This window comes from Uloborus diversus, chromosome 10, assembly GCF_026930045.1.
Source record: "Uloborus diversus isolate 005 chromosome 10, Udiv.v.3.1, whole genome shotgun sequence".
Classification (NCBI taxonomy): Eukaryota; Metazoa; Arthropoda; class Arachnida; order Araneae; family Uloboridae; genus Uloborus; species Uloborus diversus.
Genome location: NC_072740.1, coordinates 16,217,554 through 16,361,732, shown reverse-complemented (window position 1 = coordinate 16,361,732; position 144,179 = coordinate 16,217,554). Strand labels below are relative to the sequence as shown.

Sequence of the window (144,179 nt, the reverse complement as noted above, 5' to 3'; positions counted from 1 at the left end):
TCAAATTACTGGTTTTACTCAATAGGACGATGATATTAAACAGCACCTACCTTGTTTCTTATCTTTTAGGTTTCTTTTTTTGCCGTAGTCGGGTTTCAGTTTTTTCATCTTTTATTTTTTAGAGCTACAATTTCCGAGGGAGTGCTCCAAACCTCTTCTCCCCTACCATTATCAAAGACAAGTAGAATGCATCTTTAAGAATGCAAATTAGAAAAATTTCTTGTGGCGGGCCCTTGAATCACTCCTCCATGTCATATCACAAAAAGAGCGTATCGAACTCCGTTTTTAGCACTACAATTGCAGAAAAAAATCCGCCTGACAACCCCCGAACCACCCTCTTCTGAACATTATTAGACATAATGTTTGCGTTCTGAACGTTTCAATTTCAAAAAACGGGCGTGGGGAGGGAGTCGCACCGGAGCGCATAATATTACGAAAGACAGTTAGAATGCATTTTTAAGATTACAAATAAAGAAAATTTTCCTTTGATATGGGCCCTCAAAGCTCCCCCCACTCTAACATCATCAAAAAGATCGTCTAAAACTGCATTCTTAGAGCTTGAATTTCGAAAAATAGACAGGTGAGCTACACCGAACCTCTTCGATCCTAACATTACCAAAGATCGTCTAAAATGCGTTTTCAAGACTAAAAATTTCGAAAAATTTCCGGGGGAGAAAACCCCGGACCCCCTTTACTTCGGAGTTAATATTATGCTTAAGGTTTGGTTCATATCGGCTTCCTTTTAAATCAGAAGACCTATACTGCCGCCACAGAACAAACAGTACTTACAGAAATACCACTTTGAGGCGACGATTACGCATACATTTGTTGAGAAAAAGGCTGTAACCTTCTCAATAATTTTTACTCTTATGATAAACTTGTGTCGCCTAGTAAAAATTCCTTAAAAAATGCTCTGGGAGTCAGAGTCTGTTATTTTTTTTACAACTCCTCAGCTCTGATTTGTAGCCCCGACATCATAGTTAGCGCCGTCGCATGAAAAATGTTTAAAGCCAAAAGAGCGATTGCGTGCCAAAACGCGACAACTTCCCAGCCAAACTAGTCACCTGACCTGGGAAACATCGGGTGCCAAGCTTATCTCATTGACACATTTGCTGTCGCTCCCTCCATTAGTATTCGTTCTCAATGATAGATATGCATGATTTACCTAAATAAATTTTCTCATTAAAATCTGTGACATGTCTGCCATAACTGATTTGTTCATTTCGCATGGAATGACCCACCTGTTTTTATGCGGTAGATAGGGACCGCATAAAAAATTCGCTCAAAATTATCCTATTAACATAGGCGGATTTAGGATCGAGTTCCTGGGGGGGGGGGGCAGGATTTTTTTTTTTTTTTTTTAGCAACATTTTTATAGGCCCCACCTCCATAATTTTGTAAAATGGATATAAAATTCTGCATTTTGAAGCCTTATAAAGGTTAATGGGACAGACATAGAAATTGATAACTAGATTATACAGTTGTACAGTATTGTTCAAACTTTATAAGAAACAGCCATTTTTAGTTTGAAAGAAACTATAGATTTCTCGTTACAACAACTTTTTTTTAATTATAAGTAGTGCAGAAAAAGAAAAGGAATAGAGGTAGTGTATCTTTTTTTTTTCGGGCTAAACAGATTAACAATATGCAGTAGAAGTGAGATAAAAACAATCAATACAAAAGAATTTCCAAAATACTGCATTCGGAATTGAATATATAACAAGATATGAAACATGTGAGTCACAAAAATTTATTTCGAATAATATGTTACAAACGTGAGAACCATTATTTTTACATTTTTAATGCAGGATGTGGCAAGGAGCTGAATTTGACAAATTTTGGCATGCCTCTCCCTCTACCATTTGTTAGAAAATTTAAAATTTAAGGTTTGTAGCCACACGTTTCCAAATATTCAAAGTTTTCTAGCACTTGAAAATGAAATTAGTTTTTTCAACCAATTTCCATTTTTAAGGAACGAATCATGCAATTTTTGGGGGAGTTAGGGACCCACTTCAAAGCATAGGCCCTAAGCAATAGCTTAGCTTGTTTATCTTATAAGCAAATTCAGCCCTGTTCGTAATTCACTCTTACCTGCAGATTTTTGCTTGTTTTTTTTTTTTTTTTTTTTTTTTTTTTGTAATTTTTACAAAAATTCGCCAGGTTTTACGATTAAAGGATTTTTACGATTTTACCAATCTTTGTTAGGTTTTTATAGATTTTTATAAAATTTTAGCAAATTTTTCCAAAACTTTTGATGACTCAATTATTTAGATTTCAATAATGACAAGGAGTGACTCACTTAGATGATTATGACTTACCTTTCTTTTTAAACAGTATTTATAAAGTAAGTAAAATTGTACTTTCCCTCTAAGTAAAAAGATTCAATTAATCAGAATACTCAGATAACTGAAATTTATTCAGTTTGCGATAGAATTTAATTTCTCTCTCTCTCTCTCTCTCTGTCTCAAAAGAAAAAAGGGAAAAAAAAATATTTTTGAGAATCTCTCAAAAAGTCAATTAATCTACTAAGAATCTTATGACTCTTACTACTCTACTTTATGAATCTTATGCACAAATATACTTTAAATGTGGACACATCATAACGAGTAGATCGTTCTGTTAGCGCGAATGGGGGTGGGGAGTTTTCCTCCCTTTGTTTTAGGTTCTAATTTGTTAAAATAATCGTCAGTTATTATTTATAAGTGTTGCAGCTTAATGTATAGCTTGTTTAGCCTATATTTTCATACACTTGCCCAAATGGTTTTTAGTCCAAAATAGTGAATTTAGACACATTTTCAGCACCCCAGTGACAGCTGCAACTATTTGTATTTAATGTTCGTTTTTTTCCTTTTGTTTTCTCCCATCAGAAAACGACATTCGCTATTCTCTTTATTTTCACTGAACTATTCAAAAAAGAAAAAAGTCATGATTTTTTTGTTATACAATTTAAGAAGATGTGTTGTTACTATATAAAGTCCTCTCAAAACTGGGTGGTATTGCCCCCTATGCCCCTCCCCCTATAAATACACCCATGCTCTTCTAAACTATTCAAAAAAAAATAATAATAATGATTTTTTTTAAAAATTTTTTGGAAGATGTGTTGTTACTACATAAAGTTCTCCCAAAACTGGGGGGAGGGCATATCCCCCCTCTGCCCCCCATAAATCTGCCCATGCCAATTACGCACTCGTTTTAAAGATAAGTTAGTCAATAAAGTACCCAATTTGATTGAAATTTTCATATTCCGCAAAATATAAAAAAATATTAAAAAAAAAAAAGACGCACAAAAACAGGTTTGAGTGCATTTCTCTTGAGATACCTGCACAAGTGAAGTTCTTTTCTTTTGTAAAATAAAAAACAAACTACTGAAAAAATTATATTCAATTCAAATATCAATTACTCAAAATCAGGCCTGTAATTCGAATTTACGGGGGAAGGGGGCAAAAGGTGTACACTCATATTCAATGCAATTTTTGTGGAAAACATTAAAAACCACGCTCACTTACGTGTAAAAACATTAACATTTCAAATCCTGGGGGGATGGAGATGTTGACCCCCCTAATTCGGGGGTCCTAAACTGGTTAACTCACTTAGTGATAGGTACAGTGAGCCCCCGGAGAGTGAAGTGACCCCCCCTAATTGACGAGCCTGCTCAAAATGAAAAATGTAGTTCTAATTTTAAGTTACAATTTTTAGTTCCACATAACTAACTGAATAAAACTTTGTTCAATAGTTTTTTCTTTATCATTTTAACAAAAGCGTGCAACTTGTGCAGTTAACTCAAAAGAAATATGTTTCTCTCCATAAAAAGAACTAATCAGCTTTATGAGCCAAAATCATAAACATTCGTATTAGTTAACACAATGGTAACTGTTAACTTGAATTCTAATGAATAGTTTAACTGTTTACCAGAGGCGTAACTTGGCCGCGTGAAGTGGGGGGGGGGCAAACTTTTTTTTCAAGGGAAATTTACTTGATTCATATTCTACGATCCAACTAAAATATGAAAAAAAATTACTTTTTCAAAAAATAAATGAATAAATTTAAGAATATATAATAATTTTTAATGCAATGTATGTTATTCAGTTTAAACTGAACCGAGCTACAAAGAGTAATGCACACATACATCCGGAGAAGTTTTTAAAAAAAATGAAACTTCTCTCCCAAAAAATATGTTGACCCTCTTTTCCTGTAGTGATTATAGTTTACACGATCAATGGCACCAAACCATAGACATGGAAACCGGTTCGCTCGCGCTCTCTTAAGTGAGCGAGAGCGAACCGGTTCCCATGTCTATGCACCAAACAGTTGCGCTTACGTTTTGTAATCCTAAAATACAGATTTCTTTTTCTAAGTTGCGTTAGTTTTAATTTGCGAATAATTCCATGGACTATAGAAAGCTCAAGAAATTCTAAGTATTTTTGAATTGATTTCTCTTTCTTCCGGAGTTGTTTTCCAGGCTCCCAGGAATGAAGAATCTGTACAGTGATGCCCTGAACCAAAGTGATATTCTATTTCAGTGACACAACCAGAAAAAAGTAGAGGGGGAGAGCACATCGAGAAAGAAGATTAAAATTGAGATCTCATAAAAAAGGAGGGTCCGGGGGCTCACCCCCGGAAAAATTTTGAAACTTGTAGCTTTAAAAACGTAATTTTAGACTTTCTTCGTTGATATAATCAGTAAGTTACACCCTATAGCCAGGGCTAAGGCAGAAATACATGAAATACACCGCCAGCTCAGTCAATTCCAGACGAGGACTGCAGTTTCGTGCTTATTAGCACTCATCAGCCAGGCATAGGAGTGACTGAGCTGGAGGTGGAAAACCTCTTAAGGAAGCCTAGAGTGTCAAACAAACTGGTAGCTAATTCAGAATCAGCACTGACCAGACGAGTGACCGAAACAATGGTTCGGTTCAACTCGAATTTTGAATGCAAGGCAGGTATATTCAGTAAGTTACAACCCTATAGCCAGGGCTAAGACAGAAATACATGAAATACACCGCCAGCTCAATCAATTCCAGACGAGGACTGCAGTTTCGCGCTTATTAGCACTCATCAGCCCGGCATAGGAGTGACTGAGCTTGAGGTGGAAAACCTCTTAAGGGAGCCTAGAGTCCCAAACAAACTGGTAGCTAATTTATAAAAAAGGTACAAGGCTCTCAGCGGAATTTCTGGAAATTGAAGCTTTAAAAAAACGTGATTATAGGCCATATTTATCGGCTTTAGGGTAACGGATGGAGCTTAATGGCTGTCCCCGATCGAATTTTGTTTAATAAGTTGAATTCAATTCCTCCTCCCCCCCTGCTTTCGACATTAAAGTTTCAAAAACGCAATTTTAGACAAACGTTGAACATTTTACGGGAACTAGGTTCTGAAGCTCTTCCCTGGTAAAGTTTTCAAAATTATGGTGCTAAAAAAAACTAAAGCAATGTTTTATATTTAGGGGCTATTCCACTTAAAACTTTTGTAAGTGTAGTTTAAGCAACCTAATTGCTTATGATGTTGGAGCAAGGCGGTATAGGGACCCTTGCCCGAATATTTTCTGAAATTCAAGTCTTAAAAACGCGATTGTATTGTAAGGCCATATTTTGTAATATTAGGGGCAGAAATTTTTCAAAATTAAAACTCCAAAAACACAATTTTAAGCGATTTTCGATGTTGTTCGGTAACTGTGGTATTTCCTCGCAAAATTCGCGAAATTGAAGACCGGAAAATGAAATTTAAGATGCTCCATAATGCTTCCGGTGCATGAGGGGGGGGGGGAGGCTTCGGAGAAGCAGTATTTTCATTCAACACTTTCTTATTTTCAGACGAACTAGAATAAAAGAGAAGAAATAGGACCGTATGGGGGGGGGGGGGATAGCTGATCAATAAGCTGTTACTTTTGAATATTTTTAATTCAAAGATTTTTTAAAAAGAAATTTAGATCTTTCCCTAACATTACTATTAATTTCTAAAAATCACTTTGTTTTCCAAAGACGTGTTTCTTTTTTAATAAAATCTCTCTAAAAATTCTCTAATTCTTTTCTTTTCATAATAAAGGTTTTGAAAAACATTCAACTCAGCATTCTTGGGGAGGCTGTGGGCCCCCTTTCTGGTTGCGCCACTGTTCTATTTTGACCCGTCTATTACATGGTTGACTGTTCATTCATGTCAGCGCCAGTTAAAGGATTAAAAGTAAATTTCGCATTAAGAAATGCTTTGAAAATGCAATATGTCCGCTCTTTTTCGAAAACACTCATTTTTTGGGCATGTAATCCTCGTTTCAGGGCCGGATTAACATCTATTTACGCCCTAGGCCAAACTTAGAGATTACACTCCACCTCACATATCCGAACTCTATCGAAATCGTATCCCTATCGCCCCTCCCCCGACACAGTCATTCCCAGAGGCGTAGTAGCGTCCAGCGATGCAATTTTAGGCCATCTAAGGCAGAGGCGTAGCTAGACCCGACTTTCGGGGGGGGGGGGGGGGTTCTTCTTATATATATATATATATATATATATATATATAATGTGTGTGTGTGTGTAAATTTTTTTAGTATTAAAAAAATAAGAGGGAGGTGAATCTTACATACTTTGGAATGGGGTGCCACAATTACGATACTTGTGTCAAACAAAACAAAAGCAAAGAATTTTTTATTTTTTTAATGTTATGGAAAATTCAACTTTTTTTTTCTTTTCCCTCCATTTAATTTAAAGTGAAATTTTCTTGCAACGTCTTGTCAGAACCAGTCTATCCAAATCAGGGGGAAATCAAATATCTGATGAGCGTGTTCCGTTCATTTCAGTGTGACTGCTTAATTTAGAGGCTAACACACATCTACAAAAGCTGGCATCCCTGAAAGCTAATAGATAATTCCATTTCCGCCTGTAAACTGGATGTTTGACTTTCAATCTCATCGGTGGTCAGACTATAAAGATATTATATTTATAAAGATATATCTATAAAGATATTTATTTTTAATTTTATTAGCTGCTTTAGAATTTACATAAATATCTATTTGTGAGAGCAACAGCAATTTTCGGGTATTATAAATAGAAGTCTTTTTTATTTTCTACTTTTTAATCCGAACCAAGCTAATAGAAATAATCTAGATTCATCTCGTTTTTAAACATTTTATTCATGTAATGCCATGCAGTTTTTCTTTTGAATTAAAATAAAATTACCTTCAGAAGGGCCCGATGGGACTAACGCTGCTTTGCAGACTGTACTTCGTTTTCTTCAGACGACGTTAACTTTCTCTTTTTAGAGCAATCCTTTTCGTCATTTTAATTTTTTTCTTTGAGTTGAAAAAAGCTTGTTATCGGTCTTGTTCGTTTCATTATGCAACAGTTTTCACTTAGAATGTACTACTTTAAACAGACTGTACGTTTCCAAAAGAATACGCAGTAAATACTGGTTGAAGAATCAATGTGATTGCAATGGATACTCTGGTTAGCAAAGGTAGTTTTGACTATGACCTATGACACACACGAGACCAGACCAACAAAAACCTCTATCGTCTCGAATTCCGGTTATGCTGTCATTTTCGGATTCGAAGCCCAATGATCTTCAAAGCAGCAAACAAAAACATTTTCTTTAACTCAGAAACAGAGGAATTGTCTTCAGAGGCTGAGGAGGCAGTAAAAATGCGTTCCACGAATAGGCTTTCCAGGAAGATTAACCAAAGGACAGTCGTTTCGCGCACTTTCTTGGAAGAAGAGTTAAGGGTTGAAATTCACAGGTTTGGCATGTTAAGATGAACATTAAAGTTCATGGTTAAAGGTCATTCAAGTTAAAAGCCATTTCGCTCTGTTATCTGGATTAGTACTGTTCTTTGGTTGCTCTCTTTCTTAAAATTGTGATTCCTTAGAAAACCGAAATGATAGGAGTGAAAAGAAAGTATAAGTTTTTTTTTCCAAGTGATGAAAAAAGGAAAATCGTAGACTACTGGCCAAGTTAGATTTGCTGCAATTGCTAACATTAAGAGGATAAATAATGAATCCAAAAAAAAAAGAAAAAAATCAGGGACCAAAAAGCAATAAAAGACTTTTCTTGAAAAAGATATGCTTAAAGTTTCTTTTACTGTCAAAATGATTCCTTAAACTCGCAATAAAGCACTTAATAATGTAATAATAGAATAAATATCTAACAAAACTAATAAAGAGGAATTTTAATCAAGAGCCCATATTGTCTTTAGTATCGATTTCAAATTTTCACCATCATGTTTCAAATTTATGTAAAAAATTTCTTAAAGCCTCCGTAATTCAAAACCTCTTTATCTCGATTTTTTTAATGTGAAATTCGAAATATACAGATTTGACTGTATGCAATATTCCCACTGCGAGGCTCATAAAACTAAACATATTTAACAATTTGCAGAATCTATGACAAAGAAAGGCTGCCTATACGTGGATTTAACAAACAATCTCATTTCTAAAGCGAAGCGTGAAATTTCACTCAATTATCAAAAAATTGTTGCAGTAGAGGGAGGCGTCTTTATACTTGAGGGTCACTCATGGAGCAGATTTTCAATGGCATTGGGGGGGGGGGGGGGAGCGAAGTGAATTTTTGACCTTTGTTACACAGAAAAAAGTTGTAGTGATTTTTTTCTTTTTCTTCTTTTTTTCTTTTTCTTCCCTCTTCTTTTTCTCTTTTTTTTTTGAGACTAACGTTTCGGGGGGGGGGGGGGTTGTCCCCAAAACCCCCCCCCCTTAGCTACGCCCCTGATCTAAGGCTATTTAACGGGAAGTAATACGACAGTTGAAACTTGCCCCGGAAAGTTTTCACAACAGAAGTCCTAAATCCTACATACGTAGTTGTATGTTATCTTTAATGATGTTAGAGAAAGGGATGAGTTCGGGGACTCCCCCTTCCCCCGAATAAAAATGAGTTTTTAAAACGAAATTTTCGACGATCTTTAGTAATGATGTTGGGGAACGGTGAGAGTCTGGAGAGTTCTGAAATTTTTTTGAAATTTAGGTCCTAAAGCGCTATTTTTAACGATTTTATTTTTTTTTTTTTTTTGATGCGGGGCGATTGGTGACTCTAGCGAAATGTTGGTACGTGTGCATGTTCGTATTTTGTCACTCGGTAAATTTGAAGTTTTATTCGGTAAATTGATAATTTTCCCTCTCGACAAAAATTGTAACTTGGGGTGTCGCTGATGATTGGCAGTTATAAAGAGGTATGAATTAACAGGGCCGTCGACAGCATTTATGGGATCCTATGCAACTTTCTTCAGGGCCCCTAATGTTTTACTTGAATCTCCTCTTCGCTCTGCTTTTACATATATATCCTAAATATTGTCAATGGGTCTAGGTCTAATAAAAAGGTTTTTTTTTAACTGAAAGTTTTTTTTCTCAATTAAAATTGCTTTTCTGTGCTTCTTCTGAATCCAAACTTTGTAATGTTATTGAAAAGAGATTCTTGTGTACAGGGCCGGATTTCGACTTAATGGGGCCCTAGGCTATTTTAAGTATGGGTGACCTTTTTGTAGCTCGGACAACATTATATTAGCAGCAAAACAGGCTATTTTTTAAGTTTTTTTTCCCAACTATGTCTTTTCCTCTGGCACATATAGCGATATAGTCATGAATGTGTTTTTAAAAAATGTTTTGTTATATTGTCTTTTTCTTTTTTTTTACCTTGGACGAGGAGGGTTTTCAGGAGAGTTCTACATGGACCTCCTTTGAGTTGAGGGTAGAATACCTCAAATTTGAGGGGGTTCGGGGGTTTCTCCCCCGTAAATGTTTTTGAAAAATGCATTAAAAAAAATCTGCATTTTGAGGTCTTATAAGAGGTAATTCGAACTACAAAAACATCAGCAAAGATAGGAGAACAAAATACAGAAATTTTTTAAACTTATGCACTCTTTTGCAAATTAAGGCAATACAAAAGAAAAATTTCCCTTGGTTCAACAAATCGTTGATATTTATCGACAGAGAGGAAGAGCGAGAGAGAAGAAACGATATGACACACAGTCTATCACTTGCTCACATCGACTTTTGGTTACATATCTTATTTTTCGACCCGTTAGTTTTGATTATCCCTTCTACCCAGCGACAAACACTACGCTAAATCAATTGAAAAATTATCTACATTAAACAATGCATAAATTTTTTTTAAAGAATTTGTGGAAATATTTAAAAAATAGGTACTGAGAAAAAAACACCCTAACCATTCAGAAAGTTCACTTAAAGCTATAGCTTGTTTAGCATATTGGTAAATTCAACACTGATTCTAATTAATACAGTGACACAGAGGAGCCCTCCCCCCCCAGGTGGGCACCCTTGAGTGACATAACAGTGCCACTTTTAGACATTTGATGAGAAGTGCTTCGTCCAAAATGTTTTCCCAAATTATGCAACCGTTTTTACTCTTGAAACACCGCTAGAATTAGTTTCATTTTGTATCACTGAACTTAAAACTCAAATCAATACATATTTTAAAATATTTCATCAAACTGAGCCGTTTGCCAATGCTTTAAGTTTCAAACGCTAAAAATGCACGCGCTTTTTTTTTTAATGTATATAATTTTTTACCCCTTGTTCATTTTACTAAAGTTCTGGTAATCTTTCAGAAATAAGCGGTTTTTTTTTTCAGCCTTGCAATCTACGCAAAAAAAAAAAAAAAATCATATTTATTTTTGGTTGATAGAGTCGATAGAGAGCTCTGAAGATAAGGACAAAAAAAAAAAAAAAAAAAAATTCTCAATTCGAACTTGCAAGATTGAAAACTTGTAATCTCTAGGAGAAAGAGTTTCTTCAAACTAAAAAGCTTTAAAAAAAATAATAAAAGGAAAAAAAGTGGTGGGATGGATTTTTTCTTTTTCTGAGGCCCGCTTCACGGACCCCAAATCTCTCACGGGCCCCGATGCAATGCATAGGCTTGCCCCCCCCCCTTCTCGACGGCCCTGTGAATTAATAAATTATTAATTGCGAAACACATACTGACGTTATTTAAAGACATCAAGAGAGAAACATAGTTTCAGTAACAAGTTTTATAACTGAACATTTTCAAAATCATGATTTTTACTAATTTTCCTGCGTGTGACTTACTTCTAATAAGTTTTTTCACTTTTGAAAAGCCAGGGGTGCCCCCCCCCCCAGCCCCAGCTACTAGCCCACCCGTCCTTGAACCTATAAGCCTTTCGGGAGCTAAGGTTGACGCTATCTTGGAGGACCCAGTATGCCCCTGGGCATGGTTATATTTTTAAGAAATTATTTTTCAAATCAAAGATATTGAAAATTATCTGCTTTGACCGGAAAAAGGAACTTAGCTCAATCATTACGCCCCTCCTCTATCTTCCAATTGCTTTTTTCTTTGCCTAACGGGCTGCTTGCAATCTATTCTAATTGAATTTTGCTTCTCCATGTATATACTGATAGCGTCACATTTTTTTTTTCAACAAGCTGTTTATTATTATTTTTTCCTCCGTAACGTGCGCCCTTTTCAGCTTGCGCCCCTAGGCCAGGGCCTAGGTTGGCCTATTGGGTAATCCGGGCTTGCCTCGTTTACTACCTAAATTTAGTAAACTAGGGTCACGTCTATATATATTGGGAAGGGGGGGGGGGGAGTTCATCATCACTTTGGGATCAGGTACACGGGCCTCTTCTGTGCTTCAGATTGGGAAGCTATGGTGCAGTTTAAAAATAGATAAACTATAGGTTGAAATTACTAATTAGTGGTTGAAGCGAGGCCTTCGAGATAGGAAGGCCATCCAACTAGCAAATGACGTCATCGTTTGTCGATCCACAATGATATTGGGAAGTGAGCACTTCGATTAATATTTTGGTTAAATAAAACTATTTGGTTTATTTATTATTGACTTCTGTTATTTTAGTAGCATTACAAGTTCTACGTTTTCATTTGAAAACATAAAAAGGAACCGATAATCATACATTAAAAAATACACTGAGCTTAATTCATAGTATTTAACATAAAAACATTTATAAGTATTACAAAGTATTCAAATAACTAAACACGATTTTATTTTACAATCATGTTAAAACAAAGTGATAAATAAACACAGTTTTATTTTTCATTGGAAATTGTTTTTTAACTAATCGCATTTTAAGTACTCGTATATTGTATTGAAACATTAAGTCTTAAGAAGTATTCAAATAAATAAATGAACTTTCATTTTACAATTACATCAAAACAAAAAATAATATTACTATTGTATTTGAATAAGAATTAAATGAAATTTTAAAAAATAAATAAACATTTTTACTTAAGAAAACGGGAAACATGACTGCAATATGTTTCAAAGACATAACATCAAATTAAAGTACATAATACCATATTATTAATGTTAACTTAGCTGAGCAAATTTATGCTTTTCAAAAGACGTGAATGCTTGGGTGCCATCCCCCAAAGTAGACGGTACCCTACCCCCTTCAATTATGAAAACTTCAAAAAAAAAAAAAAAACCCCAAAACATCTCCATCTCCCTTAAAATTTCAAGGGCACAGTTATTTATAACTATAGCCGTTGAAAAGCTATCATTACTATGAGACTATGATTCCGAACCCCCCCCCCCCCTTCGGTGGGCACTCTCGAAAAATTACACAGGAATTCAACTTGAAAAACGTTAATTAAAGAATGTATAATACAACATCATGAATACTGTATGTTGTACATCCAAAAAATGTATTCAATATCTAAACAGCCTTTTTTTTTTGGAATTCGGCTACTTTTCCATTTTTAGCTTTTTCTGCTGCTAATGATTCTTGTGTGGGGGGGGGGGGGCTTTAATAGTTCATCATTTTAGGCTTTTGAAAAATTATTTTAAAAAGCATTAATTGATGACAAAGTAACCTTTTTCAAAAAACTTTTCATAGAATGACCATTTTAGCAACTTTCTTTAATACTTAAAACCTCATATATGTTAAATTTAGATCAACATTTTGCTGAGTATGCTCTTTTAGGAAATCAGTGTGACAGTTTTGTGACAGGGGGAAGGGAGGGGATAACAAGAAGTGTGACATCACGCGTTGTTTATAACAATATGCTCATGCTGAACAGCGTTACATGTAACAAGGAGGAGGGAGGGGGGAATTTGTTCAAAAGTTTGCATAATACTTTATAGACAGCCCCTTAATTCAATTTATGTTACAGTTTCAGAGTTCCTGAAAGCTTATTTACAGAAAACCCAAGGAGTTCAAAAAATATGTAGTTCAAGATATTTTGCCCTTTTTAAGCATAAACAAACAAGCACAGAGCATTTGGCAAAAACACGTTGTGTATCCACTGCTCAAAACTAATCTTTCGCAAGCCCAGAAATTATGAATACCGTTAACTTAACCACAATGTGTGCATAAATATCATAAAACTTAAAGACAACAGTGAAAAAAAAACGTATATATTTTTTTAATTTACGCACAGAACCAGCTTGTTTGAATAACATTGCAGGGGCGTAGTTGGGGGGAAATGTTTGAGTATCGGACCCACGACCTCCGGTGTTCAAATCTAATCTTCTATCTCAGAACTACGGAAGCCCATCAAGGAATGTTTTTTGATCAAAATAACACATGCTAGCGTATGAAACAATTTAATCGAAACGGAAAATATAAGATTAGTTCAGTTAAAAGCCTGTTTCAATAAACTTGTTTACATATTAACTGAATATCAACACCAAATTACGTTGCTTCTGATAGCAACAAGTATATTTGCAGAAAATTTTGACATATGTATATTGTCAGCTTGGAAAATCCATTTCGAATAAATGCGTGTACAAAGTTGAAAAAATAAAGAAATAAAAAGTTGCAAGTTAACCGTTTCAAATATTAAAGCAGTATACTAAAACTACAAACTACAGACAAAGATATCAGAAAGGAAACTGACAATTGTTTGTGTAATGGAGGAAAAATTAAGTAACCTTAACTGCATGAACTTAAAAGCATAAAATGTAAATTTGTTTATCTGAGAAAAGTACTTACCTCCGAACTTTAAAATTTATTCCATGAGACGCCCAGCTTTTTTCTTCACATGCAGGTTGTTCGGAAGCGGAAATCGCTGACTCAAATTCACTCAGCAGACACTTATATTATATATATATTTTTTAATTGCCTCTACATTCCGATACGTGGAAAGGATGAGATAAATCCAACAGTATTGTATTCAAAAATGTGCAGCCGAAGTTAATATTTCCTATTTCATCTATTTCAACCAGACCAAGAAGCACTATTGTTTAACTGGTAGACTGCACTGCTTTCAAAGTTTCGCGCCAAGTTCAAAGATCGACTACTGGTGGCGTAACGAAGCGGGGGGGAGGGGAGTTGTCTGGCCTGTTATCACGTGGGTCTCGGTTGAAGGCAAGAGTACAACTTTCGCATATAATTCATAACAATTGCATTGGTAATATGCGAATTACATTTTTTATCGTTTGAAAATAAGGTATAGATCATTTGACAAAGAATTAAAAAAAATCCTTTGCTCAAAAACTATGGGGGCAAAATAATAACTCTGCCCATGGCTCAAAAAAAGTAGGGAGGCACTTGCCCCCCTAGTTTACGCCAATGATTGGGGCCGCCCACATATATTCACGTATGTGATTTTTTCAATTAAAATTATAGCTGAAGAGATTTCCCAACCCCCCTCCCTCTCTCACATAATTGGAGATCACCCTACGAATGCGGTAATGGAATTTCAATTTGAAAAAATTGCCACTGGAGAACTCCGAGCATCTTCTCTTCCTCCTCCGTTTAACATTTCCAAAAGACTTCTAAAACTGCGCTATCCACAAAATGTAAAATTTTTCGGGAAAGTGCCCCCTCTCTCGCCAACATCATCAAAAAATGTCTTAAATCCAGTTTTTTAGTGCTTCCATTATGAAAACTTTCTATGCGCGAGCCCCTTGAAAACTCCTTCTCCTGTCATCGAAGGTTGATTTAAATTAAGTTTTCGGAGCTTTAATTTCAAGAAAATGATGCTGCACTAATTTATATTTTTTTGAAACCAGATAAAAGGTAAAAATAGAAAATATCTTTCAGAAGCTGCATAAATACTTTATGTTATAAATTAAGATACAGGGTGTTCTGTTTTAACCTGAAAGATCTTTATTTTCGCAACTGCTAGTCCTAGATGTATACTTCCAATTTCAAAAATGTTCCAAATCAGATGCAGAGTTAAGATATTGAAAGTTTGAAGCAAAAATAAAAATGAGTCAAAGAATACAAAATTTAACTTTTTTATACGGGCCCCAGGTCCCCTAACTAATATTTAGAGAAATAATCTCCATTGGAAACTATTACTGACCCAAAAAAAAAAATGACATTTGTGCGACCTAAACTAAAGGAGATAAGTCACTTCAAAGTTTTCAGGGACCATACAGAAGATGAGATTGGAACTTATCGAGCTTTCAGAAGAATGACAGGTCGTCAAAGTAAGAAAAACAAGGTACAGTCGACTCCCGCTATAACGCGATCCAACTTACGCGAAATGGCTATTACGCCAGTTTTTCAGGAGCAACGAATTTTAGAGCTAAAGCAAATTTCTCGCTCTCAACACGAAAATATTTGGAAAGGAATCGTGATACTAAGTTTCTGTTTTCTTATTGACTACTAAGCATTTTGTGAATGTACTTTCATCCTTTCAGCATCACTACTGCACAAGTTCACACATACCGCACTATAAACATAGCATTGTTAGTGTGTATGTATCACCATTCCTCATATTTTTCTTTATTTATTCTAAATATGAAAGGTGATGAAATATTGTGGCACCCAGGCATGCTGTTTCTTCTAAAGTTTGAAGATGGAAACAAAAAGCGAAAGTTTGCGACAATTTAAGAAAAGGTAAAGATTCTTAATAAGCTTGAACAACTAGAAAGTGGGTCGAAGGTAGGACGACAATTAGGTATAGGTGAATCTTTCATACGTATAATTAAAAGTCAAGAGAAAGCAATCCATATTAGTCCAGGGGGTCCCAGAGGGGTATTACCATTGATGTAAATGTTGCGCAGTTGTAAGATTGCGCAGGATACATCATCTTCAATTTTTAAGTTATAAATATAACTTATTGTATCCACTGTATAGTACTATTACAGTGCAGTGCTTTATTATTACTACATGCTGTACGAAACGTACCGTTTTATTTTTATATATCTATTTCCCATTGATAATTGATTTTGTGCATCGTAACAGTATTTTATATTGAATACTACAACTTTTTTAAAAATACGGTAAAAATTCGTAAGAAACGGTAATATATAGTTAACAAATGGTCAAAAACAGTTTAATAGGTCTTGAATGTCCAGAGGCGTAGGAACTTTGTAGAAGTAGGGGGAGCTGGGGCACAGTATAAGAAGAGTCTGGAATCTAAGGGGCAGAAGCAGAGGCGCAACCAGAAAATAATTTTTTTTGGGGAGGGGGCGGGGGGAGAGGCTTTGGTCATTTATTCCATGTCAAGTGATCCAAAATTTGGGAAATTTTTTCCTTCACCTTTTTGTATTTCTTTGAAATTTGGCTCATCGATTGTACTCTTCGAGGTAATCAAAAAACAAAAAAAAAAAAATTAGATCTTTATCTCTTTTATTTTTTTATCTATGAGACTTTGATTTTTCGAAAAACCCTCTTTTTTTCATGGATGCTTGAACATAAAATGGACGATAACTCAGCGCCAAATATAGGTAGAAAGATTTCGTAAAAAACATTTTAAAGTACATTAGTTGCTGTGTAATAGGATATGCAACATGATGAATTTCAGAAAAAATTTCATTAAAAAAATAAACTTAAATTTTAAATTTAAATTTCTCAGAAAACGTATGATGAATTTTTTTTGAAAAATTCTTAAAAATGTGTGTGTATTTTATCTTTGTTTGTGCAAAGTTTCAGGTTAGGATCTCAATGAGATCATATTTTTATGAATTTTTAAATAAAATTTGACGAATGAAATAATGACATTTTTCAGATTCTAACTAGTTAAATATGGGGTTCTTTTACTGGGTATGGTTTAGTAAGTAGTAATTGATTATGACTATTCTTGAAATGAGCTGACATGAATTTATAGATTGGTAAGCGGTAATTGTATCGTAAGATGTCTAGAGAATTAAGTGTTACTCCCATTAAAAAGATGTTTCAGTAGCACGTGTACAATCTGGGTGACCTTTTTTGGAGGTATCAAGCTGAAAACTACTGAGCTGTGAGATCAAAGAAAGCAGTTTGAGATTTTCCTATAGCAACTTGAAAGCTCAAAATTTATCCTTTCTGAATATAGCTGACATGGAGTCAGAGTCGCATCCTGTGGCTGCGGGGAGCAAAAGAAGAGGATCCTTCAAGGGACCCAAGGCTTCTTGTACTTTCAATGTATTGTAAAAATTTTCTTTGTATTAAATTGCTTTGGGAGTAAAAAAAAAAAAAGCACAGTGATGTTCCAGACATACCTCTTGCACTTAGAATCGAGAGCAGATTTGTATCAGTAAGTAACTATTACTGCGACTGGTCTGGAGTTGTTCTGGCCTGTTTTTATTGCAATTGAGCAAATTAATGCATTGACCTCCCTATCCACTTGTACTACAGTCATTCTTCCTAATCGGAAGTATTTCATCATAATTTGAATTAATCTTGATTTGTTCTCAGAATTCCACAAAAAGTTAGTCTATATAGTCGTTTCCACTACATTTTATCCAAAAAGCAGTAGTCTCAGACATTTTCGACATCACTCTTCTTTGTTTCTTCCCAATGTTAGTTGGTAATGCATACGCGTATCCATTAAAAGCCACTGCTTCACATAAAAAGAAGCTTTTTCTGAAGACAACTGAAGTATTTGAGGCATAAGTCTTTTTATTATATGTCTGACTCGTCCCATGCCGATGCGTGCATAAGAAATCCTTCATCTTTAATGGACAAAGAGATTGGTGGTGGGTGGCTTAACAAAAGGCTCTACTGATTCAATGATAGCTGCCACGATTGTGTTTTTATCCTTTTATCAGAGAAACCCAACTAAAGAGCGAGGGTAGTTGAGGGGCTGATTCATATTTGAGATATCTCGTAAATTATCGTTTGATTTGAAAACAGCAGCATCCTGATCAAAAACTGTGGGAGACTGAACAGAACGCTCATTTCTTAATAATAACCCCTTTTTTCTTCTGAAGTTTAACTTCCCCAAAAGAACTTCATAAAGTTTAAGGCAGTGATCTTTCACCGAAATTTTTCCATTAGCACAAAATTATACGGAAACATAATTAAATAAAAAAAAAAGCATTCTTGAGTAACTATTTGCTACCTAAAATGCACAAAAAATACCATTTTGAGATAACAATGATCTTTTTTATTTTTTAAAAAAAGTTTTGAACGATTTTTGACGAATTTCTATCGTTACTGTGAGTGTGTGTTTTTTTTTTTTTTTTTTTTTTTTTTTTTTTTAAACTTAATATTCACTTAATGTTACAAAAGGAATTTGGAGCCGCTTTACGATTTACGGTAGTTCTAAAGAGCTAAACAGATCAGCATTGAGTTTTCACACCGAAAGTTTTGCATTTCAGATAAAAAAACACAATTTGCAGATCATATATGTTTATAGCTTTTTTTTATGAGGAAATGTTGATAAAACATAAGCACCAATTCAAACATACATAGCATTTTTTAAAATTGAAAAATAACAACGATTGACTCTTATATGAGGGAAAATATTTTTTAAAACATACCCCTAAAAAAATGTAAAAAATTATTTATTTTAGTAGCTTATGTGTTCTGCTGCATGTTACATAGAACACAGAAATTTCAGTTTTTGGTGTCAAAACAAATGTTAGAAATTTTTTATTGGTTATTTTAAGTTATGTATCGAAACAGTATTACTTCTAGAGCCTACAGTTTTTTTTTTCTTTTTCAGAACTGAAAAATTTTCATTTTTAACCGAGTTATAAGGAAAACAAAAGGTACTAAGAGGTCATCTTTGATCCCCCATTTTGGATAGAAGCTCACCCCGGGAACTTAGGGGACTTTTCAGGATTCGTTCTACACATGTCCAGGAACTAACCCTGAAAATTCAGCTAATTATAAATTTGTGGTGCATCGACCCTATTTTTGGCCTAAATTTACTGGGCTAATATGCAAAATGACAAGCTGTGCTGCTTATTATTTCATAGTGAATCATATATTCATAGTGAAATTAGCTGCTCTCGTTCCCGCTTAATTTCACTATGTAACCACATGATAGGCAGTAGACCTTAGGAACCAGGGGTGCCCCCCCACCCCCAGCACAATGACATAACTCTCCCTCCCCCCAAAAAAATAGTAATGAATCTCTCCGAAACCAGATGCCTAAACACACTCTCTCTCTCTCTTTCTATCTATGTTTATACTTGCATTTGAAAAAAAAAAAAATGATGGGCCGCTAAACTCCTACACCTGCACTCCTAGTTTCTTTCTTTTATTAATTTTTTTTATCTCGCTGCCGCCCCGAAAAATTTAATGTTATCGTTATTTAAGCTGGGATTTTGACATAAATTAAAAAATTCAACCGAGACAACGTGCAAATCTGGTAACCCAACTCTCAACTTTTATATTCCGAGCAAACGGCAAAACTAAGTAGATGCGACTGTACATAAGATCACAAACTTCTTGTTTGAGTTTTTTTTTTTTTTTGTTTGTTTGTTTGTTTGTTTCTGCTCCATTATTAAATGTGAACTGAGAGCTTTTCCTAGGTGTCAGTAGGAAATATGGGAAACCAAAAAAGATTTTTCTTCAGCTGAAATATGTATTATGTTTTAATCATTTGTTTCATACATTCAGTTTATTCGTTCGGTGTCTAATTCTATGATGGAAGTCATAATAGACTTCGAACATAAAACTTTCATTGCCGTAGCCCAGAACTGAAAGGGGATTTTTTTTTTCAGATTGTAAAATACCATTGCTGTTGAAAATGTAGGCTGTTTCATATTTGTTGTAACTTTATTTATCCCATCTCATACAGATTTTCTGGTTGATTTTTTTTTTTTTTTTTGATCGATTCATTCAATGCAAAATGCAGAGTATTCGAATTTAGCTGGAAATTTGACTCTGTAAAGTGTTATGTTTAAGCCCAATTTGAAAGTAGGATTGAGATTTTTTTGGGGGGAGGGAGAGTTATGTCATTGTGCTGGGGGTGGGGGGCACCCCTGGTTCCTAAGGTCTACTGCCTATCATGTGGTTACATAGTGAAATTAAGCGGGAGCGAGAGCAGCTAATTTCACTATGAATATATGATTCACTATGAAATAATAAGCAGCACAGCTCGTCATTTTCCCTTGCCGATGATAAGTGCCAACTTTTCATAGTTATTGCTCTTTAAGAGCAAAATTTTCATCTCTTGTTGGGGAAACAAAACGAGTAAAAGTGAAACTGTATGAAAATAAATAATGTGCAGTGTAAAAATAATTTAACAGCAGTAATAACTGTTTTCGATTTCATCTTAAAAGAATTTGGTTTTATTGACCACAAACATGGTGGCCCACCCCCTAAGAACAAGGGCGCACGCCGTGAATATCGCGAGGACCCATACCCCCAAAAAGAAAAAAAAAGAATTAATATAAAAAGGCTCCTCAAAACATCTCCCTGAAAATTTCAATGGCGCAGTCTCTGCCACGATTCCGACAAAGAATATAAACAAACCAGTTTTATTGAAATCAAAGCCAAAACACTGTAGTACATTGAGTTAAATCATACATATGAAAGCAAAATGAAAAGTAGTTACTAAATTAACAACATAAAATGATAAACCGTAGTATACTTTACTTCATACATGTATAAATAAAGAAACGTTAATACAACAAGAAAAAAAAAGTGAAAAAAAAACAGAGGGATTTTTTCCCTCTCTGCAATAGATATTGATTAAATACAAATCAAGGCATATTTTGCATTTTTAAATAAACAAATAATTGTTTAAGGAAAAAGAAAAGAATCTGTGTACCTAGTTTATTTGAGATTTGGAAATCTTTACTCATCAAGAAAAAATTAATTGAATATCAATATAAAAAATGGTTTTTATCGTTTCTTATTAGAAAGAAAGCGAGAAACTTTGATTTTACTATCTTAAGAATTTCAAGAAACATAACAGAATCTGAATTTAGAAAACGGGAATTTTCGTTAAATTTTTTTAAAGTTTTTCAAAACATGTGATTTTTCTTTCAGAATTTTCCAAAAATTTAGCACTTTTGAACCTACCAAACATTATTCTAATAACTTTTTTTTTTTTTTGTATTTTTATGGCGCATTGAATGTTTTTATGTAATCGTAAGAAACTATGCTACAGCATAATGAGCTCAAAAAGTCTTTCAGAAAAAAATATAACTTTATTGAATAATAATAATAAAAGATTAAATTTCAAAATAGCTAGTTTGGAGTGCATTAGATCGCTTTTAGGAATACTTGCATGCCAAATGCCAAATTTTACACCTGTAAGGGTGATAGATAGATATGTAAATTGCACACTCATTGAAACCCACTTTAAGTGTTTGATTTATGTAACATATTTAATTGAAGGACTCGGGTCCAGAACGTGATAAGCCACACTTCTGAAAAAAATGAGTGTGTTGTTCTAAATGCTGCTTTGATAATTGAAATTAACATGACAATGGGTTATGTCATTGTCAGAAAAACGTATCTGGTTGAAGAATCGCAGAATATAGAATGTATAATATCTATGAAAAATATTTGTAGAATTTTTCAAAAGCTGGAAATTGGCCTACCGGAAAAAAAAAAACTCATGTGGCATATCACATTTTTGCCCCGAGCTCTTCAATTTATATAGCTAAATTTTATACATTTAACACATATTTTATTTGATTTATTTACTATCAAGCTTTGTAAAAAAAAAGAAAAAGAAAAAAAAAACGAGCTGATGTGTGCATCACATGACTTCCTTTTACACCAATTTAATGCTATTTCCCTATTATTGCAATTTTAATGGGATTCTCTCTCTAACTCTTTAAATATCACTAGCAATGGCCACATTGAAAGCAGATTTAAAAAAAAAAAAAAATCGCCAAATTTTTCGCCAAGTTGGCGACAAAACTTGGCAACCAAAAGACTGGCGATATATCGCCAAGTGACCGCCAAATTATAACACCACTTGAGTTTGCATCGAAATTAACAATGATTTCCCCCCCAAAAGGTGCAAAAGACCCCTTTAGAAACACCCGAATGCAACCAAAATAGGAGGTGCACAACTAGACCCCACTACGAGTCTATGTACCAAATTTCAACTTTCTAGGACATACCATTTTTGAGTTATGCGAGATACATACGCACATACGCACATACGCACATACGCACATACACACATACGCACATACATACAGACGTCACGAGAAAAGTCGTTGTAATTACCTCGGTGATGGTCAAAATGGATATTTCGCGTGTCTATACATTCTTAGGCACTTTTCCGCATGTGGTCGAATCGAAAAAAAAACTCAACATTCATTTGGGGGTGAGCAAAATGGAAATTAAGGGCGATTTTTGAGTGAAAATTTTTTCGCGAATACAATACTTCCTTTTTTGTAAAAGGAAGTAAAAAAAGAAAAAAAAAAAAAAACGAGCTGATGTGTGCATCACATGACTTCCTTTTACTCCAATTTAATGTCATATCCCCATTACTGGCAATTTTAATGTTATTCAATAGTTTACTCTAAATATCACCAACAATGGCCAAACTGAAACAAATTTAAAAAAAAAAAATCGCCAAATTTGTCGCCAAGTTGGCGACAAAACTTGACGACCAAAAGACTGGAGATATATCGCCAAGTGTGCGTCAAATTATAACACCACTTGAGTTTACATCAAAAGTAACAATGATTTCCCCACAAAAAGGGGCAACAGACCCCTTTAGAAACACCCGAATGCAACCAAAAGAGGAGGTGCACAACTAGACCCCACTAGGAGTCTACGTTCCAAATTTCAACTTTCTAGGACTTACCGTTCTTGAGTTATGCGACATACATACGCACATACGCACATACATACATACGTACATACAGACGTCACGAGAAAATTCTTTGTAATTAACTCGGGAATCGTCATTATGGATATTTCACGTGTCTATACGTTCTTAGGCACTTATCCACGTGTGGTCGAGTCGAAAAGAAAACTCAATATTTATTCGGGAGTGAGTAAAATGGAAATTAAGGTCGATTTTTGAGTAAAAAATTTTTCGCGAATACAATACTTCCTTTTTTGTAAAAGGAAGTAAAAAACAGAATTTTTTCTAAAAACTAGTACCGAAGCTTTAACTTTCACTCAGGTAACTTAGAAACCTTTGAAGTGCCAAAAATTGAAGTTACAAATTTTAAGTGATTCACTGACGCGATAAAAAGCAGTTCATTAATATTTCGCTGCTTTGAATTGAAAAAAAAAAAAAAGAAATGAATATCAAATAAATCTGTCATTCTTTTTCGAATGATCTGACGTTTCAAGGTTAGGAGGGGAAAAAGTTAGGTGGTAATATATCATTTACCACTTCACGCACAGCCTGTGAGAAGCAAGTTCCTTTACGGAGGCCTCTTTAGTGAGAGACAGAAATTTCTGAACTTCGGTTCCAAGCTTTTAGACGTCTTTTTCACAGCCAGAAGTAATTTTAATCAGGGTGGTTTAGTGGTTGCTTTTTCCCAATCTCAATGCTTTCTAGTATCCTACTCCGGAATCAAAAGTTTCGTTTGTCAACTGTAAACTACTACTGTTTCCAGTAAGTTAATTCTAAGGCTTTTTAGAAACAGTAAGTTCTTTAAAGGAGTCTTTTGCATAAGGCTTTTAATCTGTAAAAAAACTCAAACGGCATGCTGTATTTAACTATTTCTGGATCTTTGTGCTTCCCTTCCCGGTGGAATTTTGTGATAACCATGGACAAGATAAACATCTCGTTGAGCTAGTGCATCCAATGCTTGCATCAAGTTGTGTTCACCTGTGTTCTGAAATGTGCTTCTGTGTGTCGAACCTAATTCTATTGGATAGACTTTTTGTCTCGTAATCAAATGACCTGTTTTTTTGTTTTTTGAAGTCATTTTTTATTTTCCTTGCATTTAAATCTTGTGGCAATTGCACGTAAGTTTACTCTTCGGTTGTTATACTTCTTCATTTTTACTTCCTTTTACAAAAAAGGAAGTATTGTATTCGCGAAAAAAATTTTCACTCAAAAATCGCCCTTAATTTCCATTTTGCTCACCCCCAAATGAATGTTGAGTTTTTTTTTTCGATTCGACCACATGCGGAAAAGTGCCTAAGAATGTATAGACACGCGAAATATCCATTTTGACCATCACCGAGGTAATTACAACGACTTTTCTCGTGACGTCTGTATGTATGTGCGTATGTGTGTATGTGCGTATGTGCGTATGTGCGTATGTGCGTATGTATCTCGCATAACTCAAAAATGGTATGTCCTAGAAAGTTGAAATTTGGTACATAGACTCGTAGTGGGGTCTAGTTGTGCACCTCCCCTTTTGGTTGCTTTCGGATGTTCCTAAGGGGGTCTTTTGCACCTTTTTGGGGGGAAATCATTGTTAATTTCGATGTAAACTCAAGTGGCGTTATAATTTGTCGGACACTTGGCGATATATCGCCAGTCTTTTGGTCGCCAAGTTTTGTCGCCAACTTGGCGACAAATTTGGCGGAGTTTTTTTTTTTTTTTTTGGTTTCAATTTGGCCATTGTTGGTGATATTTAGAGAATAAATATTGAATCACATTAAAATAGCGAATAATGGGGAAATGACATTAAATTGGAGTAAAAGGAAGTCATGTGATGCACACATCAGCTCGTTAAAATTGCTATCTCGTTGCTTATTTTTTAGACTCATAGATTTTTATTTTACTTGATTCTCTTTGTTCGGTTTGAATATTGAATGGGAACAAAGGTTTGTTATTAATGTACGCTTATAAGTACCTCCATATGATTAACTGTTTTATAGCTGATTTATTTTTAAATGAGCATTAAAGATTTTCCCTATTAATTATCTCTCCTGGATTCTAAATTTTAGTTTCCATTAATTATTTTCTCATTACATCAAAAAAAAAAAAAAAAAACTTTTTCAAGAATAAATAAGTTTTCTAGAGCTGTAAGGCTTATTTTTCAAAGAATCTTAATAATTAGTGTGGCAGGCAATCTTGGCGATACAGCTAAAGTTTTACTCACAGGGTTATATCCTTAGATAGAAGACAATCAAAGAAAAAATTTCTTTTTTATAAATTTAATAACTTGTAGAATTCGGTAAAGCCGCCAAAAAAAAAAAAAAAAAAAACACACAACCAGTTCCAAATTGCAACTGCAGCAGCTAATTTTCAAATCTTGGGACAAAAAGGTGTAAATGTTTAAAGTTCGGGACTATTGCGTCCCTAATACCAGTACTAGTTTTAGCACCACATTTGGGGACGGTTTCCGAAATTTGAGGACATACGACCACACTAGTTTAGTTGAATCTTTAATTATGACAAAAAGATACCGAGAATGTTCGAAACTATTTTTATTTTTAGATCATTGCAAATGCAGCAGCAAATTTTCAAATCTGGGGACAAAAAAAATGTAAATGTTTCAATTTAGGGACTTTCGAGTCCCTAAAAACCAGCATTAATTTTGGGGACATAGAGCTAAAAAATACACATTAGGGGACTGTATTCGAAATTTGAGGAAGTATGGCCACCCTAGTTCAGCTGGATCTATACTTATGTCTAAATGAAACCGAGATTCTCGTAGTTTAGTCTTCGAACATCTTGATAGTTCAAAAATTAGCATCTCAAAAGTTGGCGTACTTCTCAGAAAAATTACCAAAATAGAATAATTGATACTCTAAAATCATGGTTTTGGTTTAAATTTGATCAAAAAATCCAGCTGAGCCTTAAGCGGACATCATGATATAAATCGACATGGAAATAATTATACAGAAAGAAAGCTCTTTACGTATTTCAATTTGAATAAAAATTATTCTAAATTCAGTGAATCTAAAAGTTTCTACAATAATTTGCTGATAATTCAAAAGCATTTTTTTTTTGTTAAAAACATCTGTCGACATTCGTGGAGAAGAAGAGGCACGAAATTTTGCCACGCAGCTAGTATATAAAGGCGTAAGGCGTGGACCGGCGCCATTGCTGTTCTTTGTATTAAGTGTTTGCTAAGCTGCTTGTTTTCAAGATAATTTTGGAAGTTAAAAGCTTAGAAGATGGCTTTTCGATCATACGCAGCAATTTTACAATTATTGTCTGCAAATTACGTTCAATTCAGTAAGTTTCAATAGTTATTACGTATTTTAATTCCGGTGTTTGTATGTTTTAATTAATAGTGCGTAGCGATTATTACAGTTATACATTTTCAATCTTCGTTTAACCTATAACAAGTGATATCATTTGTCAATAACTAAATATAATATCAATTTCTTCATTGATTAAATCAAAAACAGTAATTAAACAAAATATTATATACAGTAAACGAACTTCAACAACGAACCTGTCTTACAACGAATTTCAAGGGACCGCAAATTTTGTTCGTTGTTATGGGAATTTCATTGCAATGGAATTCAAGCAATGTAGTAGCAATTAAAGTGAAATTTCAAATTTGTTTTGTTGGAACAGATATTTCGTTGTGTAGGTATTCGCTGTAATGAGATTTTACAGTGTATTTCAATTCTTGTGTAATTTATTTTCCCCTCATTATTTGACATACAAGACGTATTTCCAGTTGTTTTAAAGATTTTAAAACAATTATGTTAAAAAAGAATATTAAAAAACATTAACTTCCATTTTGAACAATATCCTACTTAGAAACTGTCTGATACTACTTTGCTGTTGCTTTTTTTTTTACTTGTGATTATTTCCTGAGATGATATTCTCTGAGAGCTCGTGTACATGATGTAATAAAACTCTCTGTTAAATTAAAGAGGGAAAAAGAGAGAAAAAAAAAAGCATTTGTGTAGCAGAAAAAGAAAAAAAATCAAGTGTAAGAATAAGACGATTTCACTGAAATAATCTGTTAAATTATCACAGCTAAAAATAAGATTTATGTATCAGAAGAATTAGATAATTTAACGAGACTCATAGAAACTAATATTATTTGTATCTTGTGAACTTAAAGGAATACCCTTGTGTTTGGCATTATTTGAAGGAAATGTATTGAAATTCTGGATTGAATAGCTGTTTTTGAGAGATATGTATAAAATTAAGTTTCAAACTCGTGATGAATAAGAGAGAGTTCTGATTTTTATTTCTCACTTGAAAAATGCTGCTTTTTTATGTATCAAAAACTTAAAAATTTTGTGATTTTCCTTAAATTTCTATTTACAGAGTAAGGTGCATTGTTTTTGATTATATGTCTCCAGAGATGTCTTCATACAAAGATTTTTTCTTATTTTTCAAAATTTAAAAACTTTCCAGAAATTAACTTGTGTCCTCTCTGCTACAAATTTTTAAATAGGTTTTCTTTATTCACAACATAAAAGAGCTTCAAAACTAAATAAAGGTTTTTACAATAAAATTAATTAGTAGAATCATTATTTTTAGTAATTTTGTGAAGTTTTATTTATTTATTTATTTATTTGAGGAAATATAGCAGTATTAGAGGAGACATCAATGTGTAGAAAAATTCAGTGTATCTAAAAGTTTTAGCAATAATTTGCTGATAATTCAACAGCATTTTTTGGTAAAAAAATGTGTCGACATTCGAGGAGAAGAAGATGCACCAGATTTTGCCACGTAACTACGTATCTATATAAAGGCTTGGGGCGTGGACCGGCGCCATTGCTGTTCTTCGCATTTAGTGTTTGCTGATTTTTCTATTTTCGAGATAATTTTGGAAGTTTAAAGCATAAAAGATGGCTTTTCGAGCATTTTTACTGTTATTGTCTGTAAATTACGTTCAATTCTGTAAGTTTCAATAGTTTTTACGTATTTTAATTCCGGTGTTTGTATGTTTTAATTAATAGTGCGTAGCGATTATTAAAAATAGATGTTTAATTTTCCGTCTTCTTTTGACCTATAACAAGTGATACCATTTGTCAATATTTAAATATAATATCAATTTCTTCATTGATTATAGAAATATTTTATGTTTAGAAATCAAAAGCAGTAATTAAACAAAATAGGATTACAGAATACGAACTTCAACAACGAAACTTCCTTACAATGAACTTCAAAGGGACCTCAAATTTTGTTCGTTGTTACGGGAATTTCATTGCAATGAAATTTAAGCAATGTAATAGCAATTAAAATGAAACTGAAAATTTGTTTCGTGGATATTTCGTTGTGTTGATATTCGCTGTAATGAGATTTCACTGTGAATTCCCATTCTTATGTACTTTCTTTTTTCCTCATTATTTGACACAGAAGAAGTATTTTCAACTGTTTTAAGGATTTTAAAACAATCATGTTACAAAAAAAAGAATAACATTAACTTACATTTTGAACAATAGCCTATTTAGAAGCTATTTGATACTACTTTGATGATGGTTTTTTTTTTTTTTTTCAATTGTAATTATTTCCTGAGATGAGATTCTCTGAGAGCTCGTGCACATTATATGTAGTGAAACTATCTGTTAAATTAAAGGGGAAAAAGAGAGAAAAAAAAGCATTTGTGTAGCGAGAAAAAAAAATCAAGTTTAAGAATAAGACGAATTCCACTGAAAGAATCTGTTAAATTATCACAGCAAAAAATAAGATTCATGTATCAGAAGCATTAAATAACTTAACGAGACTCATGGAAACTAATATTTTTTGTCTCATTCCCTGCCAACTGAAACCACCATGTCATTTTGTGAACTTAAAGCAATACCCCTGTGTTCGGCATAATTTGAAGGAAATATATTTACATTCTGGATTAAATAGCTGTTTTTGAGAGGTATGTATAATTAAGTTTCAAATTTATGATGAATAAGAGAGATTTCTGAATTTGATTTCTCGCTTTAAAAATGCTGCTTTTTTAAGTTTCACAAACTTTAAAATATAGTGATTATCCATAAATTTCTATTTACACAGTAAGGTACATTGTTTTCGATTATATGTCTCCAGAGATTGTCTTCAAACAAATAATTCCTTTTGTTTTTCAAAATTTAATACCTTTACAGAAATTGATTTGTCCTCTTTGTTACAAATTTTTAAATAAGTTTTCTTTTTTTTATTCACCATATAAAAGTGCCTCAAACTTAAATAGAGGTATAGAAAATAAAATTAATTAGTAGAATTATATTTTGTAATAAATTTGTAAAGTTTTTACTAATTAGAAGAAATATGGCAGTATTAGAGGGGACATCAATGTGTAACAGAAGGGAAAAGGCTGGAATGTGCTCTCTGTCACAGCTTTTCACATTAGATTTTTAAAAAAATTCTTCCCTGCTGCTCTGTTCAGAATGGAATCTAGGAATGCATAAATCGGTAGTAACATTTTGTTGAAAGCAGTTTCTTCAGTGTTTCATTACATTTATGCAAAGCTGTGCCACTTTTACTTTTTTAACTGTTTACTTTTGCATGTTATCAACATGGGGAATACAGCATCAGATAAAATGAAAGAATATAGATCTAGGGTTGTAATGAAAGAAATAACAACGTCAAAATGTATAAAGTACAGATTATTGCAGACACGTGTTTCGGCGTTACAAGAACGCCCTTTTCATTGCAAAATAAATGAGCTTATCCATAAGCTCATGACCTTTGCATAAACTATAGTAGGGGAAAGTGGGGCAAAGTGAAATAATTAAGAGGACTGTGGTTTTTAAATGAACTAATTGGAAATTTGTTTTGAAAAAATATAGTACATAAAGAAAGACCGTATCATTTTATAATAAAATTTGCATTGAAACAGTATTTTAATTTGTGGTATTAAATTTGCGCCTTCAAAAAAAAAAAAAAAAAAGGCAATTTTTCACTTATTTTTGTTACGGGGCAATGAATAAGTAAGTGAATTGCTAACTGAAGGAATTTAAATGAATTAATTAATAAATGAACACGTAAGTGATTTAGTATATCATTGGATGAGTAGACAAGATAAACTATTTCAATTTGCCTCATCCACTTTGCCCCGCACGTACTTGACTAATTGTACAAAATGTTTAAAATACAAATAAGATTAGTATTAACTAAATATATATTTCACCTACTATTAGAAGGTCTCCATTCATATTTAAAATATTAATAACAAGAGCTTTATGATTCTATAGTAACAAAAATAATAATTTTACTTACAATAAAATATTACAATATGGCATCAATTTTTGAAAATTGCCTGTATTATCATATGCTTTAATCTTTGGCGGTATTTTTTTCCTGACTGCAATAGACGACATGTTTTGCTACATGGCTAAAATATCGCCAGATAGGTGACGCTAAAAGTAGAGTAAATGTTTCACCATTTTACTTTTTCCCGCTATTTCACTTTGCCCCACATTTCCCTACTTGTCAATCAGTGGTAAACATATTTTATCCCCTTTGTTACATATGCATTTACTTAAATTATGGAGGTTAAATGAGAATGTTATTTCAATATTAGGTCAATTTATCTAGCACTGTTCCTTAAAATGACAGATTTGTCAAATTTTAATTATTTTCGAAAGTTGTATGTACTTTCTTAAAGCAAAATCTGTCAGATGTCCTTTCTGTTATGCTCGGAGCTCACCATTTTCGATTTAAAAAAAACCTTTCGCTGTGCCTATGACAAAAATAAGCAAAATTATTATTACTAAAATTTATTAATAAGAACATTAAGTTTTTAATGAATGAGAGCAATAATTTTTTTTAATTTTGAAATTAGTTAAAATACTTGACTTAAGCCTTTTCTTTTGCAGATGATAATGGCTGAATAAAAAAAAGTTACAAAAAAATCTGCTCATTTGTTAAAAAATGATTTTTAGAGATGATTAATGGATTCATAATCTTTACTAGGATCTTTATTTTTTTATGTAACACTGAAAACAACGGGAAATTTGTCCTACGCATATATGCATATGTAAATACGACAGGAACAAAAAAAATGGCGAAATCTTTGGAACCACGAAATATTTTTTGGTGCTACACAAATTATCTCTCGGAATTTATAGAAAAATTCAGAGTAACATGGCTTCTAAAAGGCTGTTGTTCTTAATAAACTTTCCCCAAGGTATATTTTTTAGTCACCCGGGAGACTGCTGGTACCTAGAATTTTTTGGACCCATTGTGTTACACACTATATTTCATACTATATTTCATATTTTGTATAGGCATTTCAAGTAATGAAACAGAAGGCATGGTAATAGATATTTCAGAGGATGAAGTAGCTGAAGTCCCCAGCCCTGTTTTAAGTTTCATTGAAAACCTTGCCCGAAGAATTCTATCAAATGGAATTGCCACACTCGAAGTACCATCGGCCAATCCGTTAAAACTTCATGATTTGAGTTTTTCCTTCAATGAATCGAGCTTTGGATTCGGAAATATCACTATCGAAGGAGTAAGAAATTTCTATTGCTATTTACTACCAACATGAATGTATTTTTTGCTGTACTTAAATAACTTAAATAAATGCTGTACAACCTCTCAATAAGGGACACTAAAGGGACTTTAGTTTTTGTCCCTTAAATAGAGGTGTCCCTTGTTCGGATGCATATGAATTGATGCATGCCGTGTACTTAACTCAGTACAATATCATAATAAACATAAACTATTATCATTTGAGAATAAATATTGAACATGTTTCAACACACTGAATGAAATTCAGAATTATTCAAATTTAAAAAACATTTAAAAAATTAAAATTGAATTAAAAAAATTAGTAGAATGACAGTTTTGTAACTTAGAGAAATTACTTTTAAGGAATTTGCTATATGATTTATTTGAGGTCATGTAACTTACAATGCTATTTAATGTAACAGCGTTCAATGTAACAATGGTTTGTCATGGGCAATGCACTATACATCAGAGCAGAACCCATATGAATTAATTGCTGAGAGGAAAAAGCTTGATTGCTAATCTCACCTATAATATTAAAATACATATTTTTTTTCCTCTTATGTTAATGTCAAGACAAACTTATCAGTTGATATTTGTACAAAAAAGAACCTATATTTCGATAAATTAAATATTTCTTATGCATTTTGGACTAATTTACGCAATTTTTCTCTGTGGATGTCCCTTAAATAGAGGGTCCCTTAATCAGAGGTAAATCCATGGAGGTCCCTATTTAAAGGGACTGGAAACAGAAAAAAATGTCTCCTAAATAGAGGTGTCCCTTAAAGAAAGTACTACTGTACAATGTTTTCCTCAAGTTGGTTACTCAATTAAACAGTTTATATATGTCTTTAAAAATTATGAGTAAATAGCTTAATGTGAGAAATATCTTTATTCATTTGACCTTACTAATTTATATTTTGTTTCTAATTGTTTGCAGTGATATGCTGTAATAGATAGTACTGCAAATTGAAACTATCAACCATTAGGTTGACACAAAACCAGAGAGGGCTGTTAAGATCAGAGCCCTTCTAACAACTGCCTAATATTTGTTAAAAACTCAAAATTTGTCTTCCAAAAAATACATGAGCAAAATAAAAAAGGTTCCTTTTTAGCCAGCGAGGACAAAGGAAATAGGGAATTCTTTCTCTTCATTTAGACATAACTGCCATACTTACTTTATGTTACTTTACTTCGTTCAGAATCCAAATGGTTCTAGAGTGTGATCAATGGAAGAATAGTTTCGGATAAGGTACAGTTACAAAAAAAAAATCCTGTACTATTTTAGGTAAGAAATTCTTTAATGCCAAAAATTTCCATTCACTAAAAGCATTCCGCAAAAAGTCGCAGCGAGCTAACTGTGGTAGAGAAGTAGAATTTCTTTTCTCTTATTCCCCCGAAAGACCAAAAAATGTATTTTAAATTTTAGAGATACTCAAGAAATTACTGTAAAATAGCCGGAGTACTCTAAATGAATGATTAGGTTGCTTATTGATGTAAAATATTCATAAAATACATACTACAATTAGTTAAGTGGTTTAACATAAGGTAACTAGAAAAAAATTGCAAACAAAAGGGAAAACATAGCAATTTTGGGGTTAAAGAATTATTTGGATATTAATTGATCAAGAATCTTTCAAGTCAATAACTCAAGCGAGGGAATAAAGTACAGAAAAAAAAATCTACTTTTATTTTACCAATTTCTGATTTTATTTGTGCATGTTTATCATGTTATTATTTAGTTTACTAATTTCTTTTTCCTATTCCATGAGCTCAACTTCTCGTGAGAACATAAAATTCAATGTAACTATCTTTCGTTGCCTTTACTGAATATGTGGTCATTTTTATTGTTTGCTATCGGCGCTTATTATTGTTTTGCGAATTTTACTTTAGCAAAAAAATGGTTGACTTCAGTCTCAAAAACGTCATTTATTCTATTTGAGATTGACTGTATAACGTGTAGAAAAAGAGCAATTCCTTTTAAGTATTGAATATTCCTTTCAATATATTTTAATATAAAATACTCATGTCACACTTGAAAGTAGCAATCTTAATGGCAAATTTTGTTTTTATTTTAGATTATTGTCTACGGCTTGACCAACTTTAAATTTCTGGATTTATCTGTGCAAAAAAGTTACAAAAATGAAAGCTGCTCTGGCGAGAAATTGTCTTTATACGCCAAAATGAATCTAAGTGACGTTGCACTTGATGTCAACATCAGTGGCTCAGTTATACTAGCCATGATGCCCACCATACCTATTCCAATGGAGGGAGAAGCAGCTGCTAATTTGTCACATGCTACGGGATTCCTTAATGTATCAGCAAGTTTTAATGAATCCATCATGAAGTTGGATGACTTTGAATTTGACGTCGACTTGGATGGATTAGATGTTGATTTCTCCGGCTTGAATGTGTCTGGAATCAGTACTACTTTCTTGGAGGACGTTGTTAGAAAAAACTACAAGAGCATGCTTATATCCCAGAAAGCCCAGTTTATAGACATGGCTAGCAACTATGTCAAAGAGCTCGTGAACGAGCGAGAAGACGATAAAATCTTCAAAATTATTGCGGAATTAATTAAGCTCATCTATGATGCTGTTTTCAACTAATATTTTTGAGTTTGGAAAAGGTTTAAAAAAATAATTTTTAAATGTAAGCCGAAGTGTTTAAAAAATAATTACGAAATTAAGATGTTATTGATAAAAATGTAGAAGTTTAGTTGAATAAATGTTATTGAGCATGATTTTGTCTTTATTGGAAATATTTTTACGTTTTCAATTATGTTAAAAATAATTATTTTAAACAGTTTTTTTTTCCTTTTATTTAAAGAATTCATGAGTAATTTGTAAAATACATTTTCTACTGCGTTTTTGAGTTAAAAAAAATGAGGAGAGAATCTTTTCGGAAAATTTTAAGTAATGTAAAAAGTTCATTCACCTGAAAGATATATGCTAAGAATGAAGAGTTTTAAAAATATTTGTTGTAACTAAGCTGTAAAATGGAATATTTAAAGAAAATTCATATCTTTCATACTTTAGTTATAAAATATTATTATGTTTTGAGACTAAATATAATATAAAACTCCTTCACAATTTTCAATACAGCTCAGAGGACTGAATGGAACAAACAATCTTCTAATAACAACATTACTTATTCCCCACCCCCTTCCTCCATAATAAACAATAAAGCGGCTTAGGTTATTGTTGCTCATTAATCATTGAGTTAGAAGCTAAGTTATTTTTCCAAGAGTTTAAAGAAAGAAAACATACACTCAAACCTATGTAATTCCATATGAAATGAGCAAAAATGACAAAAAAGTGGTGGCCACATGTTAACAGATTTTAATGAAATTTGATATAGAGGTTCCTTTTATGCCTGTATAAAAGCATCTAAAATATTTTGGCTTAATTTTTTTTTCGCAGTTACATGCGGTTGAAAATTGGTCAAATTGAACAGCATTCTCATTAAATGCTTAATATTGCAATTTTCAAGGCTTCTATTTTATTTACTACTAGCCGCCTGCGGCGACCAGCTGGTTCGCCTTTTTACGTGATTCGCCTTTTTACGCCAGGGTTGCCGCCTTCGGCGGCTGCTTAAACAGTTCAGCGACAGTATTAATCAATGTTTTTCTCTATATATCAATATTATCATTCGCCTTTTTACACCAATGTTGCCGCCTTCGGCAGCTGCTTAAATAAATTTCGTAGCGGTATCAATCAATCTATATCATTATTAATTTTAATAAAATATTTTCTAGATCTATCTCCAGTTCCGTCGTATGGAATATTTTTAAAGGAGGGGGAGGGAAGACACAAACGGCTTGCTCTTCATGCAAATTTTGTCGAAAAGTAACAAAAAACACTTTCACTTTTACGTGAAAGCATTGTTTTCTCAAAGTCATGGTGTGTGTGCGGGCGGGGGGGGGGGCATTGACACCCCGTTGAAGTTCCTTAAATGACGGGCATGTATCTTTCTTGATGTCCATCTACTATATCGACCTCTACATTTGTCTATCTATCTATACGGTCTATGCGTATCTATCTTTTCAAAGTCATGGTGTGTTTGGGGGGGGGGGCATTGACACCCCGTTGAAGTTCCTTAAATGACGGACATGTCTCTTTCTTGCTGTCCATCTACTATATCGACCTCTGTATTTGTCTATCTATCTATCTATACGATCTATGCATATCTACCTCTGACAGTAATTAACAATCTTTTTTAATTTATATAAGTTTTAATTCGAAAAAAAACATTTTTTGTCCACTTAATCTCCATCTATCTCTGTATCTACCTAACCTATCCGCCAATCCGTAACAGAAACAAAGATCATGCAAAAATTCGCGGGCTTTATTTATTAATTAAAATAGCCCGCAAGAAAAAAAGAAAAAGCTTTATGTTCCCCGCAGTGTGCAAAAAGTAGCGCTTGCAAAAAAGATAAAAAACTAAAAACAAAAAAAGTGAAGAGAAGGCTAACGATTTCAGATGGATCACGTGATGAGGTAAGTTCGGAACTCAGCCGGCAAGCGAACAGCTTGCGTTGTGTTCTGCATTAAAGAAATTGTAAAATAAAAAAAAAATATTGCGTATTTTTAAAAACTTTTTTCTTCTGAAGAGGGCGGAATGTTTTTACTATTACCAACTAAAATTTTAGAATTGAGGGTTCAATACTTTTCGCAGGATGGGTGTCGAAAAAAAAACTAAACCCAGAAAAAACTGTAAAATAAAGGTTTTTTCAAAAATCTATAAAAAATACAAAAATTGCTTTATCTTCAAAAATTTTTCATTCATCATATTTAAAATTAAATTTCCTACACTATAGTACAAAAAATATTCGTCTGGCGCGATTGGTTCCGGGTCCGTGAGGTTAAGAGTACTAAAAAGTGCTATAAATAATATAAAACATTAAATAACTTTTTTTCTAATTAAAATATCAAAAATCGAAGCCCGAGGTGCACATCTTCAGCAAAAGCTGCACCAGTATACCAGATTTCATCTTTCTAGGCCTAACCGTTTTCCTGGGATGCGCGCCACAAACACACACACACAAACATCTTTTTTTATTATATGTATAGATTTAATGTAAACATAAAAGTTACATAATATTGTTGCTATCTATGGAGAAGGAAAATTCACCTGCTTTCAGTAACTTTTTCAAAGTAATTATAATTAACTTTTTACCGAGTTTTAAAACCTAAAAATATTCCTGTTGTCTCATAACTAAGCATTTTATTTTTTAATCTCAAGTTTTAGGGAATGTTTTAGCTTTGCTGAAATTAACACTCAGTAACGTGCTAAAGTAGTATCATAAAAGAAATACATTACTTTTGAAGTTGTATTTTAACTCCTTTGTCTTCAAAATCTTTTTTAAACTTAGTGACATTTTATAAAATGGTGATTTTTCCCCTTCACATAGGCAAAAAATTTAAATGAGGGAAAATTTAGACAACTTTCAAATTTTGCAAGAATATAGAACAGTATTTCTGCTATTTGCTTGGAGAAACTCGAAGTTGCATTTCGGTTTTCAAGCTTAAAATAAAATTTAGAGCAATAGCATTTTTTTAGCGTTTTATGTGAAATTACAATAATTCAAAGAACTAGAAAAACGACTAAATGATGAAAAAAAATGTACTAGCATATTGTGAAATTTATTAAAAAGAATTAGCGGATATCTCAAGCAGTAATAATATAACTTCAACAAATGCATCAAAAGATTTTTTTTCTTTTTTCTTTTTGCTCTCCACAAAAGTTCTTTCGATTTGGCTAAAAACGTTTGGCTCAATATTTATAAGAAAATCCAGTTGAAGACGTTAATAGTACAGTCATTAAAAAACTCAAGTAGTTCCAGAAAAGCATCATATTTAATAGGTCATGTGTACTATAGTGACGGTCCATGTAGATTCACTAACTACATAAGAAAATCATTTATTTGGAAAAATATAGATGAATAAAACCAATGTGTAGAAAAAAATTACCTAGCCACAAATAGTTGCTATATGTATAACAAACAAATGAGATTATTGATGTTGGATTTAGGACTGATTTCTAAATTCTTTTTCTTCAGACATATGCTCTTTTCACTGATGACTGAGATAAATGAGAGACAAGGAATTTTTTTAGGTGTTCAATTGTTAATTGAGATGAAACGATGATAATTTCACAGCTCCAAAATAGCTATTGGTACTTCATTAAATTTTATTGAACTTAACTTTCAAGATTAATAAGTTTTACTGATGAGACAAAAAAATACCTAATATTTGTGATTGTAGCAAGTTAGAAAGAGAAAATATCTTGCAAGTATAAGTGGATTATTGTATGTCGTATGTAAACTTGATCTGAATGATAATAGTTTGATAGTTTCATCAACGCCTATTATGCTTTTTTGCCATTGACAGTAGAAAGAAAAGCCACCTGCTTTCCATTGAAAATTAGATTCATTGGGGCAAATGTTGTTTAGTGGGAAATTTTTGTTCTGGAAAGAAAAGCTATAACTAAAATAGATGAGTTTCACTATAAAAGGAATTCTTTTATTTTAAAGAACGTCACAGCAGGACGGTTGAAATGAATGGATGAATGGGTGTATTTCGTCAAATATACTCATTCATGGATAAAACAAAGTTCCTCAAACTCATAGCCTAATCTCAAATGCTATTGAGAATTAGACGAGATGGTCCTCTGTGCTCATCTTTAAACTCGGTATGTTCTTTTAGTCTTGCTGACATGATAGGTTTTATGGAAACGTTCTTGTTATTTTTTCATACATCACGTGTTGAGAGGAAAATTCAACTTTCATTAGCAAAATTAAATATAATTATGTATCCTGGAATATTATATTGCTTCCCAATGATGTAAGGAAACATTTCAGCAAGTACTTCATAAACTCACTTTTGTGAAAATGAAACATGAAACAAATGTTTTAGTCTTGCTGAACTTGCAATAAATAGCCATAACTAATTAAATTTTGCCTTCGGCGCGAAACCCATTTCCGCGCGACTGTTTCGGCGCGACTCTTTTCAAAACGACCTGCTCAAAAATCGAAATTGTCTGTATACAACTATGCCAAATGCATACAAAAATGCTTCAAAATTCTAGATATCTTTTGTTTTTTAAGTTTTGTAAAAAGTTTTATGAAGTAATATTTTTAAAGATGCGTTTTATTTTCTTTTTTATTGTTAGTTGATAAAATAAAAGTTTAAAAACATCTTCATAATTTTTCGCAGCAGATAAGTTAGGAGATAGTATTGACATTTTTCTATGCAATTTAAATTTAAAACTCATTAAATTTAAATTGAATTTTTTTTCGTTGCTGATCATTAATTTGTGCACTCACTTAAATATCTTTTCTTTTTATAAAAATTAAAAACTGTCAACTAACAATAAGGAGAATTTTTTATATTTGTCATTGGCAAGAGTTAACGTGTTGAGAAAATCACCCGTAACCCTACTCTCTATAAAGTTTTAAGTTGTGTAGGGTGCTTTGAACACAGGATAGACAAGAAAAAACTTATAAGACCCACAAGGCACAAATAATATTTATTATGTAATGTAAAGATTATTATTAAAAAAGTTTCATAAAGACTAATATAATGAATAAAAAATATTTTAAACTTATTTTTTTATTAAAATAAAATATTTTGTGTCATTTTATTTTCTGTAACTGCTCTATTCCACTAAACTGTAGACTAACTGTTTAGTAAAAAAAAGCAACAACAATAATAATAACAGCAGTAATAAAACTTTTTCAGAAAAAAAAGTAATTTGCGAAAAAGTAAAAGAAAAAGTAATACATTTATAAATTGATTACAGAAAAATAATAGCGTTTATAGAACTAACTTTCAGAAATAAATAATTTTTTATTTAATAAAAAAATCAAACATTGCCCTAAATTTACCTTGAAGATCTTACATGGGTTTGCAATAGTTAAATCGAGCTTTTTGGTTAGTTTGAAAAGTGTTTTCACGTGAAGAAGACTGATGAAATTATTTCCAATAGCTGCTACAACTAAGAAGAAATCTCCACAAAAACACAAAACGGTTCAGCATTGATAAAAAAGAAATGACTAAGAGGTAGAACTGGTTTACCAATTTTTCAAGATATTTTTTTATGTTATCGCAGTAAAACATACGTGGATCACATATGCCCCCTCTTTCCCCCCAGTCTTTTAAAATAAATTTTAACTAGCTTCTAGAGCGACAAATTCTCATAATTCTACCAGAAATCTTTTTTCTTCTTTGAAGTAATATTTCTGAAATTCAATGTTCAGAATGCAAAAATCTGGCGCCGAAACGGTCGCGCCGAATCGTTACAAACCCTAAAATGGGTTTTGTATTATTTAAAGACACTTCGTGGGAAAAACGAAAATTTCGGAAATTTTTGATGTTTTAAAGTGTGATTTCAACATTAAGGAAGTCCTAAACAATTCTTAAATTAGATCAGATAGGGTCTGGTGGGGTAAAGTGGTCATAAAATCGTAGGTTTTCAACTTAGGTGGATAATAAATACAATAAATTCTTTAAAAACTTCAACTATTTTTGTTGTTATTTTACATTGCATTCTTAAAGAACACATTACATTGAATTTCAGGAAAAAAATATTGATTTTTGTAGTTTAATAGCACTTTCTGTTCCCTATGTTTTTATGACCACTTTACCCCATGGGGTGGGGGAAAGTGGTCATAGCATGGGGTAAAGTGGTCATAGTTAAAAATAGATGCAGAACTATCATAAATAACCCCAATTCTTGTAGTATATTTTGGTTGTTTCCATGGTTACAAGTATATGCGCGAGTACATGCATGCATACACGAGTATATATGTGACGTGTTATACTTGAGTAAACACATTCCTACATAAGTAGATACATGCATGCTCGTGCCTATTCAAGTATATTCGTGTATACACGAGTATATAAGCATATATACGTGATTATCTACAAGAGTGTACACGTATCTACACGAGCATATATGTGTCACGTGTATATACGTGTCCAGTGCATATACGAGTATATACGCTTATAAACGAACATCATATGTGTGTATGCACTTGTATCTCGAGTATAGTGCATGGCTGAGTATATACGTGTATAGTAGACGTATATACGCATGTATAAGTGTACATACATATATGGGTATACACGAGTTAATTCGTTGATACCTCCAGTGCGTGTTTGTACGTGTCTACTCACTCATATATGTATGACAGTACGAGCATATACGTATGTATACGTGTAAATACTAGTATTCACTTGTATAGCTGAAAAAACGTACATTTACGTGTATACACCAGTACATGTATGTATACACGCGTATATACGCTTATATACAGGTATGCCTACAGAATGAATCCAATCTCTTGGACGAAAATCTAAGGGGTGTGAGAGGGCAAGATAAGAAGCAAAGAATCATAAGGGACTTTTGGTCGCTGACGTACTACATGCACACAAAGCCAGAAAGTGATGGATGCAAAACAGGTCACAAATTTGGTGCGCAAAGATGATTTTACCCAACATTTTAGTTTAAGAAATTTTTAGAGCGGTTGTTAAAACTTACGTCCTGTAGTAGCTCTAATACACGCATCGCAACAAAGACGCAGCGCCTGATGAGAGTTTTTCAAAAGCCTCGTTATTGCAACAGAGAGTGCCTTGTGATTGCGACGCATGTGTTATAGCTACACGACACAAAATTCATCAATCGCTTAAAAACTTTCTTAAGACCTAAAATGTTGTGTAAAATTGTCTTTATGTCATATAAATTTGTGATTTGTTTTGCATACATCAGTTTCTGACTTTGTGTGCATGTATCGCGTCAGCATTGTGTTTGTGACCATATTTTCCTTGTGATACTTGCTTCTTATCATCCCCACTAACACCTTTTAATAATTCGCACAAGAGTTTTAACTCACTCTATATACATAAATATCATATGCTTGTATGTAAGTGTCTACTCGAGTACGTATGTGTATATACGTGTCTACCTGATTGTATAAGTGTTCGTATATATACGAATATAAGCGAGTATATACGTGTATAGTCGAATGTATATCTGTATAAATAAAAAATACTTGCAGATACCCATATACGTATTTATTAATGCATTTATGTGATTACGTATATTATACGTGCCTACTCGAGTATATGGGTATGCATACACATATACTCGTATATTTAGCTCCGTTTACTGTAAAAACAATACATATTAAGTGAAATTAATATTTAATTTATATCTGCCATATACTTAAAGATTAGGTGACTTTAGAAGAACAATGTTCGTTAAGCCTAATATTATGACCACTTTACCCCATCTTACTTAAATTGCTGTAAAAAATTATCCAAAATAGATTCAGCTAACTGCTAATGAGTAAGAGTTCTTGAGACATGTAAGAAGCTTCCTGTGCAGTCAATCTATTCATAATTCTAGCAAACAAAATTTCCCAAGGAAGTTAAAAGAGGTATTTAGATTTTAAAATTTTTCATATTCCACAAAATATTTTTTTAAACCAACTAACAGTTTGCCAGTTGCAAAATTTTGTATTCAAAATGTAGTTTCTAACCGTCCTACTCTGAAATAAAATTTTCACATTCATCCGAACATTTATTTCCGAACTATAGCCATTTATTTGACGTATGACCACTTTACCCCATTGACCACTTTCCCCCACCAGACCCTACTAAGTTATAAATAGTTTATCAATCTGAATCAATTTTGCTACTATTTTTTCATTGAATGAGCTAGAAGGGTAATTTGAAATCTGAAGTAAATTGGCAAGTTTTCAATCTTTGTTAATGACTTTGATTCAAAAAAGAAAAAAAAAAGCTCCGAGTAAATTTTACTTCTCTCTTTCCTAAAACAGATTTGTTTATAGAATGTGGAAATATTTAATTTTTAAATATATGTTAATAAATTACGGAGTTATTCAGTCACAAACTGTCTGCCATCAACTCTGAAAATTTAGGCTTAGCGTAAGCAACAACTTCTAATTTCATTAACAAAGCAACAGGCAGTTTTTAAATTTTCATACTTTGCGTTCCCTCATAGATATCATTGAGAAGGAATAGATGGAGAGAGTGCAACCCTACTATCCCGATACGGCAACAGTACCATGTGACCTGGGCAGCAATATCGAGTTGACCGTAACCGCTGAAGAAGTTTTCATTAGCTAAAGCCATGAATGATAAAAACATTTAACTGAAGAAGGGAAAAATTAGATTTATAGCATTAGTGCAGTATTGTAGTATTATAAACTGAAAAAAAAAAAAAGATACACCAGAAGGTCCAATAACTTTTCACAGAACGAATACGTATGTACGAATGTTTTTTTTTACTTCTAAATAAATTTTAAAAAACTTATCTATGCATTCAACGAGTACATATCCCACAGTTGTCTATAATTTTTAAGTTTTTGTACTGATTTTACCTATAAATGTAATAAAACATTGTATATCATGAATGCAAATAACATTTTAGTTCCATACAAACACTTTCTACTTAACTATTAAATAATTTAACGGCTCTCAAGTATTTTGTGTACATTTGCTTTGTTGGCGAGTAGCTTCTCGCCAAGTTCCTGTGAACAGTTGATGCGTTTAAAACAAGTTTTAGATTTGATTGAATTTAAATATTAGTATGCCTGCGCATGAAATAATTTCAAAATATTGATTACAAGACATAAGAATCCATAAATTTTCAGTCAATAACAAAACATTTTAAACATATATTTCTATATACCCGTCATTACAAGGAATAAACATCAAAACACATGAAAAATGCAGTTACATTATATTTTAAAGTCCGGGAAGAAGGGGAGAGGGGGAGTCCAAATGACAGGTATCTGTTATTGTATTCGTTATTATTTAAATCTGGAAAAAGGTTCGCTGCGTTGCCTATGCCAGTAACAATAATCAGAAACGATACCTTTTAGAACTTATCTTTCAGCATTGCTCAAAACTCTGTTAATCTTGTAATAATTCTTATAGGGAAAGTTTCAGTACTATTTTTTAAAAAACACACACACGCGCTCAATTTAACTATAACGATGAACAACATAAAAACTCATCACAATAATTCAGGCTGAAAACTTTCGCTTACTCACAACACAATTGGTCGATCTAATGTTCTCAGAAAAAATAACACTCTTATTTGTTAAAAACATAATAAAAATTAATTTAAGCAGACGATAAATTAAAAAATTGGGCAGTTGAATAATTCTACTTTGTTTTCTTCTTGCTTGGCTTTAATCTTTTTTAATAATATTGCTTCTTGGAAGCAGACGATATTTTTTCATTATTCGTATTCATTTGAACTGAACAGAGACGGGCAGATTTTACCAAAATAAAGAGATACTTTTAATTTTCACAAAGTGACTCGATCCACCAGAAAATGTTTTTAAAAATTATATATAAATTAGTAATGCTGATAACTGTTGCATATTTATTTACGTAGATAGTTAAAACGGGAAGAAAGACACATTCTAAAAACCTTCTGGTAAACATTCAACGTTTAAGAGTCGAAATTCAAGATAATAAAATCAACAAACCTAATAAATCTTTACATTATGTGCTGAAACACAATTCAAAATACAATTCATCCGAAATCAGTCCTTATTAAAAGATTTGCACTGCATATTATTTGCTACTTTGGTAAGCTTGGTGTACAACTACTGATTGCTAGTTTTGCGTGTTCGGAATCAGAGTCGGCTCTAAAATTCCCGGATTTGGAGTCAGACTGAGTTTGAAGTAAAATGGTCGAAGCCAGAGTTTGAAGGTTTTGAAACTTTCGAGTTGAATTCGGAATCGCATTGCTTTTGGAATGAAAAAGTTGGAGTCGGAGTCAAAAAAGGCTCTAAAATTCCCTGAGTTGGAGTCGGTTCTTTTTCTTTCGACTCCGCAACCCTAATTTGCTGCAGGACTGCGGAGTCAGAGCCGGACTGATTTTAAAGTTAAAGAGTCGGAGTCAGAGATCAAAGGTTTTGAAACTCCTAGTCAAAATCTGAGTTGGACTGCTTTTTGCGTAAAGGAGTCAGAGTTGAAGGCTCTAAAAGTTCCCTGAGTCGGAGTCGGTCATTTTCTTCCGACTCCACAACCCTAATTCGTAGCAGGGCTGTGGAGTCGGACTGATTTTTAAGTAAAATAGTCGGAGTCAAATGCTCTAAATTCTCGGAGTTGGTCATTTTACTTCCAACTCCGCATCCCTAATTTGTAGCAGGGCTGTGGAGTCGGACTCCGAGCCGGACTGATTTTGATGCAAAGAGTCAGAGTCCGACGGCTTTTAAACTCCGAGTTGAAATCATAGACGGACTGTGTTTGCAGTAAAGGAGTTGGAGTCAGAGTCTGTTATTTTTTCTACAACTCCTCAGCTCTGATTTGTAGCCCCGACATCATAGTTAGCGCCGTCGCATGAAAAATGTTTAAAGCCAAAAGAGCGATTGCGTGCCAAAACGCGACAACTTCCCAGCCAAACTAGTCACCTGACCTGGGAAACATCGGGTGCCAAGCTTATCTCATTGAGACATTTGCTGTCGCTCCCTCCATTAGTATTCGTTCTCAATGATAGATATGCATGATTTACCTAAATGAATTTTCTCATTAAAATCTGTGACATGTCTGCCATAACTGATTTGTTCATTTCGCATGGAATGACCCACCTGTTTTTATGCGGTAGATAGGGACCGCATAAAAAATTCGCTCAAAATTATCCTATTAACATAGGCGGATTTAGGATCGAGTTCCTGGGGGAGGGGGGGGGCAGGATTTTTTTTTTAGCAACATTTTTATAGGCCCCACCTCCATAATTTTGTAAAATGGATATAAAATTCTGCATTTTGAAGCCCTATAAAGGTTAATGGGACAGACATAGAAATTGATAACTAGATTATACAGTTGTACAGTATTGTTCAAACTTTATAAGAGACAGCCATTTTTAGTTTGAAAGAAACTATAGATTTCTCGTTACAACAACTTTTTTTTAATTATAAGTAGTGCAGAAAAAGAAAAGGAATAGAGGTAGTGTATCTTTTTTTTTTCGGGCTAAACAGATTAACAATATGCAGTAGAAGTAAGATAAAAACAATCAATACAAAAGAATTTCCAAAATACTGCATTCGGAATTGAATATATAACAAGATATGAAACATGTGAGTCACAAAAATTTATTTCGAATAATATGTTACAAACGTGAGAACCATGATTTTTACATTTTTAATGCAGGATGTGGCAAGGAGCTGAATTTGACAAATTTTGGCATGCCTCTCCCTCTACCATTTGTTAGAAAATTTAAAATTTAAGGTTTGTAGCCACACGTTTCCAAATATTCAAAGTTTTCTAGCACTTGAAAATGAAATTAGTTTTTTCAACCAATTTCCATTTTTAAGGAACGAATCATGCAATTTTTGGGGGAGTTAGGGACCCACTTCAAAGCATAGGCCCTAAGCAATAGCTTAGCTTGTTTATCTTATAAACAAATTCAGCCCTGTTCGTAATTCACTCTTACCTGCAGATTTTTGCTTGATTTTTTTTTTTTTTTTTGTAATTTTTACAAAAATTCGCCAGGTTTTACGATTAAAGGATTTTTACGATTTTACCAATCTTTGTTAGGTTTTTATAGATTTTTATAAAATTTTAGCAAATTTTTCCAAAACTTTTGATGACTCAATTATTTAGATTTCAATAATGACAAGGAGTGACTCACTTAGATGATTATGACTTACCTTTCTTTTTAAACAGTATTTATAAAGTAAGTAAAATTGTACTTTCCCTCAAAGTAAAAAGATTCAATTAATCAGAACACTCAGATAACTGAAATTTATTCAGTTTGCGATAGAATTTAATTTCTCTCTCTCTCTCTGTCTCAAAAGAAAAAAGGGAAAAAAATATTTTTGAGAATCTCTCAAAAAGTCAATTAATCTACTAAGAACATAAATCTTATGCACAAATATACTTTAAATGTGGACACATCATAACGAGTAGATAGTTCTGTTAGCGCGAATGGGGGTGGGGAGTTTTCCTCCCTTTGTTTTAGGTTCTAATTTGTTAAAATAATTGTCAATTATTATTTATAAGTGTTGCAGCTTAATGTATAGCTTGTTTAGCCTATATTTTCATACACTTGCCCAAATGGTTTTTAGTCCAAAATAGTGAATTTAGACACATTTTCAGCACCCCAGTGACAGCTGCAACTATTTGTATTTAATGTTCGTTTTTTTCCTTTTGTTTTCTCCCATCAGAAAACGACATTCGCTATTCTCTTTATTTTCACTGAACTATTCAAAAAAGAAAAAAGTCATGATTTTTTTGTTATACAATTTAAGATGTGTTGTTACTATGTAAAGTCCTCTCAAAACTGGGGGTATTGCCCCCTATGCCCCCTCCCCCTATAAATACACCCATGATCTTCTAAACCATTCAAAAAAATAATAATAATGACTTTTTTTTTAAATTTTTGGAAGATGTGTTGTTACTATATAAAGTTCTCCCAAAACTGGGCGGGGGGGCATACCCCCCTGCCCCCCATAAATCTGCCCATGCCTATTAAGCTCTCGTTTTAAAGACAAGTTAGTCAATTAAGTCCCAATTTGATTGAAATTTTCATATTCCGCAAAATATAAAAAAATATTTAAAAAAAAAAAAGACCGCACAAAAACAGGTTTGAGTGCATTTCTCTTGAGATACCTGCACAAGTGAAGTTCTTTTCTTTTGTAAAATAAAAAACAAACTACTGAAAAAATTATATTCAATTCAAATATCAATTACTCAAAATCAGGCCTGTAATTCGAATTTACGGGGGGAGGGGGCAAAGGTGTACACTCATAATCAATGCAATTTTTGTGGAAAACATTAAAAACCATGCTCACTTACGTGTAAAAACATTAATATTTCAAATCCTGGGGGGATGGAGATGTTGACCCCCCTAATTCGGGGGTCCTAAACTGGTTAAATCACTTAGTGATAGGTACAGTGGGCCCCCGGAGAGTGAAGTGACCCCCTAATTGACGAGCCTGCTCAAAATGAAAAATGTAGTTTTAATTTTAAGTTACAATTTTCAATTCCACATAACTAACTGAATAAAACTTTTTTTAATAGTTTTTTTTATCATTTTAACAAAAGCATGCAACTTGTGCAGTTATCTCAAAAGAAATATGTTTCTCTCCATAAAAAGAACTAATCAGCTTTATGAGCCAAAATCATAAACATTCGTATTAGTTAACATAATGGTAACTGTTAACTTGAATTCTAATGAATAGTTTAACTGTTTACCAGAGACGTAACTTGGCCGCGTGAAGTGTGGGGGGGGGGGGGGCAAACTTTTTTTTTCAAGGGAAATTGACTTGATTCATATTCTACGATCCAACTAAAATATGAAAAAAATTACTTTTTCAAAAAATAAATGAATAAATTTAAGAATATATATAATAACTTTTAATGCAATGTATGTTATTCAGTTTAAACTGAACCGAGCTACAAAGAGTAATGCACACATACATCCGGAGAAGTTAAAAAAAAAATGAAACTTCTCTCCCAAAAAATATGTTGACCCTCTTTTCCTGTAGTGATTATAGTTTAAAACGATCAATGGCACCCAACAGTTGCGCTTACGTTTTGTAATCCTAAAATAGATTTCTTTTTGTAAGTTGCGTTAGTTTTAATTTGCGAATAATTCCATGGACTATAGAAAGCTCAAGAAATTCTAAGTAGGGTAGACCGACCAGTGAATGAACAGCTAAGCACAATTTCATTTTTTAAAAATCCTAGTAATTTTAAATTCTATACTATACAGATCGTGATAGTTAAAACATTTTAATTGATCTATGTAAATATCTCAAAAAAATCGCGGGAACCTAAATGGTACCGCTTCCGACTTTTTTAGGTGTTTAAAGAAAAAATACCACAATGACCCAGTGAATGAACACCTCCAACCAGTAAATGAACACAAATTGGTCCAGTGAATGAACATGATAAATATTGATTCAAAAAGTAACTAAGTTTCTTTGAGATCTATCTATCTATATAACTATTTATATCTATTTATTTTTTATCAATCTATTTATATAACTGTATATCTATTTATTCATCTATCTATTTATATAACTATCTATATTTTTATACCTCTATCCATCTATCTATATATCTTTCTATTTTTCTATCTATTAATCTATTTACCTATTTTTCGATATATCTATCTATGTCTCCATCTGTCTATCCACATATTTGTCAGTTAATCTAAAAACATATTTTAATATCTACACATCTATCGGTCTATCTCTTTGTCCATTTACCTATTTATCTATGCACTTTATTTTTCTATCTATCTATCTATCTATCTACTTATCTGTATACTTTTCTACATATCTATTTATCTATCTATCTCTCTAACTGCTTGTCTACCTGTCAATCTATTTATTTGTCTATCTACCTGTCTATCTATCTACCTATCCCTTTATCAGTCTACCTACCGATCTATCTATCTCTTTATCAGTCTATCTACCGATCTATATCTATCTATCCACCTATCTATATCTATCGGTATCTACCTGTCAATATATCTACCTACCTATCTATCTCTATATTAGTCTTTCTATCCACCTATCTATCTATTAACCACTACCTATCTATTTATCTATCAATAAATCTATCGAGCTAGTTATCTACCTATTCTCTCTCTATATTTATCTACATATTTATCTATTTACCTCTTACTTTTCATATATCTATCTCTATATCTTCCTCTATCTATTTATCTATCTATATACAAGCATACATACATATCTACCTATCTATTCTCTCTCTTTGTATATATATATTTCTATTTCTCTATCTCTCTATCTACCTGCCTATCTATCAAGGGAGATAAAGATATAGATAGTTAGATATATTGTTAGATTGATAGATAAGTAGATAGGTACATGCAGATAGGTAGAAATCTAGACAGGCAGATAGATAGATATTTAGATAGATAGATAGTGAGAGCGGTAAAATATAGATAAGTAGATACATAGATAGATAGATATGTAGGTAGGTAGGCGGAATGGGACTATTCGGCGCGGCCGTTTCGGCGCGAAACCCATTTCGGCGCGGCCGTTTCGGCGCGACCGTTTCGGCGCGGTCCATTTCAATACGACCTGTTCAAAAATCGAAATTGTCAGCATGTAAATCTGCCAAACTTTGCTTCAAAATTCAAGATATCTTTTGTTTTTTTTAAGTTTTGTAAAAAGGTTTATGAAGTAATATTTTTAAAGGTGTATTTTGTTTTCTTTTTTATTATTAGTTGATAACATGTAAGTTTAAAAACATCTTCATAATTTTTCGAAGTAGATAAGTTAGGAAACAGCATTGACATTTTTCTATGAAATGTAAATATAAAACTCATTCAATTTAAATTGATTTTTTTTTTCGTTGCTGATCATTAATTTGTGCACTTACTTAAATATCTTTTCTATAAAAAATTAAAAAATGTCAACTAATAATAAGATGAATTTTTTATATTTTTTATTGGAAAAAGTTAACGTGTTGAGAAACTCACACGTAACCCTGTTCTCTACAAAGTTAAGTTGTGTAGTGTGCTTTAAATACAGGATAGACAAGAAAAATCTTTATTATGTAAAGATTATTATTATTTATTGCTTTTAAGTTTCATAAAGACTAATATAATGAACAAAAAATATTTTAAACTTCTTTTTTAAATAAATATAAAATATTTTGTGTCTTTTTAGTTCCTGTAACTGTTCTATAGCACTAAACTGTCGACTGACTATTTCGTAACAAAAAAAAGGCAATAATAAAAAACAACAATAATAATAATAAGACTTTTTAAAAAAAAGTAATATACAAAAAATTCATAAATTGATTACAGAAAAATAATAGTGTTTAGAACTAACTTTAAAAAATAAATGATTTTTGAGTCAATAAAAAAAATCAAACATTGCCCTAAATTTACCTTGATGTCCGTACATGGGTTTGTAATAGTTAAGTCGAGCTTTTTGGTTAGTTTGAAACGTGTTTTCACGTGAAGAAGACTTATGAAATTATTTCCAATAGCTGCTACAACAAAGAAGTAATCACCACAGAAACACAAAACGGCTCAGCATTGATTAAAAAAAAAAAAAATCGACAAAGAGGTAGGACTGGTACTAGCATTATTTTCTAATTTTTCAAGACATTTTCTTTTATGTTATCTCAGTAAAACATACGTGGATCACATATGCCCTCTCTTTTCCCCCGCTGTTAATTTTGAAATAAATTTTAACTAGCTTCTAGAGCGCTAAATTCACATTCTTCTTCCAGAAATCTTTTTCCTTCTTTGAACTAAAATTTCTGAAATTCATAAAGTTCAGAATGCAAAAATCTGGCGCCAAAACGGCCGGCGCCGAAACGGTCAGCGCCGAAACGGTCGCGCCGAATCGTAACAAACCCGGTAGGTGGGTGTAATATACAAATTGAGATATAGATAGATAAAAGATAAAACTCAGTAAAAAGGACATTGTTTGCGAAAACAAAAATAAAGAAATTTTCTTTACTAATAATAAAGCTGAAAGTCTCTCTGTCTGTCAGGATCTATGTGACGCGCATAGCGCCTAGACCGTTCGACCGATTTTCATGAAATTTGGCACAAAGTTATTTGTAGCATGTGGGTGTGCACTAGGGTGGGCCGAAATAAGCCGAAAAAAAATTTTTTTTCGAAATCAAATTTTGGATAGCGCGCAAAAGTTGCGTAGTGAGCTAGTTAGCACTCACAAAAAATTTCTTGGATATTAAAAAATATCTAGCCGGCGCTATTTGATTGAAAAACCGTAAAAAAAAGAGAAAAAATGAATTTTTGTCGAAATTTTTTTAAAAAAACTAAATTCCAAATATTTTGCTGGAATGCACCGAAAATGTTATATAATGAGCCAGTTCGAGCCCATAAAATGTTTCATTGATTTTAATGAGCATTTAACCGCTCCTTTCCGACATCAAAAATTGGAGAAAAATGAAAAAATATTGAATTTCATTAAAAACCAATGTGAAAATTATTTTTCAAAATTAAATCATAGACTAATTAATTAAATAGCACTATCAATCATAGTAATTATTATCACGCAATAGTATCATACATTTTCTAGAATTACATATATAGATAATAAAATTTTAAAAAAGAAATCTTCAAATTTGATTTATAATACCTCATGCATAATGAATATTATTTTTTGGAATAATATTGTCCCTTGTTATCAAATGATGGAAGTTCTTTCCTAGCATGAAGTTTTGCACGAATGTATCCATCTCGTGCAGTTTCACCACGAACTTTTATTGCAGCTTCGGTTACTAGTTTCACACAACGTTTCACAGCTTGCGTGTGACAATGGAAATTTCTCGAAAGTGAACTCTGTGGACTGTTCTTTGCACATTTCTTTCAACTGTTGGTCTCCTAGATATTGTAAGAGTTGGCTCTGTTACAACACAGTTTGCCCAATCAACTAAATCAACATAATCAACGGCTTCAAAATTGAGTTTAGGACGCTCAAAAAATCGTACACCATCCGAGCTCTTCGTCTTCTTATTTCTAGAGTTCAGAATGCGCCTAACAGCTAATTCTCGAATGTATTTTCTTGAGTCAAACAACATTGTCAACAGTAGCTGTTCAGGATGAGCGAAATATGCATTACTTGAGAGAACTTTGAAAATTATCTCCTTAACGTTGTCTGGAAACTGCCTTCCAAGAGAAATCATTTTCCAAAAATGTTGGGCGCCGTACTGGCAGTTCGGTTTTATTTTATTTCAAACCACACTGGAGCATAAACTAACATTACATACTTTACAAGTATTGTAAGATTTTCTGATGGAGTTGGAGTGCCTATATACAAGCGTAACAAATGGTTTGCAGTTATCAGCCATCGCGCACGACTGACTGAGTTTGCCTGGGCTACTGTCAGCCACGCTTGAAGGACAACTGACCATCTTTTACAGCAAGACAGATTCTATACAAATATTGTTGTTCAATACTTAAATTTTTTATATCTTCCATGTCCAAAACCAGAAGATTGCAGTCAATTTTATCAAATTTGACCACCGGATTTTTTTACAATCTCTAAGAAGTTGTTCGATAGCTCCAGAATATGAATGTGACCACATTGTGCAACCGTCCAATTCCAGTATAAGATGCCTCAGTGGCAACTCATTGTGGACATTGGACGCAAGAGAGCACCCCTTTAATTGCTTAACTCCCAGCTGTGGAGGTGTAGAATTACAGCATTTCTTAAAGAAGAATACTTGCGTTCAATTCATTAATCAGTTTAAAGGACTTCAGAGGATTCACATTTTTTTAATACTCAAGGGCTCTATTTGTCAAATATATATAAATAGTTATAAAATAATCTTAGGAATAATAGAAGTAGTTGAGCGCCGTTTATTATCCCGAAGAAACTACTGGAACCAAAGATTAAAAAATTAGCATCTTGTGTAACTATTTTTTATTTGAGTGTGTGCATTTTTTAAAATTGGCGTACAAATGTCGCATAAAATTGGTTGAATTTTCACTGTTTTTTCTAGGTAACGTATTGCGTAACATTTCAGTACTTACTTATTTCGAAACTACTTTTATTTTATTTTTTTTTTTCATTTTTCCAATGTTTCAGTATTAAAGGAGCGTAGCTAAATATTCTACGAAATGTATAAAAATCTTTGAGGATTTCAACTAATGCACTGACAGATACTTCTAATGTTTGTTGAAACTAGCTTCAAACTTTTATTTTTGCTCCCCCCCCCCCTCTTTTTTTTTTTTTTTTGAAAAAAGTGCATCTTTGTCCTTTTTTTCCGTTTTTCAATGTCAAATAGCGCCGGCTAAATATTAAACAAATTTAGCGAAATTTTTTATGGGTAATAACGGGTCCATATAGCAACTTTTCCGCACTATCCAAAAACAGATTTCCAAAAAAAGTTTTTTCGGCCCACCCTAGTGTGCACCTCGAAGCGATTTTTTGAAAATTCGATGTGGTTCTTTTTCTCTTCCAATTTTAAGAACAAAATTACCATAAGATGGACGAGTAAATTACGAAATTATCATAACGTGGAACCGTAACATGGGCACAAGTCAATTGGCGAGATACGAAATTATCATAACGTGGAACCGTAACATGGGTACAAGCCAATTGACGAGAAAATTCACCGTACATTATTTGTAAATATACAGGCGAACCAAAAGACCTTTTAATTTTTCTATTACGGGCAAAGTCGTGCGGGTACCACTAGTAAACTATATAATGAAATACCTACAGAAATAAATAAGCACATAAAACTATATGCATTATAAAAAAGGACGAAAATAAAAATATCTCAAAGAAACTTCAAATTTATTGTTAAATCAAAAGAAATTTTGCCAGTGTTCATTCACTGGGTTTTCGCAATTTTTCGTACCCAGTGACTGAACACCCCTCCACGTGAAAATCTACGCATTCTGCAATGACTGAAACAATTTAAATCCATAGCCTAAATATGTATAATTAATTTTTCTTCCGTAGAGTTGAAAAATAAAATTTATTAATAAAAATAATATTTATGAAAATAATTGATAGCACGAAACCAGCCTTATTATTTTGAAAGAGAAAAAGAACGATTCACGGCAGTAAAATTTTCAAATTTTTTTCAGGAAAAAAAATGCGTATCCAAATTAACCAATCAGGTGTCAGATAGCTTAGAATATCAATAAAGAACGCTTTTGTAGTGAATTTATTTAAAAAAAAAAATTGGAAGCTTATTTTTTTTAAAAAAAATGACGCGTTGTTCATTTACTGGGTGGTGTTCACTCACTGGTCGGTCTACCCTACTTTTGAAATGATTTCTCTTTCTTCCAAAGTTGTTTTCCAGGATCCCAGGAATGAAGAATCTGTACAGTGATGCCCTGAACCAAAGTGATATTCTATTTCAGTGACACATCCAAGAAAAAAGTAGAGGGGGAGGGCACATCGAGAAAGAAGATTAAAATTGAGATGTCATAGAAAAGGGGGCTCCGGGGGCTCACCCCCGGAAAAATTTTGAAACTTGTAGCTTTAAAAACGCAATTTTAGACTTTCTTCGTTGATGTTAGGGGAAAAAAAGGTACAGGGCTCTCAGCGGAATTTCTGGAAATTGAAGCTTTAAAAACGTGATTATAGGTCATATTTATCGGCTTTAGGGTAACGGATGGAGCTCAAGGGCTGTCCCCGATCGAATTTTGTTTAATAAGTTGAATTCAATTCCTCCTCCTCCCCCCCCCCCTGCTTTCGACATTAAAGTTTCAAAAACGCAATTTTAGACAAACGTTCAACATTTTACGGGAACTAGGTTCTGAAGCTCTTCCCTGGTAAAGTTTTCAAAATTATGGTGCTTAAAAACTAAAGCAATGTTTTATATTCAGGGGCTATTCCACTTTGATATGGGCTTAGTGTAGTTTAAGCAACCTGATTGCTTATGATGTTGGAGAAAGGCGGTATAGGGATCCTTGCCCGAATATTTTCTGAAATTCAAGTCTTAAAAACGCGATTGTATTGTAAGGCCATATTTTGTAATATTAGGGGCAGTAATTTTTCAAAATTAAAACTCCCAAAACACAATTTTAAGCGATTTTCGATGTTGTTCGGTAACTGTGGTATTTTCTCGCAAAATTCGCGAAATAGAAGACCGGAAAATGAAATTTAAGATGCTCCATAATGCTTCCGGGGTGTGAGGGGGGGGGGGAGGAGGGAGGCTTCGGAGGAGCAGTATTTTCAACACTTTCTTATTTTCAGACGAACTAGAATAAAAGAGAAGAAATAGGACCGTGGGGGGGGGGGGGATAGCTGATCAATAAATAACTTTTGCATTTATTTTTGAATAGAATAAAAAATATAAATACTTGGTTTTTTAACTTCGACAACCAGTCATTCTTCTACAAGGGCGATAAGTTCCAATCTTATCTTCTGTATGGTCCCTAAAAACTTTAAACTCGAATATCTCCTTGAGATTTGGTCGCACAAACGTCAAGTTTTTTGTGCCAGTAATAGTTTTCATGGACACTTTCGACCCCGAAAAACCTGCTTTTCACCGCATTCCGGTTATTAGCGAGTTTTATGTGGAATCTTTCTACTCCTGCTAGCTTCTGGAGTGAAAGCGGTGTTTTTACCCGGAATGCATTATGCGAAACAAGTTCGTCTACTAGCCGCTAAGGATGCTGGGTAAAAACCGCTTTCTCTGGTACAATGGGAGAACCTCTTTTCACATGGAAACGGGGAATTTTTCAATCGGGTTTTTTGCGGAGACAGAGCGGGGATTTACCGCGTCGAAAACCAAGTTGTGAACACGACTAATGGAATTTACTTCTCCAAATAATAGTTAGGTGACCTAGGGCCTGTATAAAAAGTTAAATTTTGCATTTTTTGACTCATTTTTATTTTTACTTCAAACTTTCAATATCTTAATTCAGCACCTGATTTTGAATATTTTTGCCGTTGGAAGTATACATCTAGGACTACCGTATATACTCGCGTATAGGTCGATCTCGCGTATAAGTCGACCCCCCCTTTTTCAGAGAAAAAATCCAGAAAAATCTAAAACCCGCGTATAAGTCGACCCCCATACTTTCCAAAAACATCGCGAATTATTTTCAAAGAAATTTCAAAATAATGAACACATTTATTTACAAATAAAATAGGAATTAAATAGGAAAACATTTCTAAAAGCCTTCAAACTCGGATTCCGAGTCGGACGCAAAAAAAAGTTCATTAAAGTCCGCTTCCGTCATCACCGCGTCATCCTATACATCGGCGGCTGCAGAATCGTCAATGATATCAAAGGATGCGTTCGACGAACCTCACCGGTCAACCGGTAAGTAACCAGTTACTAACCGCGGCGTTCTAACCGGTCGCTCCCGGTCGTGCTCGTCGAACGCACTCTCAGTCTGAATCGCGTGACTGTTGACGATAAATATTTTAATACGTTTCACGATATTTGTTAATTGCTGATTTGATCCTTAATAAAGAGGAATAAAATTATCTTTACTTATGTGTATTATTTAGGTTTTTTTAGTTATTATTTTTGAATAAGTTTACTTTTTCACACTAGCAACTTATCAGCGACTACCTGTAACCGCACATCGGCATTTCTCGTAGCTTCTCAGCTCTCGTTGATCGGAAAAATTTTTTCGGAAAATTTGACCCGCGTATAAGTCGACTCCCCTTCCTTTGATCTCATTTTTTGGAAAAAATTTCTCGACTTATACGCGAGTATATACGGTAACGGTTGCGAAAATAAAGGTCTTGCAGGTTAAAAAGGAACACCCTGTATATAGTATTAAATAGTATTTTACATGTATGAAATTTACAGTAGAATACCACATGCCAGTTTTAGCGCCAAGTCTCTTTCCCATAACATTATCATCTCCAATCTACACTATTCCAATAATTCCGTGCCGAGCTTATCCATAGGCCGAGAGCCAGTTGCTGGTAAAAATACTTTTTTTCTGGTTTCTGGACGAGAAATCTATTATATTTTTTCATAAGCACGAGAATGTTTGTAATCACTTTAGTTTCGAAAACGACAACAACATTTTAACACCATATAGGTCAATTACTGGCATTGATATCATTTTAGACAACCAGTAATTGACCACCCTTAATCCCAGCCTAAATGGTTGTTTTTTGTTTTTTACTTACGGTAGAATTCATGTCAATTCAACAAGGTGCATAACATGATGGTCTCGGATTTTTTTTGAATTTAACTTATATGGGTCATTCTTCAAAAAGTGTAACTTTTCTGTCACACGCTTTTTACAGTTCAAACTTTTAGGAATAATTCATTTAACAATGATTTTTAATTTCATCAAAAATATATCTATTTAAACCTGCCAACAATTTTTTAATAATAATTTTCATTTTAGTATACTTTTAGTTCACAGCATGTGAATTCTCACCTCTGTGACATGTCACACACTTTGTGTGACTGTTTATGTTGCTTAATAACTTGTTTAATTAAAAGAATATACTAATTTATTATTCCTTTCACAAGTGTCTCGAATACTAATTAATTAAGTATATTTAATTTTTTAATATTGTGTTTTAGTTCGGTTTGGTAGGACAAGGAGTCATTCGATTCGATTCGATTCCGAGTCATAACTGACTACAACTGTATTATGTCGAGGGATCTGCATACTAAGTGCCTTGCCTCCATTATTTTTTATACCGATAGATGGCAGCACCACCACCGGATCCATCAGTTAAAGAGAATTTTGAACTAATCCAGGAGCTAATAGCTACCTGAAATTAGCACCCCCAGAGGTATCGTTTCACTTGGAGGACATTGAGACCACGAGCATATTTAACGTCGCCCAGTCCCCTTTAATGACGACGGTGGGTCTTCGACCATCGAGGTTCGAACCCGAGGCCCTCCGGCTCCGAATCCGACACTCTACCGATCGGGCTACCACGGCCCCACACGGAGTCATGTCACACAATGAGTTCTCCACCTCCATTATCTAAACACAAAATGCTGTTTTTCATTAACTCGTGGCAGCAATGGCATCAAAAAAAAACGTCGAAAAGCAAGTTTTGTCGAAAAGCAAGAAGATAGATTTTGCTGTAAAAACGTAGTGTGGTTATTCTGACTTCTCACCTCCCTGAACTTGAATTTCAGGGATATAAATAATGTAAAAAAAGAAGGGAACATGTTTTCAAATGCTTAACATATGCAGATTGTAGCAACGAAAAAAAAAATTTTCCCTGAAAAGTGTATCTATTAGGCCTATATTAATGGAAAATTCCTCACCTCCGTGACAGACCTTATCAATGTCATTATTTCTGAGGTGAAAATAAATGATGGAGGGGAAATACATCAATTATATGCATTCTACCAAAATTATAAATTGCCAGTACATCCTCAAATTTACTAAATACTATTTTTTAACATACATTTGAAACTACTAGTTAAGTCGTACTTTAATTATGAGAGCTTAATTTTATATTCCCACTAATCATTAAAATAGCTGATTGTTTGCACAATTATCAAAATTACTACTTTGACATTAAATTGGCCTCGATTTTTAAATATTAAAAGTTTTTTATTTTTTTTTATTTCTGTAAACAAGGATTTTTTTCTAATTTTTTTTATTTATGAATTAAATAATAGGAACTTAGCTGGGACATTGTTTATAGTTACTTCTAGTAGGTAAAATTTTCATGTAAGAATGAAAAAAAAAGAAAAAGAAAGAAAACAAAAGGATTCGAAATTGAAAAAATATTCGCGTTCAAAAGTTACGTTTTCTGGAGAATGACCTTTATGTTAAAATTCGTGAAAAAATAAGAAATACGTTTTTTTTTTGGCCCAAAAAAACTCCTGGGCCGAGATACAGGCCGCCAAAGATGGCGGTCCTATCATGATTTCTCACTTGGGATTTTCGTCAAAATTTTTAAAGTCTGTTATCTCAGGAACAGTAGAACATATTTTGTTGCTGTTTGTTTTACTTAAAAGGATATTTTTTCTTGCTTAAAAAGATATGTAACATTTTGAAATATGTGCTTCAGTTTTTTTTTCCACAGTCTTTTGAAAAAAAAATTTAAATAATTTTTTTGATTTTTCTCAAAAATGTCAATTTTAAAAATTTTCATTTTTTTTTTACAGTTTATTAGTACTACTGAGCACTACGTTCCCTGAAAAAGAACTTCCACTTTTTGTTTAACAGATTTTAGAGGAATTTGAAAGAATGAGAGTTTTTAATGAACTTTTACGTAAAGGCAGACTTGAAAATTCAAATTTTTTTCCGCAGCACACAAGTGGCCAGAAAACACTCTTAACTCAGTCACATAGCAAAACTTTCATTTTGAGTCGCCTTTTTATCCAGGATATTGAATTTAGTGAGAGCAAGATGGCATTGTGCTTAATAGTAGGGGGCCCAGAGTGTTTTTGGGGATTTACTTGAACGCGTCACATAAACATAGAGGAGATACCATACATCCTATCGAATACCTACCCCAAATGTTGGCCTTTTTTGCTGGTGGATGCGTCTAAGACAGCCTGTCAGATTAGTAAAAAAAATTGATCATTGGATTTATTGAAGCGCGTCAGATTAAGATAAGGTGGGTCAATTACAAGCTAAAGAGTGTACATTTACAAAATTTGACGATTTGATTGTAACGCAAGAATGTGGGAGGGTTACAAAAATAAAAACGTTGTATGGATTTTCTCGAGCGCGGTGGATTTTTTTTTATGTTAAAGGAAATAAGGCGAGAATTACGGAAAACATATAATCTGCCGATTTTGACATGACTAACTATCACAAATCGGGTACAAAGATTGGTAAAAGGGGAGTTCAATGTGTCAACCTTACATCCTGTCGAGTATTTACACCAAATGTTGGCCTTTTTTGTTGGTGGATGCGTCTAAGACAGCCTGTGAGATTAGTAAAAAGAAATTGATCTTTGGATTTATTGAAGCTCGTCAGATTAAGATCAGAGGTGGGTGACACAAGCGAAAGAGTGTACATTTAAAAAATCTGACGATTTGAGCGTAACGCAAGGGTGTTAGAAGGTTATAAAGTAACAAAAAAAAAGTTTTTCCCCCTAGCTGTCAGATTAAGAATACCCATCAAAATAATTGTCAGATTTTAGGCTATCATGACTAGACCATCAAGCTGAACCTTCTGTATAAAAATCTGACACGCTGAAATATTTCAATATGAAGGTTTTTTTTTTTTTTGCAGTGGTCAGATTAGTAAAAAAAAATTGATCATCAGATTTATTGAAGCTCATCTGATTAAGATAAGGTGGGTTAATTACAAGCTAAAGAGTGTACATTAAAAACAAATTTGACGATTTGAGCGTAATGCAAGGGTGTTCAAGAGTTACAAAGTTCCAAAAAAAAAAGTTTTTCCCTCCTAGCTGTCAGATTAAGAATACCCATCAAAATAATCGTCAGATTTTAGTCCATTATGACTGGACCAAAAAGCTGAACCTTCTGTGTAAAAATCCAACACGCTCGAATGTTCAATATGAAGTTTTTTTTTTTTCAGTGGTCAGATTAGTAAAAAAAAAATGTGATCATCAGATTTATTGAAGCTCGTCTGATTAAGATAAGGTGGGTTAATTACAAGCTAAAGAGTGTACACATAAAAAATCTGACGATTTGAGCGTAACGCAAGGGTGTTAGAAAAAGTTACAAAGTTACATCATCAAAAAATGCCTTAAATCTAGTTTTTTAGTGCTTCTATTATGAAAACTTTCTATGCACGAGCCCCTTGAAAACTCCTTCTCCTGTCATCGAAGGTTGGTTTAAGTTAAGTTTTCGGAGCTTTAATTTCAAGAAAATGATGCTGCACTAAGCAGGGAAGCATCTGTGTGCCTTGGAGAGCATGTAGGCAGATGCAAGCACTGTGTGGTGGGCGTTATCTTGCTGAAAAATTGTATTAGGTAGCCCTTGAAGATAAGGGATTGCTGCCAGCCGCAGCAGTTTATCCAAGTATCGTTGGGCTGTCATAGTGCCCTGAATACGAACTAGAGATGATATGGAATTGTATGCAATTGCGCCCCAAACCATTATGCCATGTTGCCGTGCGGTGGGACATTCCAAAGTTACTGCCCGATTAGAGCTGTCTCCACATCGACGCCACAAACGTATGTGGCGACTATCACTGGATAAACAGAAGCGGGATTCATCTAAGAACACGACATTTGGCCATTCTGTCATCCACGTCGCTCTAGTCTGGCACCATACTAAACGTTGCTGTCTATGTTGTGGGGTCAATGGCAGTCTTCTTAGTGGACGCTGTGATTGCAGACCATGTGCAACAAAACGATGGGAAATGGTTCTGGTTGACACGGGAACATTCAGGGTATCTTGCACCTGCTGCACAATCGAGGAATAAGTGACTTGTGGGTCTGCTACAGCTTGTCGGCGGATGCGTTGATCCACGGGTTCTGACGTCACTCTGGCTTCCCCTGAACCCCTCAATATTGCCACATTTTGTTGTTCCAACCATCTTCGGCACAGCCGATGCACCCTGCTCACATCCATGTGGGTATCAGCTGCGATTTGACGTACGGACCAACCTCCCCTTCTCAGTCCGATCACCATACCCCTCTTAAAATGGTCTATTTGCTGGAAGTGCCTTCGTTGACGTTGGCCTGGCATTCTCTCGTGTTACACATATCCTCCAAGACAAAAATAAAATTTTTTCGATAATTCTCCAGTCAGAAATAACGACACGAATACTGCCCATTCTGCAAGTTCCTTCCCTTATATCTTACTTCACGTGAGTCGGAGAGCTGCGCATTTCACATCATTTACATAACTCAGTGATGTACGTCTGCTCTAAAATTTGCATAAATTTCTGAAGACTCCTTCTTGGTGTTGCATTTTCAATGTCGAGCAGTGTATTTTCGTATCTCATTGTCACAGTCAAGGGCAGTTCACTTATCGGCCATCTGTACCGTCCATCCCGTTTTTTGACGTGACGGACTGCCGATGGAAACAGAGCAGCATTCACATACGGTCGCCGCACATCAATCATGTGGCTGAACTCTCCCACCAGAGAAAATAGCGCATTGCTTGACGGGAACCAATGAAATGCTGTTCTACTTTTGACGGCTGTCAGATATCAAGGTTCTTCTAAACGAAACCGGTCCCGTCAAAGACGGCTTGCTGTCATGGCAACCAGCAAAGAAAACCTGTTTCGGGAGGAAACAAATGTGATGGACGAAACAGACGGCCGATATGTGAACAGGCCCTTAGATGAGTAGGATGTTCGTGAGTAGTATGAGTGACAAAGACAAGTTTTCTTATGATGCCTTATTCAGATTTATCAGAAAGATTAAGGGTTAAACAAGAGTTTCTGCAAATAAAACAGTTTGAGAGCTTTTCATTTTCGGTCAATAAGTTAAAATACACGAATGATTTTTTTTCCTTTGCTTGAAAGTTTAACATGCCGAACAAGGGGCGAACAATATTGTTTCCTATTTAGATTCTCTCGCCAGATGGCGTGTTGGTTACTTTCAGTTCCCAATTTTATCATATTATATGCTGCTACTAAAACTGGCAGTTTGATCAAAGTAGTAAAAATGAAGTTAAAAATTACTTTTTTAAATTTTTAACTACAATTTTGATGAAATGTGCAATGTGAAAAAGCTCTTAGAATATATTGATTTTCAAATCCGAGTTGGAATACATTTGGTGAAATAACAGCTTTGAATTCAATTGTATATGCAACTATCCACATCTTATTAGTGACTTGAAATTTAGTTTAAAGAAATGCCTCTTCCATTTCCCCTCAAAAAAGGAAATAAAAAATTAAGAAAAGAAAACACCTTCCAAAAATAATCATTAGTTTTTAGAACACATATTTAAATTCTTTATTTCATAACTGATCTGTTTGCTTCACACAAGAGCAAAAAAGAGGTTGTTTAACTTGCAATTTGTTCCCTAAATAGAAAAGATACTGTAAAAGCGGGTGAGAATGGTTTGGAGAGTGAGAAGGATACAAATCCCAGTTTTGACAAAATAAGCATTTGTAGTGCACTCTGGGCCCAGTTTCAATAGGAACTATTGCGCAACCTTCCCTGGTAATAAAAGAGTTGTTATCACTGTCGAAACGGCCCACCAGACAAATAATCTGGTGATTGTGAATTTATTTGTGGTGAGCAACTGGTGCTACGTGTTTGTAAGTAGCTCGGAAATTTATGTTGGTGGACTTTTAGTGCAGAAGGAATCATAATTTGTTATGTACCTTTCGCTTTCATATAACATAAAGAAAGTTACCTCCAATTTTCATTCAAAAATAAAATATTTTGATGTTGCTACAGTTACAAATGTGTAAAGTTTACAATTTGGAGGGTGAGTGTGGTACAGTAATTAGTCGAAATTTTGGAAGGTGAGTTAGGTTATCAGGGGAAAAAGTAACAAGGAAAAATCACGGGTGTAGATGCAAGTGAGTTAGAAGTTTCAACTATGTAGAAGCGAGGTAAGTTTTGGCAGTGGACTGGAAAAGATAAGATTTGTTATTTATCTACAAAAATTATGAAGAAAATAATGCCTTTGTTTTATCTCGACTTTCCAAAGTTCAATTTTCAGCATAACTTACATCTACAACTCTCCAGTTAAAATATAAGAGATGTAGAGTATGGTACCGTACAAGCCACCAAATCCTATAGGAAAACGTTGAAACATGTGCTGTACCATTCTCACCCGCAATGAGAGAGTGAGAATAGTACAAAGAAAAACTGCTCTGGAGGGAGTAAGGGTAAAATTTCAAATTATTTCAAGGTCGGAATCGAAAGCCAAGGTCCTAAACTATAATAACGGAACTTCATTTTTTTTCAAATGAATGTTGAGAAATTAGTCAGAAATGTACTAAAATTTACCATAATCACCTGCTTCTACGGTACTATATTTTGTGAAATAAATACATGCATAGATAAATAAATTTAAAATGAATGAGAAAATTCAATTTTTCATGTTTTTCAAAAAGATAATTGAAGTGCTTCTCAATTAATATGAGAGTAACGCCTAATGCTTCTAGATTTTCTTTTTTAAACTTTTCTAACGTTGGATAAAATACATTCCGATTTTTGGGGAAAAATTGAAAGGTAATCAACAAAATTTGATGCAAAGGTTTCAGAAGCAGGTGCCCATATGTGCTCAGATCATTGCTTGCCTGTCGGGGGGAGAATGAGCACTAAAATGATAGTTTCCCAACACTTGTACTTTAAATTTAATACAAGGGGAGACAGATGCTTTGCTCAGGGTGGGTTCAAAGTGTTGGAGGATTTTACTTCCGAAATTACTTAGGAGGAAATTTTAGGACTTAAAGGTCGTAAATATTTCCTCCTTTCTCAGTCAGATAGAGTTAAGAAGCAAAGAGTTGAATGTGAAGAGCAGAAAGTAGATCAAAAATTTATTTTTAAGTATCAGGCTGCTTTGTAGTTCAAGTTGTTCAGAATTATGCTATAAATGTTGAAATATTACAATAAAGCTCATTAACTATTAACATGTGATGAATGCATCATTATTGCAGTTTAGTAAAAGAATGATATTTAGTGCATTCAAAATCTTTAATTTAAAACCAGTTTAGAGCATTTTACATGCTAAGTGGCTCAACAAGGAAAAACATTTAAGCAGAATACTTTTCCAGGCCCGTACTGTAAAGCACAAATATTATCTGAATGAAACTATAAAATATTATGAAAATCAGAGGAAATAAGCCGATTGTGTTGGGATGAATTATGATAGAAAACAATTAAAAATCTTAAAAACATATGAAAAAAATAGCGTAAAGAGTATTAGTTCCAAAATAAATTTGTTTTATCTTACTTTTATTTTATGGAAGGTTTGTGAAATTAAGAAAAGTTTTTGTTGCATAAGATCACATGAATGACAAATAATTTTATAATTAGTAACATATGAATGACAATAATAGGAAGCATTTTGAAATCAAGCTGAATAAGAATTCACTAGAAACAGCAGTTTTGAATGATAAAATAAGCTAAACAGTTAAGCACAGCATGACAAAGATAAATGTTGCCCACACAACACAGCTTGTATTTGTACTTTAAATTTGATAAAAACAAATAAGCCAGAAACTATAAATAATTTAAGATAATAAAATTATGTTGAGGTTCACCATTTGCAGTTCATTTCAAAAAATCTAAATTTATTTTACAGCTCATGAAAAATTTGTTCAAAAACTTAAATTTACAAGCATTTCAAAGTAGTTTAAATTGTTTCAAAACATTTTATTTGCTTCAAAATACTTATTTCAATATTTTAAAAATACATTTTTGAATACACAATATTTAAATTTTCCATTTAAAAACAAAGTACAATAAGCTAGGAACATTAGACACAATTTTTGGAAAACTTGAACCAAAATTTGCCTCAAAATAGAAAAGAGAGGAGGCCTCTTAAAATGTATTTGCTCATTCTCAATTTTGTTATTGCAACACCTCTGTTTCAAAACTTGTTTGAAAACCTTTTATTTTGAAATGAGTATTGCAGGAATATGCACTACAAAATAATTAAGTAGTTCAATTGTTCTAGTTTTTAGTGATAAATATTCAAATAAAACATGATTATTTATCAATCCAAATTATAGAAATTCCAGATTCACTTGAACTTTAAGGAATGAACGGAAATGATAAAAACATAAGGGTTAAATAACATAATGTGCATTTCTGTTTTTCACTTTCCTCACTCTTGTTTGCTCCTGTGTTCTAAGTAGGTATGGCACCTAAATGTTTTTTTACATGAATACTCATAGCAGTTAAATATAAAAAAAAAACATTTTAACAGAAAATATATTTCTATATAATATTAAAGCAAATGCTTTCTTTTCTGCAAAATGTTTTCCTTTCAAAGCTTCTTTTGTCCTAAATAACTAAGCAATAGCTTACTTAAGACTCACGGGTAAGAAGCTGAAAAAATTAGGAACTAAATTGGTGACATGAATGGCGTTGTCATTGATATTTTTTGTGGACCAGATTCATTCCTGAACAAAAAAACATGTCTTACACGTTGAGAATAGTTGAAATAAATCTTTAGGCAATTGTACTAAATCCCATATAAAATTTTTTCACAACAAAAACTTTGTGATTCATTTTCCATAAGCCAAACTCTAAGACTTGCTTAAACTGATCTAGATGTATCACAGTAAGCATGGAACAAATGAGTAAAATGACTTCTCTCTCTCACTGCGCTATTCACTTATAATATATTACAAATATTACATATATATACACATATAAAATTTTTTACATACTGTAAAAACAATTGTTTTGAATTTATTAATAGAAATGGTTCATAGTAAACATTTATGCATTTTTTAGAGTCAAAAGAGCAGTTTTAATCAATACTTTAATAATGTATTATGGTCTTGTGTGTATGTGTGTTTGAGACTTCAATTCTACATTCCTGATTTTCTGCTCCCTATTTTCTGCTTATTCTGCTTGGAATTTTTTATTACCATGCATTAAAATAACTCAGTTTTTAAACATTTCTCTGTTACATGTTATATGCGTAAGAAGTTGAAAAGTACACCAAGTATGCCTAAAAAAATTTATAAAACCCATAGGGACATATCGGAATGCATATCATAATGTACACTGAAGGAACTTTTTGGAAATTCTTTCAGTATCTTCTTGCCATGCACAGGTTGTGAATTCCTACTAGAAAGAGAATAAGGATTAAATGTTAAAGAAAAAATTAATACATGTTTAAATAAATAATTGCTTCAAATTTTTTTTATAGGAAAACAAATACAGACAAAAAAAAAAAAAAAGCATAAGCTAATTCTATTGCAATTAAGAATAATGTTTCCTATAGGACTTCAGAAATTCAGATGAATAGGGTAGCTATAGAATCTCTGTAGAAAAAAAATTTTCTTTTACTTGATTGCATGTTTAAAAGAATATATATATATATTAAATCCATAAACATATACAAAGTAACAAAAATAACAAATCCTAAGCTTAAAGATGCGCAAAAAGCAGCAACCGGTTAAGCCAGGTGAATAACTTATAAAAGAGTTTAAACTTTAAATAAAATACATTACGATAGCACAAAAAATTAAAAAGACTAAAAACAAATTAATAATTGATATCATTCAACCAAGAAATTTCTTTGCTTAGAAATAAGCTTATTGATAAACATTCAACCAAAAAATTTCTTTGCTTAGAAATAAGCTTATTAATAATAATTTTCCTATCAATCTAATTGCAAATATTTTTTTAAATATCGCCTTTAATCAACATTATGCTTCACTGTAACCAGCTCAAGACTATGATATAACCATGAGAAACCACACACCTGAGTCATACTTATGGATGAAATACTTGGACCATTTTATCGGACAACCGGCAATGACTGGGACTTGTTTTTGTAAAATGGATTATTTTATTTTTTTCATATTTCTTAGGTGTTTACATTATTTTTCGACAACTGGAATGATTTTTTTTTTTTATGTGAGCCAGGATTTGATTTGTCTACTTGGAAAATTAGGCAAGATTTTATTTTTTGCATGCGCTGGTATTGGGTCCAATGGAGTACCATTATCGTAGCCATCTGGTTTCTATGGTACAGGCGAAACCCCCAGCTTAGTTTTAGGTATAAGCTAACATTTATTGGTTTGTATTGTAGCAAGTAGTGCCTTTAGCCCAGTGCTGTATTGCTCTGTAAATATTTGTAACTTGTACATTCCTCTCTTAGTTTATTTAAAAATATTTTTGGTTTTTTCAAGCATAGATGGAGTTTTCACTGCTGATTAGTAGTGGCTCCATTTATTAATTTATTTTTAGTCTTCCTTTTAATTTTTTTGTGCTATCGTAACATATTTTATTTAAACCATAAACTCTTTTATGAACTATATATGCATATATATATATATATATATATATATATATATATATATATATATATATATATATACAGAGCCCGATCCTAATGACATTGGACTTGGGGCACATTTCTATTTCAGGACCCTAAGGGCCCCACTAAGATTTTTGAAGACACTGGGCAAGAAAATTACTTTGCGCCCCCCCCCCCCCCATTCCAGCTTTTTTTCAATGCTGAAGCAATAAAATATCTTGATACATGCGTTTTTACACAACCATACTAAATTTGGTGTACCTTATATCACAATGTAATATATACATTTAAAAAGTAGAAGAGATATAGTAGCGTACAATAAATATATAAATTTGGTTAAACTTGGACTGTTGCAGTAAACCATAAATATCAAAATGATCTATGATATAACTTTCAATAGTAAATACAGACTAAATTTGGCATGGGTTTCTGATTTGCAAAGAGATCAAATTTTTAAGGGGAATTTTTATCAACAAATAGATTTTTCCTTATTTTGGCTTTTGCAAAACTGTCAATGATAACATTGTAGTCTAGATTCTGAGTGAACTCATTATTTATTTTTAATTAACATGATTTATTAAGGGGATTTTGCCCCCCCCCTGAAATCTAAGAGGAGGGGCCTGTGCCCCACATGCCCCTGCGGTAATCAGGCTCTGTATATATATTTATATGTAAAAAGTATACAAGCCAAATAACAAGTTTTAAACATTTTTTAAGAAAAATAATGCTGAGAAAAAGGAAAATACAAGCAGCAATTTAATAGAAAAAGTCAAAGGTTGAATCCAGAGCTCATCAGCCATGGAGGACTCAAAAAATATGGTCAAAGACCAAAAAAAATTAAACTTCAAATTAAAAAGAGAGTATTTAAGCTCCAGTGTATGCAATACAGAGTAACATTGGGCAGAATGCACCACATGTTAAACTAGAATCAATACACAAGAGATTAAACCTAAAATTAATTTATTACATACACAGGGTGACAAGAAATAACTTCGACACACATAATACACCATAACTTTAATGCTAATGAAAATATTATGACCAAACTTCAAAATAAATATGAATATATTATTTTGTCTAATAAATATAAAAATTTTCAAAAGTGACTACCTTTAGAATTAATACAGAGCTTTAAACGTGTCACAAAATTTTCGGCTCTGGGCCGCAACTCACTTACTGATATTTTATTCCATCCCTTGCATAAGGATTTCTTTAGGGATGCCAAAGTTTTAGGAAATTTAGCACACAACCTTGTCTCCAGGACCATCTTGCACTGTTGAACTGCGTCAATGTTGAACTGCGTCAATGACCCCAATCTACGGGTTTGGGAAGGAACTAAGCTTCATTGACACTATTTTTACAATATTTTATGGCTTAAGTAGAATTTTTTTTTTGTAAGGATTCTAATTTTTCTTTTTATTCTTAAAAATATGTGATAGTGGGAAAATATCACTTGTTTTTGTTGATCAGGGTATAAAATTAGTCAAGAAACATATTGCAAGTGCATTTTGGAAGCTGTTGCCTTACCTTGGTCGCAAGTCTTTGGAAACAAACGATGGACCTTCCAACAGGATTCCGCACCTGCACACAGAGCTAAAGGCACTCAAGACTGGTGCAAGACACATTTTCCTGACTTCAACAGATTTGAAATCAATGGATTATTCTGTTTGATCAATCATGGAGACAAGGGTGTGTGTTAAGCCTCATAAGCTTATAACTCGAATATTCCTTTATCTCAAACTTTTCATTGGTTCTCAAATTCTTGAGACTGTTGTGGAAACTTCCCATAACTCGAACTACCAATAACTTGAAGATTTTAGTCGGTCTCTTGGGACTTCCTTCGAGTTATCAACAGTTGACTGTATAAGGTAAACACAACAGTAGTGGCCAGTGCTTCAGAAAAAGCAACTTCAAGGTTCATGTTTGAAAAAATAGGATTTCAGGTATCCCAATGAATTCAAAAGTGCATTAAACATGCAGGAGGTATTACCTCCTGCATGTTTGAATCCATTGGGAAACCTAGAATCCTATTTTTTCAAATATAAACCTTGAAGTGGCTACTACTGAAGCACTACTAAGAACTGGCCACTACTGGTGTGTTTACCTCATATACATATTTCTTTTTAATTTTTCCTCTATAATATATTTTCAATATATATGTGTGTGTGTGTGTGTGTGTGTGTGTGTCAGGGACAATCTGGTCTCTGAAGGCTGTTCCAGTACTGCTTTTCAGAAAAAATAAATTTCAGTTCACATCAAATTGATAATATCTCAGGATTCAATTGCTGTTCTGACATTGGTAAATTTATGAATTCACCCTAGATTTGAACAAAAATTAACAGGAAAAATTATGAATATAAACTCATCATATCATTCATTGCTGCACTGGCTTATAGTACATCAAAAATCTATAACTTTGATATGTTACAACAGGGAGTCAAATTGCTTCTCATGGTGCAGCGGTATCTAATTAAAAGTATTGAATCTATACACAGTAAGATCAAATCATAGAAAACTTAAAATATTGGAATTCCTACTGCACACCAATCAGTAAAAACCAACATCTGTTTTTAACCGCCTTACAGATTATGACGAGATATCGGTTTAACATGTAACTCTAAAACTGCTTAACCTCAGGGAGGTTAAAAGCAGTATACTTTGTTTGATTTCCATTTTTCCAGACAGTTAGTTTAATGAAAATGCCGTACTGTAGTCTTAGACTCTGGTATTCGTTTCAGATAAATGATTTCAGTGTTATAAAAAACAAAATAATACTTACTTATTTTACTTCTATTGGAGTGGGTACTGCAGAAACAAATACTGGTGCAATTTCATCAAAATCATATATTCTTTTCAGAAATAATTCCTTGACTTTGATTCCAGAAATTAACTGAAATAATTACACAAAAAATTAATAGAAAATGCTTAGGTATTTTCATTTGCTCTATGTGATAACTTTTTTAAGGGTTAGGCAAAATAATTCTCTAAACCTAGATTTTGTTTGAACAGCCACAAGATATATTTACAAAATACCCTCACTTATTCAGGAACTAAGCTTCATTGACACTATTTTTACGATATTTTATGGTTTAAGTAGAACTATTTTTGTAAGGATTCCAATTTCCTTTTTATTCTGCAAAATAATCACTCTATTGAACATAATACTGTGTGTATATCATAAAATTATCTATACATTTAAAACATCATAAGAAACTTAAAAAAAGTTTTGATGGTTGTAAAAACATTCTTAAAAGTTGATGGAGAAACTAAAATTGCAATTCCTAAATTCCTATTTCGTTTCTATCAATACACTAAAAAAAAGGTTAATACCTCAGATCTTGCAGTGAAACTTTTACTAAACATAATTTAGTTTTATATTAAAAACGTATTAACTTCTATACATACAAAGAAGATAAAATGTTTGATTGTTTGTGTGGCACATCCCAGGAAAATGGTAAGGCTTAGAAACATGGAATTTGGTTTACAGGTGTTGTTTTTACTGACAATGTGCACTTGGAGCCACATTTTTGATACATTAATTAGAAAAAGTTATTTAATGTTTCACATGATTTTTATCACTTTTTATCTAATAGAGACAAAATAATATCGTTAAATTATTTTGGATTCATTTTTGGATTAATTTATCGATATATATTATTAAATCGATATTAGTTTATCGATATATATCGAATATTAATTTATCGATAAATTAAATTGAATTTATCGATAAATTAATACTATATAAATATTGTTAATTTATCAATAACAAAACTAAATTCTGCTGGCCTTCTAATTGTTAAGAATCTGCAACAATGAAATCTTCCCAAGAATTCAGTTGAAGTCCGAATAAATTTTCGTTGATGTGAGTTATGCTATGTGTCTGGTGGTGCAACAATGTTCAAACAGTCTAAGATTTTTATTCTTATATTAGAGATGGATAGATAACTATAGAGATAGATAATTACAGAGAAAAGGTTTTCTTAAATTAATAGAAATTATGATGATCTTAATGAAGAACAAAATAGGTTTTTAATCTATCTTTTATGCAAAATAATCGAAGAGTGGAAAATATAGTAATATGCAGTTATATTGAAAATTCCTTGGTTTTATGCTGTTACATGCGTTACTGCAAAAGAATAAAAAATCTGCAATCGCACAAGCACATAAATATTTGCATATAGTCTGGGCTTTAGATATGACAAAATTAATAGCTAAACAGAAATTATAAGCAATGTAAACTACATAGGGAAGAAAAGAGGGGGGGGGGGCATAAGTAAAGTATTGCATTAGTAAGAAAATATTTTTCCCGAAATGCTTTCAATGCTCACAGTTGGATAAAAAACTCTGGTAGTATATTATGGTTCTTGGGGAGGGAGGTGGGGGGAAGGTTCGTCATAAGCAGCGTCCTGCTTATGACGAATTAAACATAAATTATAAGCAATGTAAACTACATAGGGAAGAAAAGAGGGGGGGGGGGCATAAGTAAAGCATTGCATTAGTAAGAAAATATTTTTCCCGAAATGTTTTCAATGCTCACAGCTGGATAAAAAACTCTGGTAGTATATTATGGTTCTTGGGGAGGGAGGTGGGGGGGGGGAAGGTTCGTCATAAGCAGCGTCCTGCTTATGACGAATATTCCTCTCATACATATACTTATCACAATTTCATAACAATATGTATTTGAACTACTGATGTACGATAATTTTCAGGAAAAAAGTTCTAATTTGCTTCTTATGTGATAAATCTAATGCGTGCTTAACTAGCACACATGCTCAATTCAGTTCTAATTTTTTTGATTCAGTGAAATTTTACTGTACAAAGATTACTTTGAAAAATTCTGCGTTTGCAAAATAAGGTTAATATACAGTATAATAATACTTTTGAAGATCATTAGAATCTTGAATGTTTTCAAAAATAAAATATTTTGCAACTGTTTTATACTTCTAACCATTACATAACACAAAATTGTTGACCAACTATTAAATAAAGTCTCTACAAGAAAAAAAACCCTAACTATGGAACATAGAAAATTAAATAATAATAATGCAAAGTACACAAATTTTTTTTCTTGAAAAACTTATAGCATAATCAGTATAGAAATCTTTATACTATTGAAGGGTACAAGTTTACTCTCCTGGATCTGCGAAAGGTGCCTTGTTCATGAGGAGCCAACATCTTCCTCTGGTTTAACTGCCAAATATAATTACGGTAGAGTCTCAAAAATCAGAGTCTCAAAAATTTGGATTCTGCTTAAATTGATGAGCTTTTTTTTACATTTTAAGTAACATTTTTTAGCTGCTACGAAATGATTTTCATTAAAATCTGAAAACAGAAATCTTTTGCCACCATAAATCTTATTTAACTACATACAGTAAACATTAAAAAAGGCATTGAGAGGTTGGTGTCTACAGCACTGATTAAGATGCCTGAAATATTCATCAACTACAAAATATGGCCTTGGAGATAATAACTTGATGCATAAAATTAGCATTGATTTTCCACAACGAATGTTAACATGCTTTTTGGAATGCACGACTGAAGTCAAAAAATAAGTTCACAAATTAACAATGCACAAGTTGTATATACAAAACTTAAGCTTTCTACAACTAATCATTTTTGTGTTATGTGAGATACAGTCGATTCGACTTACTCGAAATGGCTATAACGGAAGTTTTTCACGAGTAACTAATTTTAGAGCCAACGCAAATTCCTCGCCGCCTGTTTGCGTATACAAACAACCACTCTGCATTTTCTACTCTCTATATCAAAGTTCATTTAACATAATTGTATCTAAGCATGCTGTTTCAGCTTAAACTACGGAAGAGAAGGGGGCCTCTGTGGCTCTGTAGTAGAAGCTTCGTCTTCTAAGCCAGAGGTCGTGGGTTCGATGCCCACCGGTGCCCTGGGTGTTATTTCCTCCTCTTGTGTTGTAAATTTGATTTTGTAGGATTTTTCTATTGGGTTTTGTTTTTCTTATTTCTTCAGCTTTTGTTTTTATAGTTGAGGATAGTTACTTATCTAAGCAAAAAATTTGATTTATCATATTATTCAATTGTGATTGTTCTTTATAACGTTTTTATCACAGTATTGTTTATTTGGCAAAATGTTTTAAATCACAGAAAAAATCCGCTTCACTCGCTAAAGGACAGGGTTACGGTAGCGTAGTTGCTTGGCGCGGTAAGCGATGAACTATACAGTTGAAAGATCATTATGAGTTTTAAAGCTACTATTAATCTTTTTATGTGTTTTGGCGAATAGTTTAAAATTTCAAAGAGATTTTAATAGGTCTTTTGAAAAGGTGTGTACGCATTTTAGTTGAAGAAAAAAGATCATTTCACATCAGCAGGGGGGTGGGAGTGGGGGTGCATTTTTAAAAATTCAATGGACTTCCCTTAAATTCTTAGCACAGGCATTGGCATGCGGGTACTGCAAGTCATTAATAAATCAATGCACCATATAAATTCATACTAATAGCAAGAAAATGTCTAACCTGAATTCCGGACCTAACTGCAACAGCTTCTAAATGTAATTCCACAGATGTACCCTTTTCAAGCTTATTGAGTTTTTGTCCAGACACACCCTGCCATAATACACCATTTGAAAATTTGTTGTGCAAAGAGAAAACCAAATCTAGTGTTCTGTCACTAAAACATAACAAAATATTATTAATATTGTTACTATTTATTTCTTATCTTCTTACAATATATATAAACAATGAAATAAAAATAGGGTAAATCAATATAAATATCTTTCTGAAACAAAAAGTATTTACAGAAATTCTGATATAATTTTGCAGCTTTTTAAGTTTTTTTTTTTTTTTTTTCAAAACTAGGTACTGAATTGTTTTGCACACTTAACAGTGTGCATTTCAAACAATTACTGATATTAACTAAAATTAAGTTCTTTGTTTCAACGTAGAAAAATTCATTTACTAGAATGTGAATAGATAGTGCACTCAGCACAAATACATAAAGAGAGGTAATCAGGGTGTAAAATGTAACAAGGTAAAAAGGAAAAGGCAAAATGTAAAAATGTACACTTACAAACTGTAAAAAGGTAAAATAGAAAAATTGTAAAAATATAAAATGCAAAAGGATAAAATGTAAAAAGAAATAAGAGTCAATCAGACTCTACCCTTACGAAAATGGTTGATACAGCTTAATAGAATTCTATAGAAAATTATGTAGAAGTCTATAGAAAAGCACCTACAGAAATTATTTCTATAGAATTCTATAGATATCTAGATAGAACTTGAGAATGAAGTTTCAATAGATAACTTCTTATATAAAGTTCTATAGAAACTGCTATAGAATTTGAGCATAAGGTTTCTATAGATAATAAAATCTATAAAATTCTATAGAATTTGATCAGAAAACTTCCCTTACTGTAGAATTTTGTAAAAAGTTGAGAATTCGTTCATTTTGTTTACAATTATAGTTTTCGTTAGTGTTTATATAATACTTCAAGTTTGGAAAGGCTAAAAAGCCTTAATTAGGAGGTTTAATCCCTAAAATGAAATATTTTAATTCCTAATTAATCTATTTAATTTTAAGAATAATTATTTTAACAATTAATTATTTGTTAAGGTCATATTTTTATTACAATGGCGGATTGTAGTATGGTCTTTAATAATAATACTGTTGCATTTTGTCATAGTTCAAAGGAAAAAAATCACACTTAATTAAATTATAAAAAATATACTCATAAAAGATAAAATTATTTACAATGTTTAGGTTATTTTATAGTAATAATAAAACTTCTAATCATTGAAATTAATTCTAAGTGTGTGATAAACCGTATAACTTCTTGTCATTGTTTAGTAAATAAAATAATCGAAATTCCAAGATGCAATCTCCGTATTTTGTTGCGAGAGCTTGCCAGCATTAGTTCTTTCAATCTCTTTGCGCATGCACTAGTCTGTTTTCCCTTTTCTGCCCCGAACGGCGAATCATCCATTACCATTTTGCACGTGCGATCCAGCGTTGCGCTGAAATAAATGACCGAACCTTGCCGAATTCGTTAGAAAGTATGTATTATTTTTTTGTTTTGTCATATATATATTTTTAATGTTATTTTATGCCAATTGGGAATGAAAAAATAATTGAACAGCAGTTATAAAACAAAACTTAAATTTTAAATCCAGAATGAACTTCATTATGCATCGGAAATAGCATTTGATTTTTAAATAAACGAAGCTCATGACTGAGTAATGACATTAATTTACTAGTGATTTTTGCATTATTAATTTATATGTAAGTACCAATAACCGAAAGTTTAGACGTGTTAACATTTTTTTTTATACTGATAGCGGTTTTAATATTTAATTAGCACTCCCAAATGGTACTACTGTCCAGTTTTATGAAGTGTCTTTATCTAACAATAATGTGTAATCGATGTAATAAATTGTTGCACCTAATATTTTTAGGCATAATTTGGTTTTGTCAAATGTATATTAATTATGTAAAGCATTGTCATTGCGTTTTGAGGCTCTTAATAGGATCTAGAGGCTGTATAGGAAGATCTATAGAGGCTCTATAAAAAGATCTATAGAAATTCTATAAGAAGATTTATAGAGGTTCTATAAGAATTACCTGCATAGAGTTTTATAGAATTATGGCCCAATTTTCTATAGGACATTTCTATAGGATTTTATAAAAATAACTCTATAGAATTCTATAAGAAGTATATATAATTCTATAGAACACATTTTATAGAAACCTATAGAATTTTTCGCTATAGAATTCAATAGAAAAAGGCTTATAGAAAATTGGGCCATAATTCTATAAGACTCTATATAGGTATTTCTAAAGATTTTCTTAATAGAATTCTATAGACCATTTTCATAAGGATAGTTCCTGTAATTTCTCTATAGCTGCAGAGCCCGGCTAGATATAGCACAATACTTATTTAATGAGCATAACATCAAAAGAGAACATTCCATTTGCTTGGTAGAATAAATATGCATCTTATTACTTTAGAGATATTGATTATTTTTTTAAAGAAGCAAGATTCTTTCTTAAAATCAATCATTTACTAAAAGACATGCTAATGAAGTACTCTCAATTGATATAAAAATGTATGAATGCCTCCAAAGAAAAAAAACTGCAGCGATTTTGCAGACCATGCAATTTTGGTGCAGCTTCAACTCAAAAGGGGTTAAAAAATACGTTCTGTTAGGTGCAACAAGGAGCAGAAGATAAGCTCAAAATTGCAAAATGTGTTTGAGTGTTCAGGAAACCCAAAGAATAAAGCTATTCTCAATCCTTTATTCCTGTTTCTTTAGCCTAAATTCCTAGATTCTTCTGTTCATTTATTATAAGATGACAGTTGAAAATTATCATAAGTCATTTCATTTACATTAGCAATCTTCTTAAAAGAAATATTCAAAATAGAAAAATCCATCAATGATGATCAGCGAGAACAGCTCTGAGAGGGATTTAAAAAAAAAATGCGGGAATCCCTCAATTCCGCACTCTAGCACAATCCCTGCCCTGATTTTGGATAATCTGCAAAGTCAATAAAACATTCTCAAATTATCAAGAGTTTACTGTCTGACACTCCTACCAAAATAATTATTCTTATCAACCTTTAACAGGACTTTTCAGAGTACAGTATTGCAATTGTCTAGCTAAGCATAATTGTAGCAGTACATTTCCATGATTTATTGTAATTTAATAATGCACTGTAACAACTAAGCGAAGTAAAATTATGTGATATTTTATAAGCATGTAGATTGCTTTTATTATGATGTTATCTTACAGTGCCTCATGAATACACATTGTGCTGATTTACTTGTCTTCTTTTAACAGTGATGACAAATAAATAAATTAATTAATTAAATAAATAAATAAATGAAAAATAAAATAAATAAATAAAAAATAATTAAAAAAAAAATTAAAAAATCAGCCTTTATTTTCAAGCAACAAAAGGGGCTGAAAATGTCTTCCTTGCAATGAAATAGATTAGGTTACATTTTATAATGGATGTATGACACCCAGAATTTGTTTTCCAAGGATATTTACTGCTATTCAAAATTTCCAAAAAAAAAAAAAAAAAAAGAAAATCACCTAGATTCACAAGACTGCATAGACATTTTAAAATGTCGAAATTGAGGAGTTAAAAGGAATTTTCAGGGAGTTACCAAAGCTCTTTTTAGGACCCACACAAAGGCACCTTACCCCCCCCCCCCCCCTATATTTAATTTTAAATAACATTCCAAGGCATCACAATACAATGCAAAATGAAATATTTTTAATTGAAATACATGTCAATTTTTTTTTTTTAACGTGGCCTGTAGTACATAAGCAAAAAATAAATCAATTGTCGAAAAAATCAGAAAATATTACTTAAGTTGAAAGCATTAGGAAATTTCTGGATAATTTTGTTTCTTCTGCTAGACTTAGCTTTAATAGAGCAGGCATATAGTATTGTGGAAAATATCCATGCAACTCCTTAAGTTTGCCTGTGCACAAGAGGGCGTTTTTTTGTTTATGAAAATCGAACACCATAAACTTAACTGTCAGTTCAAATTCGTTAGATGCTTTTTGTATCGTAGCTTTGATAACTTTGATGTTTGTTGGCTCGTGGCAGGGTACTTTGTAAACCCTAACAATCTAACAAAGTTGAAATAAAATTGATTTATTTTTTTAGATAGTTGTTTAGCATTTTTTTATGGTGCATCGGCCAGGAAGGTAACTGCACTTAGCCATTTTATAGTTAAAATGGGCAGTTAGCGTAATCAATTGATAGTTTGATTTGTTGAATAGTAAAACTTTTCCGATGCTTTTGTGATATCGTTGCACTTTCGTACCATTGGATATTACTGAAGAAATTTGAGTGAGTTATTTGTCTTCAATTTGTATGTCAATTAGTATGGATTCTGATAAGATAAAAAATAAGCCTAAAGCGTTTAAATGCAGTGCCACTAAGTTCGTTAAAAGTTTACACGTAACTCTAGTAAATGAACTAATATTAGTACTTTAGAAATATTACACAATCAATTAATTGATACAACTGACTCTTAAAGTGGCTGATAATGAGCTTAATGTTATTGAAGAAAAAGATATTGAAAAATAAGTTGAATAATGTAAGGAATTCATGGAAAGTTTAATTTTCTATAAAAATCAAATTACTCAGAGAATAGCAGCTCTAACACCTCCTGCTACCCTGCTAATTTATCTAGTTCAACATTGGAAACCAGTAGTCTAGTACATCATGAAACTAGATCATCAGTTAAATTGCCAAAACTAACAGTTAATAATTTCTTCCGTGACCACAAATATTGGCTAAAATTTATTAGTTAGTTTGAAAATGTGATAGATAAAATTTGTGGCTTATCTAAAATTGAGAAACTTATTTATCATAAAAATTATGTAGGTGGTGGTGCAGCTAAAGCTATTTCCGGATTTGTATTAGCAGAAAGTAATTATGATGCAGCCTTGGGACTATCAAAATCCAGTTTTGGACAAAATAATTTGCTCATTAATGTGCATTTAGGATCTCTTCAGAACATGACTCATATAAAAAATACAAATGATACAAACAGTTTTAAAAAAAATTATACGATCGAGCTGAAACTGAAATTAGGCATCTAGAAAGTTTTGGGAATAAGTTCAGTAATCTTTTAACCACAATAATTTTGATTGTGGAATCCCTGTGATTTACCTCTTGACTTTATTAAAAAAAAATAAAAGTGATAATGGTGATTTAAAAGCTCTTCTCGAGTTCTTAGGTGAAGAAATATAAAGTCGTGAAAGAGCTCTATCTTTCCATTCTCCCTTAAAAGGAAAACAAAATTTGGCTCATCCACTTCAAGAGAGCAATAGAGGCACTTTCAGGTCAGTCTTTTACCAGAGATACTTTTCAAACATAGAAAAGTTATAATTCTTCAGCGGCTGAACTCTTGGTCAATCATACAGTTGCTAATTTGAAATGTATGCTTTGCGGCTTGTACCTGCATGATTCAATTTCTTGTGATTCGGTAAGCATTAAAATGAAACAGGATTTATTTGATAAGAAATAAGCTTTGCTTTTTTTGCTTTTCAAGTAGACACTCAATTTCTTCTTGTCCAAAACTTAAGAAAGAAAGAGGGTGTTTGTTTTGTGGTTTAAAAGCACACTCCAAAACACTTTGTTATTGGTTTTATCAGAATTCAGATAAAACTTCAATCCCGCCTCAAGAAGAATGATACTGTTACTTTTCTTGTCAAACTTAAAATAGACCGCACGGGGTTTTATTGCAAACAGCATCGGTCATTGATTGTTGTAATAATCAATACAGAAATTATCCTTTATTAGCTGATGCAGGTGCCCAAATAAGTTTTGTGCATAGGAAATTTTCAAGACTGCTGAAACTTCCTATCATTCAAAAAGAAAATCATACAGTTTATTCTTTTGGAGATAAGTCTTCTATTGAAAAAACGTTTAATATAGTCAAAACAAGATTGGAAACTAAAGAAGATCGAATTCGTATTTAGAAATTTCCCGACCAATGCACCATAAAGAAAATTATAGACAACTATCTCAAAAATAAATCCACTTTATTTCAACTTTACAACTGTAAGTGCCCTTGCTAACAAAACCTGCCACGAGCCGACAAACATCGAAGCTATCAAAGCCATGATACAAAATGTATCTAATGAATTAGAACTTACAGTTAAGTTTATGGTAGTCGATTTGCATAAACAAAAAACATCCTCTTGCGCACTGGTGCATTGGCCGGGAATCGAACCGTGCCGCCTGCATCACATGCAGTCATTCTACCACTGAACCACGGATAGAGAGAAAGTTAAAACCATTTGTGTATAAAGTATTTTTTTTAATCAAAACTTGATTTTGAGTGGAAGCAAACCAAAAGACCATATTTCATATTCAAGGATGATTTTACAAGCAGTTTTTGCTGTACTGTTTCCTTTCTAATACAATAACTCCCTATTATTGCTAAATGCTCTTTAGCTTTAAGCTGATTTAAATATTGCATATTTTTTAGTAAGTATATTTGAATGAAATCATATTTAAAGGAACAAATCAAATTACTTATGTGAAAGGAATTTCATACTGACAAACTTAATTTTCAGTTAACTTAATGAAAATATGTAATAAGGAACAAAGTGAACAAACAAACCATGTATTAGATATTCTGATAGTAACAGGAAAAGGCTTCTCAATATTTACAATGCTCGGTATTTCCTTGATTATCAGTCGAATTTCTCCATACCCAGGCGCCTAAGTAAATAAAATTCTGACTTGTACTTCTTAAATTAGAAAAGCATGAAAAGGACATGAAGTTAAGTTTTTAAAAAATAATATAAATAAAAAAGAGACACTAAACATTTTATTAAATTCAGTCGATTATCTAGAAGAGTCGTTATGTTTAGCTCCTAAAAATCTTATTATTTACATGAAAACGGTCACAAAAAGTGATTATTTTTTTATTCAAGAGAATTACTGTATTACCCCGCATTTTCCAACACGCCAGAAAAAAGCAAGCTTCCCCAGCATGCCGGGAAATTTGAATTTCCCGGCATGTCAGATAATTTGAGGTTTATTTTGCAACAAAACAAAAGTAGATTTCCCCATTCAGTTCCAATCAGAGAGCAAACCACTGTAAGGAAAAAAATTAATTAATCCCAAAAATAACCTTCCTTCAAAAAAATATGTATTGCCTATAATATGTGCTTGTTATTCATGGTAGGTCATTATGAATGGATTTAATTATATGCCAATAAAGTAAAATCAATTCAGAAGCAATCATTGTCACTGCGATTTGTTTATAATTTTTTAAAATAAATTATTTTAGGTTCCTTTTAGAAAGGTAACTTTATTTTTTAGTTATTGAATAGCTATGGTAAGTTCTTTAGCGGGCGGTAAATTACTGCTTAAATGCATCCTTACTTAGTTTTAATTTAATTTTTATAAAATTATTCGTTATTAAAAAATATTTTTCTTATTAAAATAACAAATTATATTGTTAGTAAATATTTTTACAAAATTAAAATGTTTATTTATATACTAATAAGTTATGTATAGAACTTATATTCATTTTTAATCTGAACATATATCTTTTATAGTACTTTTTTTTCCTAACCTCGATTTTTCCAGCATGCCAGAAAGGACTAGGCAAGTTTTACTGAAAATCTGGTGACCCCGAATTTTGCAGCATGACGGATGATGCAGGGTAATACGGTAGATTTTGAAAAAGGTGTAGGAACAATATATGTATTCATTTTTGATATCAGGTTGAAATTTAAAGAAACTAATTTCTTAGGTTTAACCAACATTCAATGTTGTTGGATTGAATGCTGGTTTTCCAGTAAGAAGAAAATTAAAAAATCCGTGTTTTAAACATCAAAACAAAATTTTTATTAAACTTACACATAATATGAACAAATATTAGTATTTTTTTCTTGGATAATAAGTTTAAAAACATGAGATGCAAAGGCTAACATCAATATCTGGACACATGTATTGTTCTACATGTGCATTGTTGATGCATATAAATCAAAAGAAAGAACAATTTTTAAAGTGGTTGAAGAAGGAAAAAACATTAAAACTTGAAATACATTTCAAAAATTACCATTCTTTCTAACTGAGAAGTTTGCAATCGACCCTTTTCACCCATACTGGTGCGCCAGACTATATCCAACTTTCCAATACTTGTAACACCTTTAAATTTTAAATTTACTTGACTTTCATGCTTTGGAGTTAAACAAAAGAGATATTGTCGACTGTCCAATGGATTTAAGCAATTGACTTCCCCAAACACAGAGCATTTTCTAAAACAAAAAATTAAGACTTATTCAAACAAAAAATAATAAAATACTTTGAGCCACAATATGCTTATTTCAGATGAAAGAGAATGAATATAAACCAGAAAAAAAATTAGCATAATTCAAACAATGCTAGCTGATGAATGACCAATTTTACTAAATTCTTTTAGAAATCAAAATGTTAAAAGACATGCACTCCAAAATAAGAAATTAAAATGCTTTTACACTTTAAAATACTTGAGAAAAAGCAGTCAAGTTTTTTTTTTCATCTTTTTAAAAAAAGGTTTTATTATGTTTAAGGTAGTTACAAATATTCACCTTAATGTCAAATTACATTACCTAATAGCAGCAGCAGTTAGCTAGAATAAAACTGAATTTCAAATAATGCTGAAACTGAACTTCAAATAATGCTGGGGAACATGGGTACAGTGAGATACAAAAAATCAGTTGCATTCTTAATCATTAAAAAGCACCAAAATTAAATTTTTTCAAATGGTTCAATATTTGTCACTATGATAGTATAAAAGTGAATCTAGAAAAAACTACAAATTCACAAAAATGAGAGAAAAAACGAAATGCAATTTTGTCTCACTGTTCCCCTACTAAGTGGGAACATTGAGACACATATTTTTTGAATTAGCTAACTTTGAAAGAATATAATTTTACCTGGAAAGACATGAATGATTGTTGTTGTTTGGTTTTGGTATGAGCTATTGCCTTTGGCAAGTCAAATTTCATTTCGTCTTGATACATAGTAGTGACATCTACCACAAATTTGTTTTGGACTTTGATAGAATGATTTAGATGATTATGGATTAGTAAAATGACCTTAAGTGTCATCTTGTGATGTAGCATTTGATAAGGATGGAATGCTTTCACAGTAGCCTTTGTTTATTACTAGTACAACAGCTTTGTTCCTGTCTTTCAGAGAATCTCCAAAATAACTTATCTGGCATCCTTTTTTCTAGGCAAGTCGAAATTTTGAAATGTGGATCAATATGAAAACGTTTAGCATATTGCAATGAAACAAAAAGAAAATAAATAAATAAATAAATAAAAAGAATAAGCCCCCCACAAAAGGAAAATATTTATTATCTTTATATATAACTATAAAAATCATAATTCCATTCAAATTTAATGTACTTTCTCCACTTTTAATATAAAACTGCTATGGGAGCAGTGAGCAACAAATTAATGGTGTCTCACAGCTCCTGTCTCACTGTTCCCTCATTGCAAAATATACACTCAATGGCTGCCATTCTCAGACAAAGAAAATGAACAACCTCATACTACTGCTAAAAGGAACTTTAGTTAATAAACTAATGTAAGATTAATAACACTAATCTATAAAGTTTATCTAACAGTTTAGAAACAGTGCAACAAACAATGGAGATAATAACACTTTGATAGGTTCAAACTATAATGATATAGTTAATTTTCTAACATGATACTTAAAAGCAAACTTTTTTTTTCCATAATGTAGTTCACATTATATCAACCTGACTTTTCAAAAGTTTTACCAGGCTGGAATAGCCAAACAGAACATGTATCACTGTTCTCTCACTATTCTCCCTGTTTCAGTGTACCCACTTCTCTCCTGCTCTTAGTAATTGAAAATTTAAATGCCGTTTACAGTCAGATAGCTGCAACTGAGATTCACTATGTTTACCACAAATCATGTCTAGTTTCATTTATGAGATTCTGAGGCAGGCAAAAAACTTGTCTTATGTTGCTGATAACAGCATCAAAAGCAGTTTTCTCCTTCTCCAGGTTTTTTATATATTATTCCTAAAATCCAAAATCCAAAGTCATAAAAATTAATTCTTACTTATTTGCTGATCTCTTATTCAGTTTTAGAGTTCTAGACTTTCTGCTGCTAAAATGTAAATCTTGCAATATTAGCAGAATTACCACTCAGGAAGATTTTGTCGATCATATATCTTGCATGATGTGCTGTAATGCCTTTGTAATTCTACGTTAATACATATAGATATTTTTTTGTTCTAAATGGGCTGCATTAGAGGCTTTAGCTTTTTTCAGTTCAACTACGATCTCCCGATATGGCACCTCGTTTTCCATGTGCCACCATTAAGGCGTGGATGTCAATGGGAGGAGAGAGATATCCTCATTTAAGATGAGAATTTTGATGCCCCATTTACCACAAAGTGGAGGTCTCGGGGCTCTCTTTGATGTCATACTGCACAACAGATTCAATTTTGCTAAGAGTACTTTAAGTCAAACAAATACTCAAGGGATCTTTTACATGCAGTAAAATCATACATTATAAGCATTGATGATTTCCTGCAACTTGAAAATCCACCGATTGGCCCCTTGGGAAGTGGATCAGAGCATATGAGACCCAGCTAACTCACGTTAATATAATCAATGCTACGTTATTTGCAATTTTTGTTTTTGAATAAAATAAGATTTTTATCATTTTAATTCCAATAATCAAAACATTTAACAATATTTTATTCTGTTTTATGCATTTTTAGAATAAATACACAGGGTGTTCTGTTTTAACCTACAAGACCATTATTTTTGCAACAGTTAGTCCTAGATGTATGCTTCCAATTGCAAAAATGCTCAAAATCAGATGCTGAGTTGAGATATTGAAAGTTTGAAGCAAAAATAAAAATATGTCAAAAAATACAAAATTTAACTTTTTATACGGGCCCTAGGTCCACTAACTAATATTTAGAGAAATAATCTCCACTTAAAACTATTACTGACACAAAAAACTTGTCATTTGTGAGACCAAAACTCTAGGAGATATTCCTGTTCAAAGTTTTAAGGGAGCACACAGAAGATGAGATTGAAATTTATCACCCTTTTAGAAGAATAATATGTCATCAAAGTTTGAAAAACAATGTAAATTCATATTTTTCATTGCTATTCAAAAAAAAAAAATTCAAATGTTATGCCATGATAAGCAAAAATGCACTGCAACACCTCTAACAATTTGAAAAATCACACTCTATGCACATACATATTTTTAAATACATGTTAACCGCTTTATTTTCCCCCAAAAGGTGTTAGTTACTGCAAGTGAAAAAGGGTGTAAGTCACAAAACGCTGCATTTCGTATCTCACTGAACATTGGTCTTACTCGTTTCAAATTTTTTGTGTTGGAATTATTTTTCAATGGATATTATTTAACTAAATATAAGTCAGGGGACCTGGGGCGCATAGAAAAAATTAAATTTTGTATTTTTTGACTTATTTTTATTTTTACTTTAAACTTTCAATATCTTAACTCTGCATTTGATTTTGAACATTTTTTGCAATTGGAAGTATATACTAGAACTAACGGTTGCGAAAATAAAAGTCTTGCAGGTTAACACGGAACACCCTGTTTGTTAGGTTATATGCAGTGTAGCAATGCCATCAATTCACCACAAAACCAAAGAGTTACATCAAATAAACCTGTTTCTAGGATGAAATTTATTACCCCGCCAAAGCACTGTAGTTGAGAGGAATCGCCAATAGGGTTTCCAAAAATATTTGGTTTATCATTTCAAAAATAAAGCAAAATTGCAGAAAATTTCATTGAAATCACTATTTAAAAGAAATAAATGTCTGCTTTTGAAATTATAGTTGGCTGTCTTATTTGGCTTAACAAAAATCTATTAACTATGACATTAACCCAATAAATAAGGTGCATTCCCCCAAATATTTTTCTCCAACTACAGCACTTCCTCTCATAAAGAAAAAAAAAACTAACTGATTTGTATCTTCTAAATCTCCTAAAGAGTTCACTTGCTGTGCTGTGAAATCAGAAGATGGCTCTAGAGCTACTTTTTCCAAGCACATTGGAGCATAAGTAATATTTTGCAATGGTGCTTCAAGGAAAACTTCATCAGTCTAAAGAAAAACAGAATGTTGTTAGTTTTAAAAAAGTAGCAAGCCTCTTTCTGTTAAACAAACATCTCCCAATATTTTTGATTAAAATATATATGAAAATATAAAACAAAAGTAAATAATGCATTCATTAATATTAAATGTTGTGGGTGTTTCTTTTTTTTTTCTTTTCAAATCAGTAGATAAGTTAAAGGAAGAAAGTTCAATCCTTGCTTTAATAGAAACTTGATTAAAAGATAAAATCATTGAAATATAATTAGAAATTTAAATATTTAAAACGTTATAAAGCATAAAATAGCAAATAATTGCATATATGTGCTTCAGGGTTACAAGTAGGCTTGCCAAATTTCTGAAGTGCTCAACCAGGACACCAGAATGCTCCCCCCCTCTCCAGCATTGCTATCATTCAAAAGGTTACACACGTGTGGCTCATTTTTTTTGGAGTGTTTTATAGGGCAGTGTATTCTCAATGCTATGAATAAATGATTACTAATTATGAACCTAAAACAGGTATAATAAAAAATCACACAAGCAGATAAAATTTGAACATTTCACTCCTTAGATGTAAATATTTGCAATTTATTTTAGCTGAGAAAAACACTTGGAATGAGAAATAAAAAAATCAAACAATATTTTGACATACTTTTCATTTAAAAGGACTTCTCTGGACAGTATTTTTTGGTTTTAATCTTGTAAACATCTTCACAAGCTAATCCGGTATTAATTTTACAAGTTAATGTTACAAATGATAAAGTAATTATCCTAAATTTTCCTTAACAGTAAATTATTTTTAGACCTTTTTCGTCATTTGTAATTTACCTTTTTCCAGGACATGAAGTAAATCGGCCAGGATACCGGGATTTTGTCTGAAAACCGGGACATCTGGCAAGTCTAGTTATAAGGAACCATTCCAAAGCAAAAAGATGTGAGCTTATGGATGCAAAGATCTTAGACAAATTCAGCTTTAATTTTGAAATTTAACTTATGGTGAATATCTTTGCATTTGTTAAGCTCATTTCAATGCATTGAAAAATTTAGGCTCCTTGTAATTCAGAAACACATGTCTGCAGTTATTGGTAAATTTTTGTTACATAAGTTTCTTTTATACATTAAATTTTCATCAAAAAGGTATTTATTTATTTATTATACTTAAAAATACTTAATGTTTTTGGAATCTGTGCCATTCTCATGTCAGTACTATTGTGAGTTTGCAGATACTTTTGAGCTGTGCATGCAGATACTTTATATTTTTATATTTCCTTGGTTCTAAATTTATGATCGAATTCCATTTACATATTAATATTCTTCTATTTCACTTTTTAAACTTCCTTTTTTATATATTTATAGTATTTAAATACAACAGCCAACAGAAATAAATTACAGTACTTATAAAAGTATATAAGAATCGCGATGTTAGAGCAAAGAAAATAATTTTAGTATTTTTATACAATCAATGAAAACAGAACATAACAGTTTTGAAACACTTCTTTAAAAATAAAATAAAAATACAAATGTATATATATATATATATATATATATATATATATATATATATATATATATACACACACACAGTTGGCTCTCTGTTTAACAACGCTCTACTTAATGACTTTCTCTATTTAACGACGCTTTCTACTTAAGGACGATTTTTTATGGTTACTTGAAAGTCGTTAAACAGAGAGCCAACTGTATGTGTGTGTGTATATGTATATATATATATATATATATATATATATATATATATGTAATTATAATTATAATAAAAGTGAAAAATATTGAAAAGACCACACCAAAAGCCCATAGATGCGCAATGAAGCAAAACTAAAAAGCCAAGTAAATATAAAATATGCAAGCCAAATACCAAAAATCAAACAAATTTTATAAAAAATAATGATGAGAAAAAGGAAAATTGCAAGCAGCTATTTAATAGGAAAAGACTAAGTATGAATCCAGAGCTCATCAGTCCTGGAGTATTTAATAAATATGGTCAAAAGACCAAAAAACTTAACTATGAACTAAAAGAGTGTGACGTAAAAGTAAAATTTTTACTTTGATAACTGGAATGAATTCTGTCAAGTTGAACATCGGATTGGTTTTATTATAAATGGATCTTAACGTAAGATAATTTTGTTTATTGGTAGGTACTGTCCTGTGGATGGCTAATTATTTTAGAACTTGTTTTCCTAATTGGTCGAGGCGAAACCCCCTGCTTTTAATTTTAGGTTTGAGCTCTTGTTTATTGTTTAACATGTGGTGCATTTGCCCAATGTTACTCTATATTGCATGTACTGGAGCTTAAACACTCTCTTTTAGTTCATAGTTAAATTTTTTGGTCTTTTGACCATATTTATTGAATCCTACACGGCTGATGAGCTCTGGATTCATACTTTGTCTTTTCCTATTAAATAGCTGTTTGCAATTTTCCTTTTTCTCATCATTATTTTTTATATAATTCGTTTAATTTGTGGTATTTGGCTTGCATATTTTATATATATATCGTCACCTCAGAGTAACAGTAGGATATCTTAGTGTTATTCCTGGGATTAGATGTCTTACTGTTGCTCTGAAGCGACGATATAATTGCGCACTAAAAAAAAGGTTCAATACCCAATTTCTAAGATATCTTCTTTTCATGATATGAAAAATTCAAATTATAAGAAAAAAACTAAATATTGTGTTTACCAGATATAAAAATACTAAAACATACTACGGTTCCAAGTTTCTCTAAGAAATAAGAAAATATATAATACTGTCGCTGAGATTGAAATTTTCAACGACATTTCCAGGTTTTCCAAGCAGATAGACACAACGGCTAGGAATTAGGAGTTTTCAAAATAGATATACACTTGTTTTAGCAATTAAAAAAGCAGCCATTAAAATATGATCATATTTCTGTCATGATATCAAAAAAGAGTATAACTTGAATTCAAGCATCTTACTTGAGAATACTATACTACTACTTGGAAAGATAAAACAGATTAAGTGAATTTTGTTCCTAATTTTCAAGAAATAATTCATTACATTTTCCAAAAAAAAAAAAAAAAAACATTAATAAGTTTTGACAAATGCTTATAATTAGTTTATAAAAACTTAAATTTGTGAGGAATATTGAAAAGGGGCAAAAAAATTGTTTTGCTTTTATGGCAAGTTTCATTTGGTTGTCTTCCCCCTCAAAATGGCTAAAAACTTCAAGCTTTTCCATTAGGAAAACAAATAACTATTTGTTGAGAAATGAAGTTTTAACAACGTTGCACACTAATTCATCAATATTTTAGACTTAAAGAAACAAAATGCGTTTTCTTCTGGACCATATTTTTTGTAATATTTTTACCCAATTTTTTAAAACATAAAATCTTTGCAATAAAATACATATCTTTTAAACAACAACATACTTTTAGGTTATAATGGGATCCAAATTCACTTTTAAAATAATCCATATACAGCTATTTAATTGCAAGTGTGTAAATTATCAAAATAATTAAATTCATGTGCATGTTGAAATAATAAAAGCAAGAAGGAAACTAAATTCATCATATGCTAAGTTAAAAAAAGTAAATTTGGACTAAATGTTTCTGTTCATTTCAAGTTATTCAAGCATTAAATAAGACTTACAACAAAATCCTGAAGCATGCAATCGGAGAATGCAATTCATCAAAATTGTGGATCATCATGCAAAAATAAAAATACATTGTTAGTTATACGACAAATCTAAGTTGCAGCTACTTTGTAACAAAATAAATAATAAAAATCATGTTTTAATTATGCAAACAAAATCAGTTTTCTTTAAGAAAAATATTTACAACTCATACTAATGATATTATTACATGTAACAGAAAATGCAAAAGCAATAAAAATGAAGTGAAATAATTTAAGGGAAGTTGCTTTTGCAATCACTTAGTAGATATTTAAAAAGAATCAGAACTCTATTCTAAAACTCAGTGGAGAAAATACCTGAAACACTTAAGGAAAAAATCCTTCACGTAAATCACTTTTTTTCCTTTTTATGTTCAATAATAATTCATCTTATTTACATACAATTGGAGAAACAAAAATAAGGAAATTAATTAAAAATCAACGATATAAATGCATAGAAAGGTATATGACTTGCAAATACTGTACGGATTTGATAAAGATATTTTTTCAGTTCTCTAAGTGTTTATCCCGCAAAAGCAAAGTATTAAAATCAATAAAGAGCAGAAGAAAAGTAGATTTCAGAAAAAGAAAGAAATAATCTAACCAAACTGCAAGCATCTAAATTGAATAAAAAAGAAAAATACAAGAAAAACCAAGCTAATGGTATATAGTTTCAAGCAGTTTAAATGGTAAAAACACCTAAAGACTTTTCTAGAAACCTTTCAAGTTACAATCTAAAAAATTATAATTAAAAAAAAAATCTTTTATGCCAAAAAAAAAAAACATCATGATGAAAAAGTAGTAGAAGTATTTGGTTCTTGAAATTACACATAAGCATAAAAAAAATTATGAAATGAAAATACACACACATACTAGAGATCCTATATACTCAGAGATACAACACAGGATAGCTTTTTTGTGCATACTTTGGGGTCAAAACAACTGTTCAACTCGAATTCGCTAGGGCATCTGCACTTGGCTCAGTATCACTCGTTTGGCGTAGAGCTGCCAGTTTCATGCGATGGAAAATTATAATTAGCTCATAAAAAGAGTAAAATGATTTGAAATAATTAGTTATCGAGGTTTATACATATGTAATAAACAAGTTTCTTGGACATTAGTAGTATTGCCTTTCAGATGAATTATTTTTCCTTGCGTTTTATCATGATAATATATGTCTGGAAACAAAATTAAATATGGTGAAAGCAATTAGAGTACTTACTATGTATAATAACTTTATACTTTTTTGTGCCTGTGCCAAGTTTTAAAATAAATCCAGTTAAATATCTTGAAAATTTTGAAAGTTAACAGCGATTTGATAGGCTGTATTTTAATGATTCTCGGATATGCAATAAAACGTAAAGTATTGTTTGCAATTCAGCACCAGGTGTTTGTAACCTTTCAGTGTGATTCCTGATAAAAACACATTATTTGTGAGCAATCCTTTATGCATCATTGTCCTTCTGTTTTAATTGTTTAAATGTTCAAATTTCATAAAATTTTCAATAGTTGCAATTCAAATTTTAGTATAATGGTTCTCTTGAATACTGTCATATTTTCTGAAAGTTTAGTAAAGTTTGACCTAAAACTCTGTATTATTAGCTAAAAACATGTGAACAAAATAGATATTTTTGAAAGAAATGCTTGTATCTTAGTGAATGTAAATGATTTTTTCCTTGCAAATCTATCAAATTATTGTACGTAGTAATTACTCTAATTTCTGAAATTTACAGCTTTCCCCAGTTTTTTATGATGAAAGGTTATTTAGAAACGCTTTTGGTTTTTCAATTTGGTGATGGTTCCCTAAATGCATGCACTTTTCATTTTTTTATTGGAACATGTCACAGCATACCCTCGTATGTGACATAGTTACAGAACGGTGCAGATACGATTTCAATAGAGTTTGGATATGTGAGGTGGAGCGTAATCTCTAAGTTTGGCCTAGGGCGTAAATAGATGTTAATCTGGCCCTGTTTGTGACACCAGTGGTGTCAAGCCAAGGCTCATTGGAAGACGGAGTGGATATGCGTTGTGTTTCCTGAAGAAAGCAGATTCTGCCTTGATGCTAGTGATGGCCGTATGTTGGTCACCCAGCGGCAGAAAGTTTTGGTGCAATCTGCGACAAGCTTTTAGAACTTTCTAATCTATCTGCAAAATTTTGAGCGTGTGGTTTCAATAAAAAAAATAAACAAGTCGTTTTTAAATAATTATTTTTGAAATAAGGCAGGAAATGCCACCTTCCTCCCCATGCACCTCCCTAAATTCTATGAAGCACTCCCCGCTCAAGAGCACCCCCCCCCCCCCACAAACTGAGCCCAAAATCTTTCTCAAATTCCCTACCCCTAAAAGTTTCAATGGTGCAATCTGATGACCCCCGACCTCCTATCATTGGTGGGCACCTGACATTTGCAAACATGCATTGGCTATTGAACAGGGGTTTGTCCAGGATTTTTTACAGGGTCCTTTTGTTTTTTTTTTTTTTTGGTGAAAAATCAATTTATTTTATGAAAAAGCAAATAATTTCGGTGGGAGTTGGGGGGGGGGGGGATTGTAAAATAAAATTTCAAAATGGGTGTTTTTGTGATTTTTTTTCCGTTAATAATATTAATTTCTGTTAAATAATTGAAAAAAAAAATCAAGCAGTGGTTGAGCATTTAACTCTTTGAAACTCTTAAAAATCTCAGAATTTCGTTAAAAAAAATCTAAATTTCGTGATTTCAAAAAAATAAAAGGAAAATTTACTTGTTTATCTCTTAACAAAGCATACTAAACATCAAAAATTCGAAAAATCCGATTCTCAAAACGGATGCAAAGAGATTGCAATTCTCAAAGCGAAGGCTCCAAAAGTATAAAAATGGCTCATAAAAGAATTAATTTTTTAAAAAGTTTTTTAGAATTGCATTTTAGAAGCCTGTGATAAAAATATCATTAATATTTATCGACACAGTTGCAACAAAACTAAAATTAAACCATCTATTCAGCATTTAAATTTTTGACTCATACACAAAAACGGAATCTTTTCATTTATTTGCCTCCATATAAAGCGAAGCTAGCTTGAAAAAAAAGTAAAAGTTCCGATTCTCATATCGGATGCAATCAGATTGCATTTTTAAAAATGAAAGCATTAAAAGTGTAAAAACTGTAAATAAAAAGTTTATCAACGAAAAATAATTTAAGAGAACGATAATTTTAAAGCTGGTAACCCTATTTGAAGCTATCACATTTCAATTTGCTGATGAATGTTTTTTTTTTTTAAGTCATTAGCGGGAAGAAAATGTCTTGACACTGCATTTTCAGAGAACTTTATAACAGCACCACTGCTAACGATATGATAAAAAACAATCAAAATTATTCACTATACTATTAGTTATTTCTCGCTTACATCATATAAATGTGCTGACTTTTTTTTTGTACAGAGAAATATGCGTTATTTTGATTTCAGATTTGCTTTTCCAGTAAACAATTTGAAAAAGATCATTTTGTTTTGGTTTATACGTGCCATCGCGGGCCGCCGAGCGATCATGTGCTCACTTGAGCGATCCTTCTGTCCTTCTCTCCTCGTGTCAGCAGTTCATGCAAATAAATGTTCGACAGTAGCAGACAGCTTTTTTTTCTTTTTTTCTCCGCAGTTTTTTTTTTTTTTGGGGGGGGGGGGACAGCTTTTATTTTTTTAGCGTGGACAGAACTGTCTGTGCGATAGGGTTTCGTTGTCTGCGACGATGTCACCGTGTCGCGCCGTTTCTGCCACTGGGGTTGGTCATAAGGAGGCCAGGGGTATGCTTTCGACCAAACTGTCTGTGGTCTAAACTCACTGGACCTATATCTGCAGTTGTGGCTTGAAGAGTGATTTTGTATCACTGTGGGAGCATTTTCCTGGTTATATTCCAAAAACACTGACAGCAAATTTGTTCGTCAGTCTGGTATTTTAACCTGAGTATTGCCATTCAGGTACTACACTCAAGGGGGAGATTTACAACCATATAACGCTCACTCTCACACCACTGTTGCAACATAACCTACTTTACAGAAAGTTGATATGTTACCTTGGCCTGCGAGACCCCCAGACAGTGTATGCAATTGAACACGTTTGGGATATCATTGAGCATCATCCACAGCCAACACTGACTGCCCCAGTATCGACATAAGTGAAATAAGCATGAAACTCTATATCAAAAGTGTCATTCAACACCTGTATGACATAATGTATGCACACTCTCAGGTTTGCATACAAAATTGTGGAGGTTACACTGGCTATTAATGTAACAACATTTCACATTTGAAATGCATTTTCTTGATCTTAAATTAAAATATGATCTTGAAAATTTAATCAAATAAACATGTTAACTATACCAATGCACTGTCCAAATTTCATTACTCTACAATATTTTTTTCTTGGTATTGGGATTTTTTCTCCATCAGTGCATATATTTTTTACATATAGCATTTATGTGCACGGCACTTCATTTTACTGTAAACAATTCAGTAATTAAAAGTTTTGAAAAGTCTACTGATTTTTTGATCACTTTGTATATAAATTAAAACCGTGTTAAGTCACCACTCAAGGGACCAAAAATGTTTGACCACCTATGCGGAGTGACTACTTATGTGGAATGGGAATTTAAGGAAGAGAGAGAGAGAGAACAAAAAGGCCTTACAAATACTTTCATGAATAGCTATAGAATTCAGTGAGATAAAGAATAGCCTATGAAATCAATGCCTATAAATTAGTGAAAACTTGAAAAAGAATAGAAAAAGGGGAAAAAACACTTGTTGTAAGTTACCATGTTTTATATTACTTACAATATTACATAACAGCTTATTTTAATGCACTTACCGTACACTGAAACAATCCATCAATGTTGACTGATGAAGTCCTTGCTTACAGAAAATAACTTTGTTCTAACATTCTTGAAGTTTTTATTTCCGCTTTTGTCGTCCCTTGAATGGATGTTAAGTACTGATAAACTTTCTCCAGGTACAGTGAAGCACAGTTTATATGTTTCTCTTTTATACATTTTTATCAATTATGCATTTTTAAATTGGTCCCTGCAGAGTCTAATACACATTAACTTATACCTATTATACGTTTTTTCATTCGTACACTTTTTTCATACAGTCCCTTCAAAGACATATAAACTTCGCTTCACTGTATTAGATTTTGTTTGTCTTGCTTGGTGTTGTATGATTCATATTCTTTACACTAGGCAGAGTGGCAGCAAGAAGTATGCTTTGAATTATCAGAAGCGAGGTGTGAGATTTCAAGAGGAGAATGATTATCACACATTATTTCTACCCAGTCTGATGCTATTTTCTGAGATCAGATAAGAAAAGAGAATTTTAGAAAACAATTTTGAGTGACTAGTTAACTCCGGTGTAGAATTAAATTTGGTGACCAGTAAAGGAGGATCATTTTATATTACTGTGACTGTGACCTTGTTGGGACCAGGAACGACAATTAAACAGAGTGACCACTTATCCGGTTGACTACTCATCGAGGTTTTACTGTATATAATTTTATCACTCAAAAACAATAATATTATTTAACCTCAGTCTAATTTTACTCAAAAGCGAAAAAATTTTACTGAGAAATTTTAATACAGTGAAACCTCCCTTAACGGGCACTCCCGAATAACGGACACCTCTAATTAACGGACATTTTGCAAGTCCCAGTCCCTCAATATAGGCCATTCTATGTAATTCACTCTGAATAACAGACACTCCGAATAACGGACAGTTATTTCACAAAAAATTTCCCTTGCAATCGCAGCACTTCCGTTTTTTTTTTTCTTTTCACAGAATATCTTAGTGACTGCTTGCATTACAAAGCTTTTCATCCTCCGCAACTGATATCCCCCCCCCTCCGTCATTTCCTTATCACTGTTTCTTGGAATTAAAAGGGTGGTAATGGGCAGAGGCAGCGATTGGGGCTTAAAAGTTGGGGGCAGAAAGAAAAAAGAACTAAAAGGCACGGTACTTTTTGCGGGCAGTAAAAAATGAAAAAGAAAATAAAAGTCATAATTTTGTAACGGCTAGTTTTGAGAGTATTGAAGCAGATAAGAGAAAAGTGATGTCAGTCTAACAATTAACGTACGTTTTTCTTAAGATTTTAATGAATTTTATACACAATAACTATTCAAAAGTTACGATAAAAAAGAGGAATTTGGGCGCTTTTTCTAACTGGGTCTCTCAGGAGATGCAATTGAGCAGACTAGCGCCGGTAGTAGTCGGCTTTATGGCACCGTGGTTTTGTTGGGTTGTTTAATTTTTAGACATGAAAAAGATTTGCCCATATTCAAGGTCATATTGCCAACTGTCAATCATGCATCATGCAATAGTGATACTCGAGATAAAATAAATTAATTAACCATAAAAAGTGTGTGTGCGTGGGGGGGGGGGGGGGTTGCTCCGCCGAATCGCCGCCGTTGGTAATGCAAAAAAGAGATGTCAAACTGTTTACTTTAATTGATTAAATGCTTTTTAAGACAAGTGTGTGCTGTCAGTATACCTTTATTAAGAAGAAAGAAATTAATTACACTTGACGTAAAATGTAGTAAACCTTTCGCAATTGTTTCGATTGTGTTCTAAAAAGGGAACAACAGCCCATTTTGAGAAAGGTAAATTAAGTAGTTCCTCCTAATAGCGGACACCTCCCAATAACGGACAAAACTTCTGGTCCCTTGACTGTCCGCTATTAGGAGGTTTCACTGTATTTATAAAATTGCAATTTGATGTCTCTTAAGAAAAATCAATGCAAACCCAAAACATTAACAAATAAAAAAAATAAATAAATAAAAAAGAAGTAAAGAAAGAAAAAGGATAAAAAAAAATTAATTAAATAAATTGAAAACCTAAAAGATGAAAAAAAAATTAAAACCCCAGGAATACAAATTAACAAATGTTTTTCTGTGCAACATAAGTAACTGAACTTATTTAAATATTTATATACTTTTATCTTTTTAATAAATAGTTCAATTTAAAAAATATTTTAAAACCAATTTTATTCATACTTACCCAGCCCTTATCCCTTAACTTGCTTAAAAGGGGCTTAAATGGCCTTTTTTGGGCTTTTATTTACAAACAATTTTCGATGGAACCCCTTTCCTCTTCTTCCTTTGGTTAATAAAAGATGAAATGAAGTTTAAATGAGTTTTCTGGAGGGAGAGCTCATGAATCTTCCAAACATTTTGTCTCTTTTGTCTGAAAACAGCTTAAAATTGGATTTTCAGAGCCACAATGGCAAAATATTTCCAGGAAGACGAGATTCCAAGAACCCGCACTCTCCATTTAATGTCACTAAACATTGCCTAAAGTGTACTTTTAGGCTTGACAGCAGAACTAGAAGAACACTCGCACCCTTTTCTAATTTCTCAAAATACAACGCAGAATATTTTGGTTTCTAAGCTTCATTTTCAAAAAGTATTTTGGACTCAGCACCCAAACCCTGACCTTTTTTCTTAAACATAAAAAATAGCCTAAAAAGCGTTTTTAAGTCTAATTTTCAAAAATTTCTCGGAAATTTCAATTTTGAAACATTTTTGAGGGAGATTCCTAAATTCACCCCTCTCACCTAACCTCTTCAAAGAAAGCTTAAACTTTGAGTTTTTAAAACCTCATTTTAATAACATTTCTGGGGAGCTTGTTCAAAAATTTTGGATGGCTATTCCAAAATAATGGGAAAATTTAAGCAAAATGTGTAAACAAACTATACTTATTTTACCAATGAATGCTGCTAGATTTTGATTTTGGATGGTAGAGATTTACAGATAATCACACACAAATTTCTAGAGTTCGTAATTTCATGAAAAGACTTTTCAAAGCGCGTATTTGTGTCCACAAGCGGGCTCATTTTCTTTCTAAATGAAACCCTTTTATTTCAAAAGATCTCCTCACACACACACACACACAAATAAAAAGAAAAAAAAATGAAAAATCTCAAAAATTTTTCTTTTTAAAATTTTTTGATTAAAGCAAAATAATCTTTTAGTTAAAGGACAGAAATCTACCTCCCACCTATACTTTAAAGATAGAAATTCCATCCCCAGTACAGTAAAGTGGCAAATAATGAGGATGTTTAACAGAAAAAGATGCTTACCGCAGTATTATAAAATTTTGTTTTGACATCAAGTGGTTTGCCAACCTGAAAAATGAAGCAAAATAAGTAAGTGCAGATAAAAAATCACAAAAACATTGAATTCGAACATTTACTGTTACATATGTAAAGGAAAAAAAGAGATATTAGATCAAGCATGAAAAAAAAATGAATAAAAATTTTAAAAATCAGAGTTCTAAATTTTCATCTATTAACAGTTTTTGAATAAGAGACTTTATATCTTAAAAATTGCACAATAATACAAAATGAAACTTACTCTTTTTCCTAGAATTTACAAGCCTGTTTTATAAAAAGAGTAACACTTATTTAAATCACTAGAGGTCCACAGAGTAACAGATTTAAAAAAAAAAAAAAAAAAAAAAAAAAAAAACCTTATAGTCATAAAGATCTAGTATATTTTTTCTTCCACAAAAGCCCTACATGTATGAATATAGATACATGTATGGAGAATATAGCGTGAGTATTGCAAAATGAATTAGACTCTTCAATAATACAGTACCTTTATAACGCCGACCTATATAACGCAATTCTCTATAAACCACACAACTTTTCAAAAGTAAACAAAGAGGTTTTGAAGTTCAAAAAATCCCTCTGTTTTGTCTTGCAAACATAAAAATGGCTAGGCAAATTAAATTTTGAAACACCTTTTCATTTTTCCATTGTAATTCCAAAGCTCTTAAATGAAAATGAGTATTCACAGTGAAAGAACATACCAGATGACTCTTTAAAATGCAGCTGTTATGCAAACCATGAAACTAGCAGAAGTACAGGATAATTCACTTTGTTTTGATTGTGAAACATATTTATTTGGAAGTGATTAATTGTATAATTAGTGCTTTAATGCTCATTGCAGATAAAACTCATTCAGAAATGCTATAATATAGATATATTCTGAATATTAAATTTGTGAAATGACCTATATAACACCAAAACCTGCATAATGCAAAAGCTCTGGTCCCAAGGTGTGCGTTATAATGGTCTTCTACTGTATACATTCTTTAACAGAAAAATTTCAAGATTCAGAGATCTTGATCGTAAAGCAGTGAACGTTTAAATACAATTATAATAATAAAAATTCGATATTTTAAATATAATGTTCTTTTCCTGCATAACAAAGAAAGATTAGGTTAAAAAGGTTAGGTAACAAAGAAAACTTTAGGTTAGTTTGGGGTTGGGGGTACTCATAGGTGCTAAAAAGTGCTCAAAAATAAGTTTACCTTCATAAAGTTTCGAAAAATTGTTATCACAAATGAAAAGGAAAAGTTGTCAATAAAACGCTTAAGTTAGGTTGTTTCCTTTTTGTGGTTCCTAAAGAATGTTTCTAAGGGCTTAAAAGTGCATAAAAATGAGTAATTTACCAGTTATTACTCAGTTTATTTAGTTTCCAAAAAATATTAACGTAAATAAAGAGTAAAAGTTGTTAATGAAATGCTTAACTAAGGTTGTCGACTTTTTTTTGGGTACCTTAATCTGGGCTGTCAGAAGCTAAAAGGCGCCTAAAAATTTGTAATTTATCCACATAGAGTTTCCAAAAGTTGTTATTATAAATGAAGAGTAAAAGTTGCAAATAAAACACCTAATAAAGATTGTCTATCCTTTTCCAGTACTTAATAAGGGTTGTCAGGGCTAAAAGGCGCAAAAAAACTGAGCAATTTACCCACATCGTGTTTTCACATAAATTATACATACATATTGTCGCTTCAGAGCAACAGTAAGACATCTAATCCCAGGAACACTAAGATATCCTACTGTTGCTCTGAGGCAACGATATGTAGGTAAAAATATAACAAACACGATGGTGTAGGTGGCAAGCAAAAGTGGTCCTATTATGGGTTGTCATCAAGCATGCAATTAGAATTTTGTTAAGGGAGGGGGTGGGGTTACTTTGCCAATGATAATCTGTTGAACCAAGAAAGAGGGGCCATATTTCAAGATCACGACCCAGCTTGGTTGGAAGAAGAAATGAAAATTATTCGTTTTCAGACAGAGTATGCAACACAGCAAAAGGCAGGCGGCAACTGAGAACCTGCAGTTGTTGCACAAGGTTCTCGTGTTCTCTGTTCTGAATTGACTCGGACACAGGAAAATGGCCGATTAATGGACATATTTAAGGCAAAAATGCCGGGTTTTATGAAAATTTTCTTTTTTGAAAATTTGTTTTTGATGTGAGGTACAACAACTGAGATAAAGACAGGGGTGGTCTTTTGGGAGTTAGGGAGGGGGGTCTGGAAATTGTATACATCCTTGTTGTCACGAAACTGTCTTTGACTAAACTAGACTCATTTCAGCATTAAAAATACACAGACATAATATGTTAAAGTTTGCATTTGATCAAGAAGCAACTAACATCTAACTGTCTTGTAAGTCAACCAACTCATATCTAACAAAAATGAGTATCTAATAAAACTTCATAAATATTTAAAATACTAAAATGACATACTAAAACTAATAAAAAATGAAAGCTTCATACCTGAAATTTAAAGAATTTTCTAAAGTGCATTTTTTCATTATTTATATTAGTGTAGCTCACAGTACATGCCAGTCTAAAAGAAAAGAAAAAATTAAGTGCTACCTACTCAATCTATCACAAATACTATAACAAAAGATAATAAAAAATAGCATTCTTAAAACTGTAATTTGTAAGGAATAAAAGTCTTTAACATCACCAAAGAAAACCTGAAATTGACTTCATTTTTGAAAAATAATTTGGGGGGAGAGAATTGCAACTGCTCTTTCTCTTAATTTTACTAAAATTGCCCAAAAATTCAAATTTTGATGGGAAGTTTGAAAATTTCCTCTCTGGCTGTGGGATCTCTAAGGTCACCAAAATTTGACTAAAACTGGTTTTTAAACTTCAATTTGGAAACATTTCTGGGGAATATGACTCGATCCCCACACCTCTGTCTTTATTCTAATTCAAACACTAAAACTTTTAGGACTAATGACTTTTGGTATCTATCTTTTCTTTAAAGCAATAGATTGCTAATAACAATTTCAGTGCAAAACTTCTTAGCTTTACTAATAATAAAGCTGAAAGTCTCTCTGTCCGGAGGATGTCTGGTCTGGATCTCTGTGACGCGCATAGCGCCTAGACCGTTCGGCCGATTTTCATGAAATTTGGCACAAAGTTAGTTTGTAGCATGGGGGTGTGCACCTCGAAGCGATTTTTCGAAAATTCGATGTGGTTCTTTTTCTATTCCAATTTTAAGAACAAAAATATCATAAGATGGACGAGTAAATTACGAAATTATCATAACGTGGAACCGTAACATGGGCACAAGCCAATTGGCGAGATACGAAATTATCATAACGTGGAACCGTAACATGGGTACAAGCCAATTGGCGAGAAAATTCACCATACATTATTTGTAAATATACAGGCGAACCAAAAGACCTTTTAATTTTTCTATTACGGGCAAAGCCGTGCATGTATTTTATAAATTCACTTATTTCTAACACAAATAAAATTTTAGAATAAAAATAGAAGCAAGCGGGTAAGAATGGCAGTGTCAAATTTTTGCCTGGCCTCGAAGAAAAAGATATGGCACTGGGCATGAGGGGCATGGATACTGTCATGCTATTGAGCACCAAATCAAAAAAAAAAAAACATGGGTAATGGAGGAGCGTAAACTAAACTACTAAACCATCTGAACTGAAATATTGTTTATTGGTGTGCCTTGCCTCCAAAATGTTACAATGTGGCCCTTGAGCAAAAAAGGTTGGAGATCCCTGATGTGGGACAAAGTAAAATAGTTAAGATAGCTTACTTTTCTTTTTTAAATGAACAACAAGAAATTTGTTCTGAAAGTTACAATACAAAAAGAAAGATCAATATGTTTTTAAATTAAGCTTAGATTGAAACATTATTTTTTATTTTTGGCAGTAAATTTGTACCTTCAAAAAAAGGTGGAAATTTTCCACTTTTTTTCATGGGGCAAAATGAAAAATAAAATATTTTTCAAGTGAAAAATTTTTGATTCAATTATTAAAGATAGTTTTGATCCAATAAATGAGTAAACAAAAGAATGAATGAATAAGTAAATGAAAAGGAAATGAAACAATGAACAAATAAGTAAATAAATGAGAAAACAATTAATGAGTTTATAAAATAGTGAATGAATAAGAAAACAAGTGAACAAATGTATAAATAAGGGAATCATTAAATGAAGAAATATAAATGAACTGCACTCATGTCCAAAATTGAATTTGCAAACATGTTTTTCAAAGTAATTCTAAATGGCTGCCAATAAAATTTAAACAAATTATATTTTATCCATTGTGAAGGACCGGTAACAAGATTTTAACATCTGTTTTGGAATAAAAGAGTTGTTTTGTATTAGTTTTTAATGAACTACTGAAATTAGACCAATTAGACATCTGGGAGTTTTGCCTGCAATTTTGTGAATTCCGCTATGAAACAAAAAATTTAACCTGTTTCCAGTTGGAATAAGTTCTCATAATCATTTAGACAATCTTTTGAAGTGGAAAACTAATGACTTGAGATACTTGAAGATGGGCAGTCATTTCTTGAAAGTTTGTTTTGTTCTTTATTAACTTAAATTTTGAAAGAGAGGCAGTAACTTCTAACCCCCGAGTCCTCGAATGAAGGGTTGAGAGAGTCAGAGTTCCATCTTGGCTGAATCACTCAATAATGTCAATTTTTCAGATTTTTAAAAGAAAAATATCGTTTTCAATTTAAAAAATTTAAGTTTCTGGTGTTGAAAATGAGAAAGTAAATTTTAAAATTAGGTTTATTTGTAAGTAAAAAATTACACGAGTTTGTTATTATTTTATTTAAATTTCCTTATGTTGCAGAACATACTTTTCATAACGAGAATTGAAGACAAATAAATAAATATGTATGTAGATGATTGGTTATTCTTTTATAATACTATTTCAGGAACAAAAGAACAATTTGCAGTTGCTTCACTTAATCATAAAAATCATGAAATCCCAAAATTTTTAACAGGCTGTAAAGCCTAAACTATTTGAGGTTCATCATAAATATCTGATATGCTTTATAAAATACATAAAAAAAGTATCCATGCCAAGTTTCATTAAAATACGAGATTGTGGGAGCAAGACAACCTTGTTTTATCATTGACTTCATTTTTTCTAAAATTTAGTTAAGAAATAAAAATATTATTGAAAGAATGAATAAAATAAGCTGATATAAGGTAGCATATATTAAAATACTTTCTAGCATTAAAAATGATTGAAATAATTTGAGGATGCAAAAAAATATTGCAATCTCAAACCAGGCATGCAATTTTCGGCATAGCAGGTGTTTGGCATTGTTGGCATGTTTCCCAAACATATGTTTTTGGCAGATATAGTGGAAGATGAAGATTTGAGGGGATAAATAGAAAGAATAAGAAAACAAGGAAAGAAAGTTAAGAAAAATCAGAATTATTTCAGATTTTAAAGAAAAATAGGAGCATTATGAGGCCTGATAGAGGTGATAAGATGTTTAATATTAATATAATCACTATATACTTTGCAAGGTAATTCAATTAAAACAATTTATTACACAGTTGTTAAAAAGATGTTTCTACAGGTGTAATACAGCTGTACGGTGCGTTAACTATTAAAGGGCAGCACAAATGCTATTTTTTCTTTCTTCATTCCATGAGTTCTTTAAAAATTTAAAACACAATTTTATTTCCTTTCTTAAACACTTTGTTTTACTCGGAAAGAGTTTGATTCTTTAGTGTATGAGTAATACTAAAAATGTATTAAGAATTTGCATTGTATAGGTATAAATAAAACGAACATAAAAGAACTTTGGGACCGTGTCCGTGTTGCCATTTACAAACATAACTATTAAGAAGTTAAGGAGTCATGACACTTAAAATAAGATAAAATGAAAAAAACCAAGGTGACACTACAAAACACCAATTCAGTCCAAAACATCAAAAAATTTTACTTGGGCCGTAAATGGTTGTGTTTCAACAAAGAAATAAAAATATCACCAGGGATATTGAAAGATTTCAAAATCAAAGCATTCAAGTGGTTTTGGAAAAGAAATACTTGAGGAGAGTCTCCCACAACATTTTAATTTCAAATAAATGAAATAGGAGAAGAATGGGTAGCCAAAAAAGAGGAAGCAGTTACTTCAAATGTGCGAAATATAACCATACTGTACTTCAAAGGCAGCCTAAAATTGCGTTTTTAGATTTTTAACATGAAAGGTTTTTAAAAGGAGAATCCCAAACTCTATCCCTTCCCCTAATGTTGTTAAAAAGACTAATAACAATGGGATTTTTACTTCAATTTTGAAAATTTTCTGGGGGGGGGAGGGTCTGAACTGTTTATTTTCATAATTTTTTTGAATTCTAAATTATAAGTGAAATTTTAAAGTTTGTTTTATATACAATTTTTTTTTACTTGTTAACAATGTTAAAATAAAGTTTTGTGGTGTTACAATGTGACTGCCTTCTTTTCTCAATAGAAAAAAAGTTTCAATAGAAAAACAAAACTAACAAAGTCACTTCACTTTGTAGGGGGACTTCGTGACAAGTTATTTATGACAGGATTTTACATTAATATTTAAAATGTACTTACATTTTATTACATAACCCAAGAGTGTAGCTACATGTAGTAGTAAATATATCACAGATTGAATCATTTTTATCTGATTCACAAGACCCCCCCCCCCCCAAAAAAAAGGATTAATAAGTCACAAAAGAGTTCACACGCCCCTGATTATTGCATATGACAGAACAAATAGCAGCTGAAAATGTAACAAAATGATAAATATTTCGTTTTGCTCTTACATATGAGTGCCTATTTCTTTAACTTCATGGTGAATAACATCATCTACACTTTCATCTGGTTTTAGTTGAGCTACAGTGCTATAATTTCCTCGATGTCCAGCTAACACAATTTTTTGCATACCTATTTGTAAGTCTGCCTAATGGATGGGAAAAGGCACACAAAGTAAAAATTAATAACAAAATAAAAATAATTAAATATAAAAACAAAGCATATATTATGCATAGTAAGACTTTAATTGACAATACCAAAATATAACATACCAAATACAATATACAAAATGATTTGCATTACTAATAAAAAATAAAATGTTATAGAAACTAACAAAATAAATGAAATATAAATTTAAAACCAAAATGTAGTATAACCAAGAAAAATAATAAATTATTCAGATAAATTTATGCCAGCAAAACACTAAGTGTTACAGATTCGTTAAGCAAATAACAAAGGAAAAGTTATAAAAGTTTAATTTTCAATTCAAAATAAATAGGAGTTAAATATTCAATAGCATGATTTTTTTCAAGGAAAAAAAAGACAGCATTAAAAAAAAAAACTGCAATTTGTATACCAAACTGCATGCATACATGTGATAGCATTAGAATAAGATCTAACAATGAGAAGGACAATTCAAAATTAATTTAGAATAAATAAAACACATTCATTTCCAACTATGTCATGGAATGAGACTGCGTCATAAAACTACAACTACCGACTTTTGCACACAATAAAAGAATTGTCTGCAAGAACCGCAGCAAAAACTGCTAAACTAATTTATTTATAGTACAACTACACAAATAAAATGAAGTTATAAAGCAAATGGCAGTTACTACTAAGGATGCACTAATAAACAAATGGACCAATTACTGCTTACCGCAAAAGATAATCAGCTAATGTGAATCAATTATAATAACATCGATTTTTCATACTAACATTTCTGCCTCAACTTGATTTTTTTTTTTTTAAATAATTTACTCTTTCGTCTTTTCAAAATTGCTAGCTAGTTTGTTTATTTCTGTGAGCGATGATTTACTTTTTTCCATCTTCAAAATTTTTATTTAAAATATTGCTTGACATTTTATCCAAAATCTGTAAACCAATTTTAATGTTATAGTTAATGAAATTATATTGTGTCGTTAGGCAGACATAAAAATTCAAATATTTAGTTAATAGATCAATGTCTAATAGGCTCTTAGTTTAGTCTAATAGACTTGTTTGCTATTAGTAGCAATTAATGTTGTTGTTGTTGTCGTGTCTGATGACGTGCAGAGTGCGAAAGGTTTAGATGTCTCCAAAAGTCTTGATAAAAAGATCTGCTAATTCTGAAGCCCGATGGCTGTACAGGATTTCAATTGGTGGTGCTCCAAGTTGGAGGAGGGAGCGAATAATGGCCTGTTACCTTTACGAGTTACCTTTTTTTTTTTAAATTTGAAACTGGGAGTTAATTTTAGGCTACCTTTGGGAAAGAAAGCTTTGGTGGCTTTTTCATTAGTGTCTTATTCCATTTCTTTGATGTCATAAGGGGATGTCTTAATGTCACTAAAAGGGTAGTTAGACAGCTCTAATTGAGAAATATTTTGAAATGACGTCCCAAAAATGAGCTATCTTGGGAAGGAAAGGTTAGAGGGCACTTTCCAAGAAATGTTTTTGGAACTGTTAAAAACTCAATTTTAGGCAATCTTTGAAGACGTTAGGTGAGGGGATGGACTTAGGAATATCTCTCAAAAATGTTACAAAACTGAAATTTCCAAGTAATTTTTCAAAATTGCGAGTCCTAAAATCACATTTTAGACTATTTTTGATGACATTAAAAGAAAGGTCAGGATTCGGTTGCTCACCCTACAGTTATATGCTTATATCCACTGTTACATGTAGAGAAATTATGAGTGGAGGTAGGTGAAGTCCCAAAAGACCATTTTAAGCCAAATGTCCAAAGATGGCATGAAGAAATGATCTAAACGATGGAGCACAATTTTAGAAATAAAATAGTTTTGTTTTGAGGAGATGGGAGAGGGATATAACTTCTCTCCCATTTAAAACCTGAATTTCTTTTAAAATAAAACACAAGTGTTGATTTTTTTTATTTTCTCGTAATTTTCTCAATATTTTTTCTTTTTAAAAAATTTCTACACTCAAAGGTTTTGGGAAGTTCCATGGCCCCCAAAGCCCCCCTCTAGATCTGCCCTGATTGCTTCTGAGTATTCATGAAATTAGACATGAACTAGAACAAAGAACCCAATTGATAGCAATGAACGCAAAGAAAGGACAAACCAAAGCTAAGACAGTATATGCGATTGTGCTCTTGATGCACATTTGAAGGCCATTTCACAATTATCTAGGTAATTCAACTAACTATATATTAAGTATTTAATTCTCAAGATTTTAATTTCAACCGTTCGTAGATTCAAATGGGAGATAATAAAATTTTATCAGCTCATTTTCGCGAGTTTGGTGAAAAATGAGGCTAAATCCTTAAAATTGAACCTCAAATGGGCAGCTAAAGATATTGTTCGAATTAGCTGAAATTTTGTATGATAAATAGGCTTAGTAAGAGGCAACTTTTCCCACACAGTAGCTTAACGTATTTCTCAATTTCGTTTTTTTCACTCCACCCTACTGAACATATAATTATTGAATAAAAACATTTGAACCCAATTATTGCCTTAAATGTTTGGGCGAGGAGGGGAACTGACAGACCCATTTGTAACAATTTTATTACCTCCTACTTCTTGAAAAATTATACAATCAATATTTCTTAAAAATGGATGATTTACCATTTTTTAATTCTATAGTTTTATCATTATTACTGTATAATGATGTGTTCCCTTTTGTTGCAGAAAGTCACATTTATATATTTTTTATGAATTCTTTCAGCATAGTTTCTAATTCTAAGCATACTAAAAGTAATTTTAACTGAAAACATAATAATCTTCACAGAAATCTGCAAAACTTCGCTGATTATAAATAATTGGCAAAGTGGCGGATTACCGATTACTTAGTGCATCCCTAGTAACTAACTACCACAACGAGCCATAAACTATCAGATGTAAACCAACCTGTGCATTAGCTATGAGTTCATTTTGTCCTCAAAAAAATTACCAAAATATCAAAATGCATATATAAGTTTTCTGTCTAGTAATGCAGAGGCTTCACGCAAAAGAACCGGTGTTTACACTCTTTGAATCAAAGCATATTGCTTGAACCAATTTGGTGATATTTCATTCTTTTAGTAAAAAAATATAAAGCACTTGTCTCATTTTCTCCAGCTGCTGCAGTCGGTTTTGACACCACAAGCAGTGATGTTCCCATCAATTTTTCTGAGGGTATACTCCCAGTAATCCATTATGCACAATATGTGTATGCAATTACGAGGCGTTCAAAAGGCATTGATTTATTAAGTGTTGTTGGCAACAGCTTGACTGCTTTGTGATGTGGCGAACATGGCGATTGCATCTGTTGGTGTAGTGTAAATAGCTTTTAATTTATGCCTTGTACATAAACCTATTTTTCATATTTGTTGTATCCACGTTAAGTAAAAACCCTGTCCTGTCCAAAACCAGTTTTGGATGCCCAAAACCAAACCCTGTGCAAAGGATATGGAAACTGTTTACATCTACCCCGGATGTTGAGTCCACAAGTGCCCAGTCCCAGTTAGGACTAACTTGCAAAAATAAAGAATTCTTAGCGCAATGAAAAAATTTAAGTATTGTCATACATTTACCTGAAAGTTCATACAATAGTGTGCAATAAATAAGTTTAGCTTATTAGTTAGTTTCAAATGTGTTTTCCTTACTACTCTAAAAATTTTGCAAAGGGAGAGAGAGAGTTAGGACTGGGGTACTGCCATCATTTGAGAGTTTTTTAAGATTTTTTACTTTAAGTTATCTTAGTTAAACATTCAAATGTATCCACCTTTCTTCCAAGACATAACATTCTTAAAAAATATTAATTATGCATCAAAGAAATGGATATACAGAAAAATTTTACTTACTTGAACATTTACATTAGATACAATTTGCTGACTATCATTATGTACACTCATGTAGCATGAAAAGGTTTCACCCAAATATATATTTCTGCAAAAAATATTCAAATTAGAATAGTAAAAAACAACAGCTTTTTATTACTCTTATTAAAAATTGATATCACAAGCTTAGGAAATATTCACAAAAATCACTTAGTTGAACTATTCTAGTTAAAAGAGCATAATAAAACACTTGAGGTTCAAATTTCGTATTCTTCATAATAATCATAATTAATCTTCATAAATTATCATCATCATTATCCATGGCACAACAGCTCTAGGAGGGCCAAGGCCATCTGAACCAGCCGTTTCCAGCGCTAATTTATTTGCAGCTAAGCTCTTCCAGAACATAATAAAAACATACCGTAAAATCCCGAAAGTAAATACCCTATCGATTATAGCCCCCCCCCCCCTTTTTGTGGAAAGTGAAATCATTTTAAAATCCTGAATATACCCCACCCCCTTTCACAAGAAAAATTTTCGGATCATCTTCATTTGCCACTCCCTACAAAAAAAGAAAACATTTTCTGCTTTACTTGGAAAGCATTTACAGAGGTTTAGTTCCCCTCCATAAGCAGGTTTTCTTTTCTAAAAAAAAAAGAAAGAAAAGAAAACACAATGATTTGAACAAAAAACAAAGAAAAAATGGTCTCCACGGTTTATTCCTTCCAAAATGTCTAGATTGTCTTTTGATGCAAGGGCGCCTTTTTTTTTGTTCATTGTATTACAAAAAAAATTTATATGATTGTACTGCTTTTTTTTCCATTTTGGAAGGAGCATTTTTGTTCTGACTTGTGAAAATGAACAATCTTCAACACGACGCCATTTTGAAAACGTGGCGCACTTTTGGAAATGTGTTGCTTAAACAGTTGAGCAATACTTAAAAATAACCTATTTTAAAGGAGAAATAAAGTAATTGAACAAGTTTACGATCACCAGAAATGTCTATTTTACTAAATCAAATCAGAAATTTGTCTGTGTTTACGTTCGAGAACTTTGAAAAGCTCAGTTTTGGAAAATACGATCTTCATTACAAATTTGCGGCCATGATTTTTGCTTCTATTCTGAAACAAGAACATTAAGATTTTGCTTCTTTTATTGCAACCTTATTACATTCAGTACAGGATGAATCTTCAAGTGATAAATTATAGGAGTTTTGGCAACTTAAGGTGCAAAATCTTTTGTTTCGAAAAAAAAAATGTCACCCACATGCAATTTATTACCAAACTAGAAAATTATGACATGTTTTTATTAATTAATTGCTCACTCTTCATTAATAGTAACTCTTATTTACTTATTTCTTTTCTATACTCTAAAATTACTACTAAAAACAATTATTTTGGCTAATTTTTCAAAAAAATATCGATTATAACCCCCTTTTTGAAATTAACAAGTTTTGTTTTGAAAATAAGGGGGGGGGGGTACTTTCAGGATTTTACGGCAAATTATTTTACATTGAAAAATCAAGTGGAAGAATCTTTGTATGCATCTATCCACGCCCGGCTCCTGGGTAGGTGACATGTCCCACCACCTAGGGCAGCAGATTTTAGGGGCGGCAAATTTCATGATAGCAAAATGTAAGGAAGCAAAAGAAAAAAAAAGAATTTTGACATCTTGAATTCAAATTATGTTTTTGCAATCACAAGTCTCTGTGTGTATGTAGGCGTATATTTGTGTGCAGGCATGAGTGTGTGGGTATGTGTGTGTGAGTATGCATGAGTGTGTATGCAGGCACGTGTGTGTAGGTTATGGACGCAACATGGAGAGATAGAGACGGTTTTTGCTAGAGGAGCAGCATCGGGAGGGGACGGTGGTGCTGCAGAAGAAGGTGGGGGGAAAATAAAATCATAGGAATTCAAAACAGTCAAATGAGAACAATAAGCAAAGTGATTGCTCAAAAAACATGAAAAAACTCAAATTTGTTGGTTAGTTTTTTTTTTTTTTGGTAGCATTATGGGGATAAACAAAGATTAGAGACTTTTCTGCATTAATTTTTCGAAAATAGAATTACAAAAACACAATTTTACGCAATGATGTTAGGGGGGAACAGTTAAGAGTTTGTTCAACTGAGATTTAAAAAAATTGAAGTTCTAAAAAGAAGTTTACGAAGTACTTCAGTAGAGTTGGCTGTGGAAGAAATTCCGAGGTTGCCCCTCTCCAAACAATCACCTGAAATCACCTTAAATATATGATTGTAGGTTCAGCATTTGTAGCGAAAGCAGAGGAGAAGGGTTCATGGACTTGTCTGCTGCAATTTTTGGAAATTGAAGTTATATAAATAGTTTTAGAGGATCTTCAAAAATGTTAGTAGGGCTCTCTCTCCAAAGGAAGTTTTTCAAAATAGAAGTCTTGAAAATGCGATTATAAGCAATAGAGGTAACCTTAACAGAAGGTGTTGGGTGCAATGACTCTTGGTAGCAATTTCGCAAATAGAAAACTTCACAATTTTAGACAGTTTTTGGAGATATTAGAGGAAGAGCAGGGGGAGACTCTTGGGCAGCAATTTTCCAAAGCTGAACCTCTAAAATACTTTTAGAAGAACTTTAATGATGTTGGGAGGGAGAGTTTGGAGACTCTCCCAGGAATAATTTTGAAATGGAAGGCCTATAATTGTGATAGTAAACCAGTTTTTGGTAGTGTTTAATGAAAAGATAGAGTTTGGAGACTCTCCCATGTCAGTTTTTAGAAATTGAAAGTCTTTCGAAAGTGTTACGTAGAAAGGCCTATGGGCTTTCCTCTGGATATTTTTTTGAAATTATAGGCTTGAAAACGAGATTGCAGCCAGCATTTGTAACTTCAGAGATTTTTAAAAACTAAAGTTCCGAAAATGTAATTTCAGGCCGCGTTTGGTGAAAAAATTATTTCAAGTACAGCTTTTCTTCATTCTCCTTGCCTTTTCTTTTCCAAAAACATTTAAAAGTTATATTTTTTGATAAAAATATTTCTGATTTCTCTCTTTATATTTTTAATTATTGAAATACAATAAATATCTAGATAAAACTTTGTTTTACTTCCAATTTTACCTTTTGAATATTTAACTACTAGTGTTCTAAAGTGACTTTTCATTATTCTTAAAATCCCCTCTCTTTCTTTTATCTTTTCTTCTGTTAGAAACATATTCCCATGGCCCATGTGTTTTTCTCTACTTGCCTGCAATTTTCGATATAATATTTTTATCAGGGCCGTCGAGAGGGGGGGGCAAGCCTATGCATTGCACAGGGGCCCGTGAGAGATTGGGGGGCCCGCGAAGCGGGCCTAAGAAAAAGATAAATCCCCCCCCCTTTTTTTTTTAAATTTTTTAGTTTGAAGGAAGTCATTCTCCTGGAGTTAAGATTAAAAGTTTTCAATTCGCGACTCCAGAGCTCGAATACACTACCTTAGGGTGATTAACAATACTACCTAAGGGTGATTACCAAAAAAGGTAAAACATTCCATTCCACGTGTTTTTTGGGGGTAAATTACAAGCTTCTTACAGTTTATGGTGTAATGTAATTTCAGAAGAATAGAAAAGAAAGCTTCCCACAAACACGATGAAAAATTACTGTTCTTCACAAAGCGTCAAAGCAAGTTATAAGCTACGGCATGTGTTTTGCACCTTTTTCATCCGCCATTAGACTGACTGCAGCGCCCCCTATAGTTCATTGGAGTTGCAAATCGAAGTGAGTTCAGTGAAAGTGATCATGTTTGAAGTGAGTCCCCGTATCGACGCCATTAACCAAAAAGAATTATTTTTTTATTTATTTATCTATTTACTTTTTTATTTATTTATCTATTTATTTTTTTTTATTTATCTATTTATTTTTTGCGTGAATTCAAAGCAAAAAGAAATCGCTTCTTTTTGAAAGATAAACGGAATTTTACTGAAATGCACAAGGGGCAAAAAAAAAAGACCTTTAAATAAGCGCTTGCATTTTTAGCGTTCGAAACTCAAAACAAGTCAGGAGAAGCAGTTCGATGAAAAGATTTGAAAATATGAGATGATTTGAGTTTTGGGTACAGTGATACAAATTGAAACTATTTCTAGTGTTGTTTCTAGAACAAAAACGTGGGGGGGGGGAGCTTTTGAAAGAGCATTCCTCATCAAATTGTATAGAACGCCCTTACATGTCTAAAAGGGGCACAGTAATGTCACCATTAATTAGAATCAGTGCTGGATTTACCTATAAGCTAAAATAGCTTAGGTTCCCCGCTTCTTTGGGGCCCCCAACTCTCGAAAATATTGCATGATTCGATCCTAAAATAAGGAAAAATACTTTAAAATATTAATTTCATTTTCACGTGCTTGAAAACATTGAGATCTTGCCAACTAGGAACATTTTAAACTTCTTCAAATGCGAGGAGGGGGGAGAGGATGCCAAAATGTGCCAAATTCATCTCCTTGCCACATTCTGCATTCAAAATGTAAAAAAATGGTTATGACGTTCCTGTAACACATTGCTTGCTTGAGATATATTTTCGTGACTAGCATGTTCACATTTGCTCTATTTAATTTTAAACGTGATTTCCGTATTTTGAAAGTTGTTTTGCTATTGCTTGCTTTTTATTACTTCTGCATACTGTCAATCTCTTAGGCTTGAGAAAAAAATTACTACACTACCTCTATTCCTTTTCATTTTCTACACTACTTGTTATTACAAAATACAAGTAGTGCAGAATAATAGGAGTTTCTTACTAAGTTAGAATGTAAAACTATACAATCAAAATTAAAATATCAGAGATTAGAAAGTACAAATGAACTGCTTTGAAAAACTTTAATTGTTCTAGAGGCCTTGAAAATAATTTTAAAAGTTTCTGAAACTGCTTGAAAAGTGTTTCAATTCAATCAAAAAATTTTATTTCCTATTATGTGCATAAAGTAGGAATGGTTAGGGTGTTATTTTCTCATTAACTAATTTTTAAATAATTCCACCATTTCTTTTAAAGCATTTTTAAATCTTGATCGTTTTTCAGTAAATTCAGTCTTGTGTTTGTTGATGAGTTGAAGGGATGATCAAAAACTAATTATATATATATATATACTGAGAGTCGATGTGAGCAAGTGACAATGCGTCATCGTTTCTCCTCCCTCGCTCTTTCTCTCTGTCGATTAATATCAACGATTTGTCGAACAAAGAGCAATTTGTATTTTGTATTTTCTTAGTTTGCAAAAGAGTATAAAGTTTAAGAAATTTTTTCTTTTTTTTCCCTTTGATGTTTTTCAGTTGCTATTATCCCGTATAAGGTATCAAAATGCAGATTTTTTTTATGTATTTTTCAACAATTTTCCCGGAGGAGAAACCCCCTAACCCCCTAAAATTGGAGATATTCTACTCTCAACCCAAATGAAGTCACTACATCACTCTCCTGATATCCCTCCTCCTCCAAGGTAAAAAAAGACAGCACAGCAGATTTGTTTATTTTATTTTTTTCGTTAAGTACACACACGCGGAGGAAAAAACATGTCGTGAGGAAAAAACAATTATAACAATTATAAAATGGTCTGTTTTGCTATTGACATAACGTTGTCCGAGCTCCAAAAAGGGTTCCCCATACCTGAAATCACAAACCAATTTTAACTGAGAAAAAACACCTTTTTATTAGATCAACAAACAATTTTTTTTTTTTTTGGATATTTATGTGAAAATGGAGCCTAGAAAGAGGAGGCTAAAGGTTAAAGTGAAAAGTTAGGGGCCCTGAAGAAAGTTGCATAGGGGGCCCATAAATCCTGTCGACGGCCCTGATTTTCATTAAAAAAGAGAGCCAGAAAAAGAGATAAATATGCCAGAAGCTCCTATTTAGCCATCATAATCATTTGTCCCCTTTTTTTTTTAAATATGACTTGCCACCAGTTTCTACATCACACTGAATGCTTTAAAAATGTTTGAAACCTACATTTCGGCCGTCTTTAGTAAAGTGTTTCCATCGGCTATTTGAAACAAAAAATAATCGCCCAACAATAGGCATCAGCCAAAAATTGCCATCGGTCAAGCACTAGCCATGACCCCCCCCCCCCCGGCAGGCACTCCTGAATAATCAAATCTAATTATGAATGTGGGTACAAAACCATGATGAAAATCAATAAAATATATGTGCATATGAATCTAAATGCTAGTCCATCATTCAATTTTTGTTATTTTTCATTTTCTTACACAATAGTTAAAATTTTTTTAACTTCCCTATTGAGAGAGTATTTAAAAGTTACTTAATGAGTTTTCCACCAATTTTTTTTTTTTTTTTTTTTATTCCTTTAGTGAGGAAGGATAGCAGGGAAGGAGGGAAGTGTCTCTGGGCTTCTTGAATCAGCTCTTGTTCGAGATGCTCATTTGATTCTGAAACTAACCAAGAAGTAGACTACTTAAGAGTCTACTAAATGTTATAATCAACTTTTTGAATTTTTCTGAATAATCAATTGGTTAGTGTTTTCCTCAGACAAAAAAGGAGCAGAGTGCTTCCCAATGAAAGGGTGCTTTAATTCAATTAAAACGGCACTTAAAAAAATTTTTTGTAATAGAAAGGGCGTTTTTCTTTCCCATTATGTACACTATATGCATACAAAATCCAAGTATCTCTCAATGTCAATTAATTCAAAATTATTTGTTAAATAATTACAAAGAATCTTCTTAATATTTAGTTCAGAAGATTATTAAAAACATATAAATCTAGATATATATTCAAATCAATTTGTAAGAGAAATGAGGAAATTTGTTTCAAGGTCAAAAAGATTTGCCTTAGTGACGAAGTTTTGTCACTTTAAAGGAGAAAGAAAGGCTCATCGAGAAATGCAAAAAAATAAATAAATAAATAACTAAATAAAAGTAAAGAGGGCAGGGCACATCTAATGCTAACATTGAAGGGGCAGGGCACAGAGTCAGGGTTTCCGCTACTGTCGCATTTTTCGCAAAATGCTAAAATACTATTTCATTTACGAAAATCAAGAAAAGCATTTTTGCTTTTTTGCTCAAAATGTAAAAAAACATGCACGAGAGAGGAAGTAAGCATGATTACTTCAACTTAATCTTATTACAAATTTTACCAAAGATGTGTAAATTGCTATTAAGTTTGACCATAACGAAGTCTTAATGGACAAGGGTATAATATCTTCTCAATAAATGCATTATTATGAAGAGGGGAGTTGTATCATTCGAACTTGTGTTCTCTCTTTAAGTACTATTTAAAATTTTTATACCAAATTGAAAAAGAAAAATAGCTGCTGTATATTTGTTTCTCTAAATATGTATTTTGAATTCAGAAATACATTGACACATCCAAAAAAAAAAAGATTATATTAAACATTTTAGCATTTTGCTAAAAATCTTATTTTCTAATTTTAGCTTTTTTGCGAAAATTCTTATGAGCTCTGCTTAATCCCTGCACAGAGTAATCCTAAAAAGGCATAAGGAAAACACTAATTGGTACTTATACTGTCATTCACACCCCTGTCTAGTGGTCACAGAAGTCTGACTGCAGGTAGGTAGGTTCTGGGTTCAAATCCCAGCTCATGAACAGATGTTCTTTCTCTCTACAGATCTTGTCCTTTCTTTGTGGGAATTTGTTGTTGTGCTGTAAATGGTTGCCTACTCTATTGTCCTAAACGGGTAATTATGGCATGTGTGTACTCTGTGGAAGCTAGACTTAACACCAAATTACGTTGCAGTTGGAACAGTGAAGCAGTGCACCTAAAATTGATAGCATGGCTGGCACAAGGCAACAACTAATTTAATGGTGACTGTAAAAGTGTTATAGTCAGAAATTAAGCCTATAACCATAAAGAACAAAAATACATACAACAGTGTGTGCTATAAAATTCTTAACAAAACAATTAATTTAGGCTTTACTGAGAAAATCATATTAATGAAATCAATTCTTCTAATTGAACCAATCAAAGTAGTTTCCATTTATTTTGCTAGAAAATTTTTAAAAATTCATAAAATAACAAATAAAGAGTACCCAAAACTTTGAGGAAGCATTAATAAATTTCCTGATCCAAAATATTCCAATTTTCTTGGTGAGCCAATATCAGATTTTAGCGCAGAATTCAGCAAATTGCACGGAAAGTTTCTTGAATCACTTGCAACAGGATGAGTAGCATATAAAGATGGTCTTGTAAGACGCATGACTAAAAGAAAAAAAAAAGCATTTATTTTGCAAATAAAACAATTTATTTAATGTGGCAAACATCAAAGTAATCTGATAGAAAAAAAAATGATTGGTATGTTTCATATTTTTAAAATACACTGAAGCAAAAACCATAATAGCAAAGACATCAGTTTTTTCTTTACTTAACTTCGTCTATTAACGTTTAAATTCTAATGGTACATTTTGTAACTGAAATGAAATCACTCTGCCTATAAATAACCTGAGTCACTCACTATAGCTTCTTAACACCAGAAAAATTTTAAATTGCTGAATAACTCTTTGAAAGCCTGAAGGGCCAGTGTAGCCCCTTGAAATTTTTAAATTATAACACAAGCCTTCAAAATTTCTTCTGGAATGAGTCCACTTGCCAGGTGGCAAGGTCAGAAATTTTTTTGAGGTGGATATGCTTAGCATTAGTTTATTTCTTTCTATGCTCAAAGAAGGAAAAGTTCGGAGTTTTAAGGAAGGGACACACCCCTATTAGGAGCCCTATTTTTCACTTTATTGATTGGATAATAATATCTTTTATAAAATAGATATTAAAGCTATGCTACTTGTAACCCATTAAAGTATTTTGACAATAAAATCCCGAAGTTATTTTCGTTCAGAATTTATGACAACCTAAAATCCAGGAAAAAATTTCCCCACTGTGCTTTTTCATGAGTTTGCATGCATGCTACACAGAATATAATGTGCTCAAGCTCCCAAAAATACTGGAACACATAAACAGAAAAATGTTACTTTGAGCTCCTAAAATGTTAGGCTTCCAGTATGATAAAAACTTCTGCAATTCTAGCCTAAACATGGCAATTAGTTTCACAGAGCTGATCGGCCATTTTGGAGCACTTTTTTGGAAGATCATAGATCTTCAGAATTGATATCTCGAAAGCTGACAATTTGTATGGATTAGTTTCAAAGGTATCTCAACATCTATATAAAATTTCATCCAATTCTGCGATAGTTGAGCGAGGATGATTTGAAAAATCAGGTCAGTTATTGTAGAATGACTCAAATTTTCTTCTCCCCCCCCCCTCCCATAATTTTACAGCCTAGAGAAGAAGGAAAAAAAAAGAAACTATTTTTTCAGGTATTTTAGTTGCCTTTTCTACAAAATAGACACCATTTTTCAAAATTGGTGCAAGAGTTATTATAACCAAGTTGTTTTCTGTTTCGTATTTTACTTAATACGTAAAATGTTTTAGGGTCAGTTGATCAAGAGCTATTGTTTTGAAAAATTCTTAAAAAATAATAATTAAAAAAAACATCTGAATCAAATATATGGAAGAGCCACACTTTAAAATACAATACCTCAGCTTGTGCCCAACTGCAAAGTCCCCTTTTTTGCTTAGCACGAAAGTATACAGGGTGCGGTAAAAAAAATATCGGACAAAAATTGTATCATCGAATGGAAGAAAGGTAATTCAATCTTAATGAGTACCTAATTTATTTTTATTTCTCACTTTAATAGGAAATAATTTACAATATATTACCTAATTTATGTATTGCAGGGCTCCCAACACATTTTAGCTTTAGAAAAGGGTAAAAGAGGACCATTTTCAATCAAAAGAGGACTAAAGAGGACCAGTTAGGATTAAAAAGAGGACCTTGAGAGGACCATTCATTTAAACCCAAGGAAGCACCAAAAGGCAAATTAGCTGCCTGCTGCTAAATCCATGAAGATAATTTGGTAATTAACCATAATGCTGATTTGTAATTAAACAATTCCTTTATCACCTTCTGCACAACCGATCTTTTTATCCATTGAATAATATTATTATTTACACAAACATTTGGAGGGGGGGGGGAGGCACTTAGCTCAGCACTTAAGGCAGCCTCCTTAGGTCTAAATAGGCGTAATGATACATTTCGAATTGAACCAGGGATGCTGGTAGTCTCACTGAAGGATAGATGAAGCTGTGCTTCATCTTTCTTTAATTTAAAATTATTTTTGTGTTTTTCTGTCTTGTAATGCTTTTTAATAGCATTACATCCCTTCTCAACCGATATGAATCTATCACGCACCAAACAGATCTACTGTATTGAAAGTTTTCCTAAAAAAGTCTGAAATGCTCAATCACAAAGCGAAGCAGATCACATGAGACTAAGTTTTGCAATTTTCATATTCAAAGCATATTTTCAAGAATCATAAAGCTTGCATAAAAAAAAAAAATACTCCATGATTGCGGGGCCATGAGTGCTTTGAACTTTTATGGGGGAAAAAGACAAATCCCCCCCCTTTAGCAGGCATAATGCCGCCTGCCTTGTCTAGTGGTCAGAGAAGTTTGACTGCGGCAGGAAGGTCCGGGGTCGAATCCCGTCTCGGGCATGGACGTACTTTCTTTCTCCTGTCCTTGTCCTTTCTTTGTGTGAATGTGTTGCTATGCTGTGAATGGTTGCCTACCCTATAAACGGGTCCTTATGGCATGTGTGTACTGTAGAAGTCGAACTTCACACCAAATTACGGTACAGTTGGAAAAGTGAAGCAGCGCAACCCAAATTGCCAGCCTAGCTGGCACACGACAACAACAGCAGCAGGCATCATGACAATGAAATGATGTACAAAAATTCAAGTTCATAAATTACATAATCCAACTTTGTTTCAAATACAAACGCTACTTTAAAATGTTATGTGCTCAATTGTTTAAATTTAATACCCCTCCCCCCCACACACAAAAAAACAGTAATAACCAAAATAAGCTAATAATAATCAAAATTAAGTTTGGAAAACTAAATAAACTTGAATTAAACAACACAAAAATTATTAATTTTTTAGTTATTTAAATAAAAATTAAATCAAGTTAATCCGACGTAGCATGTCAAAATAACTTCTAATTGCCATAAATATAAAAATATTTATAAGATGCAAAACGATTGAAAGCTCAAAGAAGCAAATTTTCACGAACCAAGTTCAATGTTGGCATGTTTCCCATAAAATAAATTTATTTATTTTCTACTAAATTAAACATAAAACATACTAATCTAAGGTGACATATGAGAAAATAACATTCGATTGGGCAAAATATTTTAATATTTACATGATTAAAAAAGATTGAAATTTCAAACATTAAAAGCAATTTTCCGCGAAGTCCGAGTAAGATCAATGTTACCATGGTTTCCAAAATAATTCCCTCGTTAATTATTGAAATTAAATGAAAAATAAACTAATCTAAAGTAGCATATGTCAAAATAACTTCCAATTGTGGAAAACATCAACATATTTACAAGATGCAAAAGGATTGAAATTTCAAACGCAAGAAGCATTTTTCCGCGAAGTCCAAGTAAGTGTAATTTTGCCATGGTTTCCAAAATAATTCCTTCGTTAATCATTGAAATTAAACGAAAAATAAGCTAAGGTAAGCACACGTCAAAATCACTTTGGATTGTAAAAAGCATCAAAATATTAACAAGATGCAAAAGGATAGAAACCTCAAACACGAGAGCAATTTTTCGCAATAGATCATATCGAATATATATGTTCAGAAAATTGCACTAATGAAATATTTTTAAAACAATTTCAAGCACAATCCAATGATTTTTGAAAGAATTCAAGCAATAAAGAAACTTTTTATACTTTTTCAAGGTTTTCAAGCACTTGAAAATGTGTGTAACCACTTTTTTTTTTCCAAGAACTTTTCAAGGTTTTTCATGTGCGTACGAACTTTGTTTAACACGCACTGCGGCGGCGTGTTTGGGTGTACAGTAACTTTTAACGAAACGAAAAACTTTTAAAATCTGATATTTAAGTAAAAACAATATAAAAGCGGACTAATCGGACCAAAATGTTAAAAAGCGGTCTAAAGCGGACTTTACCATAAAAAACGGACTTTGGCGGGAAAAGCGGACCATTTGGGAGCCCTGGTATTGTTTTTCGGTTTTCTTACAATTTTATGCGACATACCTGCTATTTTAAGTTGTTTAACCAAGTAGAACGACAGTTCATTTGCTTGTTGTGCCTCAACAAACAGTATTTGAAATGCCGTTTCAAATGGGTTGGAAATTATAGTCGATGTTCGGAAAGTGTACAAAAACGAACAGTGAATATTTCAGTTAATCGCCAGGTCATCCAAAAGTGAGTTCAATGAAATCCTCGGGTTTCCAGGAGAGTAGTCGTTTGTGGGAATTTGTGACCGATAAATGCGACTAAGGGAAAAAAACAGCTCAAACAGAAGTTTTGCAAGTTCCAAAAATTCAGGCATTTGTATGACTCTAAAGATGCCAGAAACGTTTGAGACGGGCCCGCAAGTCCACGCTGGAAGAGATACCTTTCACTGATTTACCTTTCAACCGGTTCATATTCCCCAGAATCATAGGATTTGGTCTGTAGACACCATAGGCTCCCATATAGGGGGAAAGTGGGGGCTCAAGCCTCCCCCTTTGGAAATGAGAACTTCCTCTTCCTTTTAATACTTTTTTCTTTGTAAAAATATTTTTGCTCCTGCCATTAATGAACTAGTTATCAAAAATGATACACTTTAGAAAGTGTTAGATATCACCAAAATCCGAAGTCAGGCTTGGTCTGAGATGGAATCAGGACAAACGACAAAAAATCTCTAGTTTTTTGTGGATGTGGGGCGTAAAATGAATCGAAAAGTGAACCAGAAGGACATTTTAGAAATTATTGTACTTCTGTGGGCCTAAGAGCACTTCAGCATTGTAGACTGGACATTTTCCTTTAACTCCATACCGATTCATATGGCAAAAAACACAAGAGTGGCGCAAAGCGCATTGTTTTTGACAAGATATCATCTTTTGAGTCGACGCTCTACTCGCTCGACCTCAATCCCATTTATTACTGTATGGCCTATTTTAGAGTCAATGGTCTACCCTAAACTACACGTAAAATTGAGCTTTCTAAACCAATTGCTTTATAGGGAATAGGATTGATAACAGGACTTGCTGCCCTTGAATGAAAATTTCAATAAGTATTTGCATCTCTACATTACTGCAAAAGACTACTAGTTTGAAACCAATTAAATTTAATGATTGCTAAAGGTCTTCTCACATTATTATTTTTTGTATTTTGTTAGCTTATTTATTTTTAATAATGTTTCTTGAAAAATTGCTTGCCCCCTTTTTTTTTTTTGCCGCACCCTGTACATTTGGTTCTCAGTCAGCAGAAACATAGTTTAGTGATTAAAGTTATGCTTGTTTGTTTAATGAAGAAGGAAAATAAATTCTTCACTAAGGTTATTGGTTTAATCTTTTTTGTAAAAAGTATTATTAAACATTTTTTGATCTATATGCAAATTATATTGTCATACAACAACTTGCATTAACGTTAGACAGTATTTTAACATAAAACGGGAGGGGGGAAGAAATTGCATCAGAATTTAAGCCTGAGAAATTTCTAATCACTTTTTGCTGAAAATTTCAATTAAAACCCTGAAAAGTTGGAAAAATTCTTTTTTTTTTCAATTTTTCCGAAGCGGAAATTTATTCCTTCGGAAAAAAAAAAGTTTTTTTTCCGTTTTTTCGGAAATTTTCCGGTTTTTTTCTGACTGTTTTCATCTCTAGGAGGGGCTGAACTGGAACCCATGCACAAGCCGCATAGTAAAATTGAATAAAAATCTATAAAATATTGATTGTCTCCTCGTTGATCAACTGGCTTCCAGTGTAGGCGTCGTGCTACCACCTATGGCAACATAGTTTAGGGGGCAGTACAGTTTACAATGTCAAAGTAGTGCCTCGTGCGTCTGTTTTCAAGTTTTTATGGGCTCCTTTATATGTTAGTGAATCCTAATCAATAAAATTAGTGCAGGAAATATTATTTTTTTTTTCTGCTTTTGCGTGTTGGGTTATGGATTTGTAGATCATTATCATGACACTTTGATTAACCAGCACCTTAAAGAAATTAAGTTAGCTAGTTACTTTGCGAAGATCTAGGACTGCAATTTCGAAAAACTCCCAAGATAGTACTCGTAAACCCCCGAGAAATGTCCTCCCATCCCCATCATTCAAGATTGAATAAATTTTGTCTTTTGGACTTTAATTTTAAAAAACTTCTGGAGGTCCCCCGAATCTGTCCTCCTTCTAATATCACCAAAAATCCTCTAAAACTTCATTGTTAGTTCTCCAATCCCGAAAAACTTACAAAGGAGATTCCCCAATTGCCCTCCCTCTATAACATTATTGAAGATCACCTACGATTACATTAATGGAATTTCAATTCTGTTTCAAGGAGAACACTCTGAACTAAAATCCCATTAATATTTCCAAAAATCTTCTAAAACAGCGTTTCCTACAACATCAAAAAAGCTTTGGAAGAGTGCCTCCCCCCCCCTTTTTTTCTCACCAAAATCATGAAAAAAAAACGTCTTTAGCCTCGATTTAAGTATTTTAATTACAAAACATTTCTCCGAGCGAGCCCCTTGAAAACTCCTCCCCCTGTCATCAAAGGTTGGCACAAATTACTTTTTCGGAGCATTAACTTCAAGAAACTGACAGTGCACTAAGTTTTTGCAAAGAAAGCCTACAATTGCGTTTTTAAGGCTTCAATTCCCAAAAAAATTCGAGGGACAGCTTCCAAATCTCTTTTTTCCTTAATGTCACTATAGATCGTTTTAAAACTATTTTTCGAACAAAAGTAAAAAAAATTACGGGGGAAACCTCCGGACCCCCCCCCCCCCCCCGGTGGTTCAAAAATACATGTAAAAAAAAGTTTATCCTAGATAACAGGACATCCCTCAATATTTTTAGACTTTTGGATAGTAATATACCGGAAGAATTTTGCTTGAAGAAGGCTGCTCAATCCCCTCCCCCAAACTTCATAAGTATGGGGAAGTAGGTTAAAAAATACATTTTGAACTGAAAAAACAATGCTACATATTATAATATACACTAGCAATATGCATATACGTTGCAATAAAATAATTATTTGCAAAAAAAAAAAAATGGTTTGGAAACTAAATGTTTTTAAATTTGTGACATTTTCTATGCTACTGCAAATGTTAAAATAAGGGGTCATTGAGCACCCTCTTAAGTTTGAACCCTTTCGTGTCACAGAGTACTTGGAGGTGAAATTTTGAAAAATTATCGGGGATGACCACTTCCTCCATTAACATCACAATAGATCGCCTAAAACTGTTTTTCGAACTACAATCTCAGCTTATTGAAACAATTCAGGGTTCGAAAAATGCATACCCTCCCCCCCCCCAGACTTAGATAAAATGAAAAGCTTTCTGCGAACACAAATCCTAACTGGAAAAATTTCTGCAAATAATTATTTTGCCTGACTCACCCTTAAATAAAAAATTAAATTTATATTCAGATATGAAAGAGACAAAAAAAAGTGGTTTAAATCATTTAATTTTTTTTACAATAACATATAGTTTGCTTATTTTTCACCAACTGAAGAAAACTGCCAAAACCATTATTTTGTTTTACACATGTGCTTTAAAAGCTTTTGGAGAAAGGCTTTAACATAAATAAACTGGGATTTTCTTAAAAATTCCCTTTAAAAAAAAGAAAATTTTTTTAAATCAACGTTAGCAGTTTGAAAAAATAATTTCTGCAGAGACAAAAATTTTCTGCGAACGCCGTTCGCGTGTTCGTCTATATTATGCAAGACTGCCCCCCCCCCTCTCTCTCTGAACAATTTTTTTACCTATCGACGGCCCCTTACACTCCTTCAAATGCTACAGAGAAACTCTCAAGAACAAGTCCCTAGAAAAAGATGAAAACCCTGTAGAATTAACTCCCCTGAAAATTTCAACAGTTTCATGGCTGTGCCATGAACCCCCCATAGGCACCCCTTTGAATTCTAGCATTTCCCTTTCAGTAACTACTTGTATTCCATATTCAATACAGGCTGTGATTTTGAGGATCTGGTCTTTCGCTTGCAGTGAAAAAGCAGTTACCGTATATCTCCGTTTTAACAAAACAAAAATGTTCATAATAATATTTTTAGTAAAAATTAATTTTTAATCAAACTATATTGCACTTTACAGTTTATTAAAAATAGGAAATGCAACTTCATAGAAAAATTTAAAATAAGATGGATGTTTGTGTAGGGGGGGGCAGTTTGAAGTTTTGCCCCACCTCTGAAAAGTCATAGATCCGACACTGTCTCCCTGAACAGTACAAGAGCTTGAAACCATCGTGAGAGAGGAGAAGGACAAAATCCCCCAAAGACTCCTCAATAGTTGAGTAGAAAGCATGGAGAACAAATGCAAAATGTGCATTGGTGTCTGTGGTCATCACATATCTTACTAAGGTACTTATACACTATACTATGGCGGTGTATTTCATGTAAGGTACTTATATCTGCATCATACTGACCTAAAGATTAATCTTTTAAGCTGTTCGAAACTCATTCAAGGAGTATCTTATTTTTTTAATTTTTAAGTTTTTAATTCTTCAATGTGGCGATATTTGTTCCATTTTGCTCTACAATAAATGCACATCGTCCATACTAAATAAGTACTTAACTCCATTTTTTCAAGCATTGTCTATTCTTAATTATTACGAAAAACTTAACCGTTCCTTAGCAATTATCAAGCAGTGTAAAATATGGCCTTTTTCAGATGATGACCCATTAGCGAGTACGTAAGAAGTTTGCTGATTCTCGGCATTCATTAAGTTAAGCATTGAGTAATCATGCTCAGTTTGGTAATATATTTAGTGTGGTGCATAGCAGCTTGAACTCAGTTATTTATATGAGAAGTAAGTTTAATTTCTAGATTAATACAAAATAAGTTCTAAGTTTTCTCATTTCCAGTCTTTATACAAACAAAGCTGGTAGCTAAATGTTCAGTGTAGTGCAGAGATGCACCGAATACCATAATATGCCAAATACTGAATATCCGATTAAAACTCAAACCAAATATTCGGCCGAATACTGAATACTTGTTGCAAACATTTTAACTGTAAGTAATATTTGTAGTTTAAGTCAGTTTTGAAAAGAAAATAGTGATCTATTGCTGATAAAATTTGTTTCTTTGTTTTAAGCCCCGACAATATAAGCATTAATTCGCGTTTCAATAATGTGTCTTCCAATGTAATCAAGTTTTAACGCATATAAATTCAATTGTAAAATATGAAAAGAATGATCTCGGAATTGCTAACCTTTTAAAGCCAGGAGGTGTTCTTTTTCCCTACTTTCCATAGCGTTGAGATCGAGTAATTTTTTAATAAAAAGTACTTTATAATTCAAAGTAATTAATAAAGTTTTCCACAGATTGATTGATTGATTGATTGATTGAAAGAGTTGAGTGGTTTTTGCCTGTCCTACGAGAGGAGGCTTGTACCACGGCAGGAAAAAAAGGGGAGGAAGAGCTCGGGAGATGCACGGGCAGGGGAGAGAAAAAAAAAAAAAAAAAAAAAAAAAAAAAAAAAAAAAAAAAAAAAAAAAAAAAAAAGAAAATTTTAAAAAGACTCAAAAGCGATTGGAACAAGCGAGGAAAGTGCAGAAAGCACGGATGGAAGAGCAATTGGCACAAATACGAGAGATCACATGGGCGAGAGGAACATTGGGATCCGAGATATTGAGGCGAGTAAAAAGGGAACGACGCAGGCTAGAGAGACAGGGACATTGAAGCAGGAAATGGTCAATTGTCTCGATTTGATTGCACAGGGGGCAAAGTGGGGAGACGCTGCACTTGAATCGATGGAGAGTCTTGTTGACAGGGAGAGTCCCAGTTCGAAGTCTAGTTAGGAGAACTCCAAGTTTTCTGTTAGGGGTCCAGTTGATGTAATCTTTGATGGATCCAAGGTAGGGTTTATGGTTGAAATACTTGCTGTTAATCCAGTCGCTGTTGATTTTTGACTTTAGTTCTTTTTTGTTCATGGTAATGATGTCTTCAGAGGCAATATCGTACGTGGAGCGGCTTAAAAAGGGCCCATTTCTGGCGAGGAGATCTGCTTTTTCGTTTACCGGAATTCCAAGGTGGCTTGGGACCCAAATAATGGTAATAGATTTGACTTTGTGCAGGGCTTCAACAATTGCTTCGATGGCATAAAAAATAGCTGAATGGGATTTCAGATTGAACGAAGAGAGGGCACTTAGGTTGGATTTGCTGTCAGAAAAGAGAACATAATCTTCATAGCTATTGGCGAATTCAATGATAGCAAGGGATATAGCTAGGGCTTCAGCTGTAAATATGGAGGCGTTATTATTAATGATGGCCGCAGCATTGATATTATGGGAAACGTTGATAGCAGCGATACTGGTGAAATTATTATTCTTTGATCCATCTGTGCTGAGGATGATTTTACCTTGAAGAAAATTGGTTTGATATTCAGAAAAGTATGAGCGTGCTATAGTCGAGTTGATATTCTTGTCTTGGAAAGGGAGGCCATCTGAGATAATGTAAAAATTATTAATGTTGATCAGGTCTTCTTTAAATCTTTTCTTTATTATTTTGTTATAGTGAATATTGTTGTCTCTGAGATAGTCGAAGAGGCGGGGAAAGATGTGGTGATTGTCTCTTTTGAAGCGGTTATCGATACTATGTTCTTTAGTTTTATTTGAAATAGGAGACATCCAATCAAGGGAGAAATGATGGAGGGTATACTTAATAATCATTGAAGAACGTCTGTCGCTGATACGGTTTTCATTAGCTTCCTGGTAGAGGATAGGGAGAGGAGTCCAACGAGGGAGGCCGAGAGCCCATCGAAGAGCGCTATTGTAGATCACTTCAATCTTATTGAGGCTGGAAAGGCTAGCAGCGTCGTAGACGATAGAACTGTAGTCAATTAATCCTCTAATGAGGCTATTTGCAATGATAACAAGGTTCTTAGCATTGGTGCCGCTGTTATTATTAGCTATGATTTTGAGGTAGTTAAGGCGTTGGAAAGCTTTTTTCTGAAGATTAATTATGTGGCTGTTGAATAAAAAATTGTTAGTGAAAATAACTCCAAGGAATTTCATGTTGGTTTCCCAGGGAATGGCTTTCCCATTGTAATGAAATTGGAAGTTGGGAGAATATCTTTTTCTAGAAAAATTCATGGCTACGCTTTTCTCCGGAGCAATTGTAAGTCTCCAATTTTGGGTCCACTGGGTAATATGGGAGAGGGTTTTTTCAACTTTAAGTTTAGCATTCTCTGAAGTATCTGCTTGGGAAAAAATGATGATGTCATCAGCGTAAATGAGAATTTTTGCTCCAAAAGGGATATCTTCGAAAATATCATGCATGTAGATCATGAAAAGCAGGGGTGCCAGAACGGATCCTTGGGCAACCCCAGAAGAAAGGGTGTGGGAGGAAGAGGTGGCTCCTCTCCACCGAACTTTGATTACCCTGGCTGAAAGGAATTTATTGATCCAACACGCTGTTTTACCGCTGATGCCGCATTTCAAAAGTTTCCATGATAGGCCGTCAATCCAGACGCTATCATAAGCAGACTTAATGTCAAGTTTGATGCAAAAGATAAACTTTTTGTTTCTGCGGGCTGTTTGGATGTCTTCTGAGAATTTAGTTAAAGCAGTGTTACAGTCACGAAAAGGGAGAAAACCAAGGTGATTACTGTGAAAAAGATTTTTGGAGATGGACCACGAAACGATGCGGCGGAGAATGAGACGTTCAAATAACTTGGCGGACACAGAACCTAAGGCGATAGGTCTGTAAGAGGAGATGTCAGCAGCGGGTTTATTAGGCTTCTTTATAGGAATAATGATAGAAGTTTTCCAATTTTCGGGGATGGTGACGTTGCCCCACATGGAGTTGAGGTTCTTTAGGAGGTTGTTTTTGATTTTGTCAGGCATAAGTTTGAAGATTTTTGCGGGGATCCCGTCTTCGCCAGGGGAGGTGTTCTTCATATGGTTGATAGCAATGTTCAGTTCTTGAATGGTGAAGTTTTTATCTAAATGGTGGCTATGATTAAAGTTAAAGTCGAGTGGGATGCCAGGAAGAGACGAGCGGGAACAATAATGGAAGCAAAAAGCATTGGCTTGAGCCAGGGCGGAGGAGACAGAGGTGGTTCCAATATTGATGATGTTGTTTGACTCGGTGATCCCCTTGGATTTATTAGAGACGATGGCTTTAATCATGCGATAGGCATTTTTGCTGGAACCAAGACTATTGCATATATTGTCCCAGTAGTTGCGAGAAGCTTTTTTAATTTCTTTACGAAGATTAGCGGAGAAATTTTTATATTTGAGCCAGTCGTCACGTGAGACGTTTTTTTTTGCTTTTCGGAGGAACTTTCGTTTTTGTCCAAGAAGGAAGCTACATTTTCGGGTCCACCATGGAGGGAATTTAGATTTCTGATCTGTGTGAGTCTTCTTGTTGGTGTTGAGTGCAGTAATAAAAAGATTATGGAGCTCTTGAAAGTCAGAATTGTCCTGGAAGTTGCTATTGATGTGGTTTACTACGCGATTCCAAATATGGCTATTCTTCTTGTGAATTGTAGAGATATTGGAGGTAAAAATCTGGGAGAGGTCAATGATGATGGGGTAATGGTCTGAGTCAAAGAGGTCCGGGTGGACGTAAAAATGTAAGAGGGGGAAGAGGTCTATTGAACAAAGTGAAATATCAATAAGGGAGTGAGCGCCGGAGGGGGCCCTATGAGTAGGGGAGCTGTTGTTGATAATGCATATATTGTTGTTAATAATGAAGTTGGCGAGAGAGTCAGCGTTGGGGGAGTTGGACGAGCTGCCCCAGTAATTATGATGAAGGTTGAAGTCTCCGAGAATAAAGAAGGACGTGGAGAGGGAATTTTTTAAGCTCTCAAGCCAATCTGTTTGAATTTTGCCTTTGGGAGAATAAATATTGATGATGTCAATTTGTTTGTTATTGTTCCAGATGCTGACGCCAAGAATTTCGGTATGAGGGGAATGAAACCGGTTAAGGTTAATTTCAGCAGACGGGAAGGTTCTGGGAATGATGGTCATAAGGCCGCCACCCGCGCCCACTCCTCGATCTTTGCGATAAATGGTGGAATTGGAAAAAGAAAAATGGTCATTTTTGAGAAAAGTCTCTTGAAAAGCGTAAATGTTGTGATCAAAAAAAGGGGACTGATTAAAGTACGGGCGCTTATTCGAGATACTACGGCAGTTCCATTGGACTAAAGACACACCCTCAGCGACAACAAAGAACAAACAGAAAAAAAAGGCCCACCGGACCGAGGGAAGAAAAAGCGCCAAAAAGAGGGAGGGACCAAAAAGGGAGGCCCACTGTCACCGAGGACCAAGAGAGGAGGGAGGAAGGGCGGGGGTCTGGTTGGGCAGGGAAGAGCTGGGAGGACTGACTTGAGGAGAGTTGCCAGAGGTATCCATAGCATTAGAGGACGTGGGGTTAGAAGCGTTAGGAACTTTCCTGGGACGCTCAGGGCTAAGAGGCAATTTGGAAAAGATATTGGTGACCATATTTTGAATGCTAGAGAGGGTACTGTTCATTGCTTGTTCGAAGATTTTTGACTGAATTTCGACAATTTGGTTGAACTTATCCTCCATCCTCTTTAGAGCCTCGGTGAGGATACTTTCGACTTTAAGGTTTAGTTGTTCCTGGGAGTTAGGGATACCTTCTATCCTGACAACTTGGGCGAATGAATGATTTTTTTCTTTGCGGTATCTGCGCCTGGCCTCCGGAAAAGATAAACAATTGATACATTTAAATTTTAAAAAATTTGCTTCTTCGATGTACTTAGGGCAAAGTTTATCTGAGGCCAAGTGATCCCCCTGACAGAGTGCGCACCTAATGGTGTTGCTCCCGCAAGAGGCTGTAGTGTGCTGTTCAGCACAGCGGCCGCATACTGCTTCTGAATTACAATTTTTGGAGCTGTGATTATACTGAAGACATTTAGTGCAAGCCCTTGGTCTATCTATGAACAGTTCCACGTTATAGTTCGTGTACCACAATTTGATTGAGGAGGGAAGGTTGGTGCCGTAAATGGTTACTAAAACCGACTCGCTTTGGTGTTTGACTCCTTCTTTGATGTAAGAAAATCTACGAAGTTCCTTGCTGTATATTCCTTGCTCGTATAATTCAGTGGCTAATTCATTTAGGCTAACTTCGATAGGGATGTTACGAAGAAGGAATCGAGTCGTGGTTCCGTCGTTCAACAGTGAACTTTCTGTAGGAATATTTAGTATCGATTTTTTTGCCAAAATTTCTTTGGCACATGCTGCGTTGTATGTTTTCACTATCATGTGATTGGTACGAGTAAAATCGATAGATTCAATTAGATTATGGTTTATGAGAGACTCTTCGAAATCTTTTTTAATAAGCAAAGGTTTATTACGGGGGAGACCGGCTGAGGGCTGGTCTTTAACTTTGAAGAGAATACAAAAATTAGAACCACCGTTGCCAGCAATGGCATCAATGGTGGTCGGGTAATCCGAAATACTTTGAAAAACATTGGGGTCTTCAATACCTGCCATGAGAATGTAAGCAGGAAAGTGGTGCTGATGCAAAAGGAAAAAAAGAAAAATTTGCCTTACCTGAGCATGGAAGCGCCCGCCAAACCCAAAGACGGCAACAACCTGGGCTCCGCCGCTTGCGGGAGCAACACCCGAAAAAAAAAAGAAACGCACGCACAAAAAAGCAAACTAGACGAGGAGGGAGTCCCAGAAACAAGAGGGAGACGCCATAAGCAGCCTAAAAAAGGAAAAAAAAACTACAAAAAGAAAAAGGGCCAAACACCCGGCCCGTGCATCTCCCGGCTGCAACGCAGCAACCACTACACACGAGAGCTACTACTAAACTGCCACTGCCACAGACCCACGAGGAAGAGAACAGTTAAGGTTGCAGCCACCCAACTTCACCCTTTCCACAGAACCAGTGCAAAACATATGACATTTGTTGATATAATAACACTACGGAACTGAACTGCATAACTAACTGGAATGCTAACTGAGTGACCCGTCGTCATGGAGTGATAAGTGAGCACTTTCGGTAACTAAACTTTCGGTTCTTCTTCGACGTAGGATATGTTTGAAAAAATAACCGGTTAACCACTTATGAAGTTTTAACTCCAGTTTAGGTTCTAACCAAGGTTGCGTTCGACGAAACTCACCGGTCGACCGATAAGTAACTGGTTACTAACCGAAGCGTTCTATGATCAACCGGTTACCACAGCGGCTACCATTCTAAGCAGTTGATTGGTTGATTGGAGCACGTGATCATTAGCTGTCACGTGATTAATTAACCGGTCGCTGCCAGTCGAGCTCGTCGAACGCAACCCAAAAGTAAGGAGGATGACTTTTAACTGTAACCAGTTTCAGTTGTTAGTCTTTTTGCGCTGCTGTATTGTTTTTGCTCTTGCGAGCGATACCGGTTCTCATTTCTTTTTTGTTCTCTTTTGTTTTCACTGTTCATTATACTCAGGTATGATTCTTTGTTTTTTCTTTTATTTCTCTAGAGAAATTAATGCACCATGTTCTTGTCTTTTGTACTGAATAAATAAAATATATGTCATTGTGTATGCTGTTTTTATGTGTCAATCTCTTTTTACCATTAGTAATTGAACATTTATGGATAAGGTGTATAGTAGGACTCGACCGACGTATTTTTCACAGCTATTTACAATGAAGAATGATCAGAAAACATTTTTGGTTTTATCAATTTGTTGCTGGTTCCCTAATTGCATGGTTGATTTAATTTTTATTGGAAAAGGACAACTAGAGCATACCTTTCATGTGACGAAAGTTACAGATCTATTCTTTCTCGAGAAATCATGTGTATTTTTCAGAAAGATGTGAATTTTTTAAAGTGTCCCAATACCTTTGATGATATAGTGTACTTTCACGAAAAAATAAATATCTTATTTCAATTTCAGATAAAGGATGATCAAAAAACATTCGTTGTTTTTTAAATGTGTTGCTAGTCCTCTAAATGCATGGGTGATTTACTTTTTTTATCGGAAAAGGATCGCTGCAGCAGACCTTTTATGTGACAGTATGTTACAGAATAATTAGTCTGTTACTTCTCGAGAAATCCGTAAAAATGTGAATTTTTGAGTGGCTCAATACGTTTTGTGATATAGTGTACATGTTCTATAGAGATAGTGTACTTTTATGTGTAGAAACATGTTATCAAAGTACTATTACATCGCTATTGAATGTACACCAAGTGTAGCAAAAAATAGAAAACGCTTTAGTAATACATAAAGTGGAATAGTTAAATTTTCAACTTTATCTTTACATGTTACTGTTATTTACGTATACACAACCTCTGTACATAATCCATTCTATTTTTTCTTTCAAACCATTTGAAGTCGGGGCCTCCTATAAACTACTGTCTAACGTAACTGAGTAGGTTTAGTTTTAAAGACTTTCGCGTTTTGTTAAATTAGTGTTTAACTCAGGATTTGGTGGGTTGTCAGTTACGTTAGGTAGTAGTTTATAGGAGGCCCAAATGATTATTAAAAGTTAAGAGATCGTACATATTTAGTTAGGTATTAAAATAATTCATCGTATAGTAATTAAAATCAGTGTTTATTTAAAATTGGGTGTTTAGTTTAGTTGATTTTTGTACTGGAATTGTAAAATAAATTTGATTTATGCGTTTGGGTAGGAAATCGTATGTAAGTATGACCAATTATTTTTTTACTTTTTAGTTCCTCTTTGTTTTTTGAAGTCGGTTCTTTTTTTATTTGAAAATAATTTATTTTTTACTTTTTAGTGGTATAAACATAAAATAAGTACGTAGGGTAGAGTATGTATTACACTCCTTACGTATATCTCGAGTGAGAAAGCGTCTAGCACAGGAGTCTGAAAACAGCTAAGATGAGCAAAGTAGAGAAAGAAATAGAGTACAGCGTCTGGGAGACTTCCGAAGACTGAAGAAAGGCTTTTTCAAATGCGCAATTTTTTACAAAGAAAGTTGTCTTCATCATCAGTTTGATCTTATCAAAGTATGCTTTCCGAAAAAAATTCACGAGTCAGTGGGAAAAAAAAAACAGAAATCGCTTTAACTTTGCCAGTAGAATTTGAAGAGTTTTCTTGATTTTTCAAGGATCCTATCTTCAGATAATGACCTGATGACCATGAAAGCTGTTGGGAAGTACTATATACCTTTTCAAGCGAGAAGAAAAAATCCAAATTGGTCTATACGGGTTTGAGTTTACGGGGCACATACATAAAAAGACTCCGACGAATTGAGAAAAATCTTAAGAAAAACCTTTAATGCGCATAACATTTTATACGACTGGCACTAAAAACTGATCTTTGTTCCTCTCCAGGATTTATTGGTGCGCTAATTTAATTAGAACCATTTAAACGTTAATGGTTTTCCTAACTATTTTCTATTTCACAATAATACGTATCACATAACTCGTGAAAAAAGTCACATTTCTCTTTACTTGGCCCCGTTATAGATCAACAACACACTAGAAAATGAGTATCTACTGCGATGTTGTACATATGAAGATCAAAATACTACTAGAGCAATGATACTAAATGAATTTCCTGTTTGCTTCAGAGGAGTCTTCATTTAAAATTTGCGATATGACTACAATGATTAATACAGGGGAAATATTTAGGGGGAGGGGTACTGCCTTGAAGCAAGAGTCCCCCTAAAAAGGAAAAATACCTGTCAAAACATTCCTCCCGACCCTTAAGGTGGCACCCCTGATTAATATTAAAGTTTTTTGGTACTTTCTTAAACACTGAGTAAAGAAAGTACCTTTGTTTCATGGGGCACTTTCTTTAACAATGGGTTTTATTATAATTTAATGAAGTTTATTGTGTTTTACCCATAACTATTTTCTAAAGAACAAATATGGGAAAGTAAAGGTTTGGTACGTAAATTAGATCACTGCTATCCATTAAACAAAAAAAAAAAAAAAAAATGTTTCACTAAGTGAGACGCTATGAATTTACAAACAACAAAGCGCGAGTATTAAACTTGAAGAGTTCCCTCGATTTCTCCAGGAACCTTCATACCCGGACTTGAAGACCATTAGATGACCGGGAGAAGTATACCGTTTCAAAACAGAAAAAGAATTTTCCTAATCGGTTCAGGCGTCTTCTAGTAATCGGGGAGCATGGTACATAAAAAAAAATTACAACGAAGTCTGTTAATTAGTATTGCCATAACTGTAAATTAAACTGACGGCGCCATGAAATATTGAATGTAGAATATAAGTCAAACTTCAGAAATCGGACACCAGGTACGATATATTTATTAAAGAATTATAAATTTAATCGTCGGAGGGCAGGGGGATTTTTGTCTTTAATTCCCTTTGAATTAAACACTAATTTTCAAAACCGAAGTATTTTTTTAAAAAAAGGACTAAATGAAGTTATTTATTAGCAAAAAAATTTATATTAAATTAATTAATTCAACTATTTTCGTATCAAAATACATTTAGTTTACTGGTTTGCTACATGAGTAATAAATACATTAGTAAGGCTATAGCTAAAATTAACAGGCGGCACCGTGAAAATCAAACATCCCGATGCGTGAGAATTAAATATTGTTCAAGACAAGATTCCTCCGTTGAAAAAAATACACCGTTCACGCCAAATCCATCTGACCTGTGACGTTTCGCTCAGCTGATGAAAGCTGATCTACGTAGCCACAACTTATGAAATTTAAAGTTTCTTATATTTCTCTGGGACCCCTTATCAGATCCAGACAAAATTAACATGGAACCATCTGGAAAGTACACCCTTCCAAACAATTTTTTTTTTTTTTTTTTTCAAATCGATCCAGTATTCTTGCAGTTACACGAAAACATACATAAAAAGCTGCAGTACGAAATCATAACCTCCTTTTTTGAAGTCGATTAACAAACTATTGTTTAAAGTTAGTAGTCACATTTAAAATATCCACTATAATATTAAAATCTGTTCGCGTCCGTCTGTCTGTCTGAAGATCGATCTTCTCGAGAACCGCTGCGAATCGAGAGTCGAACGAGATACCGATCAATTCGAAATTTTCCAAAGAAAAAACAGTAGGATAAATCTCGAAATTGTACGACTTCAATTAGCGGAGTTATTAATTAAAACGTTAATTAACATAACGTTATTCAGGAATTTTTATTTCTTTCCTGCTGCCATTTTGCATATGGGTGAGCAAGTAAAATTCTAATAATTGTTTTAAAAGAGATTTTTTTTTGGCTGCTGTCCAAATCTTAAAACAACGTTTCCATCTAAAAATTTAAAATTGGTTGCTCTATACGGACATAGCCTTTATTTTATCGTCTGTCTTTTTTTATTTTTTACATTCAACGTTCTTAACTCTTTTCAGCATATGAAAGTTGTTTCTTTAGCTATGTTTATTGATAGTGGTGTAAGTTTATCATTCACCGGCCTCATATTTTGGTATATTTAGGATGTGCGACTAATTATGTTCATTTTGTTGGACTTTTCCCCGTCACATGGGTGAGTTTTTGAATTGTAATTACTCTCTTTTTCCTTCCTCAGGGGCGGACTGGCCACGTGTGAGATGTGGAAAATTCCACATGGGCCGTCCTTAACTCGGGCCGTTTTCTGTGCATTCAATGTGTACGTACCGTTTTCCTCAATATAATTTTTTAAAAAAAGTTCTTAGCTAGGCCGACCGTTCTTATATCGAGGGCTGCAGCCAGAACTGCTCTTTTCTGGGTGGGTGAGGGGGGAGGAGGGGACGGCCGCTCCTTTTCCAACGATCACTCTAGGTCACTCTCAGGACGTTACATACTCCGTTCTTGCCTAACTATTACCGTATCTTGTTAGGTAGGGAAAACGAAACAATGTCTTTGTTGGGTGGTCTTCGTCCGAAGCGAAGCCTTCAGGGTCCAAGGGTGTCTCTCGTATCTGTTCGGGATTGATGTTTCCTGGAATTCTGGTAAGGAGTTTTATTGGGGGTGGGGATCTTTTTTTTGCAGCCATCTGAGACTGTCTGGGAAAAGATTACATTGAACCTTTTTCTAATGAAATACGAGAAAGGCGCCATCCTAAGAACAGAATGTATAGGAGCAAAACGTCTGCTAAAAAGCTTTTTTTCCCCCTTTTCATCCTTCGTTTTTTTGTTATGTTTCCTAGCACTTTGCAATAGATAGATTCATGACTTTCTCAACCAATTAGATAATTTTGAGATCTCCTCAATTTCGTCTCCGAGGAAAAAAACGAGTCATTTGTTATACACCGTGTTGACTGCTCAATGGGATTGCATGTGTTTTAAATCCAACGGTGACAAGAATCTTTTTTAGGTAAGTTTAATATTTTTAATCATCATGTGTTTTTTAATTTTTTTTTTTTTTTTTTGTCATCAGCACTTCAAATAATAAGAACTTGAACTATCGGTTATAATTATAACAAATTGACGGTGTTACACAAAAATGGGTCAACCACCAAGCAGTACTTTTGAGTAAATTGAGTTCTAAGCTGAATTTCATAGATGGCATATTAATTCAGAATTTGGCTTAAATCGCCTTTGTATCCCCGTAGTGTATCAGTTTATCTGCCAACCTATGTGAATAACTCTTTATTTTTTGGAAAATTTTTGTTGGATAACTCATTTTTGTATAACACCGTCCATTTCATCTATTTTCGTTTAGCAAAAATAAAATTTACAAAAGTACAAACAGCATAAATATTTAAAACAGTGATTTCCAACATTTTTTTTTCCGTCGCCCCCCTTACCTTTTTCCATGAAAAAAGCAAGTTTTAGAGCAACGTAAAATCGATATGAGGTATTTTTTGCATACAGTGAAACCTTGCGGTGCAGTACTTTGGTGGTCAACTTAGACCGGCGGTCAACTTATAAAGGGCAGTAATGATTTTTTGAAATATTTTTTGTCATTTCTCGCACCGTGTATTAATTTTTCGAGGAATTCACCCTTATTACTCTTTCTATTCAACTAACTTTCATTGTTTAACATTATTGAAAGTGAAACATTAATTAAAAATACTATTCAAATAGTTTTATTTTTCCCTTCTTTCAGACACCGTAGTTTTAGAAATTCCACATGAGCCAGCTAATTTTCTCTGGCTTTCTCCTTTTTCAATTCATTTTAATATTTCATAGTTTTTATTAATTTCAAGTTCAACTAACTTTCTTTTTGAAGCCTTTTTTATGTAACACTTATAGCACAAAGAGCAACAAGCTCGACTCTCTCAGTTCATGAAGGCAAAATTAAAATGTCAAGGGGACTAACGGCCCAAGAAATTGAAGAAAAAAAAATCTAGCATTAAGACTTATTAACTTTACAAATAGACACTGCTGGCCACTAGGGAGATACCCTACCCATTTTGTTGCAGAGGGCCCAAAATGTACAGATCCGGGCCTTAGCACAATTCCAGTATTGATACAACCTATTGCAACTGAAAGAAAACACTTCAGACTTTTCTACTGACACCTATTTTTATTGAACAAAGTACAAAAAACTATCCCAAATAGAACAACAGATGAAAAACAAGTTTGGAGAATAAAGAGCAGCATAAGCTTTATGCTGCTGGTTTAGGTAGTAAAATGCTAGTCCGTCATCAAAGCATTAAAAACATTCTTGGAAAGCTATCAAATAATAATAATAATACAATAATAATAAATTAATTCATAATAAAATAATTTACTGAAGAAAGTTTTAAAAAATAAACCAAGTGGTAAACATACAAAGGTTTTTTTTTACAATACTCCAAACCAAATTTGGCGTACATTAGTGGTCAAGATAGACAGGTGGTCAAGTTACAGAGGTTTTCCTTCATTATATAAGATAGGACTAATTCCGTTCCTGACAAAAGAGGTCGACATAGACAGGTGGTCAACTTGCAAGGGTGGTCAACTTTACAGGTTTTACTGTACTTAATTTTAATTTAAAGACTAAATACTGTACCAATTTTATCCACTTATTGTTACACACATTTTTCATGTTTTTTTTTTTTTTCAAGAGTAATTAATTTTTGAAGGAAGATAATAAACTAAGATTATTAATGTACTTTTCAAAGGCAGCAGAACATTTTTCTTTCTTTCTTTTTTTTTTTTTTTTGGTATAAAATTTAGGATTTGGAAGAATAAAAAACTTTGGCAGTTTAAACTTGAAGAAAAAAAAAGGAAGAGAGAGAATGGTTTGTTCCGGTATCCAGAACCTGCCCTGAGTACAATTCGTATGCTTGTCCAAGATATGAGGATGTGCATGGCCCTCCTGAACTTAATTCATTTCTTTTTTAAACTCATGATTTTTTGTCTAAACTCTGGACCATCGATTTTGCATACGTTTTCACTTTCAATATTTGCTGTTTTGTTTCAATTTTTAAATTCTTATGATTTATGATTTTATTATTATTAATAAACACAAATCATTAGAATTTAAAAATTGAAAAAATATAATGATTTATGTTTATTACTTATGTTTATTATTATTATTACTATTATCATTTAAATTTTTGTTTTAGATGTTCATTGCCCCCTGGAGAAACCAAATCAACCTTTTGGGGGTAATCGCTTCAGGTTGGAAACCACTGATTTAAAATATACTGGATATTTCACTTGATTAGAAATAAAAAGCAAAACATCCTTTTCATAACGTTCTCTTGAGGACTTTTGTTAATTTTAAAATGAATATCAACTTAAAATTTCAGTTGACAATCAGCAATTATGCTATAGAATTTGTAATTCGTATTGAAAGTTATCCATAAATTTTTATGTGATTTGTTTTGATTTTTAAAGAGAAAATGTCTTACATTTTTAGATACATCTATTTAATTCATGAATATAACACGGATTGTTTTTACATTTAGCTTTGAATTTTATGACGTAGTAACATTCCTGAAGTAAATTTCAGTTTTGCTGTTAAATAAACAAATTAGTTAAAGAAGAAAAAACAGAGAGAGAAAGTGAGGAAGTGTTTACGCTACAGTAACCAATCATAATTTCCTATATCAGTTGGTGTTTTATGTTGCATATAAGCAATCTCAATGAATTCTTAAAGCAGATTAATAAAGTGTAAGTCTAAAGAAGCTCAGCTGGCTCAGCACTTATAAATTGAATCAATATCAGCAACTACAGTGATTTATCATTATAAATAATGTCTTCACGATTTTTAAAGCATAAATACATTAAACAATATCCAATTAATCCCCCCACCCCCTCATCTATGGGAGGGATGAGGAATCATTTCGCACTAAATGAATTGAAAGCCACATGCAATCTCAGAACTAGGCATTAAAAAAATAAATAAATAAAAGGTGCGGCTATATGAAAAGGTGCGGCTATACTTTTTCATTCTGTAAAAATTACGGATTGCGATGAAGAAGTTTAAAGTTTCAAAACTAATTAAAAAACGTCTTTGAAGTTGTATATTTCGTTTCGGCATTTAAAAATAAATTACCTTTTACAATACTATTTATGATAAAAATTGAAACTAATAAGTTTAGGGACATTAGGATGTCTTCTTATGTAAAATGGAAAATAATGCACAATTGATTGATATGAAAATTAAAAATAAAAATATTTTAAAAGATTTTGAGTTTACAGCGTTTAATAGATTTAATGCGATTTTTAAAATTTATTATTTGTAATTCGAGCATTAAAGTTGTTTCTAAAGAACAAATCCGAACATTGCACTTCAGTTTTTCCCAGCAACCTTTACTTTTGCTCTAAAATTTTCCAGTTGCTGTATTTGTGTTTTAATGTTCATAAAACACTAGTGCATTAAAAAAAGGACATTCGTGTGGAATATGTGAAGGACAATGTCTATTACCAAAACAAAGAAAGAAAAAAGTATATGGCTTAAAGCTTCAGCGGGTATGAGTTGCCTTAGTTTCCATAAAATTCTTAGTTGTTTAAGAATTGTTCTAAAGTATCTAAAAAATTTAAGTATTTGTCTGAAATTTTTCATTTTTTTTTCACTACCTAAAAGTTTTCATTGTTTTGCAAACGAATTTTTAAAATAAAAACGCTAAATTTGGCTTCTATTTTATCGTTATATTTAATTATCAAGAATAAATTTTTTTATGTTTAATATTAGTTTCTGTGGGGAACTTTAAATTTAAGAATTTAATACTTATGTTTACAATTGCCTGCATACTTGCATATTCGGCACAATATATGCATCACCAAGAGTTCCCCGCCTTGTTTTTAAATAATTTCAGTAAAAAAAATTAATTCGAAAAAGAAAATATATTAGTTTTACTTATTATGATTGTTGTGTATGTAATTCAAGTAATTCAATTTTAACTTATCACAGGTATGTAATCTAGATCTTGAAGTAGCATTTTAATTTGAATTAGTTTTTTGTTTTATACGAAGAAAATCAAGTATAAAGGAAAGAAAAAAAAACACTGTTAATTCTTTTTTAATTTAACAGTTTTTTGGAACATTAAAATAATTGTTCAGTCAAATGACACTCAATTCATTAACGCACAAAATGTTGTCTGTGCAAAAAAAAAAAATTGTTTAAACGTAAATATTAAAGGTTTTTATTATTTTTTCTCTCTTAACATTTACTTACACATTGATCATTGGTTACAACTTATTCAAAGTTCCTATTTATTATTTAAGAAATGATATCATTTAAAGCGTATAAGACGGAATTATTTCCTTATCCGATCTTCTCTGCCTATTTTTTTTATATTTTTATTGCACTAAAAATTTCCTGAAAATGTTTTCCAAATTGTGTTTTGATTTAACTTCGCCCCCTCTTACTGCTGACTCGTATTATTTACAACAATAAAATTACAACTTATGCATTAAAAGGTTATTTTATTGCCTCAAAACATGTGTTGTTTTGAGGCAATGTGAAATGTTTCTGTTTGTTACACAGTACGTTTACTACACAAGGGTTTCTACACAAAGGTTTTACATCAGAATTACGCGTGCTTCAATTTTCTGCTAAGGACTACATATGTTTTTCTATACTGGATGTTCTAATGATTCAAAAATAATGATAACAATAAAACGCTTTATAAAATGAAATTTCAATGCTTTTAGGCTAATTTTAAAATGATTTACCCAAGAACTATTGAAATAAATAGCATTTTAAAACTGAAACAAGCTATAAATTTTAATTATTTGCTGAGAATTATTCATTAGTTTGAATACGTACAATACAATTTTAAGAAAGGACTTTAAAAAAAAAGAGTTTTTCTAAAGGGTAAATAGTACCGCTCATGGCCATATGAGGTAGTGAGAAGCAAAGGGATGCAAGAGGCAAAATTAGAAATTTGGAGATAACCAGTATAAATGGTAGGTGGACCCCTCCTCTGTCTTGGGGCAAGAGATAGTACTAGCAGGTAGGTGCCGCTGTACAGCATAGTTTAGAAAAAAATTCAATGAAAGCCTACCTAGGATGTAATCTTTATACGCGTTTTACTCAAAACTTGAAAATGTCTGCTTACACCCCTTTGCTTCTCATTGCCTCAAATGTATTACGTTTTGTTTTAAATAAGATTTTTATTCGCTTTTACATAAACGAAATACTCTTAAATGCGGGTTTTCAAAGAAGCCACAAGTTTTCACAGTGGGTTTTTTTTTATTGCTTAGAGCAATTTAAGCTTGCAAATATTTTTGAGAAAGTTAGACCCTTGAAATATATAGGCGTTTGCTGTATGCTTGGTTTAAATCAATCTGCCCACTAGTTTACTTGAAATGAAAAATTAAATAAGGATTTCTGAAAAAAAAAATAAAAAAATCTTGGTATTTCAGCGGGGGGAGAGAGGTGAGGGGGTGCTGGGGGGGGGGGGGAGAACCTTTTTTTTTTTTTTTTGGAAAAAACACACTAGAAACTTTTTAGGTTTGGAAAACTACAGCCAAACTTTTTTGGATGGGGCCGGTATGAATTTTTTTTCCACATTAAAAGTTTAGGGCCAGTCCGCCCCTGTCCTTCCTGTTTCTATTTTTGAAATATAGTTTGTATCGTTAAAAGAACATGTTAAATTAAGATTGTTTGAATTTCTTTAAGTGAAACAGAGTTGAACAAAAAAGTGTTTTTAAGGATTTTAACTAAAGCTAATTTGGAATCTGATGACTTGGCATTAAATTAATGCTTATTGATATTTATTTAGTCTTGGTGCTTTAGTTTCACGTAATCAACTAAAAATGTGTGTGTCTTTTTATGTAAAAAACTGATTCTAATTGTACATAAATATTTCAGATATAGTCTATCATAACGTGAGCACAGATTATAGTTGATAATGCATATATTTTGATCTTTCGTGCTAATAGAAAATACACATAACTTGTATCATTGATAACTATGATTAACGTCAAAGAGATTTTTCCAAAAATATGCTCTACTGGTGTTTGGCAAACCTTGCATTACGCGTATTTATTTACTCCTTAGCGCTTTAGAAACTGATGTCAGAGCAATACAAAAATATCAATTGGACATCTTTCTCATTTTTTAACTAGCCCGTGCAACGCCGGGCACGCAGCTAGTAAATAAGTAATATTTGTACAAAAATTATGTGAGCTTTTATTTAAAAAATAAACTTTTACTTTAAAAAAAACGTTTAGTGATTTTATTTCTTCTATTGTATGTGATGAAAATCATGAAAACTACACTTAAAAACTCCTAAGCATGTGAAAATCATTTTGGTATAACATGTTTGTGATATGACAAGCTAATTCAAGCAGAAACATATGCTTAAAAACTTGAAATTTATATTAGAATGTACTACTATTGAAATATTACAGTTTCAATATAATATTGAAACTGTTTTTACTTTCTTCTATATCTAATATATAGAAGAAAGTATTGGATTCGTGCAAATTTTCGAATTTTGATGGATTTGAATGTTTTAAGGTGTGCTGAGTCCATTTCGACTATTTTTGGAAAATGTCTGTCTGTGTGTGTGTGTGTGTGTGTCACGTATGTGTGTGACCGGTTTTTTGTGGCAGCTCTACAGCAAAAACTAATGCATGAAATCGAACGAGATTTGGTACATATATGTGCCCCTATGTGAACTTGTGCCCATTGGGTTATGGCGTGAATTTCTCCAAGAGGGGTGGAGCGATGGACGTTTTTTGAGTTATGCATGCCTGCCCTGTTACCCAGGAAGTAACTGGCGGAATCAAACAAAATTTGGTCCATATGTTGCCCCTAACAAGAACAGGTGCTGATTCAATTTTGGTGTCAATATCCCAAACGGGGGCTGAGCTATAGAAAGTTGTTTGTGGTCAATTGCGACTGCTGTATTTCAAGAAATAATGAACGGAATCAAATAAAAATTTATCGACAAGTAGCCCTTAGAGGGTATAAGAGCTGATTCTATTTTGGTGTCAACAGCTGAAAAGGGGTGGCGCAATCGCACGTTCTTTTTTTCCATTGTGAGCGCCATATCTCAAGAAGTAATGCTACGTTCTAGATGAAATTTGGAATAAATGTAAATCCATATGTAAACAGGCGTTGGTTCAATTTTCGCGCCAATCGCTCCAAGAGAT

The 144,179-nt window shown here is 32.8% G+C and overlaps 1 protein-coding gene across 2 annotated transcripts; it reads right to left on the bottom strand.

Moving 5' to 3' along the window:
• Nucleotides 1–66,115: 66,115 nt before the first annotated feature.
• LOC129231335 (trafficking protein particle complex subunit 13-like) lies at nucleotides 66,116–126,110 on the bottom strand. 2 transcript variants are annotated; one of them, XM_054865624.1, is made up of 12 exons: nucleotides 126,004–126,110; nucleotides 116,752–116,920; nucleotides 108,793–108,877; nucleotides 104,807–104,943; nucleotides 100,501–100,573; nucleotides 98,013–98,057; nucleotides 86,151–86,290; nucleotides 82,234–82,432; nucleotides 80,782–80,882; nucleotides 74,149–74,302; nucleotides 70,438–70,548; nucleotides 66,116–66,460 (listed from the first exon to the last, which is right to left on the bottom strand). In XM_054865624.1, exons 1-11 carry the CDS (start codon nucleotides 126,041–126,043, stop codon nucleotides 70,438–70,440), a joined length of 1,254 nt encoding a protein of 417 aa, XP_054721599.1. In that variant the 5' UTR covers nucleotides 126,044–126,110; the 3' UTR covers nucleotides 66,116–66,460. The 2 variants fall into 2 exon arrangements, with proteins under 2 accessions (XP_054721599.1, XP_054721600.1); XM_054865625.1 differs by having other exon boundaries at nucleotides 66,116–66,457.
• Between the last annotated feature and the right edge of the window lie 18,069 nt (nucleotides 126,111–144,179).

Bases quoted from the DNA above. Each gene is read 5' to 3' on its own strand.
- LOC129231335 (XM_054865624.1), bottom strand. From the start codon at position 126,043: ATGGAAAGTAGGGAAAAAGAACACCTCCTGGCTTTAAAAG. The intron at 86,291-98,012 runs GTAAGCATCTTT...GTTTTTCTTTAG, and splicing joins CAAAATTTTATAATACTGCG to ACTGATGAAGTTTTCCTTGA. The intron at 70,549-74,148 runs GTTAGACATTTT...TAATTATTTCAG, and splicing joins CAGTTAGGTCCGGAATTCAG to TTAATTTCTGGAATCAAAGT.